Genomic DNA, 144179 nt, shown 5'->3' on the forward strand with positions numbered 1-144179 from the left:
TGCCAAGTGAGATTTTGCCTTTCGGCTCATCTTTTACAGACTTTGATAGAAGGACAGTTACTTCCAAGAGGACAAATGATGCAGAGAGGCCAATATTGACCCAGTGTTCCCTTTGCTTCCCAGACTTCCAGCTAATCTGCCTTGCCAGGAGGGCTGCCCTGCATGGGAAGAAGGACCAGAGGCAGAGCCTGTGAGCATCAGATGGGTGGAATCCCTTAGTGTACACATAGATTTATAGATTTCTACAATTCTCTTTCTATATCCATATAGTTGCATTTATAGATTTACAGAGGTGTGTTTATATGTGCATATATATACATCTATATAGTTAAATTGATCTCTATTGTTCTAGATGGGATTGAATTAGTTACATTTCTAGATTTTGTGATCTACATTTATACAATTAATAGAGTTACATTTAGATGCCTACATTTAGACACCTACATTTAGATGCTTAAATTTAGATGCTTAGATATAGATCTAGAAATATGCTGAGTTATTTAGTTAGAGGTATGTGGAAGTTTAGATGCATAGATTGAGCTGTGTAAGCCTAGGCTGCATTTTTACCTCTTTCCCCCCTCGGCTGCCTTTTTTCACCTCTTGCTTTTGCCCCTGTGCCCCCTGTGTCCCCTGTCCCTGTGCTGGGTCCAAGCTGGCGGCCGGTGCGGGCGGAGCAGCACTTCCAGCCCCGGCTGTCCCTGGAGCGGTGGGAGCTGCCGCTGGCCCCAGGCACTGTCCCCTGAGGAGCTGCTGAAGGACGGTGAGACAGAGGGGGCTGAGGGGGCTGAGGGGGCGGTGGCGCCGAAGGGACGCTGACCCTGAGCTGCTGCTGGGGCTGAGGGCTGTGGGGCAGCCGAGGGCCATGGTGGCCCTGAGGTGACAGGGAAGTGGCACAGGCTGACAGACCAAAACTTCCCATGCATTTCTTCATCAATCTGCAGAAATGTTGGGTAAACAATTTGCTATTCCCTTTACTGATGCTTCTAGTATTGCGTGATCCTGTCCTGCCCGGTCAACGAGATGGCATTGGTTTAGGCATGGTGTTAGCCCTAGGGGTACTCAGCCCTTGCGGTTATGGCAAATGGATGTAACTCATGTAGAAGAATTTGGTCAGGAAAAATTTGTACATGTTTGCATTGATACCTATGCTTGTGTTTTATAGGGTACTCTCTTAACCGGTGAGACGTCATGTTGAGAAACATTTGTACAATTGTTTTCCTATATTAGGTATCCCCTTAGCAATTAAGACTGACAATAGTCCTGCTTCGTGTTCCTTAAGATTCAATTTTCTGTAATTTTGGGGTATTTGACGTGACACTGGTATTTCTCACAATCCTACTGGACAGGCAGTTATTGAGCGTGCCCATCAGATGTTCAAGGACATGCTGCAAAAACAAAAAGTGGGAACTCCAGGGTTATCCCTTGAGGAGAAAACAGCTAAAGCCAATTTTGTGCCTAATTAGCTCAGAACAACAGGAGATAGGGAAGATGCACCTATTCTTGTGCATCATGCCCTCACAGATAATCCAAGGGAGGAATTGCCTGACGGCATTCTGGTCATGTTCACAAGTCCAGGACAGGGGTGTGGCAAGGACCAGCTACAGTCAAATGAAAAGGAAGAAGTTCTATGGGCTTACTTACAGATAAAGGCGTTCGTTGGATTCCAGCCACGTGGACCTTCACTTCCCTCACAAGTTGTAAATCAGATAGAAAATGCTTGATATCTGCATAGTTGTGCATGTAAGCCATGGCTTAAAGTTCATTGTATCAAGTGTAACTAAAAAACTTGGCGACAAGTTTGTCAAGAACATAATTGAGCAGTGGTCCGAGGGAAAAGCAAAAATTTCAGCCTACCAACCTAATATGCAATAACTGCTCTTACACACTTAACACTAGTACCCCAAGAATGGCATTAGCTAAATTTTTAAGGCATAACTCAAGAAGATATCAGAGTTTTCTCTAAGATGTATCTTTGATAGAAATATATAAGCAAAGATTGTTACTGCAATTGCAGTTTAGACTTGCTTTAATTGCTGTAGTAAATCAAATTGTGCTAGAGAGCAAGATAATAGCTACAGAATGTAGAGTAAGAATAGCAATACCACAAACACATCACTTGAGAGAGTTGGAGTGAGAACAAGCTAAAGCAGTTTCGGCAAAGCACAGGCGTGATGGACCACAAGGGCGACAATGGCACCAGTCTGGAAAATAGTAACCATGTTGCTTAGTGGAGTGATTAAGGAAATGCAGGGGGTATACAAGATAGAGCAGCGAGCTAACATGAGGGTTACATAGGCTAACAGAACAAGGCAAGAATCTTTCTGCCTATCACTAGCTCCACCTTCGGATCCATTTGGCACCTGTTTAATTGGCATTCCTTTAGACTCAATGGAAGAATTGGGAAATTAGACCAGAGCTCAAATTTATGGCAACTTAAGTAAGGCCTGTTCAAATTGGTGCACTAATCAAAATGGGATGATCACAGAAATTTGGTGTGAAAAACAAAGCATCTCTAGAAATCCGTTAGGAATTCAGGCATTTACAATCGTTCAAGGTTTAAATACTACAAGTCAGTGACCACAGGAACTGGATATTTTGGGATCAGTGCCAGGAAATTACTGTTTGTTCTATGAGTACCACCGGGTTAAAGAGCTGATTATGGAGAAATCAGGAAGACTCGGCGATGACGGCACTTGGATATCTCCTGTTTCTTCCTGGTATTACAATACCATGGCATACTGAGCCAATTGGACATGGTTGTATCCCTAAAACCAAAATCTGCAAGGATGTCACCTCCTGGAGTTTTTCTCATTTGTGGAGATAAAGTTTAGCCTGAGACTCCTGAGAAAGCATGAGGAGGACTGTGCTATTTTGGGAAACTGACACTGTTTGCCCCTAGCATTCAACAGATGCTTGACATCAGGCACAAATTAAATGTCCAAAACGTACTGTGCATCTATTAGGCTGAGACTGTAAGGATAATGTAGAATTGTAGAATATGCCTTTTGTTCTACTGGCATCACTTTTTACACCAGGAGTAGCTTCATCACAGGCCCTTACACAATTCAAACGATTGGCTTGTTGGACAAACAAACAAATTAACATTACATCTGCCATACTGAATGAGCTTACCACTGATGTAGGTAGCATACACCATGCTGTATTACAGGATAGGGCTGCAATAGTGTTTTTGTTGCTAGCACAGAGAGATGGGTGTGAAGATTTTGAAGGGATGTGTTGCATGAATCTCTCTGAGCACTCTGAATCTATGGACAAGCAAGTGTCATTGCTTAAGGAGAACATGATACAGCTGAAAGTTGTTTAGAATTCTTTTTTTTGATGAGTGGCTAAAATCCTGGGGAATAAGAGGCTGGCTCAAGGACTTAGTATGCTTTGGTATTAGGTATTCTTGGCTATGTAATGAATAAATAATTTTACATATTATTGGCTTTGTATTTCATTCTTTTATCAGTTCTGCTAATAGTGCCTTGCTTACTATGCTGTGTGCAAAAGGAAATTGACCGTGCTTTTAAATCAGTCTGGCTTCTGCAAAAACAAAAGAGGGGAACTGTTGAAGATATTTTGCATGTGGAGGAATTTCTGCAAGACAAGGGCCGTATTCAGCCGATGCAGAATCCAGCCTGCTTGTAATAATGGACACTGAACACGTTCACAAAGAATGAATTATGGACATATTCAGAAATGGGGTCGGTATATCCTTGAAGAAGATGCAAGCAAAAGAGTCATCAGGACTCAGCAAGTTTGTCAGCAAGCTTGAGAAAGTGAGCCATGGGTGGGCCATACAAACCCAGCAAGATGCGTGAAAACTTAGATAATCCAAGCAGCATTCTATTTTAGATGTGTGAACAGCTAGGATCAACCAATCATGTATTAGCTAGAGACGTGTGGACAGTAGAGATTTATTATAGATAGTCTTTTTAGGAATAATAAATTTTGCTTCACTGGATCATATTGGTTATGGTGTGATGCCCATGAACCTCCGCACCCTGCACTTAAGGGTGGGTTGGTGTTGCCCAGAAAATGTACACATTTGGGGAAGTGCCCTTGGAAGAGAGGGGCTTGATTGCCAAGGAAACTGCTTCCCCAGGAGCCCCCAAAGAGACAGGTGCAAGTGTCTCCATTTGACTTCCTGTGTTTCCTTCAGTTCTTGCACTTGGCTGAGGGGCAGGCGAAGGATGTGAAGAGCAGCTTAGGCATCTGCCTGGGCCTGCAGAGACCAAGCCAAGCACCTGCGGCAGGGTTTGTTGCCCACCTTTGAGCACAGGTCTGAGCTGAATGCTGTTTGTCCAGCCAAGTGCCCCAAAGCTCTCTTGGGGAGCTGTGAATTCAAAGGCCTTGATGCACACATTCATGCCACCTCCCCTATCTGGTGAGTTTTAACTCTTGGCAAGATGTGTTTACCCCGTGCTTGCTGGAAGCTGCTCTGCTCCAGAGCCACCAGGGAGCTGGGCTGTGCTGGCCTGGCACTGTGGAGAGTCCTCCCCTGAGCACTTGGCTGGGCTTGGTGTGTCCCAGGTTGTCTTAGACACTTGGGGCAATGGATTTGTTCCAATCAGAGGCATTTGGGGCAGCGTTGGTGCAGCCCACTTGGCAGCGTGTCCAAGGGCCCTTGCTGACACGGCGCAGCATGGTTACCATGGAACGGAATGGAACAGGGCCCTTTGTGACACGTGGTGAAGTGGCTGCTGGCGGTGACGAAGCAACGCCACAGTGCTCGGTGCACGTGACAGGACAGGACGTGCCAGAGCTGTGCTGTGAGGAGCCCCACACAGCCGGCTCTTTCGTCACTGACCCACAGCGATTCCGAGGTGTTTTTCCTGCAGCTGGCCTTGCAGCCAGACTGTGGGACTTGCTACCTCCGAGATTTCCCAGGCATCTGTCTCAAAGGTGTCCTAGAGGCCAAAAAGCGGGATGGCAGGCCGAGTGCTCAGGCTCTTCAGGGTGCTTTGGGGGAAGAAAAAGAAAGGGCCTGCAGCCTTCCCAGCACAGCAGCCTGCAGAGCCGGAGAAGTTGCAGCCAGTGCGTGATGGTGAGTGGCAGATCTGGGCCGCAGGGCTGGTGACTGCGGCCGGCCTGGCCCCATCCCATCCCTGCCCCTATGGATGTCCCCACAGACAGGACACAAGAGGGATGGGGCTGCCCTTGCTGGCTGTGCGCCGTCCCCTGGGCACCCGGGGGCTGTCCCTGCCTGGGCCGTGCAGGGATGTGCCGTGTTCTCCGGCCTTTCCCGCAGCCCCTCAGCTATGGCTGCATTCACTCTTTGCCAGATGCGGGCAAGGATGGGACACTGGAGCAGGACTCCACTCTCGGCTGCTTCCACAGACCAGCGCAGGTATCTGCGGCCATCCCCACCTGGGCTGGGCCTGCTGGCACTGTTTGGCCCAGCACCGCTCTTGGAGCAGGCCACGGAACGTCCCTCTCTTCCTGCCCTTCCTTCTGTTGCAGATACTGCGGAGGTTCCTGGGCCTTGGGCGCAGAAACACCAGCGCCGCAACAACCGAGGGCACGGCTGAGCTGCAGGCAGAGGCTGATGTCACTTCAGCCTCCCCGGAACGTGCAGCAGACTCTGTCAGGGCAGTGGCTGAGGGCAGGCCGGAGGCGGTCATGGCCCTGCAGAGTCTGCACTTGAACAAGCACAGTGCCAGTGCCCTGTCGGTTGTGTCCAGGCACCTGCTGAGCGAGTGCGGGGACAGGCTGCACCCAGAGCTCAGAGGCCACGTGGAGCTCAGCAAGGAGCCCTCGCTGGTGAGAAGGGGCAGTGGCTGATATCTACTTGGAACAGGAGGTAGTAGAACAGGAAGGCCATCTTGCAATGGTGCCTGCTGTATCTGAAGTGAAATAGGCACCTTTGTGGCTAGGGAGCTGCGTGGGCAAGAAGGATGGCAGGCTGGCGGCCTTGAGCAGCTGAAGATGAGGCAGCGTGTGGCCAGGGGGCCAAGAAGGCCAAGGGCTTGGTGGCTGTGCCAGCAGCAGTGGGGCAGCAGGAGCAGGGCAGTGAGCGTGGCCCTGTGCTGGGCAGCGCTGCGGCCACAGCTGGAGTGCTGTGTGCACTTGTGGGCCCTGGGGAGCAGAAAGTCATGGAGGGGCTGCAGCGTGTGCACAGAAGGACAGGGGAGCTGGGCAAGGGGGTGCAGCACAAGGCCAGGGAGGAGGTGCCGAGGGAGCTTTAGCCTGGACAATGGGGGGGCTCATGAGGCACCTTCAGGCGGACTTCCATAGATTGCTGCCTTAGATCCATAGATCCAAAGCTCAGCACAAGGGCTGTTTCCCTTCCAGACATCCCCTCACTGCATCCAAGTGCTTTAGACACTGGTGTGAGCAACACTTTCTTATTTTGTTTATTTGTTGGTTTGATAGAAAGAAAACCCTTGTGCAATTTCTCCTTCTCCAGGGAGCAAGGGAGCTTTGCCTCAATCTTTCCTGCCCTTTTACAGCACTGGCAGAAATTCTGCTAGAATTTTAGTTTTCAAAGAGGCAGTTCTGGATAATGCAGTATTTATGCACAAGAACACATAGTTTGGGGCAGGGATGTTTGTGCAGAACAAGCTGTTCTGGTGCCCGACCAGCCAGTAGGGCTTGCTTATCATTTTCAAGTTAACGGCTCCCGTGTTTTTCGGCAGCCCAGGGAATCAGAGTGTTTTGTGTTTGGGACTTGATCAGGAAATCAATGCGCTTGCATTCCAGCTGGCCCTCAGAGATTAGAGAAGGTGGGAGGGGCTGGGCTGCATTTCTGATTCCAGCCACTTTAGCACCATCAGTGTGGTCAAGTGCAAGAGAAGAACTTGCCCAAGCACAGATGCACAAAGAGTGCTGTTCCCTGTGCAGCGCTCTGGGTCTGATTGCATTCCATAAGGACCCACATGCTCCAGAGACCCCAAGAGTGTGGGTTACTGAAGCAACAGGAGAGCAAGTTCAGGATGGCTTCTGATTGGGGCACTGCTACCAAGTGATAATGTGTGTAGCGACAGAAAGAACATTATTGATCCCGGGTGACCCCCACGTGGCGAAAAATGTGCTTTGACTCTGTGGTTTAGAAGTTTAAACAAATTCTTTATTAAGCTATGTTATATTAAACTAGTACTATGTTAAAACTATACTACGGAAATACTATACTAAAAAGATACTAAAGCAAAACTAGTGACTCTCCACACAGTCTTTTAACTAATTAGCTAATCAATCCAAACAACTGTCACTAAAATGCAATAACAAATCACTTACAGTAAACAATTGCTATAACACATTCTTCATAGACTAAACAACAAGAAGAGCAAGTAGAGATAATATTTGTTTTCTCTTCTTCTCTAAGTTTCTCAACTACACTTCCTTAAAAAAAAGCCTAGGAGAGAGAATTATATCTCTCTCCATTCAAAGAATGTAAATCCCACAGTACAGTAAAGAGAGATTATAAAAGTGAGATCTGTCTATCTATCTATCTATTTGAATCTTCCTGGCTCTGCTCCAAAGCAGTGGAAGATGCAATGCTCACCTAAACGCATCCCTTCAGGAGAGACAAACAGGACATGGTAGAAGCAGAGGGAGGCCCTCCCCAGACCCTTGAAAATGCCACACCTTCCCTGTCAGCTGCCTGAGAGGCTCTTGCAGCTTCAGTCCCAGTTGGCCCCTGATTGTAGAGCCAGGGTCACTTTGGAATCTGTGCCTCCCCTCAAACAGAGAATGACCCAGCAGAGCAGCAGCACAGTGCTTTGGGAATGTGTGAGCCCAGCAGTCTTTCAGTCTTGGCCCACAAAGGTCATATGGGAAGCTGAAACCCATCTTCTCTCGCTTTCTGTGCAGGTGCTTCTTGAGAGAGAGCAGGAGCAGACTGCTTCATCAGAGATGCCATGCCAGACTCAGGGAGAGCTGTTCCCAGCCCGAGAGCAGGAAGAGCAGCTTGGGCAGCAGGTGGAAGAGCCACAGGAGAAAGGCCAGGTAAGCCTGACTGGCCAGGGCACAGAGGGAAGGGCAGGAAGAAGGGCATAAACCACAGCTCTTGGGGCTGAGGAGGCCAGGAATCCCAAAGGCACTGGAAGCACAGAGCCTTGGAATCTGCAGAGATCAGCCCTGGGACAGGAGGGTTACAGTGGAAGCACATGTGGGTAGGGAAGCAGAAAGAAGTGGCTGAATCCATGTGATTTTGAAGCAAAAAGAGGGAAAAGTTGAGCCTGATGACAGCTTCCAGTCACTTGCTCTGCATTTGTGTGCACAGAACATCAAGGTAGAACCACAAGCAGAGCTGCCCGAATCTCAGAGTGACATGGCAGTGAAGAGAAGAAATGAAGACATCCAAGCGGAGAAGAATGTCCCTATGCAGAGGGACAGTCAACAAAAACAGGTGAATGAAAGAATGGCAGCCGCTCCACTCATGAAAGAGAGTCCTTTCCGTTGTTGTTTACAGAACATGGACAAACAGGTGCCGGCACAACTGCAGGAAACTGAGGTTAGGATCAAGGCAAGGAAGAAGAGGCCAGACGAAAAAATTGAAATCATCAAAGAGAAAATTAATCGCCTCCTTCAGGAGTAAAAGGCTCTAGAAAAGCGAGAGAAATAGCAACAGGCACTGCAGTCACTCAAGGGGTGGTTTCTGCCCTCCTTGCCTTTGCAGTGCAGAGCAGCAGGGGGGTGGGGTGTTGCCTCTGAGTGCCATCCTGATGAGGCCTCTGTCAGAGTTGCTCTCAAGGACACTTCCTGCTCTGCTGAATCGCAGCTGATGCTCTAGACAGTGGCATTACTCCCTTGGCCATTTAGCCAGCAGTCATCCCAATGAACTCCTGCTGGCTTCTTCCAGGTGACTTTGTTTCTTGAGGTGTTTTTGCAGGTGAACATGGTCACTCACATAGATTTGGAATACAAGCTACAAGCTGTCTGTATCCCTTGTGAATCTGCTCCTGTCCTTTACTTTCTTCCCAGTCGATGACTCCTGTCTGACAGGGACAAGCTGTAGTCTCTGACTGCTTTGTTCTGTTTGACTTGAGGTGGAAGGTTCGCCATCCTACCTGGCAGCCTGCAGAGAGTTCCAGCAAGTGATGGGCAACCAAGGGCCCCGAGGCTGGCATGAGGCCCAGGAACTGTACCATCCAGAGATGCTGCAGGATAAGCACGTCCCGAGAAAGGTGCAGATAAAGAGAATTTCATGGCAGGAGGTAGAACATTAGAATGAGGAGCTGCAAATGTATCTGCAGACCTAGGAGGGGGAAAGGAGTCTTTGGGAGGAAGTGGAGCGGTCGTTGCTGCAGTCATCCTTTAGAACAAGAAAGTGGCTATGAACTTGAGTAAAATCAGTCTTTGGTTTTGACCATTTGGTTTCACAAGTGGACATCCAAAGCAATCCAGTTGAAGAGCTCTGCATGTGGCAGACAGCAGCTTCCTAAGGGCTTGCATTTCAAATGGCAATCTCTCTTGCATTTCAGGGCAATCTCTGCCACACCTGCCTGACATCAACTCATTTCTTCTCTCAGATCTACACCAACTCTGACACTGAAGCTGCTGCAGCAATGCCGCCCCAAGGAGCCTTTGCTCCCCAGCCAAAGACGTGGAGCCTGAGCACTTGGTTCACCTCCCATGCTGACCCAGCTGCTGCTCTGCAACAGGAGATGGCGGGTGACTCCCTGGAGCAACACAGTACGTCTGCTGTCTTTCTTATCTGAGGGACAGTGTATTGTGTGCACATGTCAGCACAGCTGTTCCAAAGGGTTCTCCTCACTTCAGGGTCACAGAAGTGCTGGCATTGCTCCAAGGCAGCAAGAGAGAGCTCTGGGTGTTCCTGCTGCCTCAGAGGGCAGCTTAGACTGGCTGGAGTTTGCCTGGGCTTCCCTCTCTGCCAAAGGCAGAAGCAGGAATTGTTCCTGCATCAGCAGAAGGCTGTGACTGCTTGAGTTCTAGCCACTAGTAGAAGCCCTGCTGAGATCAGTCTCTAGGAGAACAAACCAAGCCCTTTGTGATTCTGCAGCACAACCCAATGAATCTGCTTCTTGCCTGTAACAGCTGCCAGTGCTGTGCTCTCAGATAAGACCTGGTAGAGTTGAGAAGAGAGCCCAGGGGATTCTGTGTCTACCATCACCTGTTGGGACAAAAAGGGCACTGATCCACACCTCGGTGGGGCTGATCTCAAAGCCCATCCTGTTGTGTCCTGAATGGGGGCAAAAGCTTGTACAGGGCTCAGGCTCACTCTGGCTTCTTCCCATCAGTGCCTGTCAGTGCTCATGCTTGGCCTTTGCCAGCCTGGTTGTGCTCGCTGCCCCGGCCCTGAGGGCTGCAGGGACTGCAGAGGCTGGAGCCTTCCTTAGCTGGGAGGGTCCCGCTGCTGCCCGGCTGCTGCAGCGCGGAGCTGCCTGAGGCAGCAGCCCCTTCTCTGGGCCGGCTTCTGCCTCGCACGGCCTGGACTCACAAGAGGGTCAGCATCTCCTCTGGGCAGCTCTCTGTGTCACAGGGGTGCCTGAGGAGCACTGCTGTCCTCTGTGCTCGTGCCTGCCGTGCCGAGTTGGGAAGATGGGGAGGTGTGCGGTGCCGAGAGGGCGAGTGCAATGGGAGCGACTGATCCGCGCTGTCAGGGTGAAGAGAAGCGGCGTGGTTCTTCACGCGGGGCACGGGCAAGGCCGTCTTTGAGCTCAGCCTGCTCATAAAGGGTGAGGGTCCTGATGCTGAAAGCCCCGTCGCGATTGGTTCTGGCATGAGCTGCTCTGGTTTACAACTGGGAAGGCATTCTATTGGCAAACTGCTGCAAGGTGGAAAAGATGGGAACACTTGGCAATATTCCTCCTGTTCTGAACTTGACATCTGTTCAGAGGAATTGATTCGGGATGTGCAGGTGCATTTAATCTTAGCAAGTGGGAAACCTTTTCTAAATCTCACAGTGTTTATTCCCAACAAAACAAAGGCACTCTTAGTTCCAGCTCTCCTCAATGTTTCTAGAGGACAAACTTACTTGCTTTGGTATGTATTCTCTTCTGGTCTCAGTGTAGTCTGAATCTATCTCTCTGTGCTTCCCTGTGTTTCTGCTGCCAAGAGGTCTCTCACTTCAAAGGATGCAAGAAATCAGTCTCTGTGCCAGCCAGACTTGTGCTGTGGACGTGCTGTTCTTTTCTTGTTGTTCCAGTTCCTGTTCCTGTTGTTGTTAGCCACCTCAGAGCTGGCTAACAAAGGGAGGGCTCAGAGCCCCAGACAGTGGGGCTGCCATTTGTATCTCCGAGAAGGTGGGATCTCTGCTTTTAAGTGAACATCTTGCATTTTGTTTCCCTCAGGCAGAATGGTGAAGACGGAAAATCCTATCATCAAATACATTGAACTGGAAAGTATTGGCAGTGGGTGAGTCCAAGCAATGCTAATTTTACAAAACTATGCATCAGGTGTTTTGCTGGTGGAATAGGTATCAAGCGTGAAGTCAGACAAGCTGCAAATGTGTTCAGGCACTGGGCTTAGATTGTCAGTGCTAATCAGAATTTCTAATTGTGCTCAGAAGGCATTGTCCAGAACATCTCCATGCTTCCAGAGTCCTGCAGCTTTTAGGCATTTACAGCAGAGATCTCCTGTGTGGGCTGGCTTTCAGTGCAAGATCTAAATGGCTTCTCCTTTCTCTGCTTCTCTTTTGTTTCTAGGAGTTTTGGAGATGTTTTTAAAGCACTCGACACTGCCACAGGAGGAGAGGTAAATGTCAACAGCCCCTGCAGACTCTGCTGCTCATGAGGGGCTTTCCCCACAGCTCCCCTCTGGTGTGAGCTGTGGCTGGAGCTTTGGCTAGAGCCGTGCTGAAAAGGCACAAGAAGCACAGACTGGTGCCAGCCTGCAAAATACATTTGGCACTTTGTCCTCCTCAGCTGCTGGAAGGAAGGCACGCAGGGCAGCGCTTCCTTTCAGACAAGGACGCGCTCACTCGCTCTCCATTGCTAAAACAAAGGTGGTGCCTTAGAGCACCTCCCTGCTCTTTGGGGCTACAGCTTCAGAGTCCTGAATTCTCGATTCTGGCTGCCAGCAAATCCATCGGAAAGTTACTGGTAGTTCCTTAGCCACCTGCAGTGCTGCACTTGGCAATTGCACATAGGGAGAGATCTGCAAGTGCCCTAAAAGCCCTAAGCCCTGCCCATTGCCCAAGATGGATCCACAGAGTATTAAGGCATGGATTACTTCTTCTGAATCCTAGAAAGAGCAGCAGAGAGTGTGGTCAGAGGTTTGTGGGTGATAGTTGAGACACCACTGTTACCAAGTGGACAAGGCAAAATGTCAGTGGCCCCACATGTTCTGTAACTGGCTCCCAAGGGAGCAGAGAAATGGGCTGTTGGAATGTCAGTTCCTAATTACTGCAGTGCCTAATCACAAGGCAGTTTGGCACAGATCAGCTGTATCATTGCAAAATCACTCGCTTCATGTGCGTTGTTGTCTCCTGCCACCAACTGCTCAAGTTACTGATTTTCAATGTCATTTTAGGTGGCCATAAAGAAAATAAATCTTCAAGGACCGAGAAGGATGGAACGAAGCATTAATGAAATCCAAATCATGAAGAGGTACAGGAGTCCCAATGTTGTGAATTTTTTAGACAGGTGAGTGGTTCTGGTCTTATCCCATGTGTGCATTTACATACAGCAAACATAAGAGGTTAAAAACCCACTTTGGTCAGTGGCAGATAGTAAAGCTGTTAATTTTTATTTATTCATATCTCTCTACTCATCTCCAATGGATGAGAAGAGAGTGCATCCCTTCTGCATGAGTCTTCCCTGGCACACCTAGTTTGAAAATTATTCCAAAATTATTCAAAATCTGGATCAGCTGTATCTTCCTTAGTCATCAGCCTCGAAGTTTACTGCCTCCACATATTTTTGGGATTGATTTTTTCAAGTTTCTGAAGTGCTGATGAACCGTCCTAAAATGGATTTCCCTTGGATTGTTGCCACTCTTTGCCATTGCTGGGCATGCCAGGAAGACTAGGTGCTTATTTCCAGAAACACCATGCCTGACAGGTTTTTTACCTGGGCTGTTTCTAAACTGCATTTTTCACTTACTAGCCATCTAAGACATCTCCTTTTTCACAGCTGTGCTTTTCTCCTTGAGACTGCAAAGATTGCAAACAATGCACAGCCAAGAGGGAATTTCTCTTGCTATGATTCTGTCCTTGTCACAAAGGCATTTGGAAGTAAGAAACCTGGAGGCAAAAATCAACGTAGCCATGCATGCTCATCTCCATGGCCTTCTTTCCTTCTTTCAGCTACCTTGTGGGTGAGGAACTCTGGCTGGTGCTGGAGTACATGGAGGGAGGCACCCTGAACGATATCCTCAGCACGACCGCTCTGTATGAAGATGAGGCAGCAGCCATCAGTCGGGAGGTCAGCAATCCCATCTGTGTTTTCAAGGGCTTGGGCAGGATTGTCTGGGAAACAGGGGCTCAGACCTGCAGTGATTTCCTGTGCCAAGCTTTGGTTCTGTGTTGCTGGTGTGCTATGGGCAAGAAAAAGCATCTCAAGTGAAAGGCCTGCCAGTGCCCCTGCACTCCCTGTACTCAGTGCCAGTACTCTTCTCTCCTGCTGTTGTATTCTCGCTCTGGCTCATGTATTTGTATTTGCTGTTCTCCACCTTGCCTCTCTAAATGTTTGCCTGGAGTCTGTCTTCACTGCATTCCTTGCCTGTGAAAGCAAAGGTGCTGGTGGCAGGATTGGAAATGATCAGCAAAGAAAAAAGAGAGAGACTCGTTTCTCTCAGGCCTCAGCATACAAGGACAGGAGTGCAGCCAAAAGGCTCTTTGCTTCTGAGCACATGCACTGCAGCAGCAGTCATCTTGGCTGGTTTGCAGGGCACAGTTTATAACAGCAGGTGCTGTTGCTCTTTCAGAAGCTGACATGCCTTTCCTCAGAAAGGTCCTGCTCTTCAAGTGCTGGAGCAGCAAGCTCTTCCTCTCAGTGGCACTGTGTTCTGCCATTACTGCCCATTCCCCTGCAGAGGGAATCTTTTAGATTCTTTGTTGCCTTTCTTGTGGGATGAAATCACATCACTCATTTTGGCCCTCCTCTTTCTGTTTCTTCTCTCAGTGCCTGCAAGGACTGCATTTTCTTCACTCAAACCATGTGATCCATCGAGATGTGAAGAGTGACAACATCCTTCTCAGAACCGATGGTTCTATCAAGCTGGGTCAGTGTATTCTTGGTCAGGAGCAGCATTCCAGGGATGTGGGTGTGGGGCTGCTTGGAGTGACAGCCAGCTCCCCTAAATGGGGCTGGTGGCAGCGCAGGGACACCCGCTGTGAGCTGAGGGCACAGTTGCAACGTGCACAGAGGTAGGACAAGGAACAAGCAGTCAAGAGTGGCCTTGCTCTGTGTGTGTCCCTTCCAGAGGGAGGGAGTTACAAGTCTAAAGCTTCCAAAGAACAAAAGACACTACTGGCGACAGTGTAAAAAATGGGGGGAGTTTAAAAGTCGCCAATGCCAAGAGATTCAACAGCACATTTTCCAACTTCTACTGGGCAATTCTTTGGCTTGCTTTCCTAATTGCACAGAATTCAAATAGAAACAGAGTTTTGCTTTCTCCTCAGGTGATTTTGGCCTCTCTACTCAGCTCAGCCCTGAGCAGAGCAGATGGTGCTCGGTAGTCGGGACTCCTTGGTGGCTGGCGCCAGAAGTGCTGACAAGTCAACCATATGGTCCCAAAGTGGACATATGGTCTTTTGGAATTGTGGGGATTGAAATGATCGAACAAGAACCTCCCTACTGGAACCAAAGTCCCATCACAGTAAGGAGCAAATACTCACTGATCCCACTGTCTTTCTCACCTGTCCCTTGTCCTGCGTGCCATTGGACAAAAGCCCATTGCCATCTGCCTGAACTACTTCCACCAAGGTCCCCTCCTAAAAATGTGCCTGCAACACATCAGCATCTGCTGTAGTTTTGGTTTCAGCAGTGGGGGAACTCAAGCCTTACCACATGCAAACAAACTCCAAACAAACTCTCTTCTCAGGCAACACTTTCCTTTGGCTTTTAAGTGGTTCCAGTCCTTTGGCTGTGGAGATGGCCTTAATAGCAGAAAAGAAGCATCTGACAACTGCTGTTATCTTTCCAGAAATGAAGGAAGGCAACACAAACCCAACAAAGTTTCTAAAACTGTGGTCTTTAGAGATGAACCTAACTCCCTGTACAGTTTCTTCTCACTGGGAAACATGCCTGAAACCTGGGCATGAGAGTGTAAAGGCCACTGAGTCTCTTCTGCTTCTTGTACAGTGCTGCTGAAACACTCAGTCACTGTGTTTCTCTCCTAGCCAAAGGCACATTCTCTGTGTCACCAAGCCAGAGCCTGGTGATGCGGAGAGCCTGCCAAAACCTCCAATTTCTTTCCAGGCCCTTTCTGGCATGGGCCTATCATTAATGCATTGACTTGAGTAGCCAAATGAGCAGAGGGTGGCCATAGGGACCACGACAATCTTCTGACCATGACAATTTTTCTTTTGCTGCAAAATGGGAAGCTGCAATTTTCAGACTGCTGAGAGACAGAGCTTCAGGTGGCTCCTTTGTGCCCAAGCAGCAATTTTCATCCCAATACATTTGTGCAGGCATCTAAATGAGTCTCTGTTGAAGATGAGATTGCAAATGTTTATTTCCTTACCTGGGGATTAATTGATGGATTCCCTTTCTTACCTTCCAATTACCATTGTTTTCAAAAAAAGCACAAAAGGTATGATGAGTTTTGTTCTTGGGCATGTGTGCTTAAAGGACCAACAAGCACTGCAGACATGCCTTTCATGTACTAACCCTTGAAATTAGTTTGTATAGCACAGTCCCTCTTCCAAAAAGCCTCTCAAGCTGGTGTGAATCCTTATGGAAGCAAATGTGCGTTTTCTGATGTAGTTCCTATTAACTAGCACAGTCAATGAAATCAGCTGCCAAGGCAAGATCTGTGGGATGGTGGAAAAGCTGTGGCTGCATCGGGTTTGGGTTTTCTGGTTGGTAAAGGAAAATGATCTCTGGGTCTCTGCCAGGGCAGAAACTGCCACTGAAGAACAGAGGTTAAACAAAGGGAGATGTGAAAGCAGCAAGTGGAGCCTGGTGTCTCCTTTTTCTCCAGGCTACACAACTGATAGCCACAGTAGGGACCCCACGGCTGCAGCAGCCCAACCGATTCTCGCCTTGCCTGCGTGACTTCCTGAGCTGCTGCCTGCAGAGAGACGAGGAGCAGCGCTGGTCTGCCAGGGAGCTCCTGCAGGTAAAATGGGAAGGGGCTGCAGGTGAAACAGGTTCTGAGGCATGGGCTCCTCTTCCACTCAAGTCCAAGGCATCAGATGAGCCCCCTTCCTCCTCACCTCCATTCTTGGTGCTCTTCAAATGAAAATGATGAAGAATCCTAGACTGGGCTGGGCTGCCAGGGCCCTGTAAAGGTCCTCTGGTGAAAGTGTCCTGCAATGAGCAGGGACATCTTCAAAGAGATCAGGTTTCTCAGAGCCCTTTCCCACTGGAGCCAGAATGGTTGCAGGGATGGGGCACCTATAAGCTCTTGCGGGCAACCTGTGCCAGAGTCACACCATGCTCTGAGTAAACAAGTTCTGATTAGATCCTGTTTGTGTTTAAAAATATTCACCCACATCCTATTGTAACTGGCCCTGTTAAAAAATATGTCCCTCACTTTCTTCAAAGCCACTCTGAAGTCTTGGAAAGTGGCAATAAAGTCTCCCTGGGGCCTGTTCTTCACAAAACTGAGTATCTCCACCTCTCTCTGCATTTCCTGAGTCAGAGAGCTCCTCTGGCTGTTTTGGTCGCCCTCTTTTGTCATTTGGTGGGGTGCTCAGTTTTATCTAATGGCAAAAGAATTGAAGTAGAGCAATGCAGGGTACAGAGACATGAAATGGTGGTGCAGGAACCCAAGGAAGCCAGTCCCAGCCTAGGGGTCAGAGATTTGGCTGTTGGCAGGAGGGGTCCTGGGGTGCTCACTGTGAGCCTCCTGGGGGCCCTGGTTTGTGCCCCCCAGCCCACCCTTAGAGGTTTCTGCTACGCAAACAGGGAGAGCTGGGAGGGACTTGTACCAGCCCCATCTGCTGCCTGCCATGCTCAAGCAGACGGGAACTGTGCCAGGGTTAGTGCCAGGTTGTGTGGCAGAGAGGGAACTGCAGGGCCCAGTGCCACTGGGCTGGCCCTGCTGGGAAGGAAGGTGCCATCCAGCACACGAGGGGCAGGGCATGGAAAGGTAGCCACTGCTCTGTCTCCCTGTGGGAATCAGCACAGTGCCTGTCTTTCAAAGAGAGGGACCAGTGTGAGGCTTTAGAGATACCTGAAAAGAAGAAACTCCAAGGACAGAAAGCACCATTTCTAGAGCACTGGCAGGGCAAAAATCCTAGCAAGATGAAGACACCTGGATAAATGGATGAGTGGGATTCTGGGCCACGTTTGCCTGTGATAGCTAAGTCCGGCGCATAAAGATGGAGGTCTAGATGGTCCCATTGGTCCTGTTCCTGCATCCTTCTATAAGACAGAGGAATCCTATGAAGCACTGAGCTTGTAAAGTCACGGTCCATTATTTTTTGTTGATTTGTTTTTTTTCCCTTTGGGCAGCATCCATTTGTAACATTTGCTGAGCCTGCGTCCAGCCTGGTGCCGCTGATTGTTTTAGTGAAGAAGAGGAGGGAGACAAGAATGTGACAATCACATCAGGACCATTTATTCGTCAACCACTTTAGAGTGGGATTGTAGGTTAGGATTAGGATTAGGATTAGGATTAGGATTAGGATTAGGATTAGGATTAGCATTAGGATTAAGATTAGGGTTAGGGTTAGAGTAGGATTGTCTAATAGGAGTGCAGAGTAGGATTGGAAATGAATACAGTTTCTGAAACCACAAGTCACCTTGAAGATTCCCTTCCTTCTCACTCTGCGAATACGCTCAAGAATTTCTTCTGAATTGTCTGTTGTTTCTTAAAGGTGGAAAGTGACACAATGTCTTTGACATGGTGTGAAAGTGGGGAAGAAGGATGTTCTTCATTCATCCTCTCCAGACCACACTGCCTTTGGAATCTGGCCCACTGGTCTGTTTTTGGCCAGCTTTGGTATTTCTATTTGAGGCAGAAAGGGCAATGGCATTTGAAGTCAAAACCAAAAGAAGAATGAGGCAGCCCAACACCCTGTGCAGATGCAGGCCTTCAGCTGTGACTAGAGAACATTGGGGCTCCTGCCACTTGGATTTGTATCCCGAAATGCAATAATCTCTTTGGCTGGAGGAGAGCCTTGCTCAAGTGAGAAAGCAGAAAGATCAGAGAGGGTGCTCGGGAAGGTCTCCTGTGGTGCAGAGCTGTCAGCGCCTGTGAGGTGAGAGCGGGCCCAGCCTTGGCTGGGGTGGAGCCCCGGCAGAGCCCCGGCAGAGGCCGGAGCAGGCTGAGCCCCGGCAGAGGCAGGCTGGAAGGAGGCCCTTGGAGCTGCAAGAGGCAGCAGCCGGGCCCTGGGTGCCTGTTCCCGGCAGTGGGCGAATCCTCCGCTCTCAGAGCCCAGGTGGCAGCTGGCTGCTGCCGAGGGGAAGCGCAGCCGTGCTGGGCACAGCCCAGCCTGGAGGCATTGGCCATCTGGAGTGTGCCCAGGAGCAGAGAAAGATCAAGGGCAGCCGAGGGTTGCTGGGCTGCCTGAGGATTCCTCCTCTTCTGCCGGCTGCCCTGCAACTCCTGGCAAAGGTCAGCAGTGTGTGCAGCACTCTGGGCACTGGGGCAGGGAGCCGGGCTGCTCGGCAGGCTGGAGCACAGGGCAGCCTCCTTCAGGCCCGGCTCTTGTGCCAGGGGAAGCGAGGCCAGTGTGAGGCAGGGACAGCTTGGCAGGGCACATCTGCAGGAGCCAGCGCCTCACGCAGCTCTGGGAGGAAGCGCCCGCAATCCTGCAGTTCTGCACTGAGCCCGAGCAAAGGGGTGAGATGCAGAGTGTTTGGCAGGAATATTCAGGCCCACCAGGCCAGCCTGCTTTGTGCTTTCTGGCCCACAGCAAGCGCTGTTCAATGCAGCTCACACCTCTATTGCAGGGCTGTTCTTCTTCTCAGTAATCATCGCTCAGCTGTCTCTCACTGACATATTGCTGGCTGAAGACCTGTCTCTTCCATATCCCCTATAAAAAGACCTTACCTTAGATTCTCAAATTTAGCATGCATGCCTGTGTTAAAAACAACCCCCACAAATCTTTAGGAAAATCAAGACATTAAAGCAGATTTCATTTATCAAACCCACAGCAACTGCATTGAAATGTGGGTGTATGAGCCTTTCTTCAAAATTTTCTTAAGAATATCTCTAGAGTAATTTTTGAGAGATAAGTATGCTGCCCCTAAAAGGTCCAGATTACTTGGCAAGGGGTAATTAGTCATCCATTAAGCATTCCAGCAATTGCGTAGCATTTTCTTCTGATAACTGATCCCTGGATATTGCAACCAGCTTCTGATTTGTGTCTGCCCACTTCTTTTCCATGTTCTGAGCCAAGAGCAATAGTATCCTTGTGAGTGCATCTGAACACACTGGACACTGACACCTCATCCTATTGCCTATGTTCTCCCATGGAAGATTCCTTGCTCTTTTTTCTCTGCCACCAAAGGGGATCTGCAGTCCCTGCCGGGCACTGCTCGCTGTGGGTTGTCCAGGCAGAGGCGATGCTCTGGTGCACCTGGCGCAGGTGAGCCTCGGGCCCGGGCAGGGAGCGATGCTCCGAGCTGCCGCGGATCCGGCGGCGAAGCCGAGCGGTGCCGTGGCCTGGCTGGGAAGCCGAGCGGCGCCCGTGGCGCTGCCTCCCCTGGCAGGGCTGTGCTCTCAGCGCCGCCGGGGCTGCCGAGCAGCGCTTTCCACTCGCCTCCGCCTCCGGAGCCAGCCCCGCAGCCGCGCTCTCCTGAACCGCACTGACCCGCGCCCGTTCTCGGCCTGGCTGCAGGACTCCGTGATTCCGGGCTCTCTGGGTTCCCAGTCCGCCTGCAGGAGCCTCCGCTCCTGGACCCCCGCCCTGGGCTTTCTTCTCCTACGTCTTTCCCAGGCCCTGTCCACTCTACTCCGGACCTCCCCCCCTTCACAAGTTGTCCTCTGTCTCCTGGGTTCTCCCTCCTCTCTCGGGTTTTCCCCAGTCCTAAGCTACCCCTTGTCCCAAGCTCCCTCCCTTCCCGGGCTGTAGCCAGTGGTTTTATTTGTCTCCCTGGATCTCCCCTTCTGCCGATTACTCCTCCCTCTTCCAGGACCTCCCCCCTCTCCCAGGGCTCTCTACTGTCTTGGAAGGCTACCCACTCTTTCCCAGGGACCTCATCCCCCCTGTCCCGTGATCTCCCCTACTCCCGGGCTCGACCCCCTCTCCTGTGATTTTCTCCTTCCTCCCAGCATCTCTCCCCTCTCCCGCTCACTCCTCCCTCTGCCAGGTCTCTCTCCCCTCTGCCGGGATGTCCGCCCGTTCCCGGAGCGCCCCATGCCCCCGGCCCCTCGCCGCCCGTCCCTCGCCGCCTCGGCCGGGCCGCTCCGGGGCCGCGCTCGGAGCGCAGCGGGGCCGGGCCGGTGCCGCCGGGGCCGCGTCAGCTCCGCCCCGCGGGAGGAGCCGCGACAGCGCCCCGGCAGCGGCCCCGCACAGTCGGAGCGGCCCCGGCTGCGCCCGGAGCTGGGCCTGGGAGGGGCTGCGGCCTGTGAGAGCTGCTCCGGGCTCGCTCCGGACACGAGGAGCTGCGACCTGTGCTCGCTTTGTACCCTCAAGGCTGCCGGATGCCTTGCACTAAAGCTGGAGTGCCCGGGCTATTCCGGTCTCTTCTGGTCCTCAGCTGAGTATTGCTGGCCGCGGGTCTCTGTACGAATCACGAAAGGGACGGGACTGCTGAGGAACGCTCCTGGAGCTGTTTGTTTTCCAGCATCAGTCTCGTTACATGGTTGTTACAGTGGGAAGATGCCAGCAGCTCACATCCCTGGCAGCAGGCAATCAACTTACTTGAAAAGTTTTTTGACCACTCACACAAAGCAAGAGCATATTGACAGTAGTTCTGTGCAACCACTATAAGCACACGTAGCTTTTGTTAAAACACTGCTTGCTTATTTCAAACACTGTACCTGCTTTTGAGCCTTAAAACACAATGCACAGAGCTCCATTATTGTGATAAATAGGTATCATTCATGCTGATAAAATTTGAAAGAGTAATTGATACTGATACAGTAATTAATATTTGAGAATAATAAATAGTTAAAAAGTTGTAATGCCAAAGAAGAGAGGGAGAGGAGGGGCTCCACCCCCCTTCCCAGCAGCTGTTCTCAAGGACCACAGGAAAGAAGCTGAAGATACAGTTGCTAAAAATGAGCAAGAACCTGGTTCGGTCCCAACAAATCCTAATTATAAGGGATTTATTGCCTTGATATGTAGATGGAGTGATACGTTAGTCTTGGCTTACATTGGCTGTACTGGCTACGTGCTGGCTTGATGCGCATGTGTAACCCAAAGGTGAATTAAAGGACAACAAAGAAGACTACAGGGCCTTCATCAGTGACGACCCCCAAAGACTTGTGCGACCACCAAACCGAGTGGTGGCGCATGCGTGGTAAAGGTGGTGAGGAAGGCGGAGACAGAAAAGTGACGAACCGAAAATAGGAGGAGATGGTATTGACATATGGCATACAAGGGGTGATTTTCACTTGGCAAGCTTGTACGTGAAGTGGCAAGGGTCAAGAACTCTGCCCTCCGTACCTCGCGGTATCTTTTGCTTATGTGCTATTATTTGAACCAAATTATCCCTTATTTATATATTTTCTAAACTATTCAATTAAAATTACTGCTACCTAAATATTGTTTGGTTTTTTGGGTTTTTTGATGGGATAATTGGGCAAATATAACAATTATTAAGCTTAGAAGTTCCTAATATCTTGCTAGGGATACTTTTCTGTAGCTTAGGGAGTCATTCCAGCCAAGCGTTAATACACTGGTGGGTCAGTATCAATCAAATTAGAATGAGGAGCCCAATTCAGCTCCACGGAGCAGCCTCTGGACTGACTGACAGAAGTTCCCAGGCAATGGGAGCTCTCCTAAGATACAGACATTGCATTGGTTCAGAGTCTGGGGGCACAGAGATAGACCAATGAGACGTCTCGGCCTGGGAGTTTTGACTGGGCTAAATGGACTGTGGGTGCTGAAGGCAATAAACGAAGCTGTTTGCTGATGACCAAAGGGAGTTCTGTTTTGTGTTACATCTCAGACATATGAATGTCCTGCATTCTACAGTAATAGACACAAACCATTGTTCTATTTGTCCTTATTTTTCTACTTCTTATATAAATTTTCTGCTGACAAATCTACCGCTTAGCTCTAACCAAAGTTCTGCTTTCTCTGAGGTCTGCCTTTTGCAGCTGTCCCAGAACCCTCTGATTTCACATATTCCCACAATTCCCCCTCACGGTTCGGCTAAATAGAAGCCTTTGTAACCGTGTCGTTTATTAACTACCTTGCATTTCATAGCTTCACTGTAGTATACCTGCTTGTTACTTGCATAAAGCATCCTTCTTGCTCGCATTCAGCCTTGCTATATTCCAAGACAGCAATTTTAATGCTGTGAAAGTCCAGTCAGTTCAAAGGACAAAAGTCATGTCTGATAGCAATTACAAGTGATTGTTCCAAAAAAGTCTCGCCTGTTCTAAGGTCTTAATTCAAAACCTTCCTCCATGTCCATACCTTCATCCACCATCTGTGTGAGATTTTGGGAATTCTGTGTGAATCCATTTCCTGCCTCTCTCTCTTGTGTGATAAAAACTTCTTAGATTGTTTTGTCCATCATTTGTCACACACACCGACGTATGCAAGGTATTACTACCAGTATCACTGCCAAAACACCCAACATATGGAGACCTATTCTACAAGGTCCCCTTAGCCAAGGTGCAAACCTCCATCCTTGGAACAAATCATCTAACCAAGAGCCACCATCTTCTTTAATTGGAGCTGTCAAATCTTTCAGCTTTTCTATGCTTTTCTGGATGGATTCAGAGTGATCAGACAGGTTCATACAACACAATCCTTCAAATTCCTCACAACCATGTCCTTGTGCCAGTAAAAGAAAATCAATTGCTGCTCTATTTGGAAGGGCAGCATGTCTAACACTATTAACATCGGTCAACATGTCACTGATTGCAGTGGATGTGCCATTAGTTTGTTTACTCAGCCAATATGCAACCCGATCTAATTGTTTCAATGCCATTGCTGAAGGCAGCCGGGGTAAAAACAAACCTGCGGAAACCCTTTTTGCAGCCTTCCAAGGCGTGAAATCACTTCTACAGTTTTCACAATAATGACGAGCAGATCTTGTTCCCCTTTGTTTCTTCTTAATGACCGCTTTGGCAGTAGGCGCAATTACAGTGAGCATCCCATTGCTACATGGGCCACCTTCATGGGATGCCCTGCCAGGGCCTATCTACACAGGTGAACCAACATCCTTTTGGTAACTGTCGTGGATATTGGTCAGCTTTAGAAAGCAACTCTCAACATTCTTAATAATTACACCAAAACCTTGAGTTTCTGTATGCAAAACAATGGAGAGTAACATTGTGCTTTGGAGGATCACTTTCTCACTAATCATTAGCTGTAAATGTAAGGCAAAAATCCATTGTTAAAGGACCAAGGATTTCTAATTCTTGGGGTGCAGGTTCTGCTTTGGGAAGTTCTTTTTCCCAAATGTTACAATCCTATACAGAGCTCCTGCCATTGTCAATTTCACCAGGCTTACTATTGAATTGCTTTTTGACCAAGGGCAAATTCTTTACTGGCACACTGACTAATCAGGTTGAGAAAGGCTTTTCTGTTCCGAATTAGACAAACACATGGTATGCGAGCCTGCTGCCTTGGCTAAGGTTACCCAGACATTTGGTTTTGGTTGTTCCACAGACAAATCTACACTACAAATTGACTAAAACTCTGCACTAGAAGAAGCAATCAAAACTGACATCGTAGCAAAACATTGGCACAAGTGCTTTTGCGTTTTGGTGAACAAAGGCGTGACTCAGTTTTGCTTGTTCCAAAATGTTTGGCAAAGTGTTGGAAATAAGCACTGTCAGTTTGTCCGCTCTCGCGTTTCCTTCCACTAAAAGTCTAGGAAGCGAAGAATGAGCCCTGATGTGAGAAGCAAACTGTGGATTAGCTGGTTATTGTAAAGTTGTAAAAAGACATGAAAGCCAATGATATCAAGTGTCGTTACTAGGATTCTTTAGAACTGATCCTTCTATTCTTTTAACCACATTAGCAACAAACGCAAAATGTGTGAATAAATTAAAAGGTTGTGGGAAGAACTGAGAAGCCTGAACCACAGCAGCAAGCTCAACAATCTGACCAGATCCCTCTTCTATTTGAATATCTGATTCCCAAGTTTTAGTTGGGAACTTGGTTTGGTTCAACCAAGTAATGACTGATTTGTGACCTCTGCCAGATCTCTTTAGTGAAGAGAGTTATTATGTTTAAAGGTTCTTTACTTAAAAAAAGGTTTCTCTCTAAAACTCAATTTTGCTGCAATAATTTGTGAGCCGGGTAATGAAGAGAAGCAATATCTGCAAAATTAAATAATTCTCGTTGCAAATCATCAGAATTTGCAGAATTTTGCATTGCCCAATCAAGATAATTCTTTTCAGTGGTAAATAGAGAATTGCAAATTCTTCACCTGCTAAACTTAACCTTGTTCTGGCCTTAATCAGAATTTGTGTTATCCTCTCTAAGACTGTGAAAATAGTCTTTGGAAACCTTGAGGGAAGAAAACCCCATTCTATTATCAACAAAGGATCTCTCTCAGAAGGGTCTGATTGAAAAATGACAGAACAAAGTTGCATCTTTCCTCTTAAATTGCAGAAAAGAATGGCTTTTCTGGAATACAGCAATGAGCTTGTTGTCTTTGGAGAGCCTCCATGACCTTGTCATGCGCTGCACGAGCTTCAGATATTAGAGTTCAGGAGAGTCGATGGCGCAGCTTCCTCTCAACAAATTAAAACATGGACCCAATTCATCATTGCTGATTCCCAAAACAGGTCTGACCCAATTGATTTCTTCTAGAAGCTGTTGTAAGTCTTGCAGGGTGTTGACACTGGTCCGGAGCTGTATCTTCTGCAGTGTAATTGTTTTTTTCAGTCATCTTCCATCCCAGATACTTCCAAGGTGGAACTTCTTGAATTTTGGCTATGGAAATTTTAAGTCCAGCATTTTGGATTTCAGTAACAACACTAGGACGAGCTTGCTCCATCTCTGGCTTTGTTGGAGCTGCGATGAGCAAATCATCCCTGTAGTGTGAAATCACGGATCTTGGATACTTCTGTTGAACTGGAGACAAAACGTGTGTGAAAAAATATTGTCAAATTATAGGCGAATTCTTCATTTATAGAGGCAATGTTTTCCAGTGCTATCTCTGCATGGGTTCTCTTTGATTGATGACTAGAACTGAAAAGGCAAATCTTGGAGCATCATTGGGATGAAGTGGGATGTGGAAAAAACAATCCTTTAAATGAATGACAATGAGAGGCCAGTGTTTTGGGATCATTGATAAAGAAGGAAGTCCAGGTTGAAGATGTCTCATGTCTTCAGTCACTACATTGATCTTCATGTCATGAAACAACCTCCAGGAGTCCAATGTCTTCCTGTGGATGACGAATACTGGTGAATTTCAGGGACTCTTTGTGGGTGTGATGTGACTTTCTTGTAATTGCTCCTTTACCAATCATTTAAGGCTATTTATTATTTTCTCTGTTAAAGGCCATTGATCAATCCGTATAGGAGGATCAGTTTTCCAGTTCAGCTTTCAAGTGGCAGGTTTTGACGTGGTTTACATCGCAGGCCCACCTCCAGTTCTGTTCCACATTGGGACAGGACGTCTCTCCCCCAGACAGTGAGAAGCTTCTGAACAAGGAAAGGACGCACTATTGCTGTCTTTCCTTCAGGACCTGTAATGTTAATCATGGATGCACTTTGCAAACACACGGTAGCATCTCCAGTCCCTGTGAGGGAAGCTGCAGAAGCTACTAAATCCCAATCTCTGGGACAAAACTTGTGAGAGATTACAGTGACATCTGCACCAGTATCCGGCATGCCTGTAATGTAAATTGTTTTACTACAGTGAGTCCGGCAGCAAGTCAATTTTGCTTGCTTGCGGTCCAAAAATTGCATCCAAAAGACCTCAGGACCTTAGCTTCCAAATGGCACAGACAGCATTGAATTCTCTGGAAAGTTGTTTTGCTTGGCTGTACTCATGGGTAGAAGAAATGCAATACTTATAGGTGTTTTTGGTGGAGTCGCTATAGGAACGTTACATGCAAGATTTAAATATATTGGTTTATTGTTAAAATCTATGGAAACAACCGCTGGAAGGACTGCAAGTCTGAAAATTTTGGTGCTAGCTCTGCCTAGAATCAAAAGCTCTTGTCTTTGCTGAAAAAACCTGATAATTCCAGTAGAAATACTTTCATACCAGAAATTATTTCAAAGGTGTATCAATTTTTGAGGGGGCCAATTCAAACCTGGTATGTGAGGGTATTGACCTGGGACCATTTGAGGGATGGTTACCTGAAGGATAAATGACTGAGGTACCAATGCCATTTGACTGGGTACTTGACTGTAAGGAGGTCGCTGCTTGTGTCCAGGTGCGGTGATAATCCGCGCTCTTTTTCCAGTTTAACGACAAAGCTTTGCCATCGATGTCCAATTGAGAATGACAGTACTTAGAAAGATGCTTCCCTTTCCTACACTGAGGGCAAATAGAATGTGGTTTAGGTTTGATGGTTGTTGTAGGACAATCTCTTTTCATGTGTCCTGCTTTACCACAAGCAAAGCCACAAGCGTTTTTATCAGAGTCCAACTGTACAGTACCAACAGATTTTTAGAAAATGTTTCTTTGTGCTTCAAGGGCCTTTTCAAGCTTTTCCATATTTTGTCCCAAATTTTCTCCCAAAGCCTTTCCCAAATTATCTCCCATTGGATTCCTAACTTTTCTTAAGAATCTGCAATCAGCTTTCCAAAAGCACTGACTTGCACATTAGCAAGATATTTTGAAGAGATGAGCTTACTGCAAGCTGTTAGCATCTCTGTTACACTTGGAGGCTGATCAGGTAAAGTAATAATAGTTTTTTTTGCATTCTTCCTATAAGTTCTTTGATCTCGTGGTGAGAAGGAATTATGGATTGTGCATTTACATTGTTATGAGCATATCTTACAGGTAAGGCAAGGAAGTGTTTATTTGAATCCAAATTTTTTCTAAATTTTGAATAATATTTGAATAATATGTAAGACCACTTAGGTAGTTGCAATGGAAGGTCTACTGTCGATTTAGACCATGTTTTTTTCCTTTTCATCACTCCTGTATCTGATCCAGAAGAACAGGTAGTGTTGTCACAGCAATCAGCTGTTCCATGAACCCTGCCAAAAAGCTCCAAGTTCCAAGGTTTGTTTTTACCCTAGCTGGCTTCAGCAATGGCATTGAAACAATTAGATAGGTTTGGATATTGGCTGAGTAAACAAACTAATGGCACATCCACAGCAATCAGTGACATGTTGACTGGTGTTAAAAGTGTTAGACATTCTACCCTTCCAAATAGAGCAGCAATTGATTTTTTTTAACTGGCACAAGGACAAGGTTGTGAGGAATTTGAAGGATTGTGTTGCATGAACCTGTCTGATGACTCTGAATCCATCCTCAAAAGCACACAAAAGCTGAAAGATTTGACAGCCTAAATTAAAGAAGATGGTGGGTCCTGGTCAGATAATTTGTCCTAAGAATGGAGCTTTGCACCTTGGCTAAGGGAACTTTGCAAAATCGGTCTCAGTGTATTGGGTGTTTTGGTAGTGATATTAATAGTAATACCTTGCATCCTTCAGTGTGTGCAACGAGAGATGAACAAAACTGTCCAAGAAGTTTTTATCGCACAAGAGAGAGAGGTAGGAAATGGATTCACAGACAGGTGCTCAAAATGTCACGGAGATGGTGGATGAAGGTATAGAAATGGAGGAAGGTTTTGAGTTAAGACCCTGGAATCGACAAGAGATTTTTGAACAATGACTTGTAACTATTGTCAGGCATAATTTATGCCCTTTCCACTGACTGGACCTTCACAGCATTAAATTGCTGTGTTGTAATACAGCAATGCTTAGTGCCAACAAAAACATGCTTTAAGCAGATAAGAAACAAAAATATTATAGTAAGGCCACAAAACGCAAGTAATAAATGACACAAATGGTAAGGTTTCTTTTTGGGTGAAGAGAGAGGGGGAATTGAGGGAATCCATAAAATTAGAGGGTTTTGGGAAAGCTTCAAAAGGCAGGCCTCAGACACAGCAGAATTGTGAGTAGAGCTAAATCAACAGTCATGAGATAGGTCAGCAGAAAAAATTATTTAAACTGTAGAAAAAGCAAGGGCAAATAGAACAATAAGCCTGTGTATTAATGCTTGTCTGAATAGCTCTCTAAGCTGCACAAAGTTTATCTAGCAAGATATTAGGAAGGTTGACGTTTAATAGTGGAGCTCTGTGCATTGTGTTTTAAGGCTTACAAACAGGTACTGTATTTGAAATAAGCAAGCATTGTTTTAACCAAAGCTACGTGTGCTTATGGTGATTGGAGAGAACTAGTGTCAATATGTTTTGCTTAGTGTGATTTGTTAAGAAGATTATATAGTAAGTTGTAACCCTATAATTTTTGGCCTGCTGCCTGGATTGTGAGCTGCTAGCATCTTCCCATTATCATAATCATGTAATTAGACTGATGCTGAAAAATAAACAGCTCTAGGCACTTTCCATAGCAGCCCTGTCTTGTTTGAAGTCTGTAAATAGCCCCCGGGCGGCGTCACTTGGCAGTAGTGTTGCCGCAGCAACTTTCCTGGGAACCCTGCTAGGAAGGGCTGGGGAGGAGGGCTCCAAGTTCTTGGTGACAGGAAGAAAGCCAGAGCCTGCTAACTCACATCTGGATTCACTAAATTGGATCTTTTTAGATTCATACAAATTGGGCTGCTCTCCAGCTGCAGACCCTGAATTTGTATTTGCGACACTTTCAAATGAACTGTTACAGGTACCACACCATATTCCTGCTTGCAGGGATACAGCTGGAAAACTCTCAGGTCCAAGAGCAATCTCAGCATGCTTTTCCCCATGACCCCAGCAGCCAATGAGACAGGCTTCAAGGCTTCTGAATGAACTGTCTCTGCCTCCACAGCAACTTTCCTGAGCTCTCCCACCTCCACCCCATCCACCTCTCTGGGCAGAGCCATCCCTGCCCTGCTCAAGCCCTGGCTGCCCCCTGCCACCTCTGTCCTCTCCCCTGCCCGCTCCCCTGCAGGCAGAGCCAAATCCAAAGCCCCCCTACCCGCTGTAACCGGAGGCTTGGGAGCCAAAAGTGGTGAAAATCCCGGAAAGTTTTGGCAGAGGAATCTGTATGAAAAGAGTCCTCAGAGCTCCAAAGCCAACTGCCAGCCTGAGCCCGATCCGAGGGGGTGACTTCCTGGGAAGGGCAAACAGTGACAGGAGCGACCCTGCAGCCCCTCGGCCAGGCAGAGCGGGTCCAGGCCCCCCCTTGGCTGACCCCACCTGCACAACTTCAGAATAAGATCCGGCCGCATCTTTTTCAGAAGAGCAGCAGAGAACAGAAACAGCAGCTCCTCTTTTGCAAAGCTTCCCCAAACATTAATCTCCTGGACCCGTTTGGTTCCCAGCCTCCATAGAAAATGTCCCATGACCCCCCCAAACTCTTGGAATGCAAGAAAAATCAGAAACACTTTTTTGGGCATTCTGGGGGTGGATGATTTCTCGGAGGAGTTGGGACAATGCCTGGTTGCAGCGTCAATGACTCAGGGAATCCTGGAAAAAGCAGAAAACACAACCAAAGCTGGAAGCTGATCTGATTCCCCTTTTCCGGGCTTCGGGGTGCTGTCCACACTGCCTGGAGAAACCCTGGACATGCCAGGACACCCTGAATAAAATCCGAGATCCCCCCAGAGAAGGATGAAGGTCCAGCGCCACTCAGAATTAAAGTCTCAGAGCCAGGTGTTCTGTTCTGATGTTTGAGAAAGTCTCTGTTACAATCATTCTGACCAAAGCTCTCCATTAAAGCTCTGGAGACAGGCATAAGGTGGACCAAAGACTCTTCCTTTTTGAGAGAGACTAGATTGTGAATTTTCCACTTTATCTGGTCCCAGAAATCAAAGGTAAAATCAGACTTCAAGTCTATATTTTGAGTATTCACTTTTTCCCAGATTAATAAGTCTTTTAGTTCACGTTTTGAGATGTCTGAAAATCTTTTGCCCTGTAAAATTGCCTCAATCTGGTAAAAGACACCCCATTCTGGTTTAGAGAGCTGGTTTCCCATCTCGTTGCCCCTGGAGTTGCTACTTATTACTGACAGGGGTATCAGCTACAGGCGGCGAAGGGGACGATCCATTCCTCCTTTGAACAGCCTGGGCCTCTGGCAATGGCACTGTCCATGATCTTCTTTTTATTTTTATATTCCTCTAGCCTAGAAATTTTCTTCACTGAGGAGCAGCTTTCCCAATACCCTCTGATTTTAGGGATTCCTACAATACACTACATAATATATATTTTAATATATGTACTGTAATAAATAGAATATATAATATGTATATATAAAATGGGTGGGATTTCCTAATTTCCAGACACTCATTGTCAAATTCATTGACCCTGAAAACAGCAGAGATGCGCCCATTATACCTGATCAATCCATTTGGGGAAGTTTTAGGTTCAGATTCTTGAGGCTTTACATTTTTACATCTCTAGACAATGCTTCCAGGAATCCAAACAGATTTCAGAAATTAAACTTTTCTCCTTTTTTCCTCAGTCTTTGCGCTCCTGTGCACCAGACATCTTCAGTGAATGAGTTCCACTCTAATCCGTCTCCAAGATGAATCTCCCAGCTGTGTTCACACTGGTGGTTCGTGTGTCTCCTCTGCATAGTGCAATTTTAAAATCTTCGTTCTTTATTATCTCTGCCCTTCTTTTTCTGTTTTAACTTGCAAATGAATGCAGATGTATCAGAAATGCATAATTTCATTTCTGACGCATCATTTCCTGTGTAGTAATTTCATTGCATCCTGTTCTGATGTTATGCTAGCCTTATAGGTTTTATTCTAAGTGGACTCCTGTTTTCTTGAATATGGAAGTTCTATAATGCAATGCTCTCATTCACCTGCTTTCATGAAACCCTTCATTAACATTAGCACAAGGAGCTGTGTGGTTCCCTTCTGCTTTGTAGAAGACTTAGGAAACTCAAGTCCTGCTGAGCTACAAAAGAACATACATGGTGCTTGGTAATTCCCCAATGAGCTTAAATTAATGGTTAAACAACTGCAGCTTATTCACTTCACAGAAATTGGGAGAAAAGACACTGCAAATATTGAGGAATGCACTGCAAGGTGGATGGGCATCCCTCATTTATCCAGACAGACTGATCTCACTGGCAAAATTCCCTCTTTTCCAAAGGTTTTCATTTGCTTTGCCTGTACTTCGTATGGCTGCAGGTCACTTTTCCCTTGATTTAAGGAAGTATGTTGGCAGGTATTCTTGGTGATATATCTTGCTAATTCTGCCCTTGGAGGAATTTCTCAGTTCTGCAGTCCTTATTACACGCCCTGTTCTAAAAGACTTTTATGCTATTTTCCCTCTCTCTGTTTTCACACATGTTTAACAAAGTTTTCTTTCTAAGGATATTAATCACAATATCCCAAAAGATTAAAAAATGCTTAGTTATTTTTTCCCTAAGTATTTACAAAAGAACAGTCCAAAAAAAAAAAAAAATCTGTATACCTGCTGGATGTAAAATGCAAATAGAAATAAACTTGAAAGATCTCCCAAAAGCCTTAAGAAAAAAAACCATGCATTCTATAAAACCCAGGGTATTCATCTACAGTATACAAAAATGGGCACGTTCTAGAGGAGAAAATTTGTGCAACGGTTCTGCACAGAATTCTATGCTTTCAAGCTTTTTGCCCTTCAGGAGCAGTGCCATTCTCTGAACTGGAATGTTCTGAGCATGTTCTGCTCACCACGGCAGCTTTCTGCTCTCCCCTGGTACAGATCATCCTGCCAGCAAAGGGGGAGTGCAGCCACCACAACTCGCAGCAACTTCCCACACAGCAGGAACCTGAAGGACAGAGATGGTTTTCACCAGCTCCTGAGGGTTCTAACCGTGCCACCTCTCGGCTGCTGAAACCCTGAATTTCTGTGTTGCAGTGCGTTAGTTTCCGAGTCAAATGTTCTGTTAGCTTGCGGTATGTTCAAGTGTTCCCCGACTTCTTGCAGTTAGTTTCTCCCCTGTGTTATGCCCTCCTATCCAAGTGTCCCTCAAGGAATCCCCTCCCTCCTCACCGGATTTTTCCCTGTCTATCAAGACAACCCGGCCCCTTGGGCCCATCCATCAGCCCAAAGCCTACCCTTTGTTCCAGAAAGTTCCCTGTCCCTCACCCCAAGATCCAATCCCTATCCCAACTCTTCCTCCTCCCCTTGTTCTGATTTGTTGTAGCTCTCAAATCCACACCCCGAGAGTCGCTTATTGGTTACTATATGGTGTCCACCCCCGTTTTGAAAGATTTTAAATGCCCGAGCAGAAGGGTACTTGGGGTTCTTTGAACCTCTGTTCCTCCTTGGGGGAGTTTTCCTGCCAACCTTTCCCCCGCCTCTCTTGATAAATTAGCTGTACTTTACACCGTAGAAGAGTTGTTTCTGCCTCCTTCACTCGGTCCTCCTGGGGTCTCTACTGTTGGGCAGCTGACCTAGAGGTTCTGGCTCAGGCAAAATCCCAACCTAACCAGCTCCTTATTCCTGCCACTGTCCCTGGAACATCACAGAGCTAGCCAGGGCTCCGGAGGGCAGTGACAGTGACCCACGCCTTGGTATGTCACAGCCCCCAGAGCCACACCTGCCAGGCCACAAGCCCCAGCCCTGGTCCCCACTGCCGGCCTCAGGAGCTCCTGGGCATCCTCAGCCTGGGTGCAAAGGCAGCCACAGGAGCCCCCCAGGGCGCTCTGGATCCAGGCTGCAGACACTCTAAAGCCAGCACTGAAAGGGACATGGATGGGGACTGCAGCTGGATCTTCCAGTGCTCACCAGCCCTGGCTGCCCTCTGAGTGAGCCCAAACCTCACCTGCAGCGCCTTAAGCACAATTACCCTTCTGGCCCGTTCTGGAACGTGATGTTCCCACATCCTACACCAGCCCTTTGCAGGGAGTGACCAGCTCCCAGCTGCTCTGCTGCCCTGGCATTACTTTCTCTTTTGCTGCAATGAAGTTAACGGGTACAATCGTGGAAATCCCAGCAAAACATTTGCTTTTCAGGAGCTCTTAGGCAAAAAACCTCCACTGCTCACCAGTTTTTGCCCAGAAAAGGAGATCTTGACAAAGCATAAGGCACAGGCAGGGCTCTGGCATAAGTATTCCTGAGCCACAGGATTTTACCCATTGCTGTTGTCAGCTGCTTTGCTGATATTTTAGAGCCAGTTCTGAACAGGGGCTGCTGTTGACAGGGTAGGAAAATTTGGAGAAGTAAAGGTGCAGGAAACAACAACAACAACAACAAGAAAAAAACAAAACCCACAACAAAAATCCCAAGTGGTATAACAATTAAAAATACAGAGCCCAGTAGAAGTCCATGGAGATGGTTCAATAGAAAATGCCACCAGCAGTGAGCAGAGCCCGAGGCTGCTCACTGCCACCACAGGGGCTCCTCAGTTCCCTGCTGCTTTGTGTTTATCTCTGCTGGGCTCCCTCTGTTCCTTCAGCAGATGCAGCCCTGCCTGGAAAGGGCTCCATGCTCTGGTGTTCCCAGCTTGCTCCAGGCTGCATTCTTAGCAACAGTGAAAGAAGAGGTGAAACAGAGAGGCATTTTCTCTCCTGCCTGCAAACTCTTCTCCTTCAGTTCCAGTGCCAGAGATCATTCCTCTGTCAGGTTGGCACTGTGCCTGCTGCATCTTCGTCCCTGTTCCTTGCATCAGCTCCTGCACATCAGCACTCGCTGTGCCACATCATGAACAGAGAGCTGTGTCAGAAGAGCAAGGCTTGCGTTTTCTTGGTTTTTCTAACAGAAGAAGCATGAGTCCAAATAAATTTGTTGTTGGTTCTTGGCCTCCTTTTAGATAACTCTTTTCTGCTTTAATGCAAAAGGCTTTTCTACCACATGGATGGAATTACCTGTAATTGGCAGTTGCTTCAGGCTGTCAGGCACCATGGGAGTTTTTTCTTGTCTCTGATGAGGATTTGGTGAATTTTCCATGGGTCACTTGGTGGTGTCACCATGGGCTGAGCTCAGCGGCCGACTCTGCTGTCCCCAGGGGATGCATTGCGACGCCAAGCCCCTCAGGGCTGGAATTCGGGGTTGGGTGGGCTTGGAGCTCCAGGAGCCTGGGCCCGTGAGGAGCTGCTGCTGGCGCTGGCTGCGCTAAGCCCGCTCTGCCGAGCAGCCGCGGCCATGGAGACACGGGCGGGAACTGTGTCCGAGGCCGGCAGGCGGCCCGGGCCGGCTCGCAGCTGCGAGGACGCCGACAGCCTGTGCCCTGAGGCCGAGGCGGTGGCGGGCGCTTTGCGGGCAGGGCTTTTCCGAGCCGGCCGCAATGTGCTGCCTCTCGTGTGGGCCGCGGCAGAGGCAGGCGGGAGCGCGGCGGGGCCGGCAGCGGCGGGCAGAGGCCGCAGAGAGCAGCAGCCCGGCCGGGCCCGCTGCGGAGCGGCACGGAGCTGCCGTGCAGCCCTCGGCCGTGTCTGTGCGCACAGGGCAGGAGCAGAGGCCGGAGCAGAGGCAGGAGCCGCGGCAGCTCGCCAGCCATAGCGGCAGCTCGCCGTGCCCGGGGCCGCAGCCGCAGCTCTCCCCTGCCGGCCACAGCAGCAGCCGCTTTCCTCCGAGGCTCCGGCGCTTCCCGAAGACGATGGGCCCGGCCCCCCAGCACGGCCTGGAGCCCCGCAGCGAGAGGAGCCGCCGGCGCCGCAAAGGGCAGCCCCGAGGTCGCAGGTTGAGGAGGAAGACATGAGGCTCTCTCTCTGGGCCGCGGTGGGGCAGCTCTGCCCTCTCGGCCTTCGCCTTGAGCCCTTTGCTTCTTTTCCATGAGCCCTGATCACCCCATCCTCAGCCAAGGGCCCCCACAGCCCTTTCCAGGGCTGCAGGAAAAGCTCCCTCAGTGACAGAATCACAGAATCAGTGGCTTGGAAGACAGATGCTTTTAAGATGATCGAGTCCAACCCATGCCTTAACTCCTCAACTAAAGTACGGCACCCAGTACCACATTCAGTGTTTTTTCAAAGGCTTGCAGGGATGGTGAGTCCACCAGCTCCATGGAGGGGTCACACCACAATACTCTGTACCTGTAAGTGCCCGCTGTGGTTGGTGCTGTCTTTAGTGCAAGGCAGAGGTGCAAGTTTCTGAGTTGCCAGCACTTGCTGTGTCTGGCTGAGGATGCTGAGTGCTGGAGTCCTGCAGGACGTGGCCTTTTCCTGCAGGCAGTGACAGCTAGAAATTGGCCTATGACCTGTCATGTTGGGTTCCTGTCTCTCCTGCAGCCAAAGAGATTGCATTTAGGGATCCAAATCCAAGTGGCAGGAACCCAAATGCTCTTGAGTCACAGCTGCAGGCTTGAATCCACACAGGATGTCAGGGCTGCCCCACTCCTCTTTTGGCTTTTCCTGCAAATGCCACTGCCTTTTCTGCCTCAACTAGAAATACCGCAGCTGTGCCAAAACCAGCTAGTGGGTGGTATTCCAAAGGCAGTGTGCTCTGGGTAGGATGAATGAAGAAGAACCTTCCCCACTTTTGAACCATTCAAAAGAAACCATAAGTGTGTCTTAGCACCAGTAGAAAAACAACTGCTAACTGAGGAGGAAATGTTAGTTTTCGGAGGGAGTCAGAAAGGGATCTTTCAAACCATCTTCCAAATGAGTTGATATTTCAGAAACTTTAATTACTTTATTTAATAATCCTAGTCTAGAACCATATCCTACAAAACTCTACAACAATCCTACTCTAGAATCTGACTCTACAATTCTACTCAAAATTGGCTATGGAGGTAACATCTTGACATGATACGTTCTTGTCTCTTACTTCTTCTGGACTGAGTTGATGAGTGGTGCCAGGATGGATGCTGGCTTCGCTGTTGTTACAAATGGATGCTGTCCACAGGAAAAAAAAGGAAAGAAAACAACAAACAACAGTGAAACATGACTTTCCAAGCTCAGTGCTTCACAGGCTTGATGAGGATTCCTCTAGTTGCTAGAAAGACCCAGAAAGTAGAACAATGGGACCATCTATTCCCCAATTGTCATGTGCAGGACCTGGCCATCCCAGGCAAATGTGGCCCAGAGTCCCAGGCATCTGTTGATTGTGATGTCTTCATCTTGCTGGGATTTTTGCCCTGCCAGTGCTGTAGAAATGGTGCTTTCTGTCCCTGGGTTTTCTCCCTTTCAGGAAACTCCAATGACTCACATAGGTCCCTGCTTTGCAAGAAAAGCACTGTGCTGATTTTTACAGGGAGACAGAGCAGTGTCTGCCTTTCCATGCCCTGGCCCTCGTGTGCTGGATGCACCTTCCTTCCCAGCAGGGCCAGCCCAGTGGCACCGGGTCCTGCAGTTCCCTCTCTGCCACATAACTTGGCAGTAACCCTGGTGCATTCCCGTCACATTTTACCTGCAGGAGCTCCCTGGCAGACCAGCGCTGCTCCTCATCTCTCTGCAGGCAGCAGCTCAGGAAGTCACGCAGGCAAGGCGAGAATCGGTTGGGCTGCTGCAGCCGTGGGGTCCCTACTGTGGCTATCAGTTGTGTAGCCTGGAGAAAAAGGAGACACCAAGCTCCACTTGCTGCTTTCACATCTCTAAGTGCTCTCCCACTTTGTTTAACCTCTTTTCTTCAGTGGCAGTTTCGGCCCTGGCAGAGACCCAGAGATCATTTCCCTTTACCAACCAGAAAACCCAAACCCGACGGCAGCCACAGCTTTTCCACCATCCCACAGATCTTGCCTTGGCAGCTGATTTGATTGACTGACCTAGTTAGTGGGAGCTACATTGGGAAAAGCACATTTGCTTCTCTGAGGGTTCACACCAGCTTGAGAGGCTTTTTGGAAGAGGGACTTTGCTATACAAACTAATTTCAAGGGTTAGTACATGAAAGGCATGTCTGCAGTGCTTTTTGGTTCTTTAAGTGCACGTGCCCTAGCACAAGACTGAACAAGGTTTTTTTGCTGTTCTTGAAAACAATGGTAATTGGAAGGAAGGAAAGGAAATCCATCAGTTAATCCCCAGGTAAGGAAATAAACATTTACAATCTCAGCTTCAAGACAGACACATTAAGATGGCTGCACAAATGTACAGGGTTGAAAATACCTGCTTGGGCACACAGGAGCCACCTGCAGCTCTGTCTCTCAGCAGACTGAAAATTGCAGCTTCCCATTTTGCAGCAAAAGAAAAATTGTCATGGTCAGAAGAAGGAGAGGTGCCATCCCTGTGGTCACCCTCTGCTCATTTGGCTACTCAAGTCAATGCATTAATGGTAGGTGCATCCCAGAAAGAGCCAGGAAACAATGGGAGGTTTTGGCAGGCTCTCCGCATCACCAGGCTCTGGCTTGGTCACATGGACAACGTGGCTTGGGCTATGAAGGAAACACGGTGACTGAGTGTTTCAGCAGCACTCTACAAGAAGCAGAAGAGACTCAGTGGCCTTTACACCCTCATGCCCAGGTTTCAGGCATGTTTCCCAGTGAGAAGAAACTGCACAGGGAGTTAGGTTCATCTCTAAAGACCACAGTTTTAGAAACCTTGTTGGGTTTCTTTCCAGAAACCTTCAATTCTGGAAAGATAACAGCAGTTCTCAGATTCTTGTTTCCTGCTATTACGGCCATCTCCACAGAAAAAAGAACTGGAACCACTTAAAAGCCAAAAGAAAGTGTTGCCTGAGAAGAGAGTTTGTTTGGAGTTTGTTTGCATGTGGTAAGGCTTGAGTTGCCCCACTGCTGAAACCAAAACTACAGCAGATGCTGATGTGCTGCAGGCACATTTTTAGGAGGGGACCTTGGTGGAAGTAGTTCAGGCAGATGGCAATGGGCTTTTGTCCAATGGCACGCAGGACAAGGGACAGGTGAGAAAGACAGTGGGATCAGTGAGTATTTGCTCCTTACCGTGATGGGACTTTGGTTCCAGTAGGGAGGTTCTTGTTCGATCATTTCAATCCCCACGATTCCAAAAGACCATATGTCCACTTTGGGACCATATGGTTGACTTGTCAGCACTTCTGGCGCCAGCCACCAAGGAGTCCCGACTACCGAGCACCGTCTGCTCTGCTCAGGGCTGAGCTGAGTAGAGAGGCCAAAACCAGCTGAAGAGAAAGCAAAACACTGTTTCTATTTGAATTCTGTGCAATTAGGAAAGCAAGCAAAAGAGTTCCACAGTACAACTTTGAAAATGTGCTGTTGAATTTCCTGGCATTGGTGACTTAAAACATCCCCCCATTTTTTGCATTCTCTCCGTGGTGTCTTTTGTTCTTTGGATGCTTTAGACTTGTAACTCCCTCCCTCTGGAAGGGACCCAGACAGAGCAAGGCCACTCTTGACTGCTTGTTCCTTGTCCTACCTATGTGCACCTTGCAACTGTGCCCTCAGCTCACAGTGGGTGTCCCTGCGCTGCCACCAGCACCATTTTTGAGGAGCTGGCTGTCACTCCAAGCAGCCCCACACCCACATCCCTGGAATGCTGCTCCTGACCAAGAATACACTGACCCAGCTTGACAGAACCGTCGGTTCTGAGAAGGATGTTGTCACTCTTCACATCTCGATGGATCACATGGTTTGAATGACGAAAATGCAGTCCTTCCAGGCACTGAGAGAAGAAACAGAAAGAGGAGGGCAAAAATGAGTGATGTGATTTCATCCCACAAGAAAGGCAACAAAGAATCTAAAAGATTCCCTCTGCAGGGGAATGGGCAGTAATGGCAGAACACAGTGCCACTGAGAGGAAGAGCTTGCTGCTCCAACACTTGCAGAGCAGGACCTTTCTGAGGAAAGGCATGTCAGCTTCTGAAAGAGCAACAGCACCTGCTGTTATAAACTGTGCCCTGCAAACCAGCCAGGATGACTGCTGCTGCAGTGCATGTGCTCAGAAGCAAAGAGCCTTTTGGCTGCACTCCTGTCCTTGTATGCTGAGGCCTGAGAGAAACGAGTCTCTCTCTTTTTTCTTTGCTGATCATTTCAAATCCTGCCACCAGCACCTTTGCTTTCACAGGCAAGGAATGTAGTGAAGACAGACTCCAGGCAAACATTTAGAGAGGCAAGGTGGAGAACAGCAAATACAAATACATGAGCCCGAGCGAGAATACAACAGCAGGAGAGAAGAGTACTGGCACTGAGTACAGGGAGTGCAGGGGCACTGGCAGGCCTTTCACTTGAGATGCTTTTTCTTGCCCATAGCATACCAGCAACACAGAACCAAAGCTTGGCACAGGAAATCACTGCAGGTCTGAGCCCCTGTTTCCCAGACAATCCTGCCCAAGCCCTTGGAAACACAGATGGGATTGCTGACCTCCCGACTGATGGCTGCTGCCTCATCTTCATACAGAGCGGTCGTGCTGAGGATATCGTTCAGGGTGCCTCCGTCCATGTACTCCAGCACCAGCCAGAGTTCCTGCCCCCGAAACTAGCTGAAAGAAGGAAACAAGGGTGTGGAGATGAACATGCATGGCTACTTTGCTGGGCAGATGGCTGGTACAGAGACTGATTTAGTACAGTCCTTTGAAGAGTTCTCTTGACAGGAAACAAAGCACGGGGAGATGCATTTCAGGAGAGGAGGACATCTTCCCCACCTTTCAGCAGTTTGACAAAAGAATTCTTTTCCATTTGTAAACCAGAGAAACTCAAGCCTATAACCAATCCCTAAAGGGGCTTTCAGCAGCAGGACCCTGACCTGTTTATGAGCAGGCTGAGCTCCAAGATGCCCCTCTCCCAGCTAAGGAAGGCTCCAGCCTCTGCAGTCCCTGCAGCCCTCAGGGGCAGGGCAGTGACCACAACCAGGCTGGCAAAGGCCAAGCATGAGCACTGACAGGCGCTGATGGGAAGAAGTCCCAGCCAGCCTGAGCCCTTAAAAGCTGTTGCCCCCATTTAGGACACAACAGGATGGGCCTTGAGATCAGCCACACCGAGGTGCGGATCAGTGCCCTTTTTGTCCCAACAGGAGATGGTAGACACAGAATCCCCTGGGCTCTGCTCTCAGCCCCACCACTTCTTATCTGAGAGCACTGGCAGCTGTTAAGGGCAAGAGGCAGATTTATTGGGTTGTGCTGCAGAATCACAAAGGACTTTGTGTTTTCCTAGAGACTAGTCTGAGCAGCGCTGCGCAAGGACGTATGTGGCCCTGAGGTCCGGCTAGCTTAGGAGAGGCGGCCGACGCCTCTGCGCATCTGAGGACCAACCCCCCTCAGCGTCCTGGCCTCAGGCTGGGCTGGATTGCGGACGTGGATAGAAGTGCGCCGATGAGTTGAGGAAAGGAGGCGACCACTTGCTGGGGTGAAAACGTTGGTTTATTGAAGATGGACGGAACCAACCACAAGGAGGGCACCGACCAGCAAATGGCCACGAACAGGGGGAGCAACAAGGTTTTAAAGAAGAGGGGTGGAAAAAAGAGGGACGCCCAGCTAGCCAATAACAGAAGAACAAGGGAGGTACAAAACTTAATGGGCATACAAGAACAACCAATAAATACAAAGTAGAGGAGGGGCCCCGGGACCACAGCCAACCACAACCCCCAGAGAGAAGAAGCTTCTAGAACAGAGGGAGGAGTGGGGGTGATTGACTGGGCCCAGGGAGGAGGAAAACTTGACTTATAAGGATAAGAAGGGGGAGGAGAAGTTACATGACCTAAGAGCTTAGTAACTAAGGGGGAGGGGGTAACCATGGAAACTCAACGGGCAAGGGAACAGTGGCGGGAAAACTGTGAGGGGAAGAACCATTTACAGGAACATAGGGGAAGATACACAAAATGGGGGAGCAAACAGGGAAACTTAAAAACACATTACAACATCTCCCCGTTTCTTAACAAATAAAAATAAAAAGAACAAGGCAGTCCGTAGAAACTTAAAACTCAGGGATCCGCAGCTGGTCCGACCAGTCTTCGCCTTCTTCGAGCTGGGGTTCGTTCGACCATGGATGGTCAAATGGCGGCACGGTTGACCCCTCCTCATCTGCAGCTTCTTCGGCCTCCGAGGAGAGGTCCCCCAGCTCGATGGGCTCCTCTGAGGGAAGGGCAGCGTGATGGACGGATGGCGAGGTAGCTCTGGCTAACATTCTCTGGACCACACCGTGGACCAACATAAAGAAAACTAAAAGTATAAGTAAGCTCAACACAACTTTAGAAACTGATTCTATTATTGAACTGGCCCACCCGCTAAGGCCCAACCCTTGAAAATGTCCCCCAGCCAGTCTGAAGTCTCCTTCTTGACCTGGTGGACGAGGTCCTGGAGCTTCTTGATGGAGTGCCTGGCGTCCTCGGCTCGGGAGGACAGGTTCAAGCAGCAGAGGCCCTCAAACTCCTCGCAATGGTGGTGATGGAGCAGCAATAGAAAATCTATTGCCGCCCGGTTCTGGAGTGTCGCCTTCCTTGTAATTTCCTCATCTGTAAGGAGGTGGTAAAGCGCAGCCGAAGTAAAATTTGCTTGTTTAGCCACCCAACACTCTAGGCGGCCCAATTCACCTAGAGCTTTAGCCACCGATACCCAAAGCAATAGAATGGTAAAGGCGACGGACTTTGAATGCGACCAATGAGTAATTTTGTCGTCACAATCTTCTGTGAGATCCTTAAGATCTCTTTTAGCTCTGCCCAATTCATATGTGACATTATTTCTCTTCCAATTAACAATTTGAGTCATGTTAGGGGTAAACAGCGTCAGCTGGCCAAAAGTACACGGCCCTCCGACCAGGCCAGAGGGGATGCCTGCCCACGCTCGGTCACCGCAAATCAAAAACACACCCCGAGGAAGGGAATAAGGGGTCCGGCCAGTAGTGGTGGGGCCGAGGATCTTCAGGACAGCTTGACACCACTGTTTGGCCTGATATTCTTTTTTGGTCTGAAGGACCACCTCACTGCCCCTCTCTACGGGGGTGATGGCTAATCAAACTGAAAGCAAATAGAGGCATTGGCGGAGCCGAGTAGGTGTAGTTCAGTGGGCTCGGAGGTTGCAGGAGCCAGCCTGAACACTCCGTCTCTCCAGGCATTTGAGGTGTCAAAACTCAGAAGGATAGTGAGGCTCCTGGCCAAAATCGGGGAAAAGGAACGTTGGAAGGTGGGAGGGAACTCGTCTGGAGAGAATGGGATCCCCACAAGGCAAGACGACATCGGGTCCTCTGCTGCCCCGGTATCAAGGCAGATACTGTCCTGTCCTAAGGATTGAGCCAAGGCACGCCAGACGTTGACTTTTGGCTGGGGGATGACCCACGACTCCGAAGGTGTCACAAGGAGTCCGCAGGTCAGGAATATTGTTAACAGCAGCTCAGGGTTGGGAACCAGCGATGTTGCAGCGGGGGCCATTGAGGAGATGTAACTGAAACGAAAGAAACCGGTAAAAGTATGACGAAATCACAAAAATAGTTCTTCCCCAAACAGCCAACTTAAATAAAACATACATTGTGACATAGCTGGAGCAGGAGGAGAGTAGGAAGAGACATGGGATAACAAATCAAGGGGAGGAGGAGAAGCAGGAGGTGAAGGCTCTTCTGAAAGAGGGGGGAGATCTGGAGGAATGGACGGAAGCTGATGGGAAGTCTTCCTCCGCCGCCGCCAACACGCCTGCCGTACCTGTGACACGGCTTCTGCTTTGGTCCTCTGTTTCGGGGCGAAGGGCCTGACCCACTTTGATGGTACCCACCTGGGGCCTGAGGGAGTGGACACGCAAGCGTATCCCCTTCCCCAGGTCACCAGGTCAAAGGGGCCCTCCGTCCGCCAGGTCTCCGGATCCTTAACGAGAACCGGAGGCCTGACTTTAGGCTGCAGCTGCTGGTGGCTGCCGAAATGCCGGACCACTGGAGGATTCTGGCTGTCAAAAGAGCAGTTGAGAAAGTTAAGTGTGTACAAAGCTCTTGACAGCCGGACGTGGGGGGTCTCCACCTTCATCGCCGGTTGTTGGCGGGACAGGATCTTCTTAAGGCTCTGGTGGGCCCTCTCCACCATGGCTTGGCCTGTCGGGGAATAGGGGATGCCGGTCTTATGGACTATTCCCCATTGCTGCAGGAAGCTCCGCAGCTCCTTAGAAGTATACGCTGGACCGTTGTCTGTTTTTAAGGCCCTAGGAATGCCCAAGACAGCGAATGCCTGAAGCAGATGGTTCTGGACATCCGCTGCCTTCTCTCCTGTGTGGGCAGAAGCATAGATGGCCCCGGAGAAGGTATCGACGGAGACATGGACGTAACACAATCGACCGAAAGACGGGATATGTGTCACGTCCATCTGCCACACCTCACAGCTCGCCAGACCCCGGGGATTTGCCCCAGAGGCCACGGTGGGCATCTGGTCTTTTTGGCATTGGGGACATGTGGCCACGATCGCCTTAGCCTGGTCCTGCGTCAGATTGAATTGCCGAACCAGACCGGGCGCATTCTGGTGAAAGAGCTGGTGGCTGATCTTAGCCTGGCCGAACACATCCGGGAGCGGGCCCTGCGTAACGGCAGCCGCGGCCAAGGAGTCGGCACGGCGGTTGCCCTCCGCTATGAACCCGGACAGGTCAGTGTGTGATCTAACATGCATAACATAAAATGGATGCTCGCGGTGGGAGACCAGCTCGACGAGCCTATTCAGTAAATTGAACAGATTTTTGTTGGTAACCTCCTGAAGAACTGCGCACTCAGCTCTAGCCACTACACCCGCGACATACGCAGAATCTGTAACCAAATTGAAAGGTCCTGGGAACCTCTGGAACGCCCTGACGACTGCGTCTAACTCAGCAATCTGTGGAGAACCCTCCACAACAGCAACATCGGTCTCCCACTGCTGAGTCTGAGGATCCTTCCAAGTCATCACCGATTTGTGGGATGCTCCAGACGCGTCGGTAAAAACTGTCACGGCATCCAGTGGTTCCCTGCTTTGAACCTTTTTAAGAGATAATTTAAACTCCGAATTGAATAATTTGTGGGCCAGCCGATCCACTGCGATGCGCCCAGTGTAGCTGTCGAGTGCAAACTGAAGATATTCATTAATTTGCAGCAATTCTTCGAAGGTTTTCAATTTTAATTGGCCTGATTCTAATTTAATTGGAATGTGCATGCATGAAAAATCACACCCTGCCAACTCCCTGATCCTCAATCTCGCCTTGAGGATCAGTTCGGCTACCAACTCCTGTGGCCGTGTCATCCTTTTGGACCGATTATGGCTGAGGAACACCCACTCTATAATTAAGAGGGGGTCACCCAGACCCTGGTCCTTTAGGCTTTGGTCCCACTGATGGATTATGCCATGGAGGTGTGGCAGCTTCCCCAGTACAAAAAATTTGAAAGGCAGGCCCGGACGGTATCGGTGAGCCTGCCTGGCCGAAATAGCTTTTTGAATCCTTTCCAAGGCTACCTGTGCCTCTGGGGTGAGAGCCCTAGGGGAACTAAGCCCCTCTCCCCCTCTCAACAAATTGAAAAGGGGGGCTAGGTCTTCGGTCGAAATGCCCAGCCAGGGTCTCACCCAATTTAAAGACCCACACAGTTAATGGACATCCGCTAGGGTCTGGACTTTTGTCCGAATAGCCAATTTTTGCGGAACAATGGTCCGCTTTGTAATTTCAAGGCCCAGGTACTTCCAAGGTGGCATCCGCTGAATCTTGTCCTGCTGGAGCTCGAACCCTGCAGCAACCAACGCATTGGTTGTCAGGTCAAGCGCATGGGCAAGCAGACTGTGGTCGGGCGCACACACGAGGATGTCGTCCATGTAATGATGAATGATGACGCCATCCCCGAGGGCTGTACGTATAGGCAACAGCAGCGAAGCAACATACCATTGGCAGATCACAGGGCTGTTCTTCATTCCCTGAGGGAGCACCCGCCAATGGTAGCGCTTGGCTGGGGACTCAGGGTTGATGGACGGAACCGTGAATGCAAAGTGCGGGGCATCGTCCGGGTGAAGGGGAATTTGGAAAAAGCAATCTTTAATGTCTATTACAGCCAGATTCCAATTTTGGAGGAGCATTGATGGGGAGGGCATCCCTGGCTGGAGAGACCCCATGTCAGCTATTATTTCATTAATTTGACGGAGGTCGGTCAGGAGCCGCCACTTATCCTTATTAGGTTTCTTGATGACAAACACTGGGGACTTCCAAGGTGACATGGTCTCCACCAGGTTGCCTTTGAGCAGCTGCTCCTGAACGAGCTCATTGAGCGCCTTTAATTTTTGCTTACTAAGTGGCCACTGTAAGACCTGTACTGGTTTATCTGAAAGCCAATTCAGTTTCCAGGTCTGGTGCTCTTCAGTGGCCACTGCCCGAAAAACCTGGGGAGCCTTTGGCAGGTCAGTTCGGGCTCCCCACTGGGCTAATAGGTCTCTCCCCCAGAGAGGCTCGGTGTAATCCAAAACGAACGGGCGTATAGAAGCCAATTGCCCGTCGGGCCCCTCAATTTGAACAATGCTCCTAGATTGATTAGCCAATTGTAAACCCCCGACACCTGAAATCGTGCCTGCAGCGCTTTGCAAGCCCCAATGCGACGGCCACTCCCGAGAGGGAATGATCATCACATCTGCCCCCGTGTCCAAAAGACCCCTTACGATCTTTTTGTCCCCGCCCAACGAAAGTTGGCAAGTCAGGCGGGGCTTCTCCCTCCCTACTAGCTGTGCCCAGGCCACCGTCGGAGACGATGTCCTCTCCGCGGAGTTCTTCTTCCAATGTTCTTCGTCTGGCACCGGAATGGCCTGGGCAATGACCTGTCCCCTAGGGAGGAAGAGTGGGGGTTGGACACAGTACAGCCCTACCGCAAAACGGTCCCGGTCGGTGGTTACCAAACCCGGGACGATGTAGATGTCTCGCGGCGTGTGCTTTGTGTCCCCAACGACGGTCCACCTGCAACGTCCTAGTTTCCTCCAGCGACCCGGGTGTTGTAGGTCGACAGACACCAGCTGGATATCACTGCTAGGGAGATATAAATCCCTAGTTAGCTGCAGCCTGTATGGGGAAACAGAGGACATGGTGTTAAGCGCAGGTACAGTGCCACAGGTAGGTGATGTCACGTCCGATAATGTCGTCAAATCCGGTAAGGCGAAAATTGGCGGCGCTCCCTCGTCTCCTCCCTCCCCGCTTGATGTTATGTTGCCCGCCGCATTTATATCCGCGCGCAGGGAGGGGCTGCGCTCAGGGCCTAGTTTTTTTGGCCCTTTTTCTCCCTCTCCCTCTGCCTCCTGTAGTTGAGGTAATCAAGCCTCATGGGGCACTGGGGCATCCAGTGCCCTATCTCACCACATAAGTGGCAGGGGTGGGTGTCGGTTGTTCTTCTGCCGGGCCCTGGTGTTGGTGGCCCGGCAGCGGGGGCAGCCTCAAGGTCAAATGACTCGGGCTCGGGGAGATCGGCAAAGGCTACGGAGGTTCTGCGTGGGCGCGCAGAGAGAGGAACATGAGCCACTACCGCCTCCATCATCGCCTCCACCGTGGGCCGGGGAGTTCGGGGGAGAGTCCTGATTGCCTTCCTGCATTCAGGATTGGCATTATAGTATGCCATCTTCCTTAGCATACACTCTCTCTCCCGGTCCCGGACACCTGCGCTTCAACGAAGCGGTAGAGGCGTTCGATAAAGACCAGGTAGGGCTCCTGCGCGCCCTGCCGAACCTCGTCTTCCTCCCATTGGGAGGTGACAACCGCGAGCCTGAAAAAGGCTCGCTCCGCAGCCTGAGCCGTCTCCACTAGATGTTGGGGAAAAAGAGCCCGAGCCTGGGCTGCCCCATTTGCCCACTGCCCCTCGCCCAACAGATGCTCCTCCTGAACTATCAGACCGTCCGCATCATGAGAAGTTGCAGGGTTCCCCCAAAGGTTTGGGAGAACCTCCAAAATCTCCCTCTTCCACTCCGCCACCCAAATCCAGAACTCCATAGGGCCTGTCAAGCTGGAGAAGAGAGCCCTCAGGTCAGCAGGCACCAGATCTCCCCGTGCAAGGGCATCACGGAGCAACCCCCGGAAGTATTCAGGCTCCCGGGAGTAGTCCTTCTGCGCCTTGCACAGTTCCTTGATCCGTGCCGGTGCTAAAGGCACCCACTGCGCCAGAGAACTCCCCTCTCCGCTCAGGGTGTACGAAACCGGGGCGACTTCCAACAAGGGCACCTGCCCCGGCCTCCGGTCATCCACCCCCCCCCCCCGGAACACAAAGCGTGGGAACCGGAAGGGGGAGCGTGGGAACCGGAAATGGAAGAGGTTGAGGCGGGGCCTGGTAGTGAAGTGGGACGAGGGGGTGGGCACGGCACACCACCCCTCTCCGCCCCCTGGGTGGAACATGGGGGCGGAGCCAAACATGAAGGATTGACAAGAGCAACGATGGAGGGATCCACAGGGGGCTGGACTGGGGGAGGAGATATGGGGGGAGCCGAGGGAAGAGCCGGATGGGTGGGAGGAGTAGGGGCGGAATCGGTAGGGGGCGGTACTGGGGGCGGAGGAACAGGAGGAATCGAGGGAGGAGCCGAATATGAGGGAGGTGCAGGGACGGGATTAGCAGGGGGCTGCACTGAGGGCGGAGAAGTAGGAGGGACGGAAGGAGGATATGAAGGGGGGGGAACCGAAAATGGGGTTGGGTCGGGGGGAAGGAAGGGGTTGACGTTGGGGAGGAAAGGGTTAGGAGAACAAGAAGGAGCCCTGGCGGGAGCGACCACGTGGTCACTGCCATCTTGGGCTCCTAGGGAGCCATTTTGCGATTCTTCAACAAACCAAACTAACTTGGAATGAACAACTGGGGACTTGGGGACTGGGGTAGAGGGCGAGGGACGAGAGGATGCCTGGCCAGGGCTCCACAAAGGGGGAGGCCAAGTAGGTCGAGGGGGAGCCGGGGCAGGATGGACCCCCTGCCTCTTGTCGGCCTTTAGAATCCCCCTCGAGGGCTCCTGCCTGCGGGATGCGGGTAAAGGTTGAGGGACAAGGGCAACGGAACGAGGGGATAAACTAGAAATTGTGGGACCCTTTCTAAGCTCCCCGGACGGACGGAGTGTAGCATGCACTCTGCCCGCCCAATACGCCACGGTAACCAGCTTTGTCTCTCCAGAATTAACAACCTCATTTAATTTGGCCTCAACGGCTGCCCAAAACCGTGGCTGTCTAGCAAGTTCTGGGGAGACTTCGGGAAACTTAGAAAAGACCCACTTAACTAACAGCTTCAAATCCTGCTTGGGCGCCTTGTGCCCACCAGTGAGTAACAAACCCTTAACAAAATAATAAACCTCCTTTTGGGATTTTCCCATGCCTGCACCCATGGCTCCCTTCTAGCACAGAAATTGCTGTCGCTAGAAGGGGGGAACATCCTCTGGTGACACACAACCACCCACTCGGAGAAAACTGCGAACTTAAACAATGAACCGCCCGCCGCCGGCCCCTGCTCCCCCCACTGCCCCCAGGCCAGGGGTTATCAGTCCGGGGGAGAGAAAGAAATTGGGTAGTGGGTCCGGCCCCACGTCTGAGGAAATCCGGCACCCACAGGGAAGTTAAAACAAGAAAGGCACGGGGTTTGAGGCGAATCCTCAGGAAAGGAGGGTGGGGGGTAGGTCCCCAAGGCAGGGCATGAACCCCTAGGGAGAAGGTAAAAAGGCAAGGGGGAAGCCCAGAGAGTCCCCAAAAGGGGGCCTGGACTTACCAATCCGGCGACGGTGGACAAAGGAAAACCAAGCGGGGGTCCTCAACTCCAGAGTCGTCCTTCGGGTGAAAGGAGTCCCGACTCCGATCCTCGGGGAGCGCTGCCCTTAAAACAGGGCCTGCTACCACCCGAGGTAGTATGGCGTCCAAAGGCACTGTAAAGTCCACTCCGCGGGGTCCGGTCAGCGGGTGAGTGTCCACCTCGTCAGGCCCCACCTTGGGCGCCACACTGCGCGAGAACGTATGTGGCCCTGAGGTCCGGCCAGCTTAGGAGAGGCGGCCGACGCCTCTGCGCATCTGAGGACCAGCCCCCCTCAGCGTCCTGGCCTCCAGCTGGGCTGGATTGCGGATGTGGATAGAAGCGCGCCGATGAGTTGAGGAAAGGAGGCGACCACTTGCTGGGGTGAAAACGTTGGTTTATTGAAGATGGACGGAACCAACCACAAGGAGGGCACCGACCAGCAAATGGCCACGAACAGGGGGAGCAACAAGGTTTTAAAGAAGAGGGGTGGAAAAAAGAGGGACGCCCAGCTAGCCAATAACAGAAGAACAAGGGAGGTACAAAACTTAATGGGCATACAAGAACAACCAATAAATACAAAGTAGAGGAGGGGCCCCGGGACCACAGCCAACCACAACCCCCAGAGAGAAGAAGCTTCTAGAACAGAGGGAGGAGTGGGGGTGATTGACTGGGCCCAGGGAGGAGGAAAACTTGACTTATAAGGATAAGAAGGGGGAGGAGAAGTTACATGACCTAAGAGCTTAGTAACTAAGGGGGAGGGGGTAACCATGGAAACTCAACGGGCAAGGGAACAGTGGCGGGAAAACTGTGAGGGGAAGAACCATTTACAGGAACATAGGGGAAGATACACAAAATGGGGGAGCAAACAGGGAAACTTAAAAACACATTACAACACAGGGCTTGGCCCAATGGCTAGGATTCTAACAGTCATGGGAAAGAGTGGGAATCGGGTATGGAAAAGCGCCATGGATCTGAGGAATATACCATGGCTGGGCTGGAGGCTGTCTCCTGAGAAACGCCTGCAGTACAGTTTTATCTGACCACGCCACTTGGATGTATCTCTTGGACACATCTTGATATGCACAAAACTAGAAGATTAAATAAAAGTTGTTATAAAGATACTGCTTTTTTCTTTTGGAGCACATGAAAAACACCTCATGCTCTCTTTTTGTCCTGTAACCTGATGTACTTTCAAAGGAGTTCTTATTGGCAAAAAGATAGCATTTTCTTATTGACAAAATATAGCATTCCCATGAAAATAAACTGCAAATGTAGTAGTTGTACCAGGACCAGTCATAAAAATGACAGCAGCAAGACATGTGAGGCAGAAGGGCTCCCTTCAGGATGGAGAAAAACAAACTCCACCAAAAATACCCCACAAAACAACAGAAAAAAAAAATGCAAAAAGAAAACCAAACACAAACCCCCACAAAAAAGTAAAAAAACCCCAAACGAAAACAAAACAAAGAAACCAAAAAAAAAAAACCAATGAAAAATCCCCAACCAAAAAGACAAAAGTCCGAAGCCAGTGCATTTCTGTGAAGGTATTTTTCTCTGATGACTGGTTGGAAGTCAGGAGTCGAAGAAGAATTTAGGAAGCTATAAATTCTGTTCAGTTTGGCCACGAGCACACAGGACTCGCCTAGATCATTTGCAAGGTCACATCCTTCTGCTGATGCAAGAACAATCCCTGCTTCAGCCTTTAGCAGAGAGGGAAGCTCAGGCAAACCCAAGCCAGTCCGAGGTGCCCTCAGAGGCAGCAGGAACAGCCAGAGCGCTCTCTCGCTGCCTCGGAGCACAGCGCTTCCTCTGGGGAGTCCTAAATGGCCCTGTGGCACCAAACTCAGAAGGAACATTTGGTACAGCTCTGCTGGCAGCTGCACACAACACACTGTCCCTCAGACAAGAAACAGCCCAGACGTACCTAGCATCTCCAGGTACTTCTCCTCAGTCTGCTGTTCCAGGGAGATGAGCAAACTGCCCGAGCTCAAGTTCCCAGGTTTTAACGGAGAGCTTCCTTGAGGTGACGCTGCTGTGGCAGCAGGTTCAGAGCCCATGATGTGCTGGACCTGGAACATTTCTGGTGGGCACTGTTCCTGTGCCTCATGCCAACCTTGGGGTTCTTCATTGCCAGACATTCGCTGGAAGTCTTCACAGGCTGCCCGGTGAGAAGTCAGCACTTGCAGCTCAAGTGAAACAGAACAAAGCAGTCAGACACTACAGCTTGTCCCTGTCAGCCAGGAGTCATTGACTGTGAGGAAAGGGAAAGAACAGATTGACAGGGGATACAGACAGCTTCTTTCAGTCTTCCATCTGGATCACCACGTTCCACTGTGAAAACACCTCCAGAAACAAGGGTAGCAGGAACAGGCCAGCAGGAATCAATTTGGATGACTGCTGGCCCAAAGGCCAAAGGACAAGTTTCACTGTCCAAGGCAGCAGTTGAGATTCAGCACACCAGGAAATGTTCCTCAGAGTGACTGTGATACACACTAGAGCAGGATGGCACTCAGAGGCATGGCCCCACTCCCTGCTGCTCTGCACTGGAAAGGAAAGGAGGGTAGAAACCACCAGTTTGGTGACTGCAGTGACTGCATCCCTCTTTCATTCACTTGCTTTTCTAGAGCCTGAGGGAGGCAGATAGCTTTCTCTCTGACGATTTTCATGTCTTCCTCAAGCCTCTTCTCCAGAGTCTTGATCCTGGCATCAGTTTTCTGCAGCTGTGCCTGCAGGTATTCCTTGATGTTCTGTAACGAAGGAGGAAGAGGACGCCTTTTGAGTGGAGTGGCTGCCATTCTTTCACTCACCTGGTTGTGTTGATCGCCCCTCTGCTGATGGAGATTCTCCTCTTGAATTCTTCCCATGTCTTCCTTGTTCCTCCTCTTCAGTGCCATGATGGCACTCTGAGCTTCAGGCAGCTCTGCTTGTGGCTCTGCCTTGATGTTCTGTGCACACAAATGCAGAGCAAGTGACTGGGAGCTGCCACCAGGCTCAGCGTTTTTCCTCTTGCAGCCTCAGAATCACATTGATTCAGCTCCTTCTTTCTGCTTCCCTCCCCACCTCTGCCTCCATTGCAAACCTCCTGTCCCAGGGCTGATCTCTGCAGATTCCAAGGCTCTGTGCTTCCAGTGCCTGTGGGATTCCTGGCCTCCTCAGTCCCAAGAGCTGTGGTTTATGCCCTTCTTCCTGCCCTTCCCTCTGTGCCCTGGCCAGTCAGGCTTACCTGGCCTTTCTCCTTTCTCCACCTGCTGCCCGAGCTGCTCTTCCTGCTCTAGGGCTGGGAACAGCTCTCCCTGAGTCTGGCATGGCATCTCTGATGAAGCAGTCTGCTCCTGCTCTCTCTCTAGAAGCACCTGCACAGAAAGCAAGAGAAGATGGGTTTCAGCTTCCCATATGACCTTTGTGGGCCAAGACTCCAAGACTGCTGGGCTCACACGTTCCCAAAGCACTGTGCTGCTGCTCTGCTGGGTCATTCTCTGTTTGAGGGGAGGCACAGATTCCAAAGTGACCCTGGCCCTACAATCAGGGGCCATCTGGGACTGAAGCTGCAAGAGCCTCTCAGGCAGCTGACAGGGAATGTGTGGCATTTCTCAAGGGTGTGGTGAGGGCCTCCCTCTGCTTGTGCCATGTCCTGTTTGTCTTTCAGTAGTGACTGACACCCTACCCTGTCCCACAGCTCCATCCTGGCTTTGCAGGTGGCTTCCTGGGTGAGCTCACTCCTTGTGAGTGAAACTTCTGGAGTTCTCTTCAGGCCTGCACCAGCATTCCTGCCTTTCTGACATCCACACTCTTGTTAGAAAACCTGGTCATTCAGGAGATGAGGATGCATGTAAAGATTTCTGATGGAGGTCACAGAGCCTCTATGGCCACCACAATGGAGGAGGACCAAGGTGTTTCTTCTTCCTCTTTTGTCAACTGAGGATTCTGAGCAGCAGAAACAGAGGCTCCCCTAAGGCCCCATGAACGAATGCACTTACACAGCCCTGGGGATGCCAGTGAAGGAAACCATGCGTCATGTAATGCATGGCACGTATGAGCAGAGTCACCAAACACCACCTAAACATGGAATTGTTCCACCTCTCTAGGAGAGGTGGAAATTTAAAGAATTAACTGGGGACTTCAGGGCACAAGAGGCTGGAGGATGGAAACAACTCTGTGGGAAATACCACAGAGGGGGAAACATCTCTTCCTGCTCAGAACTGGTCGAGGGAACATGTCTCTAATCCTCTCCTGAGAGGGATGCTGCTTTACGTGAGCTTTGCACCTCCAACTGCCTTGGACCAGAGCCAGGAAGATTCAATTATGTAAATGTTACATAGATAGATAGATAGATAGATAGATAGATAGATAGATAGAAAGAAAGATAGAGAGATAGATGTCCCTACTAAGATCTGTCTTTATTGTTCTCTCTGTTGCTGCCCCACATCAACACTTGGTGGCCATTGCCATGATCAGCAGCAATCCTGAGATTGCTTTCCTGTTGCTCAATGAACCACACTCTTGGAGAATGTGGAGCGTGTAGATCCTTATGGAATGCAATCAGACCCAGAGCACTGCACTGGGAACTGCACTCTTTGTGCCTCTGTGCTCGGCCGAGTTCTTCTCTTGGACAGGACCACACTGATGGTGCTAAAGTGCCTGGAATCCAAACTGCAGCCCAGCCCCTCCCAGCTCCTGTGATTGCTGAGGAGCAGCTGGAATGCAAAGCATTGATCTCCTGCTCAATTCCCAAACACAACACACACTGATTGCCTGGGCTGCAGAAGGGCACGGGCACTGCTAATTTTAAGGTGATCTGTAAGGCCATAGTGGCTGGCCTAGAAACACAACAGCTCCTTCTGTACCAAAGTCCCTGAACAGAATGATGTGTTTTCATGCAAAAATACTGCGTTCCCCAGAAGTGACACCTTGGAATAAAAACTTCAAGCAGAACCATTCCCAGTGCTGTGTAAGGGCAGGAAATAATTCCTAAAAGAACCTGCGTTGGGAAAAAGAGAAAATGAATTGGGTCTTCTCCTCCAAGTAAAGCAAAAAATAACAACAAAAAAGGGAGAGGAAGTCCAGTCCAAAAGTAGATAAATATTTCAATGCATTGCAGAGATGCTGAAGGTGCCTCAAGAGCCTCCCACTGTTGAGGCTAAAGCTCCCTTGGCACCTCCTCCCTGGCCTTGTGCTGCACCCCCTTGCCCAGCTGCCCTGTCCTTCTGTGCACACGCTGCAGCCCCTCCATGACTTTCTGCTCCCCAGGGCCCACAAGTGCACACAGCACTCCAGCTGTGGCCGCAGCGCTGCTCAGCACAGGGCCACGCTCACTGCCCTGCTCCTGCTGCCCCACTGCTGCTGGCACAGCCACCAAGCCCTTGGCCTTCTTGGCCCCCTGGCCACACGCTGCCACATCTTCAGCTGCTCAAAACCGCCAGCCCTGTGTCCTTTTGGCCACACAGCTCCTCAGCCACAAAGGTTGCAGCTTCAGTTGCAGCATCCACCATTTCAAGAGCTTCTTCCTTTTTTGCAACCACATCTTTTATGTAGATATTAAAAGTTTTGGTAGGAATAGAATTCTCAGGTACTCTGACTTAACTTCAATGGTGTAATTCAGCTATATAGGAATTTGCTCTAAGTTAAATGCAAGTTAAGACAACGTGGCAACCATGCCCTTAGGGAAATATTCTACCCTATATTGCTGTAGGAAACAGCGTTCTCTCTGCAAAACTGGATTGGTAGTTCTTCAAAGCTCTGGCATGGAAATTAATAAATTACCATTTCTGCCTTTGATTTTTTTTTTGCATGAAAATGGATTTTCTGTCAGCTTTCCTAGCTCGCCCTCTATATTCTACTGCCACTGGCCAAGCTCACAGCTTCCTCTACAATGCTTAAACACCAGGAGCATGAAATGTTCTTTTCTCACTCACCTCAGGATCAGTTCCGCTGAATACACGCCTCAGGTGACCTGTAGTGGGCAGGGAAAATGAATCAGATGCTGTGAGAAAACTGCCTGGGCTGCTGAATCCCACAGAACAAGTCAACCCAAACAGAGATGATTTCCCATTTCATAACATCCCTCCAGGAGACACATTTCATTCACACAGCCAGAAAGAGATCAGGTCAATATCCTTGGTTTTGCCTACACTTTGGCCTGTTTTGCCAGTAAATGACTACAAACATGACCAAGAAAATGCAGATTTTTCTTTAACACTCAATGCTCCTGTTCTACTAAACACATTAACAGCTTCTGAAATCGTCTCCTTCTGGTACGTTTTTTAAAAAATCAGTTGCATGCACCAGTTCTCGTTAACTTGCTGGAAATGCTTGCCCAGAAAAGCTTCCCCAAAATCCCCCTGAGCTCTGGCAGTTCTTTGTGAAACAGCAGAGCAGCAGCTCCAGGGTTCAATAGCAGACACTCACTGCTTTGGAATTTGAATTTCATTGCATTGGGAAGATCACAATTTTTGCACTCAGTAAAGGGTCAAGTTAGACAGTCAGATCCTTTCAAGAGAAACTGTGGAAAGAAAGAAGCTTTCCCTGAATTCTGGGGCAAATTTCAGAGTTTTAAGAAGGCCTTCCAAGAAGGTCTGCCAGTCTACATTTACAAAGGTGTCTTGCTTGTCCCAGCAAACTGAGGAAATGACAGAGACTGCTGCCACAGACTCTCCCGTGGAGTGAACAGAACCCCTGCAGGTTCCTTTGCAAATGCTGCCCCTGTGGCTACAGTTCAGTTCCTTTTTAGATTAAGGACTCGACAGAAGCTTAACCAAAGCAATGGCATCCTAATGCTCTTTCTGTTTCAAAATCAGGCACTCAGTCACTAATGAAGAGTAGGAAGACATACGAAAGCCAGGTTAGGATACACCCTAACCTAAGCAGAAGGGAAACCTCTACTTATGGGCAAAATTCATAAAGTAATAAATGGAATATGTAATGCGATATGCAGCAAAAGCTGCAGTGGCCAGATGGTTCATTATTGGCATTTCTGCAACTTTTCTAAAAGCTACAAAACTCTTGTCAGTGGGCAGGTGCCTACAGAGAGATGCATTGACCAGGAAGATTCTCCTGATCAGAGCAAGGCCTTGGGCTGCTCTGACACTCAGGCCTTCTGTGCACCAAGGCAATGTTCTGATGTCACTACGTCAATGTGACAACCATGCCCAGACATGACAAAGCAAACGCTCCATGTTGGTCTGTGAGTTTATGCAAAGCAATACCCAACCTTCCCTACATCAAACACAAAAGAGCCTGGGAAGTTCTCCTCTGTCACAGAGCAGCACAAATTCCCCTCATGGACCAAACCCTGTTGTTCAGGGCATCCAAGAGGAACTCCAGGAGTGCCCCAAGCACCTACAGCCTGTGCCCCAACTGAGCACTCAGATGGGACACAAGCAAAGGAAACTAGACCAAGAAAATGGCCCAAGCATTGCACATTTAAGAAATTACTCTAACTTTCAAAATTTAAAGGTTTATCAAAGCTTAACAAAGAACTGAATAAGAAAACTTACAGCATTGGGAGTCTCTGTGACTAGCAGCCATGTGCTCATCTACAAAAAGGATGCTCTGCCTTTTATACCTTTACCTCCTCCAGAAGTTTTGTCAGTCAGCTCTTTCTCTGCTGTCCATTGGTGGAGATTACTTTCTTGCACCTTGACTGGAGGTCAGGTGTTGTTTCCCCCTGCCTGCTGGTCACAAGCCAGCCCTCCCCAAATGCCCTGACTACCAAGGCGATTACAAAGGGGAGGGGAAAGAGGGTGGGAGGATATATTACAATATCATCACTACACATTTGAACATCCACATAACATCTACTTCTTAACTGACAGCGCCAACCATGGCACTACTCATCTAGAACACACAGAACCAGGAGAGAAGGCACTGTTGGCATCACAGCTGAAATCTTTCCTAACAAATCTCCCCACCTATTTGCCCCTTTCTTGGACATGCCCAGGGCTCTGGTGCATGGACATCTGTGCCTTTCTTGCCCTTTGGAAGCAGTCGAACTGGCAGCATCTGCCCACCAGCAGCAGCTGCTCCAAGCTGGGAACGCTGCTGGCGGTGCTGATTTCCAGAGGCTTCTGTGTGCCAGGGGAAGCCAAGGCAGGAGCGGGCTGAACGGTGCTGGCGCTGCTGCTGCTCTGTGCCAGAGAGCCCCGGCTGGGCAGGGCACGGTGCCCACTGCGCTGCGGGCTCTTTCTCCTGCCAGAGCTGGGCACACCTGGCAACAAGGCATGACAACTGGTGGGCAAGCCAAGGGCTTTCTGGGGCTGCTCTGCTCTGCACACACCCAGGACACCTGCAGCACAGAATCTTAACCCTCAAACAGGTGAACCAAAGGGAAACAGCTGGAAAAGTTTTCATTTGGTCCATTTTTACCTGCTGAACAGAAGTCTTCAAAATAAATGTTGCCAAGCAGGGCCTGATCCCTGCTGCCAGCTCAGGGTTAGAAGAGAGGCAATACTTGATCTCAGCACTGGGTGTGTGGGGAATCACTTCCCTGATATGTGCACACCCAGCAATCTCACTTAGTAGTGTGTATCCATGGATCCAAGACATTCTCCTTACTTTTCTGAAACTCACAGGCTAAATATTCCCCCAAATTATTTGATTTACTGACTGATACTTATTGACTTATTGATACCTAAATCACTTCTCAGAATTTACTGACATGAGAATAGGAGTGTCCTGCAGGTCCATTCCAGTTTTTCTCACAGGTTCAGGAGGAGACCCATGCCCAAAATGACCCAGGACAAAACTGAACTTCCAAAGCAAATTGATTCTATTAGTTGTGGTAGCAAATAATACACAGCAACCCCTGGGTTCCTAAAAATCTGTGCAGCAGCAGGAGGTGGAGCGTGGTTCTCTGCAGCAGTGGCAGGTAGGCAGTGCACTTCCAGGACATCCCCTGGATCAAAACCATGTGCATTTCATCCTTCTCACCATTCCAGCTCAGAACCAGGCTTTATACCTCCTGCTCAGGAGTGGAATATCCCAGTTACAGTATCAGCTCACACATGGCTGGCATGTGATATGAGGCCAATGAATCAAGGATTTAAAAGAACTGGAAGTGTTAAAATTTTAGCAAGATTTAGTTAGGGGGAAAGAGTATAACAAGAAGAGTAGAAATACTGAGGAATAGTTAATGTTTTGCAGGTAAGGTAGTTAAGGCTAGGGTATTATATCACTTGCTATCACTGTCTTTACTATGTTTAAAGAAGCAGGATGGGATGCGGATTTCTTTGTGACAAAGAAGAGGACCAGAGCCTGCACCTGGGCCCCGAAACTTCAGCTATAGCTAAGAAGTGCAAAAGCCTGCCATCAGGTCATAAGTAAAGAGGTCAACTTGAGGAAGACGTCTTGGCCTTCATCAGAAGGACACCATTCCCCAGTTTAAAACCTACCAGCCCATTTAAAGTGAAAGACTGCAGAAATGTGAAAGAACTTTGGACTGAATTATAATACATTTTAATACAGAGGGGGGTACGCAGTGTTACCTAATGAATACGTGTTAGGCTTTTTTGGGAATTATATGAATGTGTACTCATTTTAGATGAGTAGAGAGCCAGTGATTCTTCACACATGTCTTTAGGAGACAACTCCTCCTGTGCCTGGCGCTGTAATAAACACACCACCTTCTAACTTCAACTGTGGTGAGTTCTATTCCACACTTCATTTGGTGACCGCAGCAGGAACGCCTCTCTGCTCCAGCAAGAACAACCGCGCTGTGGACGTCTCTGGGCACTGCCAGGACATTCCTTTCCTGGAGGCACCTCTGCTCTGGGCTGTTCCTCGTGGCGGGCAGACAAGACTGCTGGGACTGTGGAGAAAGTATATATATAACCCTGTATAAAGTAACCCGTAAGGAGAACGCAGGGGAAGGGCTGTTCCTAAGTCACACAGAGATGTCCTGCGCACAACGTACGCCTGTACAGTTTGGGTTTGGGTCTTGCTACCAGCAGAAAGGATTTGCTGTGTCAATAAGGACCTGCTAGAAATTCTGGGGGTGAATTGAGCAAATGCTGTTTTATTGCTGCAATTTTTCCTGTGTGTTGTAATTGTGGTTGTGTTTTCAGTGGGTGTGTTTTGAGGAAGATGATGTGGGTGGATGCTGATGTGGTAGATGGTGAGTTGTGTTGAGAAAAGCGAGCACTCTGTCCCCTCATAAAGAGAGACTCCTTTCCCGGTGAGCTTGTGTGTGTGGACTTTATAATTGCAGGGGTTGGTACTCCCTGTGACACCTGGTGCCTGGGTATATAGGGGGGTTGAGTGTTTTTTTCCCCACATTGTGATCATTTGGGACTGAATGGTTGTGTTTGGGGAAATTTTAGGATTTGGTTTGCAACAAGTGCAGCAATTTATGCAGAAAACTACAGTGCGGTGATTTACGTATGTTGACCTATGGTAGTTCCTTTCTACCACCCCCCCTTCTCCAGGGTTACAAATCTCCTGCCACGAGCTGGACACTCTCTTTCCTCTCCTGGAAATCCTCTTTCCTCTCCTGGATGCTCCCTTTCTCTCCTGGAGTGGTTCTCCATTAAAGCTGTGGGACTTTGGTCCCGAGAAGAAAGACCCCCTCTCGTCTTTTCCTTTGTCCTTGTCACTGGAGTCCAGATTGAGACAGAGTAGAGATCCATTCTGAATTAGGTGAAGTGTCTAGGAGAGATGAAAAGTCTGTGAGGCCAAAGCTGAAGGAAAAACTCACATGCCGGAGACAGTGAGGAGACAGAGAAAGAAAAACATAAACGACCACGAGGTCAATTTGCCCCCGACCTAGGAATTCCTTTGATAATGAAGAACTGGTGATAAATGTCACGCTGAATGAATATTTATGAACCTATTGTGAAACTGTATGCATATGCATTTGGAAGGATGAATAAAAGGAGATCTGAGGTCTTCAGGGGTACGCAGGCCTGTTGAGGAGGATTTCCTCTGCATGCGTCCGACGCGTGCCATAATAAAAACATACCAAGCTTTACAACTTTTATGAAGTTGTGAGGTTTCTTCTTTTCTCCACAAAACACAGAGCTCACCAAACTGATCCCCCACGAGGCAAAAACCGACAAATGGCCCCACATGCAGAGCTCAAAAATTGGCCACATTTTTGATGGACTGGACTGTTTGCCACACTTTTGGAATTCCCTATTCCCACAGAGTCAGGCAATTTTTGAAAGGACGCACCACACTCTAAAACCCATTCTAGATCAACAAAAGGGGGAATGGCCCAAGCAACACCTCTGATAAGGTAGAGCAAAGCTTTAGATGTCTTTATGTTTTCAATAGCTCATTTGCAGGACCTAATCCTCCAATTTTTAGGCACTTTTCAAACAGCACACAGGCAAAACTGAAAGAAAATCTTGCCGTTTTGATCAGAAACCTTGAGTTAGGACAAATTGAAGGACCATTTGCACTAATCACTTGGGGCAAAGGGTATGCTTGTATTTATTTGCACAGGTGCCAGACCTAAGTGGGTCCCTGCGAAGAACGTGAAACCGTCTCATACACAAGAGCGCACCGACAATTCCACCAGCAGGGAAATGAGCACGCAGACGTGAGCCACACGGAGAAACTACAGTTCATGCCAGACATTCCCTGTTCAACCTGTGAAAGCTACAAATCTTGAGTTTGATTGTTGATTTTTGGACTGTGAAAATGGTTTAGATCATAGAGCTCTTTCAGCAAAAGCATGGTGTCCGTTGTGTTCAAAAGAATTCTAAGATACCCAAATTTGTAGAAATTGAAGGTTAGAGGGACAGTTTAGTGCCCTATAGTTGGCCAGTCCCTGAACAAGTGCTAAAAGATTTGCTTGAGAACTGAAATAGGGAAGCTTTTGCCAAAAAGCAGCTGAACAGGAACATGAAGCTTGATCAAATGATATACTGGCATTTGTTGGTTTTGCTTGCTTGCTTTTGCTGTGCATATATGCCTGTAGATCAACCAAAAATGAATGTTTACCTTGCTTTAGCCAAGTCAGCAGGCTCAGACACTGTATGTTTGCCCAATTCAAGCCCAGACAAACCCTTGTTGACCTGTTTGATCAGTGTGCCAGTGCCAGCCAAGGAATGCCCAATACCCAACTTTGTAGAATACATCTTTGTAGAATAGGTCTCTATGCATTGGGTGTTTTGGCAGTGATACTAGTAGTAATACCTTGCATACATCAGTGTGTGTGACAAATGATGGGTAAAACTATCAAAGAAATTTTTATCACACAAGAGAGAGAGAGGTAGGAAATGGATTCACAGAGAGTTCTTGAAATCTCACACAGAAGGTGAATGAAGGTATCGAAATGGAGGAAGGTTTTGAATTAGGACCTTGGAACAGACGAGAATTTTTTGGAACAATGACATGTAATTGCTGTCAGACTTGACTTAGCCCTTTGAACTGACTGGACTTTCACAGCATTAAAATTGCTACGTTGGAATATAGCAAGGCTTAATGTGAGCAAAAAGGATGCTTTAAGCAAGTAATAAGCAGGTATACTACAGTAAAGCTATGAAATTCAAGGTAGTTAATAAACAACACAGATACAAAGGTTTCTTTTCACTTGTACCGAGAGGGCTAATGTGGGAATCCTTCAAATCAGAGGGTTTTGGGAAAGCTGCAAAAGGCAAGCATCAGAGACAGCAGAACTGCATTAGAGCTAAGCAGCAGCCATAAGATTTGTCAGCAGAAAAATTTTAGAAGTAGAAAACTAAGGACAAAAAGAACAATGGTCTGTGTATTAGTGCTTGACTAGAATAACTTCCCTAAGCTTCAAAAAAGTATCTCTAGCAAGATATTAAGAACTTCTCAGCTTAATAATGGAGCTCAGTGCATTGTGTTTTAAGGCTTACAAGCAGGTATTGTATTCAAAAGAAGCAAGCACTGTTTCAACAAAAGGTACGTGTGCTTATAGTGGTTGGATAGAACTACTGTCAGTATGCTTCTGCTTTGTGTGATTGGTCAAAAAAATTTCAAGGAAGTTGTACCATTAAGTTGTTTGCCTGCTGCCACAGATGTGAGCCGCTGGCATCTTCCCATAGTCAGACCCAAGTAAGGAGACTGATGCTGGAAAACAAACAGCTCGAGGCGCGTTCCTCAGCAGTCCCGTCCCGTTCGTGATTTGTACAGGGACCCCCGGCCGGCAATAGTGTATAGATGTTAAATTACATCCATGATAAATTAATAGGTATTGTTTCATACATTTTCATATCTTTTAATTTCATAGAGATTTATATTTTTTCATTTCATATAGATTTCGTTTCTTCCTCCAGCTGGGGAGAGTGAAGAATTACAACAGTGCAAAACCTTCTGCCCACACAGCAGTCAGCCCCCGGGCATGTGCATGCACACCCACCCACTGCGCTTGCTCTTCTCAGCATCTCGGGGCTGCTGTTTGCACAAAATTGGGATGAATTTAACTCAACAGAGCCACGGCTGGTGTGTCCAGCTTGTCATGAACACTCATGTGGCAACGAACAACACAGTGCTCTCAGATCACATTATGACAGGTCATTTCAATTTTGCTGGGCACTGAGGAAGTCTTAAAAGCCCCAAAGACACAAAAAACGGGGTGGAAAACATTGGCATCAAGGTACTGCTGGTATCCTCCTGGAGGAAAATCTCTCGGGTTTCTAAAGGTCATAGCTTTCCAAAAAGTAGGAAAATTGCTCAGCACTGGCAGTCCAATTGTGAATGGTTTTCTTGACTTGGCAAAGCCGGGTGTTAACAACGGACTCCGTCCTTGGTTCAAATCACCTGCCCTCACTGCAGATAAAGGACCACCACCAGCAGCAGAAGCTAGTTCAGTCAATTTCATGCAAAAAGCTCTGTTAAATTTGGGAGAAGACAAGAAAACACATCAGATATTGTGGATTAATGACAAGACTCTGAGGAACAGTTCCAAAGCAAAGGGCAGCAGCTTCTCTCTGGGCCACTCCTTGTGCTCCAAGGCAGCCGGGCTGCCCTGGCTGCCCAGGACCCTGCGCCCCGCGGGCTCTGCAGAGCTGCACAGCGGGGAGGCAGCTTCGGGCACCTCAGCCCTGGGCAGGAGTGGCTGCTTGCTCTGCAGGGCTGCCTGTGGGCAAAAGCAGGTTGCTGGCCTTCTGCTCTTGGCCCTAGCCTGGCCTTGCAGGGCTAATCCTGTTCCCTGTCTCAAATGTGCTAAAAGACAGACTTGTTTGTTTCCAGCTCTTCACAGCATTGATGTGCACTGCAAAATACCAAAGAACTAAGGCCTGAACAACAGACCCTGACTTGAAGCCTCCACAACAGGACCTGAGCCAAAGCTGCCCTCTAGATGACCCTTCCAACCCAATGTTCTATGTATCTGCTCCTTTGCCAAGTGTTACTATCAAAATTATTGTTGCATCCATTCACGGTGAAACACATCTTCACCCTTCGGCATGAGGTAAACAGACAAGGCCACACCTGGCCTTGGTTCCTCCTTGAGCCCTGGGCAGGCTCGAGGAGAAAACCAAGAGGAGAATGAAACCAGCTGTGCCCCAGCAGAAGCTCTGGCACATTGCTCGTCCAGCACTGTCGGAGCCGGGCTACTCTCACAGCGCACTCGGGAGCCTCGTGGCCAGCAAAGGTGGAGACACCGCAGCATTTCCCGGTTCCCGGCCGTGGCTCTGCAGGGCTTGGCTGGGACAGCTTCCCCCAGCTGATGTGCAGCTCTGGATGAAGGGGAAAGCATTGTGGTACCTGGTGATGTGTCTTCCTTAATCACCAGAGGCACCCTTTTGTAATAATGCTGAGGTGCATTGCTTAGCTTATTCTTTCCTGACTCTTTTTTGCACTTTGGCATTACAGTAAATTACACTGTTCCTTCAGATGGTGTCTGTGTCTGCATCTCTGACCCTCCCCACCATCAAAACAAACACACAGCCAGTTTAGCACGAGACCTGCCTCTCTGCCAGCCCATCTCTTGGCAAACACCCCTGGCAGCCATCTCCACAAATGAAATTCCCACTTCGCAACTTCCTTTTCTGCAGGCAAGTGAGAAAAGGAGCCACTCCCAGTTCTGGACACCTCCAGAGACCACCTGCTTTCAGCAGTCACAACCCTGAAATATCAACCTCCTTCCTTAATGTCCTAGTTTAGGGCAAATTTCGTAGAGAGTCTCCAAAGGAGGGCCCCTCCAGAAAGCAAACCCACACGACCCCTCCCCCCAATCGGTTTGGGAAGAATTCCTCAGAGAGAAGTGGAAAGAACCTGATGTGGAAAGAAGTGGAAAATACCAGATGACACCACTCTGAAAAAGATGACAAAATCAGAAAGTCTCTTTCGGGGGTGATTGCTCTGTTAGTCCCTCCGGCGCTGGGGCAGCTGCTGCAGCCAAATGGTGCAAACCCTCGGTGTTCCCAGGCCCCAGTCCAGAGCAGGTTTGAGATGGTCGAAGAAAAAGGAGAGGAGAAACAGTCCAGGAAGGAATTTGGACTGTTTAGCTAGAACTAGCTAATGAGCAGAAGCAAAAGTAAGCAGAAGCGAGAGCAGTGAGAGAGAGAGAGAGAGCAAAGCAGAAAGCCTAAAGCAAAAAGCCAAAACAGCCCTATGTACTGCCCGTCTCTGTGTCCCTGATAAGAGAAAGCCAAACAAAACTTTCACTCTTCCGAGACAGTCTTAAAGGCACAGAACATATGAATGGGGATACAAGCATCATAATGTCAACCCAGGACATTCCACCCCTTGTCCCCTTATCATCATATCATCATACTACCACACATCATGCATTATTCATAAAAAATTTCCATCTGTTCCCCCAAAATTTACAAGCAGTACCCATCATGCCCTCATGACATCCCCACATTGGACCACTGAATCCAGGCCCTATACTATCATTCTTACCCCACAATCAGATCTCCCTGAGGTACACATCGTGTTGTTCCATCTCTTTGCAATATCCACCATGCGCAACCTGGTCCCTGAGCAAAGACAACCCCACAACTGGGCTTGTCTGTACTCGAGGCAGAATTGATCCACACAGTCTTCTCTAACAAACCTCTGATATGTACCACTGGGACTTTGTCTCCTTCTATTATATTCAGGGACTCAGACTGCGCAGGATCTGCTCGGTTGGTGGAACCTCGGGTGTTAACTAACCAGGTGGCCTTTGCTAAATGCTGCTCTTAATTTTTGAAAGATCTCCCACCCAAAGCTTTCAACTGGGTTTTTAGTAGTCCATTGTACCTCTACCTTTCCTGCAGCTGGTGCATGGTAGGGGATATGATACACCCACTCAATGCCATGTTCCCTAGCCCAGGTGTTGATAAGGCTGTTCTTGAAATGAGTCCCGTTGTCTGACTCGATCCTCTCAGGGGTGCCATGTCTCCACAGAACTTGCTTTTCAAGGCTCAGGATGGTGTTCCGGGCTGTAGTATGAGACACAGGGTAGGTTTCCAACCATCCAGTGGTGGCTTCCACCATGGTCAGCACATAGCATTTGCCCTGGCGTGTCTGGGGCAGTGTGATGTAGTCAATCTGCCAGGCCTCCCCATACTTGTACTTGGACCACCGCCCACCGTACCACAGGGGCTTCACTCGCTTGGCCTGCTTGATGGCAGCACACGTCTCACAGTCATGGATAACCTGAGAAATACTGTCCATGGTTAGATCCACCCCTCCGTCTCGTGCCCATTTATAGGTGGCATCTCTGCCCTGGTGGCCTGAGGCATCATGGGCCCATCGAGCTAGGAATAACTCTCCCTTATGTTCCCAATCTAGGTCTATTTTGGACACCCCTATCTTTGCAGCTTGGTCTTCCTGCTCATTGTTCTGGTGCTCCTCATTGGCCCTACTCTTGGGTACATGGGCATCTACATGGCGGACTTTCACAGGTAGCCTCCCTACCCTGATAGCAATGTCTTTCCACTCATCAGCAGCCCAAATTAGTTTCCCTCTACCTTGCCAGTTAGCCTTTTTCCACCTCTCCAGCCATCCCCACAGAGCATTGGCTACCATCTATGAGTCAGCGTAGAGGTAGAGCTTTGGCCACTTCTCTCTCTCAGCAATGTCCAGGGCCAGTTGAACAGCTTTGAGTTCAGCAAGTTGGCTTGATCCACCTTCTCCTTCGGTAGCTTGTGCAGCCTCTCGTGTGGGGCTCCATACGGCTGCTTTCCACTTCCGGTTCATCCCTACGATTCGACAGGAACCGTCAGTGAAAAGAGCGTAGCGTGTTTCCTCCGGGGGCAGTTGGTTATAGGGAGGAGCCTCTTCAGCACGTGTCACTGGTTCTTGTTCCTCTTCATCTGTGACACCAAAATTCTCACCTTGGGGCCAATTTGTAATGACCTCCAAAATCCCAGGGCGATTCAGTTTACCTATATGGGTGCACTGAGTGATGAGAGCAATCCACTTGCTCCATGTAGCACTGGTGGCATGGTGAGTGGAAGGAACCTTGCCTTTGAACATCCACCCCAGCACTGGTAGTCGGGGTGCCAGGAGGAGTTGTGCTTCAGTGCCTATTACCTCCGAGGCAGCCTGGACTCCTTCATATGCAGCCAGGATTTCTTTCTCTGTTGGAGTGTAGTTGACTTCAGAGCCTCTGTAGCTTTGACTCCAAAATCCCAGTGGTCGACCCCGAGTCTCCTCAGGCACCTTCTGCCAAAGGCTCCAGGACAAGCCATGGTTCCCGGCTGCAGAGTAGAGCATGTTCTTTACCTTTGGTCCTGTCCTGACCGGGCCAAGGGCTACTGCATGGGCAATCTCCTGCTTGATCTGGACAAAGGCTTGTTGCTGCTCAGGGCCCCACTGGAAATTGTTCTTCTTGCGGGTGACCAGGTAAAGAGGGCTCACGATCTGACTGTGCTCAGGAATATGCATCCTCCAAAAACCTATTGCACCCAAGAAAGCTCGTGTCTCTTTCTTGTTGGTGGGTGGAGACATTGCTGTGATCTTGTTGATGACATCTGCAGGAATCTGATGCCGTCCATCTTGCCACTTCACTCCCAGGAATTGAATCTCACGAGCTGGTCCCTTTACTTTGCTCTTTTTAATGGCGAAACCAGCTCCCAGGAGGATCTGGATGATTTCCTTCCCTTTCTCAAATACTTCCGCAGCTGTGTTCCCCCACACAATGATGTCATCAATATACTGCAGATGTTCTGGAGCCTCTCCCCTTTCTAGTGCAGTCTGGATCAGTCCATGGCAGATGGTGGGGCTCTGCTTCCACCCCTGGGGCAGTCGGTTCCAGGTGTACTGCACTCCCCTCCATGTGAAGGCAAACTGAGGCCTGCTGCCAGAGGAATGGAGAAAAATGCATTGGCAATGTCTATAGTGGCATACCACTTTGCTGCCTTGGACTCAAGCTCATACTGGAGCTCTAATATGTCTGGCACAGCAGCACTCAGTGGTGGAGTCACTTCATTCAATGCATGGTAGTCCACAGTCAATCTCCATTCTCCTTCAGATTTTTGCACAGGCCAAATGGGGCTGTTGAAGGGTGAGTGGGTCTTGCTGACCACCCCTTGGCTCTCCCCATCTTATGGATGGGGATCACAGCATCTCAAGTGGTCCTATCCTGCCGTCAATGCACTATGGAAGTGGCAATTGGCACTCGTTGCTCTTCTCCCGTCAGGCATCCTACTGCAGATGGATTCTCAGACAACCCAGGCAAGGTGTTCAATTGCTGGATGCCCTCTGTCTCTACAGCAGCTATTCCAAATGCCCATCTGAGTCCTTTTGGGTCTTTGAAGTACCCACTCCGAAGGTAGTCTATGCCCAAAATACATGGGGCCTCTGGGCCAGTCACAATAGGATGCTTCTTCCACTCATTTCCCGTTAGGCTCACATCAGCTTCCACCAAAGTGAAATCCTGGGATCCCCCTGTCACACCAGCAATAGAAACAGACTCTGTCCCCACATGTCTTGAAGGGATTAAGGTGCATTGCACACCAGTATCGACCAAAGCTTTGTACTCTTGTGGCTCTGATGTGCCAGGCCAATGAATCCACACAGACCAGAAAACACGATTTTCCCTGGCCTCTACCTGGCTAGAGGCAGGGCCCCTCTAAGCCTGATTATCCTTCTTTCCCTGGGCGTATGTTTTGGATGTTCCTTCGAGGGGATCAGACATGTCATCATCATCATACCTGGCCATTCGGCTACGGGCAACTGGAGCTGCTTTCCTCCTGGTGGCTTCCTTCAGTTCACGCACCCATCGTGCCAGAACAGCAGTAGGTTTCCTACCCCACCTTCTCATGTTTTCCCCACAATCACGCAGGTAAAACCACAGCTCAGCTTGTGGGGTGTACCTTCTGTCACCATCTGGGAAACGTCTGCCTTGGAGACCAGAACCTCGGATCTTTACTGCTGAAATTTGGAGAAGGTCTTCTTTAATCTCCTCTCTAAGCTTCTAATGGTTCTCCTCTATCTTATCCTCTAAGTTCTGCAGACGTGTTTCTACTGCTGCGATTCTGGCATGTGTTGGGCCATGTACAGCATCTGCATATGCTCTGAGCTTCCTTGCCATGTCAAGCACAGTCTCATCCCTCTCATCCCTCTTCATGATGGCTAAGGCAGAAGCATATTCGTGTGGCCCAAGTCGTACGAGTTTTCGCCACATCACAGATGTGCATGGTACTAAGTCTGGGTTCCTAGTTGTTACATCATCTGAGAAGATAATCTCTGCCACCGCCATTTCTCTCAGGCATTGGATGCCTTGCTCTATTGTCTTCCACTGTGTTTGCTGCATATAGAGATCATCCGCACACAGGTATCTTTCTGCTACGCTTCTTAGGACCTGTTCCCAGAGGCTGTGATGGTGTTTGGAAGGGTTTCTTCCTTTCTGTTTCTCTTAAAAGGGCAATATTATTGTTGCCCCTGAGTCTTCAGGAGGGGAGCCTGTGGGCAGAGCTGCAGCAGAGGGAGCTTTGCCTGGCACCGAGAGCCGCAGGAACAATTCCCAGGAGCCCGAGGAGCTTGGTAGGGACAGAGCCCCCACTGGTTTAGAGAGGGGTGAGATGGCTGCTCTGAGCCTGCCTCTGGCAGTGAGGGAGATGAGAAGGGTTGAGTTCCTGTCTGCAGGCTTGGTGCTTCCTGGTGCCTTGAGTTCAAATCCTGCACAACCTGCCTGAGCCCTGCCCTCCACGCTTCTCCAGAGGCTCTGACACTGAGTCCTCTGCTGGGGCAAGAGAGCAGGGAATAAACCTGACCTTGTGGCAGTTGTGTCACCAAGCCAGGTGTCCCAGTTTTGTGCTGATGTCCGTGGATAAGTTTGCTGCAGGATGTCAGTGCTCTGGAGGCAACCCGGAGTGACTCTTGAAGCAAGAGAGGAAAAGCCCAGCAAAAGGTCAGTGTAGAAGTCTGAGCTTTTTGTCTCCAAGCATTAAATCCATGTAGTAGCCAGTCTGCCGATAGCTGTAGTGAGATACATTAAAAATACAAGCAGCAGAAGCTCTGAGGCCAAGGAAATCATTAGTCACAGATCCAGGAGTGTCGACGGAAGGAGACCCAGTCATCCGTTGATCATCATAGGCCCAATTTTATTGATCAGTACGGCGGGTTAAATACAGTTAATAATAAGCTTCATACATATTGCAAAAGTTGAGCTCAGGATTGGTCAGCTTACATATCAGCATCTACGCCTACTTCTACATTCCTATGGTTCTACTTTTGATACTTTCTACATATTCTCAGGATATATTCAGGAATATCTCTACTCCCTTTCCTCATGTTGCAGCAAGGTCACTGCTGACCTTTCCTTTTAGCTTGCTGACTGCTGGCTTTTCTCTTTCAGCTTAACCAGCGGCATTATTTCAGCGTGGTCTTTCTCAGCTAACCAATTATTAATAAATCTCTCCACATTTCCCCCGTTTTCTTCTTGCGCAAGGAGATTAGTTTGCCATGTTTTTGCTATTGTACGGCTAACCATGTTTTGAATACAGTTAAAGATACAAGGCAAAATAAGCAAAAACAGTAAGATTACACCCAGCAGGCCTATAGCATAGATCACAAGGTTCCTCAGCCACGGTCCAAGTCCTAAGCCTTTAAGCCATTCGTCAATTCCTAAACCGTCCTCTTCCTTAAGTTTGTGAAGTCCCTGTTGCAATTCTTTTATCTTAGAGTGAATGGACACCGAATGATCAGACAGATTCATGCAACACATTCCCTCAAACTCTTCACATCCATGCCCTTGTGCTAAGAGCAAAAAATCTACAGCAGCTCTATTCTGCAAAAGAGCATGGTTAACACTTTGCACATCTGCAGTTAACATGTCTAAAATTTGTGATGTCTTGTTCAACTCATCCCTTGCCCAGCATCCTAATTGTTTTGCTAAATTCATAGCTTTATTGGCAGATCCTCCTGGCATGATAGTTGAAACCACCACCTGTTTGAATGTGCCCCAAAACCGTGGATCTCCTATCTTGCTGCAGTCTAAATCATGTATGCTACGTTTTTTCCTGTTTGAATTTTGACTCAGCTGCATTAGCAAGGACATATTAGGGTGAAACAGTGACAATTTTCCCAAATAACAGGGTCCACCCTGTGGTTTAGCTGGTATGCCATTCCACGCCCTGTCTCCACAAATCAAAAATATTCCTGTGGGTAATTTCATTGGTGCTGTGATATTTGTGCCGTTACACTGATTGTAATGCTGTGGAGAGAATTCACTCACATTCAGAGATGAATCTAGGGTGGCCCATGTTTCTTTAGGTTGGTTTAAATTCTGAGCACCCAAAAGTCTGAAGCTAAACCATCCACCAGCTGTAGTGTTAGATACGCTGGCATTTGTACTTCCAAAAAGATCCAATTCCTCAGGAGGAGAATGCAAAGAGGTGTTAAGTGATTGGATTAGTAAGCATTGACGATAGCCATCACTCTGACCTGCAGTATACCCTTGTTGCACCGGCAATGTGATGTTTGACATGTTAGACATACATAAGGTTTGGTTGTTTATCAAACTGCAAAATTCTCCAGGAGACAACACCGGAAGTCCCACCAGGCATGTTCGAAATGGGTTAGTGACTCCTCCAAGACTAAGACAAAGTGATGATTGGTTAGTTTGATTAGCAAGTGTCACCCATAAATTTTCCCTTGGTTGACTAAAGTGTGTTATTCCTACTGCTTCACTTGCTACAGCATTGAGCAGTATAACAAGAACAAACCTCATTTTTCTTTTTGCTTGCTTTGCTTCTCCCTTTCTTCCCTCTGCTTGCGTTGTTTTTCCTTTCTTCGCTGTCTTTTCCCTGGTTTGTTAGATTGTCTATTGTAGGGCTGAGTTAATTTTTGAATGTACTGATCTAATTCTAAATCAGCATCCTTGCTTACAAGTATAGCATGAGATAAGTTTAAAGGCAAATCAGCTTTACAGCGAGCTGCTATGATGCGTGAGGCTTTATTAATTTCAAATATTCTAAGGTTTTCCTGCAACTTCCACCTAAGATATGCTATAATCACTTGTCCTGCACTCTCAAAGAGCTGTAATCCTGTCCATCCTGGCAGGCCAGTACTTTGTTCAAGAGCTCTAACCCAGAAATAATTTCGAATCTACCTTCCAGAACAAGGGTTACACCATAAATAATCTACTGACCTCTGTGAATACCAATAAACCTGATTACAATCTACACAATGCAAAGCTACCCATGCATAGCATTTATCATTATCCCTTTTGCAAACATAACAAGGAAGTGAATATAAGTAAGGACCAGTATGAAATTGTGGTTCTTCAATCCAAAGCAACCAATTCAATGGTGGTGATCGCAAAGCCTCTTCTGCCTTTTTACTGTATGAGGCTAACAGCTCAAGGTCTCTCTTTAACACAAGGTGTATCTTATTTCGTAATCGTAGTTCTTGTTCGTTATCCTCCTCAACAACTATATCTTTCCGAGGGTCCCACAACTGTAAAAGTGTTCTAATAATAGAAAATTAATTAGCAATCACTGATACCCTTATTCAAATGAGACCCTTCCCCTTTTGCCTTCTTTTTCTTATCTGTCTTTAATCTTGCTGCTCCTGATCTCACTGGTCCTGCCACTTGCAAACTCAATTTTTGCAATTTGTCAATGCAGCAATCTAATGCTCTATCAGGATCCCCTTTGAAGGGTCCTACAATTGAATGCTGTGTTAAAGGCACTAATTTCCTACACCTTATAGAAACTATACGTGATTTACTTTGAACCTTAATTCTATTCACAATACATTGTAGTTCCCATCGATAATAAGCAAGAATTTTCTGTTCAGGAGACTCATAAAGATTTAAAGCTATATATGCATTTTGCCCTGTTTGTCTCCTTAATTCATCTTGCCAACTTTTACCCCACGTGTGCTCTTGTTCACAAGTATGACACCACAAATCCCACAATAGTGATTGTTCTATCCAAAAAGTTCTTTCACAACCCCCACAACGTAGAGCTATCCAGGCAGCACAATGTGGATTGTAACAGTCAAGGCAATGTAGTTTCGCTGGATTCGTTAAATGAAAAGTTGATAATGAGTCAATAAAACCAATCAGCTCCTGGGATGTCCGATAGTGACGTGTCAGTGCTCTGTCCAACGCTTCCGAGTACCCCTTCAATTGTAACAGTAGTGGTTGTAGGACTAGAAGCAGTTTCTTCCCCAGTCGCTCCCTGTCCTCCTCCGTGAGGCAATCCACCAGAGGCTGCATCAAAAACAGGTTTAGTCCACTTAGCAGGCACCCACAAAGGCCCTGTAGGTGAGGAAACACAAAGATACCCCCGACCCCAATATAATACTTTTGCAGGTTTTTCCCATAGTCCTGTACTCGGGTTCTTATACTTAACCCAGACCTCTGTTTCCTTAGTATTTTCCTGACCTGACCTCGGATGATGTTTCATTGCAGGGGGGGTATCATCTTCCCCAAAAATGCATAAATGGTTAATCACATACAAAACCTTAGCCAAACATGCTTGTGGATCTGCCAAATCTTGATGTTTTTCAATATACTGCTTAAGGGTACCGTTTGCTCTTTCCACTATTGCCTGTCCAGTAGGAGAGTGTGGAATACCTGTCACATGCTTAACAGACCACTGATTCAAAAATTTCTGGACCCTAGCACTTACATAAGCTGGACCATTATCGGTTTTAATACTCTTTGGAACTCCCATAACAGCAAAACAACTTAACAGGTGTCTGATAACATGTGTAGCTGCCTGAGCCGTAGCCCATATGTAATGACTATATGTATCTATGGTGACGTGCACATGCTTGACTTTACCAAATCTGGCTATGTGTGTAACATCCATTTGCCATTTCTCATTTATTTCTAAACCTCGAGGATTTACCCCGATGCCTAGACCTATCCCACCATTATGATAACTACATGTTGGACATGCTCTGACAATGGCCTTGGCTTCTGACAAACTCAGCTCAAAGTGTTTTGCTAAACCTCTTGCATTTTGATGATATCTACTATGTGCTTCTCTGGCCAATGTGTGCTTGTCAATAGGACAAGAATTATCAATGGGTAGGGTAACCAATTTATCTGCACGTTCATTCCCTTCTCCTAAACCTTCAGACCACTTATGACTCCTAATATGAATCACAGAATATGCTGCATTTCTTTCTCGTAAAGCCTTCCTTAACTGTATCAGTAACTCATACAATCGTTTATTGTTCACTTCCTTAATTGCTGCTTCCTCTATTCGTTTGGCTACTCCTGCAACATACATAGAGTCTGTGACCACATTTAAAGGCTCCTGTAAGTTGGATACCGCCCATACTACTGCTAACAATTCCAAAGTTTGTAAGCTATCTGCAGGGTCTGCTGTGAGGAGTTGATGCTTCCATTGTCCCTTTTCTTGCCAGGTAACAGCAGCACGCCTTGATTTCTTTCCTGCATCTGTAAAAGCTGTAATAGCTCCTTCTATGGGGCGTTCTTCTCTCAAAGGTCGAGTAATCCAGTTCCATTCTGTCATCCATTGCAAAACTCTAGGCACTAATTTACTAGTCTCTACTTTAGCAGGTGACATCAATAATGCTTCTTGTAAATTCTTTGAATTAATCAAGTACCAGTCCAAGGTTTCTTTTTCCATAGGCAATCTAATAGTAGCAGGTTCTCTACCATCCACTTCAAGAATTCTGAGACGCCCCTTTTTGATTAATACAGCCAATTGTTCAATTTTTGAAGATATTGTTTTCTTATGCTGTAGTGGTGGTGATAACCATTCCAACACCCGTATCTCCCCCGTTTTCTTTTGCAACTGAGAGAGAGCACCAAGCAAGTGGCAAGGGCTATTCCAGATAGTAAGGTCAATGGGGTGGTCGAGTTGTCGACGAGACACATACCCTTGCTGTACACACTTACTAATTTGCTGCAAAGCAAGATGATGCTCCTTTGTCAGGTGTACAGGAGTAGTAGGGTCCACGCCTTTTAACAAAGGCCGCAGGGTTTCTAATAAATGATTTGGTATTCCCACAATAGGCTTCAGCCACTGTAAGTCTCCCAGCAACTTCTGTGCATCATGTAAAGTTTTAATGTCCAATTGTAATTCCAATTTTTGTGGTATTACTATTTGATCCATCAGAGTCCATCCCAAATATTTCCAGGGCTTTGTAGCCTGAATTTTCTCTGCAGCAATAACAAGTGAATATGCAGCAAGAGTATTTTTAATGGTTTCAATCTGTAAAGAGGAGAATGGCTGTTGCTGTGCAAACAAAATATCGTCCATGTAATGATATATTATAGTTGCTGGCCATTTGCGACGTAGTGGCTGTAAAGCAGCATCAACATAAAGCTGACATAAAGTGGGAGAGTTGCGCATGCCCTGCGGAAGAGATGTCCATTCAAATCTTTTATCCGGTTCTCCACGATTTATTGCTGGTAAAGTGAAAGCAAATCTCTTCATGTCATCAGGATGTAGGCCAATAGTGAAAAAACAATCCTTTAGGTCAATAATTAAAAGTGGCCAGTGTTCTGGAATCATAGCTGGATTTGGAAGACCAGGCTGTAAAGTTCCCATTGGTTCCATTTGGTCATTCACAGCCCTCAAATCATGTATCAAACGATATTTCCCTGATTTCTTTTTGATTACAAAAATAGGTGTATTCCAAGGGCTTGTAGATAGTCGTAGGTGCCCTTTTGTATATTGTTCCTGTACCAATTCATGGGCATGCATAAGACTCTCCCCTTTTAATGGCCATTGCTTAACCACCACCGGTGTATCTGTTTTCCAGGTGAGTGGAATGGGGAAAGTCCAAGCAATGGCAATTACCCCAAAGGGTGCTGATTAGTTAACACCACTCCCAATTGTGTTAAAATGTCCCTTCCAATTAAGCAAGAAACTGTAGGAGGCAGTTGAACAATTGAAAACACAGCAGATATTTGTTGATTCTCAATACACACAGACAAAGACGGCGACCTGCTTGCCAGTGTAAATCCTCCCACTCCTGTGAGCATGTTTGATGAGGGAAATAGAGGCCAGTGTTGTGGCCATGCTTCTGGAGAAATGATGCTAGTATCTGCTCCTGTATCCAATAATCCATAAAGGGTAATGCTTTGATGCCCATAAGTAATTCCAACCTTTTGCTTTGGTCTATTTTGTAAATCCACAGTTAAAAGTGTAACACCAGTAGAGCCAAAACCTTTTTCATCCCGTGTTTGTCCAGTAAATGATTGTATTCCTGATGTCATTTGTGACAGTGGTACCAATTGTGCAATGCGTTGTCCTTTTGTAATTTTAATCGGAGGATAAAGGGTGTAAGCCATGATTTGTATTTCCCCAGTAAAGTCTGCATCGATAACACCAGGCAAAACAAATAATCCCAACATAGTTGTAGAAGAACGTCCCAGCAATAATGCTCCACATGTTTGTCCATTTAATATAAGAGGGCCCTTTACTCCAGTGGGTATCCTCTCAGGCCGATTCGTCATTAGTGTGACGTCTACTGCTGCTGATAAGTCCAAGCCGAGGCTCCCTGTTGTTGCGGGTTGCAGACAGGAGGTAGCAGCGATGTTACGGCAGCAGCTGGTGTCTCTGATGACACGGTGGCAACTTGTGTCTGTCCCTCATTGCCGCATCGGTAACACTTGATGAATGGTCTCGAGCCTCCTTACGTGACCACCAGTGAGCCGCTTCGGAGAGGAGCAAGAGCAGCTAACACCTGATTTTGAGTAGACTATGCTTTTGCAACCCTAATCCTAATTCCTTTAAGGCTTCTACTATAAATGCCTGTGAAGCTGTTGGCATTAATGCCATTCACTCTAATGCTTCCTCAATAGCCCAATTTGCCCCTAAAGTAGCTAACACTCTTTGGGTTGCTGGATTGCTATTTTGCAAGGCACACTACTTCAATAGGGCCCTGCAACACCAGCCCGACCTATAGCAGTAGCTGCTCTATCGATAAAATTTCCAAATGATTCTTCTCTACCTTGTTTAATGCCCATATAAACCGGTAACCCTCCTGGCTCTTTAACCATGTCAATTGCAGCACTCACTAACCACATAGACTCCCTAAGTTTATCTTCTCCCGATATCATCTGTGCCTCTGTATGTAAAAATGCCTCTAAGCCCATCAGCTCCTTTACTGTTACTCCATGTAATGGGTCATGTGCATTAAACAACAACTGCTGATGCTGAGTGAATATCAACCGAACTATTCCTCTTAAATCATTAGGACATAAAACCTGAGTATTAAAAAGATAATCTAGCATTTGCTTAACAGGTTCACTTTTTACTCCAAACTGACTAACCGTAGAACGTAGCTGAGTTAACAGCTTCCAATCTAAGGGAGTATATTCTGCTATATTATGCGTAAGGTTCCCCTTTGCATCATAGTGTGGTGTGTATGTAACTGGGCATGCAAGACTAGAAGCTATTTCCACCGCCTCACCATCCCCCATTTGCATTACTTCTTTCGCCAAAGCAGCCCAAGCTTCCCTCCTCTGTTTAGCCATCTCCCCCCATGGATCACGGTGTGCCCCTGGGATGGGATCTGGCTCTTTAAGGGTGCTATGCTGCTGGCGCTTCGGTGCAGACACCGAGTTTTCGCACGGGGAAGGCAGTGAAGCAGAGGCTGGCTCGCGCGGGGGAAGCAGGGGAAGCAGCCCCCCCGCTGGAGCTGACAGTGAAACCGGAGCCGGCTCAAGCTGAGACGGCCCGTGGGGGGCAATCAGCCCCCCCACTGGAGCCGGCTCGCGCGGGGTATGCAGCCCCCCCGCCGAAGCTGTAATCGGAGCCGGCTCATTGAGGGGAAGCGGCGGAGGCAAGGCTGGCGGCGGAGGCGAAGCTGGCTTGCTCCCACTCCCACCGTCCGACCCGCCCGAAGCCGGTGGCGGAGGCAAAGCTGGTTTGCTCTTACCCCCACCATCCGACTCGCCCGAAGCCGGTAGCGGAGGCAAAGCTGGTTTGCTCTTACCCCCACCATCCGACTCGCTCTCCCCCTCAGACAAGAAAGGTGCAGACGGTTCCACTGCGCCTATAGGAAAATCTTCCACACTACTTTCCTGGGGACCCTTAGGCATAAGTATCTTAGTTACAGAAGGTGCCAGGGGATCATCCTCACGACCATACCCTATATTCCTCCTATGAGCTTCTGTTGCCCTTTCTGCTGCCTTTCTCTCAGAGACCTGCTGCAGTAACGTGTTATACACCACCCGCCATGACTTCCCGAATTTCTTTGCTGACTTATCATCGTCCAACACTGTATCCCACAATATTTCCCCAAACTTCTTCCACTCTGCTAGCTCATGAACTGTATGAGGGTTAGAAAAAATACCCTTAGCATGGCCATAGGCTAATAACCCTGGTAACTCCTTTTTTAAATCTATCCCTTTTATCCCACGCCGCTCTAAATAGGCGGTAAATAAATCATATGCCGCTTGCCTATCCATACCTATTAATCAGCGCGCGCTGTTGCAGCTCTCCAGGCTCCCGCGGCACGTATTGGCTTAAGTCCACCGTTGTGAACCTTAAGGGTGCTTCAAATTCCGGCACCGTCCCTGCTGCCGGGACCCAAACCCAACTTCCCGACCGTGGCGTAATCCCTTTTTCTTTTAATCGAGAAAAAGGGCAGAGATTCGGTTATGCCCGCATTCTCCACCATTTGTCGACGGAAGGAGACCCAGTCATCCGTTGATCATCATAGGCCCAATTTTATTGATCAGTACGGCGGGTTAAATACAGTTAATAATAAGCTTCATACATATTGCAAAAGTTGAGCTCAGGATTGGTCAGCTTACATATCAGCATCTACGCCTACTTCTACATTCCTATGGTTCTACTTTTGATACTTTCTACATATTCTCAGGATATATTCAGGAATATCTCTACTCCCTTTCCTCATGTTGCAGCAAGGTCACTGCTGACCTTTCCTTTTAGCTTGCTGACTGCTGGCTTTTCTCTTTCAGCTTAACCAGCGGCATTATTTCAGCGTGGTCTTTCTCAGCTAACCAATTATTAATAAATCTCTCCACACAGAAGCTCAAGGAAAATCTGAAATCAGCCCTTAAAGTTAATGAGAACTAAAGGAGAGAGAGAGCACTTTGGGTCTGCATCCTTGAGCAAAGCTGGTGCTGCCTGAAATCCTGTTAGGGAGCTCTTTCCTTCACAGCTGTGAGAAACAGAATTCACTGCTTAGAATTATAAAATGTATAATACTAATAGGATAAAAAAAGACAATATTTGCAGCACTGTGGTGCTCGGGGCTAACACCCAAACAACACCTGGTGCTAAGTGACAGTGTTAGCTTTATGGTGTTACATTGCTGAGAGGCAAGTATATTCATGTGTTTCATGAATTTTTCAAGCATTCTTGGGAATTTTCTGATGTTTTGGGAACTCCTTAGTTTGATTGCTTTGCACTCAGTTTTACTGCATGACATCCTTTGCATCAGGTCAACATATATTATTTCTGCTTGTGTCTCCTGATGTTTCACACCCTCTGATAAGGCTTTAGTAGGTTCTCCCTAAATTTCACATGGTATTCTCTAATTGTCCTCTGGTGCTCTGGTTTGTGTCAGGGTTATTTTATCACTTGGACAGGTTGGTCAGTGGACAGCCTTACACTGATTTTAGTTACACACAAGCCTTTTTTCCCGTTATGTTTTGCTAGGGTCTATAACACAATACATTCATCACACAATTGTTTCCATAAGTGATGCATAGATATTATATTCATTACGCTACTGTTTCTATGAGCAACACAGTGCAAACTTAAGCTGATAGATTCTATTATATTACAAGCAGCTACAAGAGTTCTAACTGATGCTATTTCTAAATACTTATAATCACTAACAATGCCCATAAGCTAATACATAAATGCCTAAGCCAAAATTACCCGGTCATTTGTCACGGAGCTGTTCATCCCAGAGCTGGCGGTTGTTTTGGAGGAGCTGTGGCTCACTGCAGATGGCAGGTTGTAGATGGCAGGGAATGGTGCTAGTTGATAACTCAGCTCCCAGCACCTTCAGCTTCAGCCATTTCAGTGAAGACTGAGGTGTCTCTGTCAGCACAGAGAAAGAACCAGGCTGGGCTTCTTTGTGGCAGCTGGGTCTGTCTGTGTTTCAAGCTCTCATGGGGGGCCTTGGCCCTGCGAAAGTATCCTAAAAAGTGTATTGGGATACTTCAAAACTGCAGAAGTTATAAACTCTTGGAAGGAGTCTGGCTCTTTGAAGAGCAGGCTTCAAATTGCCAAGTGAGATTTTGCCTTTCGGCTCATCTTTTACAGACTTTGATAGAAGGACAGTTACTTCCAAGAGGACAAATGATGCAGAGAGGCCAATATTGACCCAGTGTTCCCTTTGCTTCCCAGACTTCCAGCTAATCTGCCTTGCCAGGAGGGCTGCCCTGCATGGGAAGAAGGACCAGAGGCAGAGCCTGTGAGCATCAGACGGGTGGAATCCCTTAGTGTACACATAGATTTATAGATTTCTACAATTCTCTTTCTATATCCATATAGTTGCATTTATAGATTTACAGAGGTGGGTTTATATGTGCATATATATACATCTATATAGTTAAATTGATCTCTATTGTTCTAGATGGGATAGAATTAGTTACATTTCTAGATTTTGAGATCTACATTTATACAGTTATTAGAGTTATATTTACATGCCTACATTTAGACACCTACATTTAGATGCTTAGATATAGATCTAGAAATATGCTGAGTTATTTAGTTAGAGGTATGTGGAAGTTTAGATGCATAGATTGAGCTGTGTAATCCTAGGCTGCATTTTTACCTCTTTCCCCCCTCGGCTGCTTTTTCACCTCTTGCTTTTGCCCCTGTGCCCCCTGTGTCCCCTGTCCCTGTGCTGGGTCCGAGCTGGCGGCCGGTGCGGGCGGAGCAGCACTTCCAGCCCCGGCTGTCCCTGGAGCGGTGGGAGCTGCCGCTGGCCCCAGGCACTGTCCCCTGAGGAGCTGCTGAAGGACGGTGAGACAGAGGGGGCTGAGGGGGCTGAGGGGGCGGTGGCGCCGAAGGGACGCTGACCCTGAGCTGCTGCTGGGGCTGAGGGCTGTGGGGCAGCCGAGGGCCATGGTGGCCCTGAGGTGACAGGGAAGTGGCACAGGCTGACAGACCAAAACTTCCCATGCATTTCTTCATCAATCTGCAGAAATGTTGGGTAAACAATTTGCTATTCCCTTTACTGATGCTTCTAGTATTGCGTGATCCTGTCCTGCCCGGTCAACGAGATGGCATTGGTTTAGGCATGGTGTTAGCCCTAGGGGTACTCAGCCCTTGCGGTTATGGCAAATGGATGTAACTCATGTAGAAGAATTTGGTCAGGAAAAATTTGTACATGTTTGCATTGATACCTATGCTTGTGTTTTATAGGGTACTCTCTTAACTGGTGAGACGTCATGTTGAGAAACATTTGTACAATTGTTTTCCTATATTAGGTATCCCCTTAGCAATTAAGACTGACAATAGTCCTGCTTCGTGTTCCTTAAGATTCAACTTTCTGTAATTTATGGGGTATTTGATGTTACACTGGTATTTCTCACAATCCTACTGGACAGGCAATTATTGAGCGTGCCCATCAGATATTCAAGGGCATGCTGCAAAAACAAAAAGTGGGAACTCCAGAGTTATCCCCTGAGGAAAACACAGCTGAAGCCAATTTTGTGCCTAATTAGCTCAGAACAACAGGAGATAGGGAAGATGCACCTATTCTTGTGCATCATGCCCTCACAGATAATCCAAGGGAGGAATTGCCTGACGGCATTCAGGTCATGTTCACAAGTCCAGGAACAGGGGTGTGGCAAGGACCAGCTACAGTCAAATGAAGAGGAAGAAGTTCTATGGGTTTACTTACAGATAAAGGCGTTCGTTGGATTCCAGCCACGTGGACCTTCACTTCCCTCACAAGTTATAAATCAGATAGAAAATGCTTGATATCTGCATAGTTGTGCATGTAAGCCATGGCTTAAAGTTCATTGTATCAAGTGTAACTAAAAAACTTGGCAACGAGTTTGTCAAGAACATAATTGAGCAGTGGTCCGAGGGAAAAGCAAAAATTTCAGCCTATCAACCTAATATGCAATAACTGCTCTTACACACTTAACACTAGTACCCCGAAAATGGCATTAGCTAAATTTTTAAGGCATAACTCAAGAAGATATCAGAGTTTTCTCTAAGATGTATCTTTGATAGAAATATATAAGCAAAGATTGTTACTGCAATTGCAGTTTAAACTTGTTTTAATTGCTGTAGTAAATCAAATTGTGCTAGAGAGCAAGATAATAGCTACAGAATGTAGAGTAAGAATAGCAATACCACAAACACATCTAAAGCAGTTTGGGCAAAGCACAGGCGTGATGGACCACAAGGGCGACAATGGCACCAGTCTGGAAAATAGTAACCATGTTGCTTAGTGGAGTGATTAAGGAAACGCAGGGGGTATACAAAATAGAGCAGCGAGCAAACATGAGGGTTACATAGGCTAGCAGAACAAGGCAAGAATCTTTCTGCCTATCACTAGCTCCACCTTCGGATCCATTTGGCACCTGTTTAATTGGCATTCCTTCAGAGTCAATGGAAGAATTGGGAAATTAGATCAGAGCTCAAATTTATGGCAACTTAAGTAAGGCCTGTTCAAATTGGTGCACTAATCAAAATGGGATGATCACAGAAATTTGGTGTGAAAAACAAAGCATCTCTAGAAATCCGTTAGGAATTCAGGCATTTACAATCGTTCAAGGTTTAAATACTACAAGTCAGTGACCACAGGAATTGGATATTTTGGGATCAGTGCCAGGAAATTACTGTTTGTTCTATGATTACCACCAGGTTAAAGAGCTGATTAGGGAGAAATCAGGAAGACTCGGCGATGACGGCACTTGGATATTTCCTGTTTCTTCCTGGTATTACAATACCATGGCATACTGAGCCAATTGGACATGGTTGTATCCCTAAAACCAAAATCTGCAAGGATGTCACCTCCTGGAGTTTTTCTCATTTGTGGAGATAAAGCTTAGCCTGAGACTCCTGAGAAAGCATGAGGAGGACTGTGCTATTTTGGGAAACTGACACTGTTTGCCCCTAGCATTCAACAGATGCTTGACATCGGGCACAAATTAAATGTTCAAAACGTACTGTGCATCTATTAGGCTGAGACTGTAAGGATAATGTAGAATTGTAGAATATGCCTTTGGTTCTACTGGCATCACTTTTTACACCAGGAGTAGCTTCATCACAGGCCCTTACACAATTCAAACGATTGGCTTGTTGGACAAACAAACAAATTAACATCTGCCATACTGAATGAGCTTACCACTGATGTGGGTAGCATACGCCATGCTGTATTACAGGATAGGGCTGCAATAGTGTTTTTGTTGCTAGCACAGAGAGATGGGTGTGAAGATTTTGAAGGGATGTGTTGCATGAATCTCTCTGAGCACTCTGAATCTATGGACAAGCAAGTGTCATTGCTTAAGGAGAACATGATAAAAGATGACAGTTGTTTAGAATTCTTTTGATGAGTGGCTAAAATCCTGGGGAATAAGAGGCTGGCTCAAGGACTTAGTATGCTTTGGTATTAGGTATTCTTGGCTATGTAATGAATAAATAATTTTACATATTACAGGCTTTGTATTTCATTCTTTTATCAGTTCTGCTAATAGTGCCTTGCTTACTATGCTGTAAGCAAAAGGAAATTGACCGTGCTTTTAAATCAGTCTGGCTTCTGCAAAAACAAAAGCGGGGAACTGTTGAAGATATTTTGCAGGTGGAGGAGTTTTTGCAAGACAATGGCCGTATTCAGCCGATGCACAATCCAGCCTGCTTGTAATAATGGACACTGAACATGTTCAGTGGGGTCGATATATCCTTGAAGAAGATGCAAGAAAAAGAGTCATCAGGACTCAGCAAGTTTGTCAGCAAGCTTGAGAAAGTGAGCCATGGGTGGGCCATACAACCCCAGCAAGATGCGTGAAAACTTAGATAATCCAAGCAGCATTCTATTTTAGATGTGTGAACAGCTAGGATTAACCAATCATGTATTAGCTAGAGACGTGTGGACAGTAGAGATTTATTATAGATAGTCTTTTTAGGAACAATAAATTTAGCTTCACTGGATCATATTGGTTATGGTGTGATGCCCATGAACCTCCGCACCCTGCACTTAAGGGTGGGTTGGTGTTGCCCAGAAAATGTACACATTTGGGGAAGTGCCCTTGGAAGAGAGGGGCTTGATTGCCAAGGAAACTGCTTCCCCAGGAGCCCCCAAAGAGACAGGTGCAAGTGTCTCCATTTGACTTCCTGTGTTTCCTTCAGTCCTTGCACTTGGCCGAGGGGCAGGCAAAGGATGTGAAGAGCAGCTTAGGCATCTGCCTAAGCATCCAGAGACCAAGCCAAGCACCTGTGGCAGGGTTTGTTGCTCACCTTTAAGCACAGGTCTGAGCCGGATCCTATTTGTCCAGCCGAGTGCCCCAAAGCTCTCTTGGGGAGCTGTGAATTCAAAGGCCTGATGCACACATTCATGCCACCTCCCCTATCTGGTGAGTTTTAACTCTTGGCAAGATGTGTTTGCCCCGTGCTTGCTGGAAGCTGCTCTGCTCCAGAGCCACCAGGGAGCTGGGCTGTGCTGGCCTGGCACTGTGGAGAGTCCTCCCCTGAGCACTTGGCTGGGCTTGGTGTGTCCCAGGATGTCTTAGAAACTTGGGGCAATGGATTTGTTCCAATCAGAGGCATTTGGGGCAGGGTTGGTGCAGCCCACTTGGCAGCGTGTCCAAGGGCCCTTGCTGACACGGCGCAGCATGGTTACCATGGAACGGAATGGAACAGGGCCCTTTGTGACACGTGGTGAAGTGGCTGCTGGCGGTGACGAAGCAACGCCACAGTGCTCGGTGCACGTGACAGGACAGGACGTGCCAGAGCTGTGCTGTGAGGAGCCCCACACAGCCGGCTCTTTCGTCACTGACCCACAGCGATTCCAAGGCGTTTTTCCTGCAGCTGGCCTTGCAGCCAGACTGCGGGACTTGCTACCTCCGAGCATTTCCCAGGCATCTGTCTCAAAGGTGTCCTAGAGGCCAAAAAGCAGGATGGCAGGCAGAGTGATCAGGCTCTTCAGCCTGCTTCGGGGGAAGAAAAAGAAAGGGTCTGCAGCCTCCCCAGCGCAGCAGCCTGCAGAGCCGGAGAAGTTGCAGCCAGTGCAGGACGGTGAGTGGCAGAGCTGGGCCGCAGGACTGGTGCCTGCGGCCGGCCTGGCCCCATCCCATCCCCGCCCCTATGGATGTGCCCACTGACAGGACGTAAGAGGGGCTGGGGCTGCCCCTGCTGGCCGTGCTCCGTCGGGGGCTGTCCCTGCCTGGGCCGTGCAGGGCTGTGCCGTGTTCTCCGGCCTTTCCCGCAGCCCCTCAGCTCTGGCTGCACTCGCTCTTTGCCAGATGGGGGCAAGGATGGGACACTGGAGCAGGACCCCACTCACGGCTGCTTCCACAGACCAGCGCAGGTACCTGCGGCCATCACCACCTGGGCTGGGCCTGCTGGCACTGTTCGGCCCAGCACCGCCCTTGGAGCAGGCCACGGAACGTCCCTCTCTTCCTGCCCTTCCTTCTGTTGCAGATACTGCGGAGGTTCCTGGGCCTTGGGCACAGAAACACCAGCGCCGCAACAACCGAGGGCACGGCTGAGCTGCAGGCAGAGGCTGATGTCACTTCAGCCTCCCTGGAACGTGCAGCAGACTCTGTCAGGGCAGTGGCTGAGGGCAGGCCAGAGGCTGTCATGGCCCTGCAGGGTCTGCACTTGAACAAGCACAGTGCCAGTGCCCTGTCGGTTGTGTCCAGGCACCTGCTGAGCGAGTGCGGTGACAGGCTGCACCCAGAGCTCAGATGCCATGTGGAGCCCAGCAAGGAGCCCTCGCTGGTGAGAAGGGGCAGTGGCTGATATCTACTTGGAACATGAGGTGGTAGAACAGGAAGGCCATCTTGCAATGGTGCCTGCTGTTTCTGAAGTGAAATAGGCACCTTTGTGGCTAGGGAGCTGCGTGGGCAAGAAGGATGGCAGGCTGGCGGCCTTGAGCAGCTGAAGATGCGGCAGCGTGTGGCCAGGGGGCCAAGAAGGCCAAGGGCTTGGTGGCTGTGCCAGCAGCAGTGGGGCAGCAGGAGCAGGGCAGTGAGCGTGGCCCTGTGCTGGGCAGCGCTGCGGCAACAGCTGGAGTGCTGTGTGCACTTGTGGGCCCTGGGGAGCAGAAAGTGATGGAGGGGCTGCAGCGTGTGCACAGAAGGACAGGGGAGCTGGGCAAGGGGGTGCAGCACAAGGCCAGGGAGGAGGTGCCGAGGGAGCTTTAGCCTGGACAATGGGGGGGGCTCATTAGGCACCTTCAGGCGGACTTCCATAGATTGCTGCCTTAGATCCATAGATCCAAAGCTCAGCACAAGGGCTGTTTCCCTTCCAGACATCCCCTCACTGCATCCAAGTTCTTTAGACACTGGTGTGAGCAACACTTTCTTATTTTGTTTATTTGTTGGTTTGATAGAAAGAAAACCCTTGTGCAATTTCTCCTTCTCCAGGGAGCAAGGGAGCTTTGTCTCAATCTTTCCTGCCCTTTTACAGCACTGGCAGAAATTCTGCTAGAATTTTAGTTTTCAAAGAGGCAGTTCTGGATAATGCAGTATTTATGCACAGGAACACATAGTTTGGGGCAGGGATGTTTGTGCAGAACAAGCTGTTCTGGTGCCCGACCAGCCAGTAGGGCTTGCTTATCATTTTCAAGTTAACGGCTCCCGTGTTTTTCGGCAGCCCAGGGAATCAGTGTGTTTTGTGTTTGGGACTTGATCAGGAAATCAATGCGCTTGCATTCCAGCTGGCCCTCAGAGATTAGAGAAGGTGGGAGGAGCTGGGCTGCATTTCTGATTCCAGCCACTTTAGCACCATCAGTGTGGTCAAGTGCAAGAGAAGAACTTGCCCGAGCACAGATGCACAAAGAGTGCTGTTCCCTGTGCAGCGCTCTGGGTCTGATTGCATTCCATAAGGACCCACATGCTCCAGAGACCCCAAGAGTGTGGGTTACTGAAGCAACAGGAGAGCAAGTTCAGGATGGCTTCTGATTGGGGCACTGCTACCAAGTGATGATGTGTGTAGCGACAGAAAGAACATTATTGATCCCGGGTGACCCCCACGTGGCGAAAAATGTGCTTTGACTCTGTGGTTTAGAAGTTTAAACAAATTCTTTATTAAGCAATGTTATATTACACTAGTACTATGTTAAAACTATACTATGGAAATACTATACTAAAAAGATACTAAAGCAAAACTAGTGACTGTCTCCACACAGTCTTTTATCTAATTAGCTAATCAATCCAAACAACTGTCACTAAAATGCAATAACAAATCACTTACAGTAAACAATCGCTATAACACATTCTTCATGGACTAAACAACAAGAAGAGCAAGTAGAGATAATAATTGTTTTCTCTTCTTCTCTAAGTTTCTCACTACACTTCCTTAAAAAAAAGCCTAGGAGAGAGAATTATATCTCTCTCCATTCAAAGAATGTAAATCCCACAGTACAGTAAAGAGAGATTATAAAAGTGAGATCTGTCTATCTATCTATCTATTTGAATCTTCCTGGCTCTGCTCCAAAGCAGTGGAAGATGCAATGCTCACCTAAACGCATCCCTTCAGGAGAGACAAACAGGACATGGTAGAAGCAGAGGGAGGCCCTCACCAGACCCTTGAAAATGCCCCAACTTCCCTGTCAGCTGCCTGAGAGGCTCTTGCAGCTTCAGTCCCAGTTGGCCCCTGATTGTAGAGCCAGGGTCACTTTGGAATCTGTGCCTCCCCTCAAACAGAGAATGACCCAGCAGAGCAGCAGCACAGTGCTTTGGGAACGTGTGAGCCCAGCAGTCTTGGAGTCTTGGCCCACAAAGGTCATATGGGAAGCTGAAACCCATCTTCTCTTGCTTTCTGTGCAGGTGCTTCTTGAGAGAGAGCAGGAGCAGACTGCTTCATCAGAGATGCCATGCCAGACTCAGGGACAGCTGTTCCCAGCCCGAGAGCAGGAAGAGCAGCTTGGGCAGCAGGTGGAAGAGCCACAGGAGAAAGGCCAGGTAAGCCTGACTGGCCAGGGCACAGAGGGAAGGGCAGGAAGAAGGGCATAAACCACAGCTCTTGGGACTGAGGAGGCCAGGAATCCCACAGGCACTGGAAGCACAGAGCCTTGGAATCTGCAGAGATCAGCCCTGGGACAGGAGGGTTACAGTGGAAGCAGATGTGGGTAGGGAAGCAGAAAGAAGTGGCTGAATCCATGTGATTTTGAGGCAAAAAGAGGGAAAAGGTGAGCCTGATGACAGCTTCCAGTCACTTGCTCTGCTTTTGTGTGCACAGAACATCAAGGTAGAACCACAAGCAGAGCTGCCCGAATCTCAGAGTGACATGGTAGTGAAGAGGAGGAATGAAGACATCCAAGAAGAGAAGAATCTCCCTATGCAGAGGGACAGTCAACAAAAACAGGTGAATGAAAGAATGGCAGCTGCTCCACTCATGAAAGAGAGTCCTTTCCGTTGTTGTTTACAGAACATGGACAAACAGGTGCCGGCACAACTGCAGGAAACTGAGGCTAGGATCAAGGCAAGGAAGAAGAGGCCAGATGAAAAAATTGAAATCATCAAAGAGAAAATTAATCGCCTCCTTCAGGAGTAAAAGGATTTAGAAAAGCAAGTGAAATAGCAATAGGCACTGCAGTCACCCAAGGGGTGGTTTCTGCCCTCCTTGCCTTTGCAGTGCAGAGCAGCAGGGGGGTGGGGTGTTGCCTCTGAGTGCCATCCTGATGAGGCCTCTGTCAGAGCTGCTCTCAAGGACACTTCCTGCTCTGCTGAATCGCAGCTGATGCTCTAGACAGTGGCATTACTCCCTTGGCCATTTAGCCAGCAGTCATCCCAATGAACTCCTGCTGGCTTCTGCCGGGTGACCTTGTTTCTTGAGGTGTTTTTGCAGGTGAACACGGTCACTCACATAGATTTGGAATACAGGCTACAAGCTGTCTGTAACCCTTGTGAATCTGCTCCTGTCCTTTACTTCTTCCCAGTCGATGACTCCTGGCTGACGGGGACAAGCTGTAGTCTCTGACTGCTTTGTTCTGTTTGACTTGAGGTGGAAGGTTCGCAATCCTACCTGGCAGCCTGCAGCGAGTTCCAGCAAGTGATGGGCAACCAAGAGCCCCGAGGCTGGCATGAGGCCCAGGAACTGTACCATCCAGACATGCTGCAGGATAAGCACGTCCCAAGGAAGGTGCAGTAAAAGAGAATTTCATGGCAGGAGGTAGAACATTAGAATGAGGAGCTGCAAATGTATCTGCAGACCTAGGAGGGGGAAAGGAGTCTTTGGGAGGAAGTGGAGCGGTCGTTGCTGCAGTCATCCTTTAGAACAAGAAAGTGGCTATGAACTTGAGTAAAATCAGTCTTTGGTTTTGACCATTTGGTTTCACAAGTGGACATCCAAAGCAATCCAGTTGAAGAGCTCTGCATGTGGCAGACAGCAGCTTCCTAAGGGCTTGCATTTCAAATGGCAATCTCTCTTGCATTTCAGGGCAATCTCTGCCACACCTTCCTTACATCAACTCATTTCTTCTCTCAGATCTACACCAACTCTGACACTGAAGCTGCTGCAGCAATGCCGCCCCAAGGAGCCTTTGCTCCCCAGCCAAAGACGTGGAGCCTGAGCACTTGGTTCACCTCCCATGCTGACCCAGCTGCTGCTCTGCAACAGGAGATGGCGGGTGACTCCCTGGAGCAACACAGTACGTCTGCTGTCTTTCTTATCTGAGGGACAGTGTATTGTGTGCACATGTCAGCACAGCTGTACCAAAGGGCTCTCCTCACTTCAGGGTCACAGAAGTGCTGGCATTGCTCCAAGGCAGCAAGAGAGAGCTCTGGGTGTTCCTGCTGCCTCAGAGGGCAGCTTAGGCTGGCTGGAGTTTGCCTGGGCTTCCCTCTCTGCCAAAGGCAGAAGCAGGAATTGTTCCTGCATCAGCAGAAGGCTGTGACTGCTTGAGTTCTAGCCACTGGTAGAAGCCCTGCTGAGATCAGTCTCTAGAAGAACAAATCAAGCCCTTTGTGATTCTGCAGCACAACCCAATGAATCTGCTTCTTGCCTGTAACAGCTGCCAGTGCTGTGCTCTCAGATAAGACCTGGTAGAGTTGAGAAGAGAGCCCAGGGGATTCTGTGTCTACCATCACCTGTTGGGACAAAAAGGGCACTGATCCACACCTCGGTGGGGCTGATCTCAAAGCCCATCCTGTTGTGTCCTGAATGGGGGCAAAAGCTTGTACAGGGCTCAGGCTCACTCTGGCTTCTTCCCATCAGTGCCTGTCAGTGCTCATGCTTGGCCTTTGCCAGCCTGGTTGTGGTCGCTGCCCCGGCCCTGAGGGCTGCAGGGACTGCAGAGGCTGGAGCCTTCCTTAGCTGGGAGGGTCCCGCTGCTGCCCGGCTGCTGCAGCGCGGAGCTGCCTGAGGCAGCAGCCCCTTCTCTGGGCCGGCTTCTGCCTCGCATGGCCTGGACTCACAAGAGGGTCAGCATCTCCTCTGGGCAGCTCTCTGTGTCACAGGGGTGCCTGAGGAGCACTGCTGTCCCTCTGTGCCCGTGCCCGCCATGCCGAGTTGGGAAGATGGGGAGGTGTGCGGTGCCGAGAGTGCGAGTGCAATGGGAGCGACTGATCCGCGCTGTCAGGGTGAAGAGAAGCAGCGTGGTTCTTCACGCGGGGCACGGGCAAGGGCGTCTTTGAGCTCAGCCTGCTCATAAAGGGTGAGGGTCCTGATGCTGAAAGCCCCGTCACGATTGGTTCTGGCATGAGCTGCTCTGGTTTACAACTGGGAAGGCATTCTATTGGCAAACTGCTGCAAGGTGGAAAAGATGGGAACACTTGGCAATATTCCTCCTGTTCTGAACTTGACATCTGTTCAGAGGAATTGATTCGGGATGTGCAGGTGCATTTAATCTTAGCAAGTGGGAAACCTTTTCTAAATCTCGCAGTGTTTATTCCCAAGAAAACAAAGGCACTCTTAGTTCCAGCTCTCCTCAATGTTTCTAGAGGACAAACTTACTTGCTTTGGTATGTATTCTCTTCTGGTCTCAGTGTAGTCTGAATCTATCTCCCTGTGCTTCCCTGTGTGTCTGCTGCCAAGAGGTCTCTCACTTCAAAGGATGCAAGAAATCAGTCTCTGTGCCAGCCAGACTTGTGCTGTGGACGTGCTGTTCTTTTCTTGTTGTTCCAGTTCCTGTTCCTGTTGTTGTTAGCCACCTCAGAGCTGGCTAACAAAGGGAGGGCTCAGAGCCCCAGACAGTGGGGCTGCCATTTGTATCTCCGAGAAGGTGGGATCTCTGCTTTAAAGTGAACATCTTGCATTTTGTTTCCCTCAGGCAGAATGGTGAAGACGGAAAATCCTATCATCAAATACATTGAACTGGAAAGTATTGGCAGTGGGTGAGTCCAAGCAATGCTAATTTTACAAAACTATGCATCAGGTGTTTTGCTGGTGGAATAGGTATCAAGTGTGAAGTCAGACAAGCTGCAAATGTGTTCAGGCACTGGGCTTAGATTGTCAATGCTGATCAGAATTTCTAATTGTGCTCAGAAGGCATTGTCCAGAACATCTCCATGCTTCCAGAGTCCTGCAGCTTTTAGGCATTTACAGCAGAGATCTCCTGTGTGGGCTGGCTTTCAGTGCAAGATCTAAATGGCTTCTCCTTACTCTGCTTCTCTTTTGTTTCTAGGAGTTTTGGAGATGTTTTTAAAGCACTCGACACTGCCACAGGAGGAGAGGTAAATGTCAACAGCCCCTGCAGACTCTGCTGCTCTTGAGGGGCTTTCCCCACAGCTCCCCTCTGGTGTGAGCTGTGGCTGGAATTTGGCTAGAGCCGTGCTGAAAAAGCACAAGAAGCACAGACCTGTGCCAGCCTGCAAAATACATTTGGCACTTTGTCCTCCTCAGCTGCCGGAAGGAAGGCACGCAGGCCAGCGCTTCCTTTCAGACAAGGACGCGCTCACTCGCTCTCCATTGCTAAAACAAAGGTGGTGCCTTAGAGCACCTCCCTGCTCTTTGGGGCTACAGCTTCAGAGTCCTGAATTCTCGATTCTGGCTGCCAGCAAATCCATCGGAAAGTTACTGGTAGTTCCTTAGCCACCTGCAGTGTTACCCTTGGCAATTGCACATAGGGAGAGATCTGCAAGTGCCCTAAAAGCCCTAAGCCCTGCCCATTGCCCAAGATGGATCCACAGAGTCTTAAGGCATGGATTACTTCTTCTGAATCCTAGAAAGAGCAGCAGAGAGTGTGGTCAGAGGTTTGTGGGTGATAGTTGAGACACAACTGTTACCAAGTGGACAAGGCAAAATGTCAGTGGCCCCACATGTTCTGTAACTGGCTCCCAAGGGAGCAGAGAAATGGGCTGTTGGAATGTCAGTTCCTAATTACTGCAGTACCTAATCACAAGGCAGTTTGGCACAGCTCAGCTGTGTCATTGCAAAATCACTCGCTTCATGTGCGTTGTTGTCTCCTGCCACCAACTGCTCAAGTTACTGATTTTCAATGTCATTTTAGGTGGCCATAAAGAAAATAAATCTTCAAGGACCGAGAAGGATGGAACGAAGCATTAATGAAATCCAAATCATGAAGAGGTACAGGAGTCCCAATGTTGTGAATTTTTTAGACAGGTGAGTGGTTCTGGTCTTATCCCATGTGTGCATTTACATACAGCAAACATAAGAGGTTAAAAACCCACTTTGGTCAGTGGCAGATAGTAGAGCTGTCAATTTTTATTTATTCATATCTCTCTACTCATCTCCAATGGATGAGAAGAGAGTGCATCCCTTCTGCATGAGTCTTCCCTGGCACACCTAGTTTGAAAATTACTCCAAAATTATTCAAAATCTGGATCAGCTGTATCTTCCTTAGTCATCAGCCTCGAAGTTTACTGCCTCCACATAGTTTTGGGATTGATTTTTTCAAGTTTCTGAAGTGCTGATGAACCGTCTTAAAATGGATTTCCCTTTGATTGTTGCCACTCTTTGCCATTGCTGGGCATGCCAGGAAGACTAGGTGCTTATTTCCAGAAACACCATGCCTGACAGGTTTTTTACCTGGGCTGTTTCTAAACTGCATTTTTCACTCACTAGCCATCTAAGACATCTCCTTTTTCACAGCTGTGCTTTTCTCCTTGAGACTGCACAGATTGCAAACAATGCACAGCCAAGAGGGAATTTCTATTCCTATGATTCTGTCCTTGTCACAAAGGCATTTGGAAGTAAGAAACCTGGAGGCAAAAATCAACGTAGCCATGCATGCTCATCTCCACGGCCTTCTTTCCTTCTTTCAGCTACCTTGTGGGTGAGGAACTCTGGCTGGTGCTGGAGTACATGGACGGAGGCACCCTGAACGATATCCTCAGCACGACCGCTCTGTATGAAGATGAGGCAGCAGCCATCAGTCGGGAGGTCAGCAATCCCATCTGTGTTTCCAAGGGCTTGGGCAGGATTGTCTGGGAAACAGGGGCTCAGACCTGCAGTGATTTCCTGTGCCAAGCTTTGGTTCTGTGTTGCTGGTGTGCTATGGGCAAGAAAAAGCATCTCAAGTGAAAGGCCTGCCAGTGCTCCTGCACTCCCTGTACTCAGTGCCAGTACTCTTCTCTCCTGCTGTTGTATTCTCGCTCGGGCTCATGTATTTGTATTTGCTGTTCTCCACCTTGCCTCTCTAAATGTTTGCCTGGAGTCTGTCTTCACTGCATTCCTTGCCTGTGAAAGCAAAGGTGCTGGTGGCAGGATTGGAAATGATCAGCAAAGAAAAAAGAGAGAGACTCGTTTCTCTCAGGCCTCAGCATACAAGGACAGGAGTGCAGCCAAAAGGCTCTTTGCTTCTGAGCACATGCACTGCAGCAGCAGTCATCCTGGCTGGTTTGCAGGGCACAGTTTATAACAGCAGGTGCTGTTGCTCTTTCAGAAGCTGACATGCCTTTCCTCAGAAAGGTCCTGCTCTTCAAGTGCTGGAGCAGCAAGCTCTTCCTCTCAGTGGCACTGTGTTCTGCCATTACTGCCCATTCCCCTGCAGAAGGAATCTTTTAGGTTCTTTGTTGCCTTTCTTGTGGGATGAAATCACATCACTCATTTTGGCCCTCCTCTTTCTGTTTTCTCTCTCAGTGCCTGCAAGGACTGCATTTTCTTCACTCAAACCATGTGATCCATCGAGATGTGAAGAGTGACAACATCCTTCTCAGAACCGATGGTTCTGTCAAGCTGGGTCAGTGTATTCTTGGTCAGGAGCAGCATTCCAGGGATGTGGGTGTGGGGCTGCTTGGAGTGACAGCCAGCTCCCCTAAATGGGGCTGGTGGCAGCGCAGGGACACCCGCTGTGAGCTGAGGGCACAGTTGCAAGGTGCACAGAGGTAGGACAAGGAACAAGCAGTCAAGAGTGGCCTTGCTCTGTGTGTGTCCCTTCCAGAGGGAGGGAGTTACAAGTCTAAAGCTTCCAAAGAACAAAAGACACTACTGGCGACAGTGTAAAAAATGGGGGGAGTTTAAAAGTCGCCAATGCCAGGAATTCAACAGCACATTTTCCAACTTCTACTGGGCAATTCTTTGGCTTGCTTTCCTAATTGCACAGAATTCAAATAGAAACAGAGTTTTGCTTTCTCCTCAGGTGATTTTGGCCTCTCTACTCAGCTCAGCCCTGAGCAGAGCAGACGGTGCTCGGTAGTCGGGACTCCTTGGTGGCTGGCGCCAGAAGTGCTGACAAGTCAACCATATGGTCCCAAAGTGGACATATGGTCTTTTGGAATCGTGGGGATTGAAATGATCGAACAAGAACCTCCCTACTGGAACCAAAGTCCCATCACGGTAAGGAGCAAATACTCACTGATCCCACTGTCTTTCTCACCTGTCCCTTGTCCTGCGTGCCATCGGGCAAAAGCCCATTGCCATCTGCCTGAACTACTTCCACCAAGGTCCCCTCCTAAAAATGTGTCTGCAACACATCAGCATCTGCTGTAGTTTTGGTTTCAGCAGTGGGGGAACTCAAGCCTTACCACATGCAAACAAACTCCAAACAAACTCTCTTCTCAGGCAACACTTTCCTTTGGCTTTTAAGTGGTTCCAGTCCTTTGGCTGTGGAGATGGCCTTAATAGCAGAAAAGAAGCATCTGACAACTGCTGTTATCTTTCCAGAAATGAAGGAAGGCAACACAAACCCAACAAAGTTTCTAAAACTGTGGTCTTTAGAGATGAACCTAACTCCCTGTACAGTTTCTTCTCACTGGGAAACATGCCTGAAACCTGGGCATGAGAGTGTAAAGGCCACTGAGTCTCTTCTGCTTCCTGTACAGTGCTGCTGAAACACTCAGTCACTGTGTTTCTCTCCTAGCCAAAGGCACATTCTCTGTGTCACCAAGCCAGAGCCTGGTGATGCAGAGAGCCTGCCAAAACCTCCCATTTCTTTCCAGGCCCTTTCTGGCATGGGCCTATCATTAATGCATTGACTTGAGTAGCCAAATGAGCAGAGGTTGGCCATAGGGATGGCACCTCTCCTTCTTCTGACCATGACAATTTTTCTTTTGCTGCAAAATGGGAAGCTGCAATTTTCAGACTGCTGAGAGACAGAGCTGCAGGTGGCTCCTTTGTGCCCAAGCAGCAATTTTCATCCCAATACATTTGTGCAGGCATCTAAATGTGTCTCTGTTGAAGATGAGATTGTAAATGTTTATTTCCTTACCTGGGGATTAATTGATGGATTCCCTTTCTTTCCTTCCAATTACCATTGTTTTCAAAAAAAGCACAAAAGGTATGATGAGTTTTGTTCTTGGGCATGTGGGCTTAAAGGACCAACAAGCACTGCAGACATGCCTTTCATGTACTAACCCTTGAAATTAGTTTGTATAGCACAGTCCCTCTTCCAAAAAGCCTCTCAAGCTGGTGTGAATCCTTATGGAAGCAAATGTGCGTTTACTGATGTAGTTCCTATTAACTAGCACAGTCAATGAAATCAGCTGCCAAGGCAAGATCTGTGGGATGGTGGAAAAGCTGTGGCTGCATCGGGTTTGGGTTTTCTGGTTGGTAAAGGAAAATGATCTCTGGGTCTCTGCCAGGGCAGAAACTGCCACTGAAGAACAGAGGTTAAACAAAGGGAGGTGGGAGAGCACTTAGAGATGTGAAAGCAGCAAGTGGAGCCTGGTGTCTCCTTTTTCTCCAGGCTACACAACTGATAGCCACAGTAGGGACCCCACGGCTGCAGCAGCCCAACCGATTCTCGCCTTGCCTGCGTGACTTCCTGAGCTGCTGCCTGCAGACAGTCGAGGAGCAGCGCTGGTCTGCCAGGGAGCTCCTGCAGGTAAAATGGGAAGGGGCTGCAGGTGAAACAGGTTCTGAGGCATGGGCTCCTCCTCCACTCAAGTCCAAGGCATCAGATGAGCCCCCTTCCTCCTCACCTCCATTCTTGGTGCTCTTCAAATGAAAATGATGAGGAATCCTAGACTGGGCTGGGCTGCCAGGGCCCTGTAAAGGTCCTCTGGTGAAAGTATCCTGCAATGAGCAGGGACATCTTCAAAGAGATCAGGTTTCTCAGAGCCCTTTCCCACTGGAGCCGGAATGGTTGCAGGGATGGGGCACCTGTAAGCTGCCCACATCCTATTGTAACTGGCCCTGTTAAAAAATATGTCCCTCACTTTCTTCAAAGCCACTCTGAAGTCTTGGAAAGTGGCAATAAAGTCTCCCTGGGGCCTGTTCTTCACAAAACTGAGTAACTCCACCTCTCTCTGCATTTCCTGAGTCAGAGAGCTCCTCTGGCTGTTTTGGTCGCCCTCTTTTGTCATTTGGTGGTGTGCTCAGTTTTATCTAATGGCAAAAGAATTGAAGTAGAGCAATGCAGGCTGCAGAGACGTGAAATGGTGGTGCAGGAACCCAAGGAAGCCAGTCCCAGCCTAGGGGTCAGAGATTTGGCTGTTGGCAGGAGGGGTCCTGGGGTGCTCACTGTGAGCCTCCCGGGGGCCCTGGTTTGTGCTCCCCAGCCCACCCTTAGAGGTTTCTGCCACGCAAACAGGGACAGCTGGGAGGGACTTGTACCAGCCCCATCTGCTGCCTGGCACGCTCAAGCAGACAGGAACTGTGCCAGGGTTAGTGCCAGGTTGTGTGGCAGAGAGGGAACTGCAGGGCCCAGTGCCACTGGGCTGGCCCTGCTGGGAAGGAAGGTGCCATCCAGCACACGAGGGGCAGGGCATGGAAAGGTAGACACTGCTCTGTCTCCCTGTGGGAATCAGCACAGTGCCTGTCTTTCAAAGAGAGGGACCAGTGTGAGGCTTTAGAGATACCTGAAAAGAAGAAACTCCAAGGACAGAAAGCACCATTTCTAGAGCACTGGCAGGGCAAAAATCCTAGCAAGATGAAGACACCTGGATAAATGGATGAGTGGGATTCTGGGCCACATTTGCCTGTGATGGCTAAGTCCGGCGCATAAAGATGGAGGTCTAGATGGTCCCATTGGTCCTCTTCCTGCATCCTTCTATAAGACAGAGGAATCCTATGAAGCACTGAGCTTGTAAAGTCATGGTCCATTATTTTTTGTTGATTTGTTTTTTTTTCCCTTTGGGCAGCATCCATTTGTAACATTTGCTGAGCCTGCGTCCAGCCTGGTGCCGCTGATTGTTTCAGTGAAGAAGAGGAGGGAGACAAGAATGTGACAATCACATCAGGACCATTTATTCGTCAACCACTTTAGAGTAGGATTGTAGGTTAGGATTAGGATTAGGATTAGGATTAGGATTAGGATTAGGATTAGGGTTAAGGTTAAGGTTAGGGTTAGAGTAGGATTGTCTGATAGGAGTGCAGAGTAGGATTGGAAATGAATACAGTTTCTGAAACCACAAGTCACCTTGAAGATTCCCTTCCTTCTCACTCTGCGAATACGCTCAAGAATTTCTTCTGAATTGTCTGTTGTTTCTTAAAGGTGGAAAGTGACACAATGTCTTTGACATGGTGTGAAAGTGGGGAAGAAGGATGTTCTTCATTCATCCTCTCCAGACCACACTGCCTTTGGAATCTGGCCCACTGGTCTGTTTTTGGCCAGCTTTGGTATTTCTATTTGAGGCAGAAAGGGCAATGGCATTTGAAGTCAAAACCAAAAGAAGAATGAGGCAGCCCAACACCCTGTGCAGATGCAGGCCTTCAGCTGTGACTGGAGAACATTGGGGCTCCTGCCACTTGGATTTGTATCCCGAAATGCAATAATCTCTTTGGCTGCAGGAGAGCCTTGCTCAACTGAGAAAGCAGAAAGATCAGAGAGGGTGCTCGGGAAGGTCTCCTGTGGTGCAGAGCTGTCAGCGCCTGTGAGGTGAGAGCGGGCCCAGCCTTGGCTGGGGTGGAGCCCCAGCAGAGCCCCGGCAGAGGCCGGAGCAGGCTGAGCCCCGGCAGAGGCAGGCTGGAAGGAGGCCCTTGGAGCTGCAAGAGGCAGCAGCCGGGCCCTGGGTGCCTGTTCCCGGCAGTGGGCGGATCCTCCGCTCTCAGAGCCCAGGTGGCAGCTGGCTGCTGCCGAGGGGAAGCGCAGCCGTGCTGGGCACAGCCCAGCCTGGAGGCATTGGCCATCTGGAGTGTGCCCAGGAGCAGAGAAAGATCAAGGGCAGCCGAGGGTTGCTGGGCTGCCTGAGGATTCCTCCTCTTCTGCCGGCTGCCCTGCAACTCCTGGCAAAGGTCAGCAGTGTGTGCAGCACTCTGGGCACCGGGGCAGGGAGCCGGGCTGCTCGGCAGGCTGGAGCACAGGGCAGCCTCCTTCAGGCCCGGCTCTTGTGCCAGGGGAAGCGAGGCCAGCGTGAGGCAGGGACAGCTTGGCAGGGCACATCTGCAGGAGCCAGCGCCTCACGCAGCTCTGGGAGGAAGCGCCCGCAATCCTGCAGTTCTGCACTGAGCCCAAGCAAAGGGGTGAGATGCAGAGTGTTTGGCAGGAATATTCAGGCCCACCAGGCCAGCCTGCTTTGTGCTCTCTGGCCCACAGCAAGCGCTGTTCAATGCAGCTCACACCTCTATTGCAGGGCTGTTCTTCTTCTCAGTAATCATCGCTCAGCTGTCTCTCACTGACATATTGCTGGCTGAAGACCTGTCTCTTCCATATCCCCTATAAAAAGACCTTACCTTAGATTCTCAAATTTAGCATGCATGCATGCCTGTGTTAAAAACAACCCCCACAAATCTTTAGGAAAATCAAGACATTAAAGCAGATTTCATTTATCAAACCCACAGCAACTGCGTTGAAATGTGGGTGCATGAGCCTTTCTTCAAAATTTTCTTAAGAATATCTCTAGAGTAATTTTTGAGAGATAAGTATGCTGCCCCTAAAAAGTCCAGATTACTTGGCAAGGGGTAATTAGTCATCCATTAAGCATTCCAGCAGTTGCGTAGCATTTTCTTCTGATAACTGATCCCTGGATATTGCAACCAGCTTCTGATTTGTGTCTGCCCACTTCTTTTCCATGTTCTGAGCCAAGAGCAATAGTATCCTTGTGAGTGCATCTGAACACACTGGACACTGACACCTCATCCTATTGCCTATGTTCTCCCATGGAAGATTCCTTGCTCTTTTTTCTCTGCCACCAAAGGGGATCTGCAGTCCCTGCCGGGCACTGCTCGCTGTGGGTTGTCCAGGCAGAGGCGATGCTCTGGTGCACCTGGCGCAGGTGAGCCTCGGGCCTGGGCAGGGAGCGATGCTCCGAGCTGCCGCGGATCCGGCGGCGAAGCCGAGCGGTGCTGTGGCCTGGCTGGGAAGCCGAGCGGCGCCCGTGGCGCTGCCTCCCCGGGCAGGGCTGTGCTCTCAGCGCCGCCGGGGCTGCCGAGCAGCGCTTTCCACACGCCTCCGCCTCTGGAGCCAGCCCCGCAGCCGCGCTCTCCCGAACCGCACTGACCCGCGCCCGTTCTCGGCCTGGCTGCAGGACTCCGTGATTCCGGGCTCTCCGGGTTCCCAGTCCGCCTGCAGGAGCCTCCGCTCCTGGACCCCCGCCCTGGGCTTTCTTCTCCTACGTCTTTCCCAGGCCCTGTCCACTCTACTCCGGACCTCCCCCCCTTCACAAGTTGTCCTCTGTCTCCTGGGTTCTCCCTCCTTTCTCGGGTTTTCCCCAGTCCTAAGCTACCCCTTGTCACAAGCTCCCTCCTTTCCCTAGCTGTAGCCAGTGGTTTTATTTGTCTCCCTGGATCTCCCCTTCTCCCGATTAGTCCTCCCTCTTCCAGGATCTCCCCCCTCTCCCAGGGCTCTCTACTGTCTTGGAAGGCTACCCACCCTTTCCCAGGGACCTCATCCCCCCTGTCCCGTGATCTCCCCTACTCCCGGGCTCGACCCCCTCTCCTGGGATTTTCTCCTTCCTCCCAGCATCTCTCCCCTCTCCCGCTCACTCCTCCCTCTGCCAGGTCTCTCTCCCCTCTGCCGGGATGTCCGCCCGTTCCCGGAGCGCCCCATGCCCCCGGCCCCTCGCCGCCCGTCCCTCGCCGCCTCGGCCGGGCCGCTCCGGGGCCGCGCTCGGAGCGCAGCGGGGCCGGGCCGGGGCCGCCGGGGCCGCGTCAGCTCCGCCCCGCGGGAGGAGCCGCGACAGCTCCCCGGCAGCGGCCCCGCACAGTCGGAGCGGCCCCGGCTGCGCCCGGAGCTGGGCCTGGGAGGGGCTGCGGCCTGTGAGAGCTGCTCCGGGCTCGCTCCGGACACGAGGAGCTGCGACCTGTGCTCGCTTTGTACCCTCAAGGCTGCCGGATGCCTTGCACTAAAGCTGGAGTGCCCGGGCTATTCCGGTCTCTTCTGGTCCTCAGCTGAGTATTGCTGGCCGCGGGTCTCTGTACGAATCCCGACAGGGACGGGACTGCTGAGGAAGGCGCCTGGAGCTGTTTGTTTTCCAGCATCAGTCTCGTTACATGGTTGTTACAGTGGGAAGATGCCAGCAGCTCACATCCCTGGCAGCAGGCAATCAACTTACTTGAAAAGTTTTTTGACCACTCACACAAAGCAAGAGCATATTGACAGTAGTTCTGTGCAACCACTATAAGCACACGTAGCTTTTGTTAAAACACTGCTTGCTTATTTCAAACACTGTACCTGCTTTTGAGCCTTAAAACACAATGCACAGAGCTCCATTATTGTGATAAATAGGTATCATTCATGCTGATAAAATTTGAAAGAGTAATTGATACTGATACAGTAATTAATATTTGAGAATAATAAATAGTTAAAAAGTTGTAATGCCAAAGAAGAGAGGGAGAGGAGGGGCTCCACCCCCCTTCCCAGCAGCTGTTCTCAAGGACCACAGGAAAGAAGCTGAAGATACAGTTGCTAAAAATGAGCAAGAACCTGGTTCGGTCCCAACAAATCCTAATTATAAGGGATTTATTGCCTTGATATGTAGATGGAGTGATACGTTAGTCTTGGCTTACATTGGCTGTACTGGCTACGTGCTGGCTTGATGCGCATGTGTAACCCAAAGGTGAATTAAAGGACAACAAAGAAGACTACAGGGCCTTCATCAGTGACGACCCCCAAAGACTTGTGCGACCACCAAACCGAGTGGTGGCGCATGCGTGGTAAAGGTGGTGAGGAAGGCGGAGACAGAAAAGTGACGAACCGAAAATAGGAGGAGATGGTATTGACATATGGCATACAAGGGGTGATTTTCACTTGGCAAGCTTGTACGTGAAGTGGCAAGGGTCAAGAACTCTGCCCTCCGTACCTCGCGGTATCTTTTGCTTATGTGCTATTATTTGAACCAAATTATCCCTTATTTATATATTTTCTAAACTATTCAATTAAAATTCCTGCTACCTAAATATTGTTTGGTTTTTTGGTTTTTTTGATGGGATAATTGGGCAAATATAACAATTATTAAGCTTAGAAGTTCCTAATATCTTGCTAGGGATACTTTTCTGTAGCTTAGGGAGTCATTCCAGCCAAGCGTTAATACACTGGTGGGTCAGTATCAATCAAATTAGAATGAGGAGCCCAATTCAGCTCCACGGAGCAGCCTCTGGACTGACTGACAGAAGTTCCCAGGCAATGGGAGCTCTCCTAAGATACAGACATTGCATTGGTTCAGAGTCTGGGGGCACAGAGATAGACCAATGAGATGTCTCGGCCTGGGAGTTTTGACTGGGCTAAATGGACTGTGGGTGCTGAAGGCAATAAACGAAGCTGTTTGCTGATGACCAAAGGGAGTTCTGTTTTGTGTTACATCTCAGACATATGAATGTCCTGCATTCTACAGTAATAGACACAAACCATTGTTCTATTTGTCCTTACTTTTCTACTACTTATATAAATTTTCTGCTGACAAATCTACTGCTTAGCTCTAACCAAAGTTCTGCTTTCTCTGAGGTCTGCCTTTTGCAGCTGTCCCAGAACCCTCTGATTTCACATATTCCCACAATTCCCCCTCACGGTTTGGCTAAATAGAAGCCTTTGTAACCGTGTCGTTTATTAACTACCTTGCATTTCATAGCTTCACTGTAGTATACCTGCTTGTTACTTGCATAAAGCATCCTTCTTGCTCGCATTCAGCCTTGCTATATTCCAAGACAGCAATTTTAATGCTGTGAAAGTCCAGTCAGTTCAAAGGACAAAAGTCATGTCTGATAGCAATTACAAGTGATTGTTCCAAAAAAGTCTCGCCTGTTCTAAGGTCTTAATTCAAAACCTTCCTCCATGTCCATACCTTCATCCACCATCTGTGTGAGATTTTGAGAATTCTGTGTGAATCCATTTCCTGCCTCTCTCTCTTGTTTGATAAAAACTTCTTAGATTGTTTTGTCCATCATTTGTCACACACACCGACGTATGCAAGGTATTACTACCAGTATCACTGCCAAAACACCCAACATATGGAGACCTATTCTACAAGGTCTCCTTAGCCATGGTGCAAACCTCCATCCTTGGAACAAATCATCTAACCAAGAGCCACCATCTTCTTTAATTGGAGCTGTCAAATCTTTCAGCTTTTCTATGCTTTTCTGGATGGATTCAGAGTGATCAGACGGGTTCATACAACACAATCCTTCAAATTCCTCACAACCATGTCCTTGTGCCAGTAAAAGAAAATCAATTGCTGCTCTATTTGGAAGGGCAGCATGTCTAACACTATTAACATCGGTCAACATGTCACTGATTGCAGTGGATGTGCCATTAGTTTGTTTACTCAGCCAATATGCAACCCGATCTAATTGTTTCAATGCCATTGCTGAAGGCAGCCGGGGTAAAAACAAACCTGCGGAAACCCTTTTTGCAGCCTTCCAAGGCGTGAAATCACTTCTACAGTTTTCACAATAATGACGAGCAGATCTTGTTCCCCTTTGTTTCTTCTTAATGACCGCTTTGGCAGTAGGCGCAATTACAGTGAGCATCCCATTGCTACATGGGCCACCTTCATGGGATGCCCTGCCAGGGCCTATCTACACAGGTGAACCAACATCCTTTTGGTAACTGTTGTGGATATTGGTCAGCTTTAGAAAGCAACTCTCAACATTCCTAATAATTACACCAAAACCTTGAGTTTCTGTATGCAAAACAATGGAGAGTAACATTGTGCTTTGGAGGATCACTTTCTCACTAATCATTAACTGTAAATGTAAGGCAAAAATCCATTGTTAAAGGACCAAGGATTTCTAATTCTTGGGGTGCAGGTACTGCTTTGGGAAGTTCTTTTTCCCAAATGTTACAATCCTATACAGAGCTCCTGCCATTGTCAATTTCACCAGGCTTACTATTGAATTGCTTTTTGACCAAGGGCAAATCCTTTACTGACACACTGACTAGTCAGGTTGAGAAAGGCTTTTCTGTTCCGAATTAGACAAACACATGGTATCCGAGCCTGCTGCCTTGGCTAAGGTTACCCAGACATTTGGTTTTGGTTGTTCCACAGACAAATCAACACTACAAATTGACTAAAACACTGCACTAGAAGAAGCAATCAGTACTGACATCGTAGTAACATTTGATTTTGCAGCATCCTTTTTATAAGTTAATTGTTGGCTTAAGCTCCTCCCATATCCTTCTCAATTCAAAAACATGACTTTTGACCTTTAATAAAAATGAACTAAACAAAACCTACGCTTTCTCCACTAGAGCTCTATGAAACCAACAAGTGACACATTTATAAACCACATAAAATCAGAGTTTGCAGGTTCCACCGATGCACAAGGAACGTCAGGTGTGACCCGTGATCCCTCTGTTTGGCTCACACCTGTGTACTTGCTTCTACGGTCTTGAACTCGTCGAGTGTCCTGGGGTGCGTGTGGTAGATAGGGAAAAGGCGCTGCGGAAGATCACGCGATGTCACGGAAAGCCAGGACCCTTTGTTCCTCTAAGATAAGAGATTACCCTAGGAATGTGGCTCCACTAACAGTACTGCCAGTAACTTTCCATTCCTTACCCAGTACTTTTCCATTCCCTACTAACCATAGATAAGAAGGACAAACCCCCTTTTGACGTAGAGACCCCTTAGACTATAAGGCCCCATGAGAAGAAGTAATAAACGCCTTTTGACCGTCCACCATATTGGTGTCTGCGTGTGTCATTGGCCCGAGCGGCCCTGGAGAGTGGGCCGCCGTGCTGATCCTTAGAACCAGGTCGCCTGCCTTGATCCAGAAGGCAAAAGGTGCGATATGGTTTGACGTTTTTTGCTGGGGCCCACTTAATTCCTGCACCTGTAGAGACAGAAGCAAACCCTTTGTCCAAAGTGATTAATCAGAAAGGACCTTCAATTGGTCTTGTCCCAGGGATTCTAATTAAAACAGAGGGATTTTCTTTCACTTTTGCCTGTGTGTTATTGTAAAAATGCCTAGAAATCGGTGGATCAGGTTCTGCAACAGAGCTGTTGAAGAAATTAAAACATGGAAATCTTTGTATAACCTCATCTGTGGTGTGACCTCGACTCCCCCCTGTCTTGATCAAGAATGCGTTTTAATGTCTGATGTGTCCTCAGCAAATGCTTGGTTGTGGGAGAATGTGGAATACCAAGGATATGACGAACACCCCAATCTTTAAAAATGTGGCCAATTTTTGAGATATATATGTGGGATCATTGTCAGTTTTTTTCTTCTTGGGGCACACCCAGTGAAGCAAAAGCTCTGCTAAAAATGTTGACAGGCATGATTACCTGCTTCCCCTGTGTGAAGAGAAGCAAAAACTCCACCAGAGAATGTGTCCACTGAAACATGAGTATTGGTAAATTTACCAAAGGAAGGCTATTTATTTAGTGACATCCATTTGCCATAAGTGCAGGCTTTGCAAACCCTGTGGATTGAACAACTCTTTCTAGAAACAGGAGGCTGCACAAGCTGACAGTCAGGGCAAGTACTAATGATAGCTTTAGCTTGACTTTTGGAAATTTGAAACATTTGCACAAGTGCTTGTGCATTTTGGTGAAAAAAGGCGTGACTCAGTTTTGCTTGTTCCAAAATGTTTGGCAAAGTGTTGGAAATAAGCACTGTCAGTTTGTCCGCTCTCGTGTTTCCTTCCACTAAAAATCTAGGAAGCCAAGAATGAGCCCTGATGTGAGAAGCAAACTGTGGATTAGCTGGTTATTGTAAAGTTGTAAAAAGCCGTGAAAGCCAATGATATCAAGTGTCATTACTAGGATTCTTTAGAACTGATCCTTCTATTCTTTTAACCACATTAGCAACAAACGCAGAATGTGTGAATAAATTAAAAGGTTGTGGGAAGAACTGAGAAGCCTGAACCACAGCAGCAAGCTCAACAATCTGAGGAGATCGCTCTACTATTTGAATATCTGATTCCCAAGTTTTAGTTGGGAACTTGGTTTGGTTCAACCAAGTAATGACTGATTTGTGACCTCTGCCAGATTCCATCAGTGAAGAGAGTTATTGTGTTTAAAGGTTCTTTACTTAACAAAGGTTTCTCTCTAAAACTCAATTTTGCTGCAATAATTTGTGAGCCGGGTAATGAAGAGAAGCAATATCTGCAAAATTAAATAATTCTCCTTGCAAATCATCAGAATTTGCAGAATTTTGCATTGCCCAATCAAGATAGCTTTTTCAGTGGTAAATAGAGAACTGCAAATTCTTCACCTGCTAAACTTAATAACCTTGTTCTGGCCTTAATCAGAATTTGTGTTATCCTCTCTAAGACTGTGAAAATAGTCTTTGGAAGCCTTGAGGGAAGAAAACCCCATTCTATTATCAACAAAGGATCTCTCTCAGAAGGGTCTGATTGAAAAATGACAGAACAAAGTTGCATCTTTCCTCCTAAAATTGCAGAAAAGAATGGCTTTTCTGGAATACAGCAATGAGCTTGTTGTCTTTGGAGAGCCTCCATGACCTTGTCATGCGCTGCACGAGCTTCAGGTATTAGAGTTCAGGAGAGTCGATGGCGCAGCTTCCTCTCAACAAATTAAAAAGTGGACCCAATTCATCGTTGCTGATTCCCAAAACAGGTCTGACCCAATTGATTTCTTCTAGAAGCTGTTGTAAGTCTTGCAGGGTGTTGACACTGGTCCGGAGCTGTATCTTCTGCAGTGTAATTGCTTTTTCAGTCATCTTCCATCCCAGATACTTCCAAGGTGGAACTTCTTGAATTTTGGCTATGGAAATTTTAAGTCCAGCATTTTGGATTTCAGTAACAACACTAGGACGAGCTTGCTCCATCTCTGGCTTTGTTGGAGCTGCGATGAGCAAATCATCCCTGTAGTGTGAAATCATGGATCTTGGATACTTCTGTTGAACTGGAGACAAAACTTGTGTGAAAAAATATTGTCAAATTATAGGCGAATTCTTCATTTATAGAGGCAATGTTTTCCAGTGCTATCTCTGCATGGGTTCTCTTTGATTGATGAGTAGAACTGAAAAGGCAAATCTTGGAGCATCATTGGGATGAAGTGGGATGTGGAAAAAACAATCCTTTAAATGAATGACAATGAGAGGCCAGTGTTTTGGGATCATTGATAAAGAAGGAAGTCCAGGTTGAAGACGTCTCATGTCTTCAGTCACTACATTGATCTTCATGTCATGAAACAACCTCCAGGAGTCCAATGTCTTCCTGTGGATGACGAATACTGGTGAATTTCAGGGACTCTTTGTGGGTGTGATGTGACTTTCTTGTAATTGCTCCTTTACCAATCATTTAAGGCTATTTATTATTTTCTCTGTTAAAGGCCATTGATCAATCCATATAGGAGGATCAGTTTTCCAGTTCAGCTTTCAAGTGGCAAGTTTTGACGTGGTTTACATCGCAGGCCCACCTCCAGTTCTGTTCCACATTGGGACAGGACGTCTCTCCCCCAGACAGTGAGAAGCTTCTGAACAAGGAAAGGACGCACTATTGCTGTCTTTCCTTCAGGACCTGTAATGGTTATCATGGATGCACTTTGCAAACACACGGTAGCATCTCCAGTCCCTGTGAGGGAAGCTGCAGGAGCTACTAAATCCCAATCTCTGGGACAAAACATGTGAGAGATTACAGTGACATCTGCACCAGTATCCGGCATGCCTGTAATGTAAATTGCTTTACTACAGTGAGTCCGGCAGCAAGTCAATTTTGCTTGCTTGCGGTCCAAAAATTGCATCCAAAAGACCTCAGGACCTTAGCTTCCAAATGGCACAGACAGCATTGAATTCTCTGGAAAGTTGTTTTGCTTGGCTGTACTCATGGGTAGAAGAAATGCAATACCTATAGGTGTTTTTGGTGGAGTCGCTATAGGAACGTTACATGCAAGATTTAAATATATTGGTTTATTGTTAAAATCTATTGAAACAACCGCTGGAAGGACTGCAAGTCTGAAAATTTTGGTGCTAGCTCTGCCTAGAATCAAAAGCTCTTGTCTTTGCTGAAAAAAACCTGATAATTCCAGTAGAAATACTTTCATACCAGAAATTATTTAAAAGGTGTATCAATTTTTGAGGGGGCCAATTCAAACCTTGTACGTGAGGGTATTGACCTGGGACCATTTGAGGGATGGTTACCTGAAGGATAAATGACTGAGGTACCAATGCCATTTGACTGGGTACTTGACTGTAAGGAGGTCACTACTTGTGTCCAGGTGCGGTGATAATCCGCGCTCTTTTTCCAGTTTAACGACAAAGCTTTGCCATCGATGTCCAATTGAGAATGACAGTACTTAGCAAGATGCTTCCCTTTCCTACACTGAGGGCAAATAGAATGTGGTTTGATTGTTGTTGTAGGACAATCTCTTTTCATGTGTCCTGCTTTACCACAAGCAAAGCCACAAGCCTTTTTATCAGAGTCCAACTGTACAGTACCAACAGATTTTTGGAAAATGTTTCTTTGTGCTTCAAGGGCCTTTTCAAGCTTTTCCATATTTTGTCCCAAATTTTCTCCCAAAGCCTTTCCCAAATTATCTCCCATTGGATTCCTAACTTTTCTTAAGAATCTGCAATCAGCTTTCCAAAAGCACTGACTTGCACATTAGCAAGATATTTTGAAGAGATGAGCTTACTGCAAGCTGTTAGCATCTCTGTTACACTTGGAGGCTGATCAGGTAAAGTTATGATAGTTTTTTTTGCATTCTTCCTATAAGTTCTTTGATCTCATGGTGAGAAGGAATTATGTATTGTGCATTTACATTGTTATGAGCATATCTTACAGGTAAGGCAAGGAAGTGTTTATTTGAATCCAAATTTTTTTCTAAATTTTGAATAATATTTGAATAATATGTAAGACCACTTAGGTAGTTGCAATGGAAGGTCTACTGTCGATTTAGACCGTGTTTTTTTTCCTTTTCATCACTCCTGTATCTGATCCAGAAGAACAGGTAGTGTTGTCACAGCAATCAGCTGTTCCATGAACCCTGCCAAAAAGCTCCAAGTTCCAAGGTTTGTTTTTACCCCAGCTGGCTTCAGCAATGGCATTGAAACAATTAGATTGGTTTGGATATTGGCTGAGTAAACAAACTAATGGCACATCCACAGCAATCAGTGACATGTTGACCGATGTTAGTAGTGTTAGACATTCTACCCTTTCAAATAGAGCAGCAATTGATTTTTTTTTAACTGGCACAAGGACAAGGTTGTGAGGAATTTGAAGGATTGTGTTGCATGAACCTGTCTGATGACTCTGAATCCATCCTCAAAAGCACACAAAAACTGAAATTAAAGAAGATGGTGGGTCCTGGTCAGATAATTTGTCCTAAGAATGGAGCTTTGCACCTTGGCTAAGGGAACTTTGCAAAATCGGTCTCAGTGTTTTGGTAGTGATATTAATAGTAATACCTTGCATCCTTCAGTGTGTGCAACGAGAGATGAACAAAACTGTCCAAGAAATTTTTATCGCACAAGAGAGAGAGGTGGGAAATGTATTCACAGACAGTGCTCAAAATGTCACGGAGATGGTGGATGAAGGTATAGAAATGGAGGAAGGTTTTGAGTTAAGACCCTGGAATCAACAAGAGATTTTTGAACAATGACTTGTAACTATTGTCAGGCATAATTTATGCCCTTTCCACTGACTGGACCTTCACAGCATTAAATTGCTGTGTTGTAATACAGCAATTTAATGCTTAGTGCCAACAAAAACATGCTTTAGGCAGATAAGAAACAAAAATATTATAGTAAGGCCACAAAACGCAAGTAATAAATGACACAATTGGTAAGGTTTCTTTTTTGGTGAAGAGAGAGGGGGAATTGAGGGAATCCATAAAATTAGAGGGTTTTGGGAAAGCTGCAAAAGGCAGGCCTCAGACACAGCAGAATTGTGAGTAGATCTAAAGCAACAGTCATGAGATAGGTCAGCAGAAAAAATTATTTAAACTGTAGAAAAAGCAAGGGCAAATAGAACAATAAGCCTGTGCATTAATGCTTGTCTGAATAGCTCTCTAAGCTGCACAAAGTTTATCTAGCAAGATATTAGGAAGGTTGACGTTTAATAGTGGAGCTCTGTGCATTGTGTTTTAAGGCTTACAAACAGGTACAGTATTTGAAATAAGCAAGCATTGTTTTAACCAAAGCTACGTGTGCTTATGGTGATTGGATAGAACTAGTGTCAATATGTTTTGCTTAGTGTGATTTGTTAAGAAGATTATATAGTAAGTTGTAACCTTCTGATTTTTGGCCTGCTGCCTGGATTGTGAGCTGCTAGCATCTTCCCATTATCATAATCATGTAATTAGACTGATGCTGAAAAATAAACAGCTCTAGGCACTTTCCATAGCAGCCCTGTCTTGCTTGAAGTCTGTAAATAGCCCCCGGGAGGCGTCACTTGGCAGTAGTGTTGCTGCAGCAACTTTCCTGGGAACCCTGCTAGGAAGGGCTGGGGAGGAGAGCTCCAAGTTCTTGGTGACAGGAAGAAAGCCAGAGCCTGCTAACTCACATCTGGATTCACTAAATTGGATCTTTTTAGATTCATACAAATCGGGCTGCTCTCCAGCTGCAGACCCTGACTTTGTATTTGTGATGCTTTCCAATGGACTGTGAGAGGTTCCACACTGTATCCCTGCCCGCAGGGATACAGCAGGAAAACTCTCAGGTCCAAGAGCAATCTCAGCATGCCTTCCCCCATGAGCCCAGCAGCCAATGAGACAGGCTTCAAGGCTTCTGAATGAACTGTCTCTGCCTCCACAGCAACTTTCCTGAGCTCTCCCACCTCCACCCCATCCACCTCTCCGGGCAGAGCCATCCCTGCCCTGCTCAAGCCCTGGCTGCCCCCCGCCACCTCTGTCCTCTCCCCTGCCCACTCCCCTGCAGGCAGAGCCAAATCCAAAGCCCCCCCACCTGCTGTAACCGGAGGCTTGGGAGCCAAAAGTGGTGAAAATCCCGGAAAGTTTTGGCAGAGGAATCTGTATGAAAAGAGTCCTCGGAGCTCCAAAGCCAACTGCCAGCCTGAGCCCGATCCGAGGGGGTGACTTCCTGGGAAGGGCAAACAGTGACAGGAGCGACCCTGCAGCCCCTCGGCCAGGCAGAGCGGGTCCAGAGCCCCCCCTTGGCTGACCCCACCTGCACAACTTCAGAATAAGATCCGGCCGCATCTTTTTCAGAAGAGCAGCAGAGCACAGAAACAGCAGCTCCTCTTTTGCAAAGCCTCCCCAAACATTAATCTCCTGGACCAATTTGATTCCCAGCCTACCTACAACATGTCCCATGACCACTCAATCTCTTGGAATGCAAGAAAAATCTCAAACACTCTCTGGGAATTCTGGGGGTGGATGATTTCCCGGAGGAGTTGGGACAATGATTCCTGGTTGCAGCGTCAGTGACTCAGGGAATCCTGGAAAAAGCAGAGAACATGACCAAAGCTGGAAGCTGATCTGATTCCCCTTTTCCGGGCTTCGGGGTGCTGTCCACACTGCCTGGAGAAACCCTGGACATGCCAGGACACCGTGAACAAAATCTGAGATCCCCCCAGAGAAGGATGAAGGTCCAGCACCACTCAGAATTAAAGTCTCAGAGCCAGGTGTTCTGTTCTGATGTTTGAGAAAGTCTCTGTTACAATCATTCTGACCAAAGCTCTCCATTAAAGCTCTGGAGACAGGCATAAGGTGGAGCAAAGACTCTTCCTTTTTGAGAGAGACTAGATTGTGAATTTTCCACTTTATCTGGTCCCAGAAATCAAAGGTAAAATCAGACCTCAAGTCTGTATTTTGAGTATTCACTTCTACCCAGAATAATTATCTTGTAGTTCACGTTTTGACATGTCCGAATGTCCTTGACCCTGTAAAATTGCCTCAAGCTATTAAACGACATCCCATTCTGGTTTAGAGAGATGGTTTCCCATCTCGTTGCCCCCGGAGTTGCTACTTATTACTGACAGGGGTATCAGCTACAGGCGGCGAAGGGGACGATCCATTCCTCCGTTTAACAGCCTGGGCCTCTGGCAATGGCACTGTCCATGGCATTCTTTTTATTTTTATATTCCTCTAGCCTAGAAATCCTCCTCACTGAGGAGCAGCTTTCCCAAAACCCTCTGATTTAAAGGATTTCTACAATACACCACATAATATATATTTTAATATATGTACTGTAATAAATAGAATCTATGAAATGTATCCCTGATCTTTTCCTCAGCCAGCAGGCCTTTGCAGCGAATTCTGAGCACACGTGGGGCTCTGCTGCCAGCCCAAATCTGCGCTTCCCTTGCCCAGCCAGAGTGCAGGTGGGGCACGTGCTGGGCATGGCTGGAGATTTGCATGGCCAAAATCCTCCAGCATTTACATCTGCCCATGGCTTTGGGTAGCACAAATTACAACACATCCATCTCACTTGACAAATGGCATTTCTTACCAGCGCTGACCATTTCTTACACCAGCGCTGGCAAAACAGAACTATACAGATCTTTGTTAAATTTTTAAAAAGTAATTTATGTATTTGTTACAACACACTATTTAAAAACATACAAATAACAACTTCTGGTAACAAAAACTAATTTATTGCAAACCTCTAAAAACACTCATTATACACAGAGATCAAGGGAAAATTAACAACTTAATTTATTGCATGTTATGGCAAACATACAGCCCATATACAAATACGAAAATATCACTATTTGCCTGTAATACCAAGTACTCTACAAATAGAATTCCACCACTATACCACTCCAGACACATTTAAATAGAACTGAATACATAAATAACCACTACAATATACAGATGTGAATACAGATTAAATGTTACCTATTACATTCAAGGAGCAGATACATAAAACAAACCTATCTATAAATAGACAAACAGCAGTACCAACCTAAATATCTGTACAACTGCATCAATACAAATATACAGCAATATATCTGGATATATATGTAAATATAATATATATAGAAATACATCAATGCACATCTAAAAAAATATAAAAATACATATATACCAAAAGAAATGCCAATATAGCTATTTAAAAAGACCAAAACTACATCAATACATCAATAGAAATAGATACCTACACAACCGTATACATACGGAAATCTAAACACAGATATTACAATACACATAACAAACTGGATACATATACACACAAAGATGTGACTGAAAACCTGTATGTATACAGGTACCTATACGTACATAGATACACAGTACATTCATAAATCTGATACCATATGTACAGAAATAGGCCTGAACAAATAGCTGGCTACTTATGTACAAATCCATATAATAATCCCTGTTCACATGCAAGTCCGTGTATCTTTAAACAGAGCTCCAAGCAGAGGGATCCCAGCTGCCCCATCTTCAAAGCCTCTCCCTCGGGCTCCTCCTCCCGTGCAGAGCAGCTCTCCTGGACAGCGACAGCAGATGGGGCATCTGGCAAGCAAAGGGAACACTGAGTGAGTATGGGGACGTTTCCCTTGGCAGCAGCTGCACTTCCATCAGGGAAGAGGAAATGTCAGAGCCTCCCTAGGAGGGTCAGAAGGAAAAGCAGCCGAGCGGGCCGGGCTGTGGTGAGCTGTTCACTTCTTTCAGGCATCCCAGTTGCTCTGAGGGAACTCCCTCATGTCACCTTACTGAACCACCTCTGCATTTACCAAGACTGTGGCTCCCAAATCAATCAGTATTTATGTCTCCAGCTGCTTGCACCAATGACAGGCAACGTCCTCTAACAGAGCTGGGGCACAAAGTTACCTTCCACATGTCATCTGACGGGGCCTTGTGCTTCCTGTGCTGCCTGTCTTTCTCCTCACCTTCCACTTGGAATTTTTACAGCATTTCTCTTTCTTTCCCCTTGATCAGCACTAAAATGCACGTTTCTCTCCCAGGTTTGACTTTCTTCAGTGATCCTGTCAAGCCTTTTCCCAGAAGCTTTTATTGTGGAATTGAGTGTTAATTTCAGCAATTTTGGTGATTTTATGTGAGATTTATGCAAGTCTCCTGTTCATCAGGGCACCATTTAGGAAGGTACCAAGGGAAAAAGGATGTTTCTATATGTCAGTTCACTAGTGGAATATTCATGGATAGAGAGAGTGATTAGCTGAATTTTACATCTACTTGTAACCTGAGAGTGCAACAGGTGATTTGGGGAGAAATTAAAGCCAGATCTCTCCTTCTACCAGCCTCTTTTCAAATGTAAAGTAAATAGAGCAGGGTGAAGAACTTTAGAGTTCAGTTCCTGAAGTGCCTTATTAAGGTGCTCTTAAAGTAACCGAGATAAAATCTGGGCAGGCATTCCTAATTTCCAGACACTCATTGTCAATTTCATTGACTCTGAAAAGAGCAGAGATGTGTCCATCACACCTGATCAATCCATGTGGGGATGTTTTAGGTTCAGATTCTTTGAGGCTTTAGATTTTTAGGTCTCTAGACAATGCTTCCAGGAATCTAAATAGCTTTCAGAAACTAAACTTTTCTCCTTTTTTCCTCAGTCTTTGCACTCATGTGCACCAGAAACATTCAGTGAATGAGTTCTACTCTAATCCATCTCCAAGATGAATCTCCCTGCTGTGTTCACACTGGTGGCTTGTATGTCTCTTCTGCACAGTGCAATTTTAAAATCTTCGTTCCTTATTTTCTCTGCCCTTCTTTTTCTGTTTTAGTTTACAAATGCAAGTTTCTGAGTTGCCAGCACTTGCTGTGTCTGGCTGAGGATGCTGAGTGCTGGAGTCCTGCAGGATGGAGCCTTTTCCTGCAGGCAGTGACAGCTAGAAATTGGCCTATGACCTGTCATGTTGGGTTCCTGTCTCTCCTGCAGCCAAAGAGATTGCATTTAGGGATCCAAATCCAAGTGGCAGGAACCCAAATGCTCTTGAGTCACAGCTGCAGGCTTGAATCCACACAGGATGTCAGGGCTGCCCCACTCCTCTTTTGGTTTTTCCTGCAAATGCCACTGCCTTTTCTGTCTCAACTAGAAATACCGCAGCTGTGCCAAAACCAGCTAGTGGGTGGTATTCCAAAGGCAGTGTGCTCTGGGTAGGATGAATGAAGAAGAACCTTCCCCACTTTTGAACCGTTCAAAAGAAACCATAAGTGTGTCTTAGCACCAATAGAAAAACAACTGCTAACTGAGGAGGAAATGTTGAGTTTTCGGAGGGAGTCAGAAGGGGATCTTTCAAACCATCTTCCAAATGAGTTGATATTTCAGAAACTTTAATTACTTTATTTAATTAATCCTAGTCTAGAACCATATCCTACAAAACTCTACAACAATCCTACTCTAGAATCTGACTCTACAATTCTACTCAAAATTGGCTATGGAGGTAACATCTTGACATGATATGTTCTTGTCTCTTACTTCTTCTGGACTGAGTTGATGAGTGGTGCCAGGATGAATGCTGGCTTTGCTGTTGTTACAAATGGATGCTGTCCACAGGGAAAAAAAAACAAAACAAGAGCAATGAACCATGACTTTGCAAGCTGAGTGCTTCACAGGCTCCATGAGGATTCCTCTAGTTGCTAGAAGACCCAGAAAGTAGAACAATGGGACCATCTGTTCCCCAGTTGTCATGTGCAGGACCTGGCCATCCCAGGCAAATGTGGCCCAGAGTCCCAGGCATCTGTTGATTGTTATGTCTTCATCTTGCTGGGATTTTTGCCCTGCCAGTGCTGTAGAAATGGTGTTTTCTGTCCCTGGGGTTTCTTCCTTTCAGGAAAATCCAAGGATTCACATAGGTCCCTGCCTTTGAAAGACACCTTGAGCAGCTGGTGGCAATGGACAACAGTGGACATGGAGCGAGTGATTTTGCAATGGCACAGCTGAGCTGTGCCAAACTGCCTTGTGATTAGGCACTGCAGTAATTAGGAACTGACATTCCAACAGCCCATTTCTCTGCTGCCTTGGGAGCCAGTTACAGGACACGTGTAGCCACTGAAATTTTGCCTTGTCCACTTGGTAACAGTGGTGTCTCAGCTATCACCCACAAACCTCTGACCGCAATCTCTGCTGCTCTTTCTAGGATTCAGAAGAAGTAATCCATGCCTTAATATTCGGTGGATCCATCTTGGGCTATGGGCAGGGCTTAGGGCTTTTAGGGCACTTGCAGATCTCTCCCTACGTGCAGTTCCCAAGGGTAACACTGCAGGTGGCTAAGGAACTACCAGTAACTTTCCGATGGATTTGCTGGCAGCCAGAATCGAGAATTCAGGACTCTGAAGCTGTAGCCCCAAAGAGCAGGGAGGTGCTCTAAGGCACCACCTTTGTTTTAGCAATGGAGAGCGAGTGAGCGCGTCCTTGTCTGAAAGGAAGCGCTGCCCTGCGTGCCTTCCTTCCGGCAGCTGAGGAGGACAAAGTGCCAAATGTATTTTGCAGGCTGGCACCAGTCCGTGCTTCTTGTGCTTTTTCAGCATGGCTCTAGCCAAAGCTCCAGCCACAGCTCACACCAGAGGGGAGCTGTGGGGAAAGCCCCTCAAGAGCAGCAGAGTCTGCAGGGGCTGTTGACATTTACCTCTCCTCCTGTGGCAGTGTCGAGTGCTTTAAAAACATCTCCAAAACTCCTAGAAACAAAAGAGAAGCAGAGAAAGGAGAAGCCATTTAGATCTTGCACTGAAAGCCAGCCCACACAGGAGATCTCTGCTGTAAATGTGTAAAATTTTAAAGGTATATTGAACATTAACAAAGGAATGAATAAGGAAAAAATGCAACATTGAGAGTCTCCATGACTAGCAGCCATGTCATCATCTACAAAAAGGACGCTCGGACTTTCATACCCTTAGCCCCTCCAAAAGTTTTGTCAGTCAACTCTTTCTCTGCTGTCCATTGGTGGAGATTACTTTCTTGTACCTTGACTGGAGGTCAGGTGTTGTTTCCCCCTGCCTGCTGGTCACAAGCCAGCCCTCCCCAAATGCCCTGACTACCAAGACGATTACAAAGGGGAGGGGAAATAGGATAATGGGAGGATATATAACAATATCATCACTACACATTTGAACATCCACATAACATCTACTTCTTAATTGTCAGAGCCAACCATTGCATTACTCATCTAGAACACACAGAACCAGGAGAGAAGGCACTGTTGGCATCACAGCTGAAATCTTTCCTAACAAATCTCCCCACCTATTTGCCCCTTTCTTGGACATGCCTAGGGCTCTGGTGCATGTACATCTGTGCCTTTCTTGCCCTTTGGAAGCAGTGGAACTGGCAGCATCTGCCCGCCAGCAGCAGCTGCTCCAAGCTGGGAACGCTGCTGGCGGTGCTGATTTCCAGAGGCTTCTGTGTGCCAGGGGAAGCCAAGGCAGGAGCGGGCTGAACGGTGCTGGCGCTGCTGCTGCTCTGTGCCAGAGAGCCCCGGCTGGGCAGGGCACGGTGCCCACTGCGCTGCGGGCTCTTTCTCCTGCCAGAGCTGGGCACACCTGGCAACAAGGCATGACAACTGGTGGGCAAGCCAAGGGCTTTCTGGGGCTGCTCTGCTCTGCACACACCCAGGACACCTGCAGCACAGAATCTTAACCCTCAAACAGGTGAACCAGAGGGAAACAGCTGGAAAAGATTTCATTTGGACCTTTCTTACCTGCTGAACAGAAGTCTTCAAAATGAACGTTACCAAGCAGGGCCTGATCCCTGCTGCCTGCTCAGGGTTAGAAGAGAGGCAATACTTGATCTCAGCACTGGGTGTGTGGGGAATCACTTCCCTGATACGTGCACACCCAGCAATCTCACTTACTAGTTTGTATCCATGGATCTAAGACATTTTCAATACTTTTCTGAAACTCACAGGCTTAATATTCCCCCAAATTATTTGATTTACTGATTGATACCTTTTGACTTTCTGATACGTAAAGCACTTCTCAGAATTTACTTACATAAGTATAGGAGTGTCGTGTAGGTCCCTGCTGGCTTTTGTCACAGGTTCAAGAGGAGCCCCATGCACAAAAGAACCCAGGACAAAACGGGGCTTGCAAAGCAAAGTCATTCTATTAGTTGCAATAGCAAATAATGCACAGCAACCCCTGTATTCCTAAAAATCTGTGGAGCAGGAGAAGGAGGTGGAGCATGGTGCTCGGCAGCAGAGGAAGGTAGGCAGTGCACTTTCAGGATATCCCCTGGATGAAAATGGTGTGCATCTCATCCTTCTCACCCTTCCAGCTCAGAACCAGGCCCTATATCTCCTGCTCAGGAGTGGAATTTCCCAGTTACGGCATTGGCTCACACATGGCTGGCGTGTGAGACGAGGCCAATGAATCAAGGATTTGAAAGAACTGGAAGAGTTAAAATTTTAGCAAGATTTAGTTAGGGGGAAAGAGTATAGCAAGAAGAGTAGAAATAATAAGGGATAGTTAATTTTTTTCAGGCAAAGTAGTTAAGGCTAGGGTAATATATCCCTTGCCTGTCTTTACTATGTTTAAAGAAGCAGGATGGAATGCAGATTTCTTTGTGACAAAGAAGAGGACCAGAGCCTGCACCTGGGCCTTGAAACTTCAGCTATAGGCAAGAAGTGCAAAAGCCTGCCAACAGGTCATAAGTAAAGAGGTCAACTTGAGGAAGACGTCTTGGCCTTCATCAGAAGGACACCATTCCCCACTTTAAAACCCACCAGCCCATTTGAAGTAAAAGACTGCAGAAATGTGAAGGAGCTTTGGACACAATTATAATACATTTTAGTACAGAGGGGGGTATGCAGTGTTACCTAATGAATACGTGTTAGGTTTTTTGGGAATTATATGAATGTGTACTCATTTTAGATGAGTAGAGAGCCAGTGATTCTTCACACATGTCTTTAAGAGACAACTCCTCCTGTGCCTGGCACTGTAATAAACACACCACCTTCTAACTTCAACTGTGGTGAGTTCTATTCCACACCTCATTTGGTGACCGTGGCAGGAACGCTTCTCTGCTCCAGCAAGAACAACCGCGCTGTGGACGTCTCTGGGCACTGCCAGGACATTCCTTTCCTGGAGGCACCTCCGCTCTGGGCTGTTCCTCGTGGTGGGCAGACAAGACTGCTGGGACTGTGGAGAAAGGGAATGTTTAACTCTGTATAAAGTAACCCGTAAGGAGAATGCAGGGGAAGGGCTGTTCCTAAGTCACACAGAGATGTCCTGCTCACAACGTACGCCTGTACAGTTTGGGTTTGGGTCTGGCTGCCGGCAGAAAGGATTTGCTGTGTCAGTAAGGACCTGCTAGAAATTCTGGGTTTGAATTGAGCAAATGCTGTTTTATTGGTGCAAATTTTCCTGTGTGATGTAATTGTGGTTGTGTTTTCAATGGGTGAATGTTTGAAGGAGATGATGATGTGGGTGGATGCTGTTGTGATTTATGGTGTGTGTTGTGTTGAGAAAAGCGAGCACTCTGTCCCCTCATAAAGAGAGACTCCTTTCCCGGTGAGCTTGTGTGTGTGGACTTTGTAATTGCAGGGGTTGGTACTCCCTGTGACATCTGGTGCCTGGTATACAGGGGGGTTGAGTGGTTTTTCTCCCTCATTGTGATCATTTGGGACTGTACGGTTGTGTTTGGGGAGATTTTAGAATTTGGTTTGCAACAAGTGCAGCAATTTATGCAGAAAACTACAGTGTGGTGATTTACGTATGTTGACCTATGGTAGTTCCTTTATACCACCCCCCCTCCTCCAGGGTTACAAATCTCCTGCCAGAAGGTGGACACTCTCTTTCCTCTCCTGGACATCCTCGTTCCTCTCCTGGATGCTCCCTCTCTCTCCTGGAGTTTTTCTCCATTAAAGCTGTGCGATTTGGTCCTGAGGCGAAAGAGCGCCTCTCGTCTTTTGCTTTGTCCTTGTCAGTGTCACTGGGGTCCAGAGCTCGCCAAACTGATCCCCCACGAGGCAAAAACCCACAAATGGCCCCACATGCAGAGCTCAAAAATTGGCGACATTTCTGATGGACAGGAGTGTTTGCCACACTTTTGGAATTCCCTATTCCCACACAGGTCAGGCAGTTGTTGAAAGGATGCACCACACTCTAAAACCCTTAAATGGTCAAAAAAGGGGGAGTGGCCCAAGCAACACCTCTGATAAGGTAGAGCAAAGCTTTAGATGTCTTTATCTTTTGAATAGATCATTTGTAGGACCTAATCCTCCAATTTTTAGGCACTTTTCAAACAGCACACAGGCAAAACTGAAAGAAAATGCTCCCGTTTTGATTAGAAACCTTGAGTTTGGACAAATTGAAGGACCATTTGCACTAATCACTTGGGGCAAAGGGTATGCTTGTATTTACTTGCACAGGTGCCAGACCTAAGTGGGTCCCTGCGAAGGACGTGAAACCGTCTCATACACAAGAGCGCACCGACAATTCCACCAGCAGAGAAATGAGCACGCAGACGTGAGCCACACGGAGAAACTACAGTTCATGCCAGACATTCCCTGTTCAACCTGTGAAAGCTACAAATCTAGAGTTTGATTGTTGATCTTTAGACTGTGAAAATTGTTTGTATCATAGAGCTCTTTCAGCAAAAGCATGGTGTCCGTTTTGTTCAAAAGAATTCTAAGATACCCAAATTTATAAAAACTGAAGGTCCGAGGGACAGTTTAGTGCCCTGAACAAGTGCTAAAAGATTTGCTTGAGAGCTGAAAGAGATGGGGAAGCTTTTGCCAAAAAGCAGCTGAACAGAAACATGGAGTTTGATCAAATGATATACTGGCATTTGTTGGTTTTGCTTGCTTGCTTTTGCAGTGCATATATGCCTGTAGATCAACCAAAAATGAATGTTTACCTTGCTTTAGCCAAGTCAGCAGGCTCAGACACCACATGTTTGACCAATTTGAGCCCAGACAAACCCTTGGTGACCTGTTTGGTCGGTGTGCCAGTGCCAGCCAAGGAATGGCCAATAGCCAATCGTGACAAATATTGGTGTGAGGCTGCCAACGAGACCAATCCCATAACCAGCTGGCATCATTGGGCCCCTGATCTGCTTAGAGCACCTTCTAAACCTCAAGAATTGGAATTCTTGGTTCATTTCTAATGGAAATTTGTGCTGCCTTTCAGTACCAGGGAGATCCACAGTTAAATGTTACTCCCCATCATCCTGTGGACAGATACTCAAGTTTGTGGTGCAATTGTACTACCCCAGTGTCCCCTAAGGGTGAAACTGCTGACAAGCAGATGACCTAGATGAATCCCCACGACAATTAGTAACAGAATATTGGCTCATTTGTGGAGATGAAGCCTGACAGGGAATTCCTCAAAAATTAAAGGTGGCCCATCTAGCATCAGACAGCTCACTGGGATAGCACCTATCGTTAAAAAAGCCATCAAGAGAAAACAGAGAAAAAAGATTTGCCCATCATTATAAAGAAAAGTGTAATAGCAATTTCAGACCTAGGGCCCTGCTAAATGAGTTACATCAAATTTATTTCTGCATCCACTTGCCTCGGGTGAGGCATTGAGACCATTATAGCGATTGGGGTGTTGGCTGGAGAAAGAAGACAGTGCTACTTGCGTTGCAATTAGTGACGTGATGACTGATGTTAGTGTTGTCAGACATGCAACCTTACAGAACAGAGCAGCAATTGATTTTCTTTTACTGGCACATGGACATGGTTGTGAGGAATTTGAAGGATTGTGTTGCATGAACCTGTCTGATCACTCCGAATCCATGCAGAAAAGCATACAAAAGCTGAAAGATTTGACAGCTCCAAAAAAGGAAGACGGTGGGTCATGGTTAGATGATTTGTTCCAAGGATGGAGCTTTGCACCTTGGCTAAGGGGAACTTTGTAGAATAGGTCTCTATGGATTGGGTGTTTTGGTAGTGGTACTAGTAGTAATACCTTGCATACATTGGTGTGTGTGACAAATGATGGACAAAATGATCAAAGAAGTTTTTATCACACAAGAGAGAGAGGTAGGGTATGGTTTCACAGAGAGTTCTTGAAATCTCACACAGATGGTGGATGAAGGTATGGACATGGAGGGAGGTTTTGAATTAAGACCTTGGAACAGGCGAGACTTTTTTGGAACAATGACTTGTAATTGCTATCAGACATGACTTTTGCCCTTTGAACTGACTGGACTTTCACAGCATTAAAATTGCTGTGTTGGAGTGTAGCAATGCTTAATGCGAGCAAAAAGGATGATTTAAGCAAGTAATAAGCAGGTATGCTGCAGTAAAGCTATGAAATGCAAGGTAGTTAATAAACGACATGGATACAAAGGTTTCTTTTTAGTTGTACTGAGAGGGGGAATTGTGGGAATCCTTCAAATCAGGGGGTTTTGGGAAAGCTACAAAAGGCAGAGCTCAGAGAAAGCGGTTGGAGCTAAGCAGCAGCCATAGGATCTGTCAGCACAAGTGTTATAGAAGTAGAAAAGTAAGGAGAAATAGCAAAATGGCCTGTGTGTTAGTGCTTGCCTAGAATAACTCGTTAGCCTTCAGAAAAGTATCTCTAGCAAGATATTAGGAACTTCTCAGCTTAATAATGGAGCTCAGTGCATTGTGTTTTAAGGCTTACAAGCAGGTATTGTATTCAAAAGAAGCAAGCACTGTTTTAACAAAAGGTACGTGTGCTTATAGTGGTTGGATAGAACTACTGTCAGTATGCTTCTGCTTTGTGTGATTGGTCAAAAAATTTTTCAAGTAAGCTGTGCCATTAAGTTCTTTGCCTGCTGCCACAGATGTGAGCCGCTGGCATCTTCCCATAGTCAGACCCAAGTAATGAGACTGATGCTGGAAAACAAACAGCTCGAGGCGCGTTCCTCAGCAGTCCCGTCCCGTTCGTGATTTGTACAGGGACCCCGGCTGGCAATAGTGTATAGATGTTAAATTACATCCATGATAAATTAATAGATATTGTTTCATTCTTTTTGATACTTTTGAATTTCATATAGATTTATATATTTTAATTTAATAAAGATTTGATTTCTTCCTCCAGCTTGGGAGAGCGAAGAATTACAACAGTGCAAAACCTTCTGCCCACACAGCAGTCAGCCCCCGGGCGTGTGCATGCACACCCACCCACTGCGCTTGCTCTTCTCAGCATCTCAGGGCTGCTGTTTGCACAAAATTGGGATGAATTTAACTCAACAGAGCCACGGCTGGTGTGTCCAGCTTGTCATGAACACTCATGTGGCAACGAACAACACAGAGCTCTCAAATCACATGATCACAGGTCATTTCATTCCTGCTGGGCACTGAGGACATCTTAAAAGTGCCAAAGACACAGAAAACGGGGTGGAAAACATTGGCATCATGGTACTGCTGGTATCCTCATGAAGGATAATCTCTTGAATTTCTTAAGGTGGGAGCTTTCCAAAAACTAGGAAAATTGCTCAGCACTGGCTGCCCAATTGAGAATGGTTTTCTTGACTTGGCAAAGCTGGGGTGTTACAAATGGACTCTGTCCTTGGTTCAAATCACCTGCCCTCACTGCAGACAAAAGCACCACCACCAGCAGCAGAAGCTACTTCAGTCAATTTTCTCAAAAAGCTCTGGTAAATTTGGGAGAGGAAAAGAAAACACATCAGACACTGTGGATTAATGACAAGACTCTGAGGAACAGTTCCAAAGCAAAGGGCAGCAGCTTCTCTCTGGGCCACTCCTTGTGCTCCAAGGCAGCCGGGCTGCCCTGGCTGCCCAGGACCCTGCGCCCCGCGGGCTCTGCAGAGCTGCACAGCGGGGAGGCAGCTTCGGGCACCTCAGCCCTGGGCAGGAGTGGCTGCTTGCTCTGCAGGGCTGCCTGTGGGCAAAAGCAGGGTGCTGGCCTTCTGCTCTTGGCCCTAGCCTGGCCTTGCAGGGTAATCCTGTTCCCTGTCTCAAATGTGCTAAAGACAGACTTGTTTGTTTCCAGCTCTTCACAGCATTGATGTGCACTGCAAAATACCAAAGGACTAAGGCCTGAACAACAGACCCTGACTGAAGCCTCCACAACAGGACCTGAGCCAAAGCTGCTCTCTAGATGATCTTTCCAACCCAATGTTCTATGTATCTCCTCCTTAACCAAGTATTACCGTCAAATATATTGTTGCCTCCATTCACTGGTGAAGCATGTCTGCATCTTTCTGCATGAGGAAAATGGACAAGGCCACACCTGGTCTTGGTTCTTCCTTGAGCCCTGGGCAGGCTCGGGGAGAAAACCAAGAGGAGAATGAAATCAGCTGTGCCCCAGCAGAAGCTCTGGCACATTGCTCGTCCAGCACTGTCGGAGCCGGGCTACTCTCACAGCGCACTCGGGAGCCTCGTGGCCGGCAAAGGTGGAGGCACCGCAGCATTTCCCCGTTCCCAGCTGTGGCTCTGCAGGGCTTGGCTGGGACAGCTTCCCCCAGCTGATGTGCAGCACTGGATGAAGGGGAAAGCATTGGGGTACCTGGTGATGTATCTTCCTTAATAACCAGAGGCACCCTTTTGTAATAATGCTGAGGTGCATTGCTTAGCTTTTTCTTTCCTGACTCTTTTTTGCACTTTTGCATGACAGAAAATTACACTGTTCCTTCAGATGGTGTCTGTGTCTGCATCTCTGACCCTCCCCAATATCAAAACAAACACACAGCCAGTTTAGCACGAGACCTGCCTCTCTGCCAGCCCATCTCTTGGCAAACACCCCTGGCAGCCATCTCCACAAATGAAATTCCCACGTTGCAACTTCCTTTTCTGCAGGCAAGTGAGAAAAGAAGCCGCTCCCAATTCTGGACACCTGCGAAAACCAGCTGCTTTCAGCAGTCACAACCCTGAAATATCAACCTCCTTCCTTAAGCTGCCACAGGGAGCTCCCACCAAGAGGCCTTTTGTCCAAGGATACCCACAGAAGAGCTGGAGAAGGGAGCAGATTGAAACACAACTGCTTCAGAGTTTAAACCTGCCTTTATCAAATGAGAACACACCAACCTGTACCAAAGGGAAAGCAGGCAGGAATGAGAAGCTCCTCTCCCACAATAGCAAACTCTCTGCTTCCTTCTGTTCCAGCTGAAGAGTGGAGGCCATGGGCTACACCTCACTTTGGGAAGGAGCCCTGGGAATTAGCCTGATCTGGGAGGGCAAAAAAAGGAGCTCTCCAAAAAGCAGGAAAAGATCCTCTGGAAGGAATAGATGATGACAATATTTCTGCAGAAAAGCGAATAAAAGGATAATTGAAGCATTTCAAAGTGCCCAGACTGAAATTTATTTGCCAATACGACAACCCCAAAGTCTCTGTGGTGTGTCAAGAAGCTCAGGAATGAACTGCAAGGCTTGGATAAACATCATTGGTGTTGTTAGCCTTAAGAAACACATAATCCCATAAGCGATTATATGCAGGTGCTTTTATTAAGACCTCTGGGTTTCAGGAGTATTCAATTCAAATCTGACTCCAACCATATATTTGAGATGATCATGCTTTTATGTTCTATCGTTACATAACTTCCATGTTAATTATTACACTTCTATTGTTCTATTGTATACATAGACTTCAGCCAAGCATAGCCCTCCCTAAATTTCCAATATAATTGTTCATGATTCTTCTCATGACTACAAATAATTATATTTAATTACTAAACAATCATCACATCTAACAATTATATAATTTTTCATACTGCTTATGCAGGTTGATCTGGGAAAACACAAAGCCTAAAATTTTCAGATTCAATCTTTTACATTTTCCAGGGCTCCACTATCAGTGTCTGTCCCCCAGAGCACAAGCAGCTCCCCAACAAGACTAAGGGACAAAGCTTCCCCCTTCAGCTCCCTACAGCAGCTCTAGGGAATCTCTCTCCATTGCAAGATCTCCTTTGTCAGTCTACAGTGACAGGAGTTGGCTGCAGGAGGCATTTGCATTGGAGCTCTCCCCAGATGGGGGGAAGAAAAGGAAAAGGTGATTCATGAGGAAAGAAAAGGGCAATGCTGTTTGGGAAGACACCAGTGTGAGTTTGCTACAACTCTAGGCCAGAAATGCTTTGAAGAAAGCAACATCCATCCATGGGGCAGCACTTTGGCTTTGATATCCATGCTGACAAAATTGCTGCCCCTTCCTGCTGCTGTAGCTGACTCCAAATCATGAGAAATGCGCCAACTCTGCCAAAGACAGGAGGACATGCTGAGATGAAACCAGCTAGTCTGCAAAAAGGAGTCCAAATTAATGTTTTCTAAGTCCCACTTTTCATCCTTTCTGCAGCCAAGCCAGAGCAATGTCCTTCCTCTCTGTCCCCGATGGTTATCCAGGCATGGGATGCAGCATGTGGACAGAGCCTGTCACTGCTCCCAGCGCCCTGCCCTGCCCTTCGCTGCCTGCCTTGCCCTTCCCTGTCCTGCTGGAACCTGCTGTGCTGTGCCGTGCCGAGCCGAGCCAAGCCTGGCCAGCGGTCGCGTATTTCGGGAATGATCCTCCCCTCTGCTGGCCGTCAGCGTAATGAACATAGCACTTTCTAACTTTGACTAGTTAGAGAGTCTTTGTCGGTGATTTTAAGTTTTAACAATGCAGGGAGCTTTTGTTTTCCCTGACAGAAGCACAGTTGCTGCCAAGGGAAGCACACCCAAAGACCAGTAGTGACCCAGCCTTCCCTTTGCTTCCCTTTTCCTTCCCTCACTGCTACACAGTGCTCTCATACCACGACCTCAGTGCTGCCTCACCCGAGCATTTAGAGCTGCCTCCACGCCATTCCAGGTGAAGTGCAGGTGCTCACAATTCTGAGGTTTTCCTAGCTTCTTGGGAGAAGGTGTTTGCTTCATCTGGACTTCTTGGCGTTTCATCAGAGGAGCCAGGAACAGGCAAATTTCATCTCCACTGTGAGCTCTTCATTCTGCTTATTCCCATGGAGCTTAAATGCCAACCTGAGCTCATCGTTCCTCTGGTACCCATAGACCATCACAACCCTTCCCTGGCCTCTCCAGAGAGGAGCAGCTGCACATCTTAAGAGCAGCACTTGCCAGCCCGCAGCCCATCAGGGAGGGAAAGAGCTTCTGCCCTTGCTTTCCAAGCAGCTCCTGGTTAATGACCCTTTCAAGTATTTTCCTGCAGTGCTCTATCATGGGTAGATCTCAAGTGAGAAGCAGGTAGAAAGTGTCAAGTTGCCTAGGAAGGGGGACCTTGAAAACAGAAAGATTCTCTGCCTCATTTTCCTGTCCTCGCTGCAGATTTGGAGGGTGTTCTGGACATTTTATAGACAGACTCTCTGTAGGGGTACAAGGGCACGGTGAAAGATATTGCCTAACAAGTGGTCAGTGTTAGGTGCACTCTCCTCTTTCTTTGAATGAAGCCAAACTGGGACTCTGATAGGACATTGCAGATGTTTAAGACTGTCTGCCCTGCAAATCAAGCCGTGCCATTGAAATGAGCTCTGTGTGCCCAACAACAGCTGCAGCTGAAGAATATGACCTCACCCTCAAGGCTGTTTATAGAATAAACTCACAGTACAAGTTTAGCATGCATGTCTATAGATCTGGGCTCTTCCTGGGTGAATCCATTTTCTGTGGTCTTTTGTGATGAGAAACCAAATGTAGCCAAATCCCAAAGCTGCTGGGAAGAAACACAATGCTGTGATTCTAGGGTGTTTGTGTGTGTGTGTGTCTCTGTGCGTGTCTATATCAGATTTCCAGTCCATGCTTTAATCTATGTACATGTCAATTTGGATAAATATTTTTAAGAGGAAGAACTCACTCCTTCAATCCTCTGGGAAGTCTGAATACATTTCTGGAACGGAAGTTGCTGTGTGCTTCCTGTGATGTTTGATCCAAGGCAGCACTAGAGCTCTGCGTCCCAGAGACACATTTTGGAGCCTGACCAATGTGTTTGGATTCTTGCAGCCAGGCCAGACACTTCAAGCCCCCAGCACTCCAGCTGCCAGCGCAGGTTCTGCAGCATGGACAGCCACAGCTGGCTGTGGAATACTCCTGGGAAAGAGGAATTGCCACCGCCGGTTCTGGACATGGTGCTTGAGACACTGGAGGAGATGTTTTCTCCCTCTGCTTGGGCAACTGCATTGGGCAGGGAAGAAAGGGGCTGGACTGAGAACTTGTGAATGTTGTTGCATGGCTGAGAAGGAAAAGCTTCTTGAGTTCAGCTGTGAATGGACAAGGAAGTATTTGCCTGGTAAAGCATGACTTCTTAAAGAAGAGGGTATGAAAATGTCATCCATGAGTAAGGATGGAAAGGTGTGAGCCTGTGTTGGCCAAGTTTGGGTGCTCCTTTTCCTGGGAAGAACCCCTGATGCAGGAGCATTTGTGGTGAGGAAGTGGAAGCTTTGTAGGTTCTAAGAGGCTTTGTTTGATGGGAAAGAAGAGAAGAGTGTTTGCAGAAGTGGCACTGAAGGCCCAGTGTCCCGTGCAGGGAGGGGCATGCCAGAGGTGCCTCTGTTGCAGCAGCAGATGTGGGCTGTGCCTCTTTTGGGTGGGAAAGCCAAGGCAAAGCAAGGGCTGGGCTGCTGCTGCTGCTGCTGCTGCTGTGTGAGCCCTGCCGTGCGTGTGGGCGCTCCCAGAGCTGTGGCTGGGGCTGGGCTGCAGCTGCAGCTTTCTTGTCCTCTCAGTAAGCTGCTGCCTGCAGTCCAGTTTCCATCTGGGAAATCCTCAGCTGGGCAAACTGGCCAGTCTTGCTGTCCATGTTGCAGAGCTCTTTCCCCTTGCTCTTGGGCATCTCTGTGGGAAGAGATGTGTGCTGCAGCCTGGATGAGACTTCTGTGCTCAGGGCTGTGGAGGAAGGAGCACATCCCTTTGCCAGGAGCTGGCAGGACTCCTGCTTAGCAACCATTCCATGTGTTCAGTGTCACCCCCATGTTCAACACTGTCAGCTCTGACAGCTTTTGGACTGTGTTTGAGAAGTCAATTTTTCTGACTGTTGAAGGGCTTTGGGTCCCAGAGTTGTTGTTAGGAAGAAGGGATTAAGTGTGTGAGCCATGGAGTTGTTGGACCAGGTGTTTTGTGTAAGTGGTGAGAAGGGTTTCTTCCTTCCTGTTTCTCTTTCAAGGGCAATATTATTATTGCCCCTGAGTCTTCAGGAGAGGAGCCTGTGGGCAGAGCTGCAGCAGAGGGAGCTTTGCCTGGCACCGAGAGCCGCAGGAACAATTCCCAGGAGCCCGAGGAGCTTGGTAGGGACAGAGCCCCCACTGGTTTAGAGAGGGGTGAGATGGCTGCTCTGAGCCTGCCTCTGGCAGGGAGGGAGATGAGAAGGGTTGAGTTCCTGTCTGCAGGCTTGGTGCTTCCTGGTGCCTTGAGTTCAAATCCTGCACGGGCACAACCTGCCTGAGCCCTGCCCTCCACGCTTCTCCAGAGGCTCTGACACTGAGTCCTCTGCTGGGGCAAGAGAGCAGGGAATAAACCTGACCTTGTGGCAGTTGTGTCACCAAGCCAGGTGTCCCAGTTTTGTGCTGATGTCCGTGGATAAGTTTGCTGCAGGATGTCAGTGCTCTGGAGGCAACCCGGAGTGACTCTTGAAGCAAGAGAGGAAAAGCCCAGCAAAAGGTCAGTGTAGAAGTCTGAGCTTTTTGTCTCCAAGCATTAAATCCATGTAGTAGCCAGTCTGCCGATAGCTGTAGTGAGATACATTAAAAATATAAGGAGCAGAAGCTCTGAGGCCAAGGAAATCATTAGTCACAGATCCAGGAGCTCAAGGAAAATCTGAAATCACCCCTTAAAGTTAATGAGAACTAAAGGAGAGAGAGAGCACTTTGGGTCTGCATCCTTGAGCAAAGCTGGTGCTGCCTGCAGTCCTGTTAGGGAGCTCTTTCCTTCACAGCTGTGAGAAACAGAATTCACTGCTTAGAATTATAAAATGTATAATACTAATAGGATAAAAAAAGACAATATTTGCAGCACTGTGGTGCTCGGGGCTAACACCCAAACAACACCTGGTGCTAAGTGACAGTGTTAGCTTTATGGTGTTACATTGCTGAGAGGCAAGTATATTCATGTGTTTCATGAATTTTTCAAGCATTCTTGGGAATTTTCTGATGTTTTGGGAACTCCTTAGTTTGATTGCTTCGCACTCAGTTTTACTGCATGACATCCTTTGCACCAGGTCAACATATATTTTTTCTGCTTGTGTCTCCTGATGTTTCACACCCTCTGATAAGGCTTTAGTAGGTTCTCCCTAAATTTCACATGGTATTCTCTAATTGTCCTCTGGTGCTCTGGTTTGTGTCACGGTTATTTTATCACTTGGACAGGTTGGGCAGTGGACAGCCTTACACTGATTTTAGTTACACACAAGCCTTTTTTCCCGTTATGTTTTGCTAGGGTCTATAACACAATACATTCATCACACAATTGTTTCCATAAGTGATGCATAGATATTATATTCATTATGCTACTGTTTCTATGAGCAACACAGTGCAAACTTAAGCTGATAGATTCTATTATATTACAAGCAGCTACAAGAGTTCTAACTGATGCTATTTCTAAATACTTATAATCACTAACAATGCCCATAAGCTAATACATAAATGCCTAAGCCAAAATTACCCGGTCATTTGTCACCCAGCTGTTCATCCCAGAGCTGGCGGTTGTTTTGGAGGAGCTGTGGCTCACTGCAGAGGGCAGGTTGTAGATGGCAGGGAATGGTGCTAGTTGATAACTCAGCTCCCTGCACCTTCAGCTTCAGCCATTTCAGTGAGGACTGAGGTGTCTCTGTCAGCACAGAGAAAGAACCAGGCTGGGCTTCTTTGTGGCAGCTGGGTCTGTCTGTGTTTCAAGCTCTCATGGGGGCCCTTGGCCCTGCGAAAGTATCCTAATACACTGAGGGCATTCAGTGTATTGGGATACTTCAAAACTTCAGAAGTTATAAACTCTTGGAAGGAGTCTGGCTCTTTGAAGAGCAGGCTTCAAATTGCCAAGTGAGATTTTGCCTTTTGGCTCATCTTTTACAGACTTTGATAGAAGGACAGTTACTTCCAAGAGGACAAATGATGCAGAGAGGCCAATATTGACCCAATGTTCCCTTTGCTTCCCAGACTTCCAGCTAATCTGCCTTGCCAGGAGGGCTGCCCTGCATGGGAAGAAGGACCAGAGGCAGAGCCTGTGAGCATCAGACGGGTGGAATCCCTTAGTGTACACATAGATTTATAGATTTCTACAATTCTCTTTCTATATCCATATAGTTGCATTTATAGATTTACAGAGGTGTGTTTATATGTGCATATATATACATCTATATAGTTAAATTGATCTCTATTGTTCTAGATGGGATAGAATTAGTTACATTTCTAGATTTTGAGATCTACATTTATACAATTAATAGAGTTACATTTAGATGCCTACATTTAGACGCCTACATTAAGATGCTTAAATTTAGATGCTTAGATATAGATCTAGAAATATGCTGAGTTATTTAGTTAGAGGTATGTGGAAGTTTAGATGCATAGATTGAGCTGTGTAAGCCTAGGCTGCATTTTTACCTCTTTCCCCCCTCGGCTGCTTTTTCACCTCTTGCTTTTGCCCCTGTGCCCCCTGTGTCCCCTGTCCCTGTGCTGGGTCCGAGCTGGCGGCCGGTGCGGGCGGAGCAGCACTTCCAGCCCCGGCTGTCCCTGGAGCGGTGGGAGCTGCCGCTGGCCCCAGGCACTGTCCCCTGAGGAGCTGCTGAAGGACGGTGAGACAGAGGGGGCTGAGGGGTCTGAGGGGGCGGTGGCGCCGAAGGGACACTGACCCTGAGCTGCTGCTGGGGCTGAGGGCTGTGGGGCAGCTGAGGGCCATGGTGGCCCTGAGGTGACAGGGAAGTGGCACAGGCTGACAGACCAAAACTTCCCATGCATTTCTTCATCAATCTGCAGAAATGTTGGGTAAACAATTTGCTATTCCCTTTACTGATGCTTCTAGTATTGCGTGATCCTGTCCTGCCCAGTCAACGAGATGGCATTGGTTTAGGCATGGTGTTAGCCCTAGGGGTACTCAGCCCTTGCAGTTATGGCAAATGGATGTAACTCATGTAGAAGAATTTGGTCAGGAAAAATTTGTACATGTTTGCATTGATACCTATGCTTGTGTTTTATAGGGTACTCTCTTAACTGGTGAGACGTCATGTTGAGAAACATTTGTACAATTGCTTTCCTATATTAGGTATCCCCTTAGCAATTAAGACTGACAATAGTCCTGCTTCGTGTTCCTTAAGATTCAACTTTCTGTAATTTATGGGGTATTTGATGTTACACTGGTATTTCTCACAATCCTACTGGACAGGCAATTATTGAGCGTGCCCATCAGATGTTCAAGGACATGCTGCAAAAACAAAAAGTGGGAACTCCAGAGTTATCCCCTGAGGAAAATACAGCTAAAGCCAATTTTGTGCCTAATTAGCTCAGAACAACAGGAGATAGGGAAGATGCACCTATTCTTGTGCATCATGCCCTCACAGATAATCCAAGGGAGGAATTGCCTGACGGCATTCAGGTCATGTTCACAAGTCCAGGAACAGGGGTGTGGCAAGGACCAGCTACAGTCAAATGAAGAGAAAGAAGTTCTGTGGGTTTACTTACAGATAAAGGCGTTCGTTGGATTCCAGCCACGTGGACCTTCACTTCCCTCACAAGTTGTAAATCAGATAGAAAATGCTTGATATCTGCATAGTTGTGCATGTAAGCCATGGCTTAAAGTTCATTGTATCAAGTGTAACTAAAAAACTTGGCAACGAGTTTGTCAAGAACATAATTGAGCAGTGGTCCGAGGGAAAAGCAAAAATTTCAGCCTACCAACCTAATATGCAATAACTGCTCTTACACACTTAACACTAGTACCCCGAAAATGGCATTAGCTAAATTTTTAAGGCATAACTCAAGAAGATATCAGAGTTTTCTCTAAGATGTATCTTTGATAGAAATATATAAGCAAAGATTGTTACTGCAATTGCAGTTTAAACTTGTTTTAATTGCTGTAGTAAATCAAATTGTGCTAGAGAGCAAGATAATAGCTACAGAATGTAGAGTAAGAATAGCAATAGCACAAACACATCTAAAGCAGTTTGGGCAAAGCGCAGGCGTGATGGACCACAAGGGCGACAATGGCACCAGTCTGGAAAATAGTAACCATGTTGCTTAGTGGAGTGATTAAGGAAACGCAGGGGGTATACAAAATAGAGCAGCGAGCTAACGTGAGGGTTACATAGGCTAGCAGAACAAGGCAAGAATCTTTCTGCCTATCACTAGCTCCACCTTCGGATCCATTTGGCACCTGTTTAATTGGCATTCCTTCAGACTCAATGGAAGAATTGGGAAATTAGACCAGAGCTCAAATTTATGGCAACTTAAGTAAGGCCTGTTCAAATTGGTGCACTAATCAAAATGGGATGATCACAGAAATTTGGTGTGAAAAACAAAGCATCTCTAGAAATCCGTTAGGAATTCAGGCATTTACAATTGTTCAAGGTTTAAATACTACAAGTCAGTGACCACAGGAATTGGATATTTTGGGATCAGTGCCAGGAAATTACTGTTTGTTCTATGATTACCACCAGGTTAAAGAGCTGATTAGGGAGAAATCAGGAAGACTCGGCGATGACGGCACTTGGATATCTCCTGTTTCTTCCTGGTATTACAATACCATGGCATACTGAGCCAATTGGACATGGTTGTATCCCTAAAACCAAAATCTGCAAGGATGTCACCTCCTGGAGTTTTTCTCATTTGTGGAGATAAAGCTTAGCCTGAGACTCCTGAGAAAGCATGAGGAGGACTGTGCTATTTTGGGAAACTGACACTGTTTGCCCCTAGCATTCAACAGATGCTTGACATCAGGCACAAATTCCAATGTTCAAAACGTACTGTGCATCTATTAGGTTCAGACTGTAAGGATAATGTAGAATTGTAGAATATGCCTTTGGTTCTACTGGCATCACTTTTTACACCAGGAGTAGCTTCATCACAGGCCCTTACACAATTCAAACGATTGGCTTGTTGGACAAACAAACAAATTAACATTACATCTGCCATACTGAATGAGCTTACCACTGATGTAAGTAGCATACACCATGCTGTATTACAGGATAGGGCTGCAATAGTGTTTTTGTTGGTAGCACAGAGAGATGGGTGTGAAGATTTTGAAGGGATGTGTTGCATGAATCTCTCTGAGCACTCTGAATCTATGGACAAGCAAGTGTCATTGCTTAAGGAGAACATGATAAAAGATGACAGTTGTTTAGAATTCTTTTGATGAGTGGCTAACATCCTGGGGAATAAGAGGCTGGCTCAAGGACTTAGTATGCTTTGGTATTAGGTATTCTTGGCTATGTAATGAATAAATAATTTTACATATTATAGGCTTTGTATTTCATTCTTTTATCAGTTCTGCTAATAGTGCCTTGCTTACTATGCTGTGTGCAAAAGGAAATTGACCGTGCTTTTAAATCAGTCTGGCTTCTGCAAAAACAAAAGCGGGGAACTGTTGAAGATATTTTGCAGGTGGAGGAGTTTTTGCAAGACAACGGCCGTATTCAGCCGATGCACAATCCAGCCTGCTTGTAATAATGGACACTGAACACGTTCAGTGGGGTCGATATATCCTTGAAGAAGATGAAAGAAAAAGAGTCATCAGGACTCAGCAAGTTTGTCAGCAAGCTTGAGAAAGTGAGCCATGGGTGGGCCATACAACCCCAGCAAGATGCGTGAAAACTTAGATAATCCAAGCAGCATTCTATTTTAGATGTGTGAACAGCTAGGATTAACCAATCATGTATTAGCTAGAGACGTGTGGACAGTAGAGATTTATTATAGATAGTCTTTTTAGGAATAATAAATTTAGCTTCACTGGATCATATTGGTTATGGTGTGATGCCAATGAACCTCCGCACCCTGCACTTAAGGGTGGGTTGGTGTTGCCCAGAAAATGTACACATTTGGGGAAGTGCCCTTGGAAGAGAGGGGCTTGATTGCCAAGGAAACTGCTTCCCCAGGAGCCCCCAAAGAGACAGGTGCAAGTGTCTCCATTTGACTTCCTGTGTTTCCTTCAGTTCTTGCACTTGGCTGAGAGGCAGGGGAAGGATGTGAAGAGCAGCTTAGGCATCTGCCTAAGCATCCAGAGACCAAGCCAAGCACCTGCGGCAGGGTTTGTTGCCCACCTTTGAGCACAGGTCTGAGCCGGATCCTGTTTGTCCAGCCGAGTGCCCCAAAGCTCTCTTGGGGAGCTGTGAATTCAAAGGCCTGATGCACACATTCATGCCACCTCCCCTATCTGGTGAGTTTTAACTCTTGGCAAGATGTGTTTGCCCTGTGCTTGCTGGAAGCTGCTCTGCTCCAGAGCCACCAGGGAGCTGGGCTGTGCTGGCCTGGCACTGTGGAGAGTCCTCCCCTGAGCACTTGGCTGGGCTTGGTGTGTCCCAGGATGTCTTAGACACTTGGGGCAATGGATTTGTTCCAATCAGAGGCATTTGGGGCAGGGTTGGTGCAGCCCACTTGGCAGCGTGTCCAAGGGCCCTTGCTGACACGGCACAGCATGGTTACCATGGAACGGAATGGAACAGGGCCCTTTGTGACACGTGGTGAAGTGGCTGCTGGCGGTGACGAAGCAACGCCACAGTGCTCGGTGCACGTGACAGGACAGGACGTGCCAGAGCTGTGCTGTGAGGAGCCCCACACAGCCGGCTCTTTCGTCACTGACCCACAGCGATTCCGAGGTGTTTTTCCTGCAGCTGGCCTTGCAGCCAGACTGCGGGACTTGCTACCTCCGAGCATTTCCCAGGCATCTGTCTCAAAGGTGTCCTAGAGGCCAAAAAGCAGGATGGCAGGCCGAGTGATCAGGCTCTTCAGCCTGCTTCGGGGGAAGAAAAAGAAAGGGCCTGCAGCCTCCCCAGCGCAGCAGCCTGCAGAGCCGGAGAAGTTGCAGCCAGTGCAGGACGGTGAGTGGCAGAGCTGGGCCGCAGGACTGGTGCCTGCGGCCGGCCTGGCCCCATCCCATCCCCGCCCCTATGGATGTGCCCACAGACAGGACGTAAGAGGGGCTGGGGCTGCCCCTGCTGGCCATGCTCCGTCGGGGGCTGTCCCTGCCTGGGCCGTGCAGGGCTGTGCCGTGTTCTCCGGCCTTTCCCGCAGCCCCTCAGCTCTGGCTGCACTCGCTCTTTGCCAGATGCGGGCAAGGATGGGACACTGGAGCAGGACCCCACTCACGGCTGCTTCCACAGACCAGCGCAGGTACCTGCGGCCATCACCACCTGGGCTGGGCCTGCTGGCACTGTTCGGCCCAGCACCGCTCTTGGAGCAGGCCACGGAACGTCCCTCTCTTCCTGCCCTTCCTTCTGTTGCAGATACTGCGGAGGTTCCTGGGCCTTGGGCGCAGAAACACCAGCGCCGCAACAACCGAGGGCACGGCTGAGCTGCAGGCAGAGGCTGATGTCACTTCAGCCTCCCCAGAGCGTGCAGCAGACTCTGTCAGGGCAGTGGCTGAGGGCAGGCTGGAGGCTGTCATGGCCCTGCAGGGTCTGCACTTGAACAAGCACAGTGCCAGTGCCCTGTCGGTTGTGTCCAGGCACCTGCTGAGCGAGTGCGGGGACAGGCTGCACCCAGAGCTCAGAGGCCACGTGGAGCTCAGCAAGGAGCCCTCGCTGGTGAGAAGGGGCAGTGGCTGATATCTACTTGGAACAGGAGGTAGTAGAACAGGAAGGCCATCTTGCAATGGTGCCTGCTGTTTCTGAAGTGAAATAGGCACCTTTGTGGCTAGGGAGGTGCGTGGGCAAGAAGGATGGCAGGCTGGCGGCCTTGAGCAGCTGAAGATGCGGCAGCGTGTGGCCAGGGGGCCAAGAAGGCCAAGGGCTTGGTGGCTGTGCCAGCAGCAGTGGGGCAGCAGGAGCAGGGCAGTGAGCGTGGCCCTGTGCTGGGCAGTGCTGCGGCCACAGCTGGAGTGCTGTGTGCACTTGTGGGCCCTGGGGAGCAGAAAGTCATGGAGGGGCTGCAGCGTGTGCACAGAAGGACAGGGCAGCTGGGCAAGGGGGTGCAGCACAAGGCCAGGGAGGAGGTGCCGAGGGAGCTTTAGCCTGGACAATGGGGGGGGCTCATGAGGCACCTTCAGGCGGACTTCCATAGATTGCTGCCTTAGATCCATAGATCCAAAGCTCAGCACAAGGGCTGTTTCCATTCCAGACATCCCCTCACTGCATCCAAGTTCTTTAGACACTGGTGTGAGCAACACTTTCTTATTTTGTTTATTTGTTGGTTTGATAGAAAGAAAACCCTTGTGCAATTTCTCCTTCTCCAGGGAGCAAGGGAGCTTTGTCTCAATCTTTCCTGCCCTTTTACAGCACTGGCAGAAATTCTGCTAGAATTTTAGTTTTCAAAGAGGCAGTTCTGGATAATGCAGTATTTACGCACAGGAACACATATTTTGGGGCAGGGATGTTTGTGCAGAACAAGCTGTTCTGGTGCCCGACCAGCCAGTAGGGCTTGCTTATCATTTTCAAGTTAACGGCTCCCGTGTTTTTCGGCAGCCCAGGGAATCAGTGTGTTTTGTGTTTGGGACTTGATCAGGAAATCAATGCACTTGCATTCCAGCTGGCCCTCAGAGATTAGAGAAGGTGGGAGGGGCTGGGCTGCATTTCTGATTCCAGCCACTTTAGCACCATCAGTGTGGTCAAGTGCAAGAGAAGAACTTGCCCGAGCACAGATGCACAAAGAGTGCTGTTCCCTGTGCAGCGCTCTGGGTCTGATTGCATTCCATAAGGACCCACATGCTCCAGAGACCCCAAGAGTGTGGGTTACTGAAGCAACAGGAGAGCAAGTTCAGGATGGCTTCTGATTGGGGCACTGCTACCAAGTGATGATGTGTGTAGCGACAGAAAGAACATTATTGATCCCGGGTGACCCCCACGTGGCGAAAAATGTGCTTTGACTCTGTGGTTTAGAAGTTTAAACAAATTCTTTATTAAGCTATGTTATATTACACTAGTACTATGTTAAAACTATACTATGGAAATACTATACTAAAAAGATACTAAAGCAAAACTAGTGACTGTCTCCACACAGTCTTTTATCTAATTAGCTAATCAATCCAAACAACTGTCACTAAAATGCAATAACAAATCACTTACAGTAAACAATCGCTATAACACATTCTTCATGGACTAAACAACAAGAAGAGCAAGTAGAGATAATAATTGTTTTCTCTTCTTCTCTAAGTTTCTCACTACACTTCCTTAAAAAAAAGCCTAGGAGAGAGAATTATATCTCTCTCCATTCAAAGAATGTAAATCCCACAGTACAGTAAAGAGAGATTATAAAAGTGAGATCTGTCTATCTATCTATCTATTTGAATCTTCCTGGCTCTGCTCCAAAGCAGTGGAAGATGCAATGCTCACCTAAACGCATCCCTTCAGGAGAGACAAACAGGACATGGTAGAAGCAGAGGGAGGCCCTCACCAGACCCTTGAGAAATGCCCCAACTTCCCTGTCAGCTGCCTGAGAGGCTCTTGCAGCTTCAGTCCCAGTTGGCCCCTGATTGTAGAGTCAGGGTCACTTTGGAATCTGTGCCTCCCCTCAAACAGAGAATGACCCAGCAGAGCAGCAGCACAGTGCTTTGGGAATGTGTGAGCCCAGCAGTCTTGGAGTCTTGGCCCACAAAGGTCATATGGGAAGCTGAAACCCATCTTCTCTCGCTTTCTCTGCAGGTGCTTCTTGAGAGAGAGCAGGAGCAGACTGCTTCATCAGAGATGCCATGCCAGACTCAGGGACAGCTGTTCCCAGCCCGAGAGCAGGAAGAGCAGCTTGGGCAGCAGGTGGAAGAGCCACAGGAGAAAGGCCAGGTAAGCCTGACTGGCCAAGGCAAAGAGGGAAGGGCAGGAAGAAGGGCATAAACCACAGCTCTTGGGACTGAAGAGGCCAGGAATCCCAAAGCCACTGGAAGCACAGAGCCTTGGAATCTGCAGAGATCAGCCCTGGGACAGGAGGGTTACAGTGGAAGCACATGTGGGTAGGGAAGCAGAAAGAAGTGGCTGAATCCATGTGATTTTGAGGCAAAAAGAGGGAAAAGGTGAGCCTGATGACAGCTTCCAGTCACTTGCTCTGCTTTTGTGTGCACAGAACATCAAGGTAGAACCACAAGCAGAGCTGCCCGAATCTCAGTGACATGGCAGTGAAGAGGAGGAATGAAGACATCCAAGAAGAGAAGAATCTCCCTATGCAGAGGGACAGTCAACAAAAACAGGTGAATGAAAGAATGGCAGCTGCTCCACTCCTGAAAGAGAGTCCTTTCCGTTGTTGTTTACAGAACATGGACAAACAGGTGCCGGCACAACTGCAGGAAACTGAGGCTAGGATCAAGGCAAGGAAGAAGAGGCCAGACGAAAAAATTGAAATCATCAAAGAGAAAATTAATCGCCTCCTTCAGGAGTAAAAGGATTTAGAAAAGCAAGTGAAATAGCAATAGGCACTGCAGTCACCCAAGGGGTGGTTTCTGCCCTCCTTGCCTTTGCAGTGCAGAGCAGCAGGGGGGTGGGGTGTTGCCTCTGAGTGCCATCCTGATGAGGCCTCTGTCAGAGCTGCTCTCAAGGACACTTCCTGCTCTGCTGAATCGCAGCTGATGCTCTAGACAGTGGCATTACTCCCTTGGCCATTTAGCCAGCAGTCATCCCAATGAACTCCTGCTGGCTTCTTCCGGGTGACCTTGTTTCTTGAGGTGTTTTTGCAGGTGAACACGGTCACTCACATAGATTTGGAATACAGGCTACAAGCTGTCTGAAACCCTTGTGAATCTGCTCCTGTCCTTTACTTCTTCCCAGTCGATGACTCCTGGCTGACGGGGACAAGCTGTAGTCTCTGACTGCTTTGTTCTGTTTGACTTGAGGTGGAAGGTTCGCAATCCTACCTGGCAGCCTGCAGCGAGTTCCAGCAAGTGACGGGCAACCAAGAGCCCCGAGGCTGGCATGAGGCCCAGGAACAGTACCATCCAGAGATGCTGGAGGATAAGCACGTCCCGAGAAAGGTGCAGATAAAGAGAATTTCATGGCAGGAGGTAGAACATTAGAATGAGGAGCTGCAAATGTATCTGCAGACCTAGGAGGGGGAAAGGAGTCTTTGAGAGGAAGTGGAGCGGTCGTTGCTGCAGTCATCCTTTAGAACAAGAAAGTGGCTATGAACTTGAGTAAAATCAGTCTTTGGTTTTGACCATTTGGTTTCACAAGTGGACATCCAAAGCAATCCAGTTGAAGAGCTCTGCATGTGGCAGACAGCAGCTTCCTAAGGGCTTGCATTTCAAATGGCAATCTCTCTTGCATTTCAGGGCAATCTCTGCCACACCTTCCTGACATCAACTCATTTCTTCTCTCAGATCTACACCAACTCTGACACTGAAGCTGCTGCAGCAATGCCGCCCCAAGGAGCCTTTGCTCCCCAGCCAAAGACGTGGAGCCTGAGCACTTGGTTCACCTCCCATGCTGACCCAGCTGCTGCTCTGCAACAGGAGATGGCGGGTGATTCCCTGGAGCAACACAGTACGTCTGCTGTCTTTCTTATCTGAGGGACAGTGTATTGTGTGCACATGTCAGCACAGCTGTTCCAAAGGGTTCTCCTCACTTCAGGGTCACAGAAGTGCTGGCATTGCTCCAAGGCAGCAAGAGAGAGCTCTGGGTGTTCCTGCTGCCTCAGAGGGCAGCTTAGGCTGGCTGGAGTTTGCCTGGGCTTCCCTCTCTGCCAAAGGCAGAAGCAGGAATTGTTCCTGCATCAGCAGAAGGCTGTGACTGCTTGATTTCTAGCCACTGGTAGAAGCCCTGCTGAGATCAGTCTCTAGAAGAACAAATCAAGCCCTTTGTGATTCTGCAGCACAACCCAATGAATCTGCTTCTTGCCTGTAACAGCTGCCAGTGCTGTGCTCTCAGATAAGACCTGGTAGAGTTGAGAAGAGAGCCCAGGGGATTCTGTGTCTACCATCACCTGTTGGGACAAAAAGGGCACTGATCCACACCTCGGTGGGGCTGATCTCAAAGCCCATCCTGTTGTGTCCTGAATGGGGGCAACAGCTTGTACAGGGCTCAGGCTCACTCTGGCTTCTTCCCATCAGTGCCTGTCAGTGCTCATGCTTGGCCTTTGCCAGCCTGGTTGTGGTCGCTGCCCCGGCCCTGAGGGCTGCAGGGACTGCAGAGGCTGGAGCCTTCCTTAGCTGGGAGGGTCCCGCTGCTGCCCGGCTGCTGCAGCGCGGAGCTGCCTGAGGCAGCAGCCCCTTCTCTGGGCCGGCTTCTGCCTTGCATGGCCTGGACTCACAAGAGGGTTAGCATCTCCTCTGGGCAGCTCTCTGTGTCACAGGGGTGCCTGAGGAGCACTGCTGTCCCTCTGTGCCCGTGCCCGCCATGCCGAGTTGGGAAGATGGGGAGGTGTGCGGTGCCGAGAGGGCGAGTGCAATGGGAGCGACTGATCCGCGCTGTCAGGGTGAAGAGAAGCGGCGTGGTTCTTCACGCAGGGCACGGGCAAGGCCGTCTTTGAGTTCAGCCTGCTCATAAAGGGTGAGGGTCCTGATGCTGAAAGCCCCGTCACGATTGGTTCTGGCATGAGCTGCTCTGGTTTACAACTGGGAAGGCATTCTATTGGCAAACTGCTGCAAGGTGGAAAAGATGGGAACACTTGGCAATATTCCTCCTGTTCTGAACTTGACATCTGTTCAGAGGAATTGATTCGGGATGTGCAGGTGCATTTAATCTTAGCAAGTGGGAAACCTTTTCTAAATCTCGCAGTGTTTATTCCCAAGAAAACAAAGGCACTCTTAGTTCCAGCTCTCCTCAATGTTTCTAGAGGACAAACTTACTTGCTTTGGTATGTATTCTCTTCTGGTCTCAGTGTAGTCTGAATCTATCTCCCTGTGCTTCCCTGTGTGTCTGCTGCCAAGAGGTCTCTCACTTCAAAGGATGCAAGAAATCAGTCTCTGTGCCAGCCAGACTTGTGCTGTGGACGTGCTGTTCTTTTGTTGTTGTTCCAGTTCCTGTTCCTGTTGTTGTTAGCCACCTCAGAGCTGGCTAACAAAGGGAGGGCTCAGAGCCCCAGACAGTGGGGCTGCCATTTGTATCTCTGAGAAGGTGGGATCTCTGCTTTAAAGTGAACATCTTGCATTTTGTTTCCCTCAGGCAGAATGGTGAAGACGGAAAATCCTATCATCAAATACATTGAACTGGAAAGTATTGGCAGTGGGTGAGTCCAAGCAATGCTAATTTTACAAAACTATGCATGAGGTGTTTTGCTGGTGGAATAGGTATCAAGCGTGAAGTCAGACAAGCTGCAAATGTGTTCAGGCACTGGGCTTAGATTGTCAATGCTGATCAGAATTTCTAATTGTGCTCAGAAGGCATTGTCCAGAACATCTCCATGCTTCCAGAGTCCTGCAGCTTTTAGGCATTTACAGCAGAGATCTCCTGTGTGGGCTGGCTTTCAGTGCAAGATCTAAATGGCTTCTCCTTTCTCTGCTTCTCTTTTGTTTCTAGGAGTTTTGGAGATGTTTTTAAAGCACTCGACACTGCCACAGGAGGAGAGGTAAATGTCAACAGCCCCTGCAGACTCTGCTACTCTTGAGGGGCTTTCCCCACAGCTCCCCTCTGGTGTGAGCTGTGGCTGGAGCTTTGGCTAGAGCCGTGCTGAAAAGGCACAAGAAGCACAGACTGGTTCCAGCCTGCAAAATACATTTGGCACTTTGTCCTCCTCAGCTGCCGGAAGGAAGGCACGCAGGGCAGCGCTTCCTTTCAGACAAGGACGCGCTCACTCGCTCTCCATTGCTAAAACAAAGGTGGTGCCTTAGAGCACCTCCCTGCTCTTTGGGGCTACAGCTTCAGAGTCCTGAATTCTCGATTCTGGCTGCCAGCAAATCCATCGGAAAGTTACTGGTAGTTCCTTAGCCACCTGCAGTGTTACCCTTGGCAATTGCACATAGGGAGAGATCTGCAAGTGCCCTAAAAGCCCTAAGCCCTGCCCATTGCCCAAGATGTATCCACCGAATATTAAGGCATGGATTACTTCTTCTGAATCCTAGAAAGAGCAGCAGAGAGTGTGGTCAGAGGTTTGTGGGTGATAGTTGAGACACAACTGTTACCAAGTGGACAAGGCAAAATGTCAGCGGCCCCACATGTTCTGTAACTGGCTCCCAAGGGAGCAGAGAAATGGGCTGTTGGAATGTCATTTCCTAATTACTGCAGTGCCTAATCACAAGGCAGTTTGGCACAGCTCAGCTGTGGCATTGCAAAATCACTCGCTTCATGTGCGCTGTTGTCTCCTGCCACCAACTGCTCAAGTTACTGATTTTCAATGTCATTTTAGGTGGCCATAAAGAAAATAAATCTTCAAGGACCGAGAAGGATGGAACGAAGCATTAATGAAATCCAAATCATGAAGAGGTACAGGAGTCCCAATGTTGTGAATTTTTTAGACAGGTGAGTGGTTCTGGTCTTATCCCATGTGTGCATTTACATACAGCAAACATAAGAGGTTAAAAACCCACTTTGGTCAGTGGCAGATAGTAAAGCTGTCAATTTTTATTTATTCATATCTCTCTACTCATCTCCAATGGATGAGAAGAGAGTGCATCCCTTCTGCATGAGTCTTCCCTGGCACACCTAGTTTGAAAATTATTCCAAAATTATTCAAAATCTGGATCAGCTGTATCTTCCTTAGTCATCAGCCTCGAAGTTTACTGCCTCCACATATTTTTGGGATTGATTTTTTCAAGTTTCTGAAGTGCTGATGAACCGTCCTAAAATGGATTTCCCTTGGATTGTTGCCACTCTTTGCCATTGCTGGGCATGCCAGGAAGACTAGGTGCTTATTTCCAGAAACACCATGCCTGACCTGGGCTGTTTCTAAACTGGGCTGGTTTTTTACCTGGGCTGTTTCTAAACTGCATTTTTCACTCACTAGCCATCTAAGACATCTCCTTTTTCACAGCTGTGCTTTTCTCCTTGAGACTGCAAAGATTGCAAACAATGCACAGCCAAGAGGGAATATCTATTGCTATGATTCTGTCCTTGTCACAAAGGCATTTGGAAGTAAGAAACCTGGAGGCAAAAATCAACGTAGCCATGCATGCTCATCTCCACGGCCTTCTTTCCTTCTTTCAGCTACCTTGTGGGTGAGGAACTCTGGCTGGTGCTGGAGTACATGGACGGAGGCACCCTGAACGATATCCTCAGCACGACCGCTCTGTATGAAGATGAGGCAGCAGCCATCAGTCGGGAGGTCAGCAATCCCATCTGTGTTTTCAAGGGCTTGGGCAGGATTGTCTGGGAAACAGGGGCTCAGACCTGCAGTGATTTCCTGTGCCAAGCTTTGGTTCTGTGTTGCTGGTGTGCTATGGGCAAGAAAAAGCATCTCAAGTGAAAGGCCTGCCAGTGCTCCTGCACTCCCTGTACTCAGTGCCAGTACTCTTCTCTCCTGCTGTTGTATTCTCGCTCGGGCTCATGTATTTGTATTTGCTGTTCTCCACCTTGCCTCTCTAAATGTTTGCCTGGAGTCTGTCTTCACTGCATTCCTTGCCTGTGAAAGCAAAGGTGCTGGTGGCAGGATTGGAAATGATCAGCAAAGAAAAAAGAGAGAGACTCGTTTCTCTCAGGCCTCAGCATACAAGGACAGGAGTGCAGCCAAAAGGCTCTTTGCTTCTGAGCACATGCACTGCAGCAGCAGTCATCTTGGCTGGTTTGCAGGGCACAGTTTATAACAGCAGGTGCTGTTGCTCTTTCAGAAGCTGACATGCCTTTCCTCAGAAAGGTCCTGCTCTTCAAGTGCTGGAGCAGCAAGCTCTTCCTCTCAGTGGCACTGTGTTCTGCCATTACTGCCCATTCCCCTGCAGAGGGAATCTTTTAGATTCTTTGTTGCCTTTCTTGTGGGATGAAATCACATCACTCATTTTTGCCCTCCTCTTTCTGTTTTCTCTCTCAGTGCCTGCAAGGACTGCATTTTCTTCACTCAAACCATGTGATCCATCGAGATGTGAAGAGTGACAACATCCTTCTCAGAACCGATGGTTCTGTCAAGCTGGGTCAGTGTATTCTTGGTCAGGAGCAGCATTCCAGGGATGTGGGTGTGGGGCTGCTTGGAGTGACAGCCAGTTCCCCTAAATGGGGCTGGTGGCAGCGCAGGGACACCCGCTGTGAGCTGAGGGCACAGTTGCAAGGTGCACAGAGGTAGGACAAGGAACAAGCAGTCAAGAGTGGCCTTGCTCTGTGTGTGTCCCTTCCAGAGGGAGGGAGTTACAAGTCTAAAGCTTCCAAAGAACAAAAGACACTACTGGCGACAGTGTAAAAAATGGGGGGAGTTTAAAAGTCGCCAATGCCAGGAGATTCAACAGCACATTTTCCAACTTCTACTGGGCAATTCTTTGGCTTGCTTTCCTAATTGCACAGAATTCAAATAGAAACAGAGTTTTGCTTTCTCCTCAGGTGATTTTGGCCTCTCTACTCAGCTCAGCCCTGAGCAGAGCAGACGGTGCTCGGTAGTCGGGACTCCTTGGTGGCTGGCGCCAGAAGTGCTGACAAGTCAACCATATGGTCCCAAAGTGGACATATGGTCTTTTGGAA

Source organism: Ammospiza caudacuta, chromosome Z (genome assembly GCF_027887145.1).
Source record: "Ammospiza caudacuta isolate bAmmCau1 chromosome Z, bAmmCau1.pri, whole genome shotgun sequence".
In the NCBI taxonomy this organism is placed as follows: Eukaryota; Metazoa; Chordata; class Aves; order Passeriformes; family Passerellidae; genus Ammospiza; species Ammospiza caudacuta.